Here is a 144,179-nt window from a genome sequence, read left to right as displayed (position 1 = left end):
GAAACAAATCAAACTCTAATTCTCATCCTTAGTTGATGAGAAAAGCTTTTCTCATGGAAGAAGGCCAACTAATTAATATAGAAAGATAACAGAATTTTTTCTTAAAAAAAAAAATCAACATTTGTAGCCCCTGTTAAGTAATTGATTCAGGCCATGATCATCAATAGATGTTGAAACCATTAGATATTCATGTAGTGCTATAATAAAACTGTATACAGTTTTTTGCTGTTCACAAGATGAAATACTTTGAAGTGTTTGTAGTATCTTTCAGTACTTCCTTCGACACACATAGGGTAGCATTGCTAATAGAGGGTCTGCTGGCCTGATGTGTTTCCTGATGGCACGTCACCATGAATAGTCCACACCAGAAGAAGTTTCACCTGAACCTAATCAGTTCTTTAAACCGAACTTCCAATTTCTTGAAAGTTCAAAAGATGGAGAAGTTAGTTTAATCGGCAAGTGCACAATCAGACAAATCCAGACTATATGACAGTCTATAGGACAACAGCCCTTGTTTCTTCAAAATGTAATGCCATGAGGAAAATGTAAAAGGGTGGTCTCTTCCTAAATTAAAGAATACTAGAAATTTATCTAGTATGCAATATGTGCATGTTGAAAAAAGCTTTCAAAAAGATGCTTTTGAGATAATTATGAAAATTTGAATATGGACTGGATGTCAACTGTTTAGGGAATTTATTTTTTTTGCTTAAATGGTATCATTTACTTAAGAAAATATCCCTATTTTTAGTAGATGCCTGCTGAATTGGTGCTTCGTATATCTGTAGCAAATGTGGCAGTGTGTTAAAAAATGATCAAATCTTTTCTTTTTTTAATTTTTATTTATTTATGATAGTCACAGAGAGAGAAAGAGAGAGAGGCAGAGACACAGGCAGAGGGAGAAGCAGGCTCCATGCACCGGGAGCCCGACATGGGATTCGATCCTGGGTCTCCAGCATCGCGCCCTGGACCAAAGACAGGCGCCAAACCGCTGCGCCACCTAGGGATCCCTGATCAAATCTTTTTGATACGCATACGGGAGTTCATTGAAATTTTATTTTTCATTTAAACATTTAAAATAAAGTTTGAGATTATTAGGAAATACATTTATTTATTTAAAAATGTAATAAAATACACTTGCCTCTACCTTCGCAGTATCCATACATTCTTCACCTTGCTGTCATAATTAACTTACTAAAACATAGGTCTGGGGGCACCTGGGTGGCTCAGTGGTGGAGCGTCTGCCTTTGTGTCAGGTCATGATCTGGGGTCCTGAGATGGAGTCCTGCATCAGGCTCCCTACAGGGAGCCTGCTTCTCCCTTGCCTATGTCTCTGCCTCTCTCTCTGTCTCTCATGAATAAATAATAAATAAATAAATAAATAAATAAATAAATAAATAAATAAATAAACAAACAAACAAACAATCCTAAAAAAATAGGTCTGATTAAGCTATTTATTCCTCGAGGCTTAGTTTAAATAGTAAGAAGTTTTATTTAACTCCCCAGGAATAAGCTATTGCTTTGCTTTTTGTTTGTTTGTTTGTTTTTAACATATTCCCTCTATTGCGTGTCATGACATTTATGCAGTTGATATTCTCAGTACAATTTTATACTTGATTTTTAAATTTTTATTTCCCAACCCTAATTAATGTCTTTTGGTATGCAACTAAACACTTGAGATTTTGTCTGCTAAAACTCAACATTTAATTTTATAACATCCAAGGTTATGAAGTTAGAAATTTCAAAAGTTATGACATCATTCAATATTAATATGTAGGTGTTCAACTTGTTGAACAAACATTTCATACTTTATATGCTAAAAATAATAAACACATTGTAATAAACACTACTAAAATATTCTTGGGGCAACAGTTAAGTGTCTGCCTTTGTCTCAGATCAGGATCCCAGAGTCCTGGGATCCAACCCCAAGGCAAGCACCCTCTTCAGTGGGGAGCCTGCTTCTCCCTCTCCTTCTGCTCTTCTCCCTGTTTGTGCTCTCTCTCAAATAAAAAAGAATCAAAATTAAAAAATAAAATAAAAATTTCTTAAACATTTTAGCATTTTATGTTTAAGCATTGAATCAATTAAAAATACAAATTTTTAAAATCATTGTTAGTTAATGTGTCAAATATGAAAACTAAGTGTCATAATATATATACTGAAAAAAAATTTAAAATCCTAAAGTTTTAATATACTACTTTAAAATTGGAAATACCTACGTCAAAGTTACTATCAAACATGATACAACCATAGATTTTGACGTAAGCTAGGGAAATTGACACTCAGAGGTTTAAGCTTTTTTATTTCAAAATGCCTTGGTAATAATATAGAAATTTTATGCTAAAATCATAAATATTCTGAAAGACCCTTTTGGCAGCATTTTCCCCCTGAGTTGTTTTTAAAATAATGCATAACAGATGTGACATAATATCCTTCAATAATAAGAGAAATTCTGGACACCTAAGCCACTCTAATATTATTTCTGCATCTGGATCATTGATTCCATTTCTGTTGGCTTCTTAGGTTGTTACTGTTACTGACATTTTAATACCATTCTTTGTTGAGAGAAAATTTAGGTAATGAGAGTTTTGCATTTAATTAGCTCTCATGGATTTTATAGTCTGGATGACAAATCAATTCCCTTAATACACAAAACTAAATGAAAAACAAACACTACCTCATTTAGTCTATTGATTTCCCCCATGTTTTTGCTGTCTCACTTTTATTTATTTATTTTTCATATTTTTCTTGTCATGCTTGAATTGAAGCCTAAGCTTCCAGCCACAGTTGCTACCATTCGAGCTAGTCCTAAAAGTGAAATAAAGTACACTCCTCTTGCTGACCTTCCTGGCCTTAGCTTAGAATTAGATAACATATTCCCTCTCTTATACCAATGGCAGCACCACTCCCTTCGTGAAAAGCTGCTCCATCCATATGTATTAGATAAGGCATAAAGCACCGGCTGCTATGTAATGCTTTTCTAGCACATAGAGCTTGCTCACTGCTTATGTCTCAGCTCAGGGGACAAACAAAAGGCTTAAGAAGTCTTCTATTTGTTCTGAGGTCCTAGTTTATTCTTCCAAGTAGAACTACAAACGGTTTTATATTTCTATATAGTTTTTGATGATGAGTCTACAAAAGAAATAATTTATATGGCTTCCTTCTTGATACAGTTCCTCTCACTCAAAAACAATACACTTAAAACTAATTGATATAATTAAACACTTAAATACACTCACAGACTCTAGCCTCCGCTTTATAGAAGGACTCTGTCAGGATTCTATGGTGGTACCACAAAAATAGATATTATTTTCTAAATTGATACTGAAACAAATGAGAAGGCAATTGTCATTTTTCTTTTGTCAAGTTGTATTAGTCACCCTGAGAAATAGCACCACAGCTATTCTAAAACATTCCCATGTTGTCAACCCTCATAATGATCGTAAAATGACAACCTTTCCTGTAATCCTATACATTTACCGACAGACGCCTTGGGTCCTGTGATATGTATATGCATTTAATTTTATATTTATATTTGAGAGGCCTCTTGGGTCAAGTATGTCGTAATTTATTTATGTCTGAATTGACAGACCTCTCTTTTATATTCCGGATGCCATTTTCTAGAGGCCATATATCAGAATGGTTAAGAATTTGGATGTTTTTGTGGCCATTTCTTTTGGAAAATACAATTTATGACAATATAGAGTGTTCCCTTAACCTTGACACATTTTAGTAGTCTTGAATTCTGTTGTTTCTCAAAAGAATATTTTTAATTCCTATCTAGTTATTAATACAATTAAAATGTACAAGACTTGGGTGATTTTTAATATATATTTAAACATTTTTATTTGATTATAAAAAGTAATTATGTTGACAAGCAATTGATTTGAAAGTGAAAGAAACTCAGGAAGGTTCAGTGTTATTAATGAGCGTGATGACTCTTAAGAATGTGATAATCCAAAAAAATAAAATACAGAAGTCACTTTGGCATAATTTTTTAAGCCTGATAATTTTTCTTATGACCAAATAATAAAGGAGTCTTTCTTGAAACCTTTAATCACCCGTATTGAAGTTAATTACTTCAAACCAAAGATTAGCCCTGAGCTGGGTAAATGGTTTCAGAAGATAATAATATTATGAAACCACATAGTCATGACAAGAGATACTTAAGATATTAAAGAAATTAATATGGTCTGTTTTCAGTGAACTGAGAGAGTCAAAGGATTTGAATAATAAACACATACTTAGAAACTTTAAAGATGAGTAAAGGGAGCTGTGGTGTACAAAATTCTACTTCTGTGTCGAAATGTTACTATGCGATGTAGTCCTTTTGAAATTGATAATTAAACAACAAATTTTCCCAGATGACACAGGCATATTTTCTACATGATGAAAGTTTATCTAACTGTGTATTTTAACTGGAAATCATGAAAAAAAAAATAATTGCCTCTAATTGTTTAGAATGGTGTTTTATTTCAAGTGGCTTAATGATTTCCCACTCTTAAATAAAAACACAAAGTTCCCGGTGAACAGGCTGGCACTCTGTGGAAAAGTTACAACTTTATCTTATATAATATGGAAAAACATAACAGCAACAAAAAAGGAGATGCTTGCCTTTTATGATAGTTGAAACCCACAAGTGAGAAGCCGATTATAGATACCGAAGTTTAGAGCTGGGTAATGTGAGAAGTTGAGCAGACGCCGGAGGTTTAAAAAATAAATTAAAAAGGCTGGAGAGATCATTTATTCTGAGAAAATTTAATAGCCGTTTGAGAGCCTTTAAAGCTCAGAATCAGCAGCAAAGGTGCACTAATAAGTTACTTAATACCTTTATTCCAACTGTTAGCTGAGCAGGAGCAAAAACGATGGTTAGAAAAGGAGAATGGTGTGAGATTTATCATTGGGTCATAGAAAATATTTTAAAAAACACAACAGCAAGCAATGAAAGAGATTAAATGGGAGTGAGAGCTCTGGCTAATAATACAGTCCTTCAATTTCAAATTAGATTTGTGTTTCTTTTATTACTTATTTCTAACATCTTCCATCAGTTGTTTAAAAACAGAATTAAACAAGTGGGGAAACATTATGTGAAGAAAGACTTGGTATTTTTGTGGATTAAAAAGCACAATTAAATAAGGGAACTCATATTCAATTAAGTTAGGTATCTCTCATTTCCACTTCTACCCATGTTGGGTGCAAATCATTTTATTCATTCCAAATGCTTACATCTGATAGGACTGTTCAACTGCTGGCAAATTACAGAACTAAGCAGAGAAATTTTTAAAAATTTCCACTTGTGCCAGTAGCAAATGTTAAGTGTTTAGGGAAACCTCCCTTAGCCTACTTCTACATGCATAGCTGGTTCTGTTATGGAATTTACCACACAATAATAAATAAATAAGTAAATGTTTGTTACTTTCATGGCATTGATCATTTTTAAATATAGCAACCTCTAGAGCTAGGAAAGAAAAAAAGATAAAGCAACAGTTTCATGAACTAGGTTCAAAAAATCCATAATCTCTTACATTATCATCAACATGTAACAAAGCACAGGTTAGATGCTTAAGCGGTGCTGAACACAATTACAAGTTTATCTGGATATATATATACAATGTCCCCTGTAACTCATCAATTTCTGGTTCTGGCAAGGGTTGACTTAATAGCCCATCCTTAAACCTCCCAGCTATTTAAAGACCTTAGGCCTTTCCCTTCCTTGCACTGTGGCTTGTTAGAAATGAGGATGAGGATGAGGTAGAAAAATGAATCACAGTAATTGCATATGCCTCTAGCAGCTCTGTAGACCTTCTCACCCTTGGTCCCCTTGCTCTAAATCACCCACAGATTCTCCTACCTAGTAAAGAAGTGGAGTGGCCCAATCCTGATCTTTTAGACCTGTAATTTAACTATGTTGTCAGCTGTAGACAATTGAAAAAGCAAACAAACAAAAAAACACCTTACTCTTGTTACACCCAGTAATTTTAGATGATTAAATCTGCAGAAAGCTCAAAAAAGCGAGAAAGAAGGGATAGGACGAAGGCCGGAAAAGGCGAAGAGGAGGGAGGGAGGAGGGAGGGAGGGCGAGGAGGGAGGGATGGGAGGGAGGGAGGTGGACGGGAGGGCGGGTAGGGAGGTAAGGAGGGAGGGAGTGATGGTCGGAGGGCCGGAGGTACGGGAGGAGTTCGGGATGGAGTGAGGGAGGAGGGAGAGGGAGGGAGCGGAGGGGGGAGGAGGAGGGAGGGAGGGAGTGGAGGGCGGAGGGTGGGACGGGAGGGGAGTGAGGGATGGGAGGGAGGGAGGTGTTGGTATGAGGTAGGAGGAGGCAGGACGCTAGGACGGCCGGGAGGTCTGCTGGTATGGAGGGGGGGGTTGTGATTGTTTTATTTCTGTCTTTCTTCTTTTCGTGTTATTGCTTCGTTTTTTTTTCTTGTCTTTCTTTTTTCTTCTTCTTTCTTTCTTTCTTTCTTCTTTCTTTTTTTCTCTTTCTCTCTCTTTCTTTCTATCATACTTCTCTTTATTAGGACCTACAATTAGTAGAACTCCATTTTTTTCTACAACTATGCTTCTGAGGAATATGACATATTCCTATTTTTTATCAATGAACCATCATTTAATAATTTAATGACAAATGCATGAGGTTCTCTGTGTGTTGAGTTGGCTGGTGAGAGTATAAGAAATACATGTGTAAAGGGAAACAACTTTTAAAAGGTCCCATTCATATATCCAAGGGATGAGCAATGGTTGAAAATTCACTTCACCTCACCATCACCATTACCACCACCACTATGATTTTAATAAAGGATCTTGGCTTAGAGTCACTGACAACAGGCAATGGAAGAAGTACGAGGAGAGTTTTGAACTCCAAGGAGGCTTCATGCTCAACCTTACGCTGATCTACAAATGCATCAGGCCCACTTCCTGCATGACACACAAATCATCTTCTGTGTTGTCCTTCACTGAAATTTGACTTCTATCACCCCTCTTCGAGTCTGTCTGTTTGTATGTAAAACCAACTGTTAAATGAGAACATTTGACTAGATGCCCATTTAAGTGTTTCAAGTACCCTGATAGTTAAGTCTTTGCTCAGAACAGATGGAAGTTCTGGGCAGAGTGAGATGGGACATTACCTGATCCACATATTGGCACTTCAAAGTCTAAATTTCAGCCAAAAAAACCACTAAGAAACATTGTAACAAATATACCAGACTCTTTAAACCTTTTTCTCTCACCCTCAAAAAAATATATATAAAAAATAAAAAGTAAAAAGAATCAGGTCCTGGATTAAGTTCTAAAAAAAGTTCTTATATGGATGAAATCTATTTATAATTGCTGCAATAAACTAATAAGTTGAAAAGCATATGAAGCATCTGTTCACACTAGATGGCCAGCTCCTTAGGGACAAGAAACAACGTTCTATTCATTTTTACACATTCAAAATTTATCTATTCAATAGTTTATGTCAAATATTTAAAGAGCATTGTATAAGGTACTTCCCTAGGAGCTATACTCTTCCATGTAATGTTACTGTCTATTTACTAAAAGAAAAACAATTAAGCCAATCAGTTTAATATTTTTTCATAACTCCTGTGCTGGAGTGTTCTATGGGGGCTCAAGGAAAGACTTCAATTCTATATTGGGGTGGCAAGGTCAAAGTGTCCTGGAGGAAGCCACCCATGAGAGATGAAGGATAACAGGACACAGGTAAATAAAGTTTGCAAGGAGGAGAGATGAAGTGTAATTCAGAAAATGTAACAATACCATAACCAACTGATATGTTTGTGGAAGTAAAGGTAGAGGCCAGGTTGAGCTTGAGAAGGAACACAGAAGGAAGGATTGTATTCTTTATTCTGAAACATATGGGACCACAGAAGGATTTTATTACAAGGACTGGTATGATCATATTTGGATTTTATAAATATCCCTTTTGCAGCAGCGAAATTTATAGGAGTGGAACAAGACTGAAAACAGAGGTACAAGTTTTATTTTACTAAATATAGCATACTTATATGGCTCAGATACTGCGTCCAATACAGTTTTAAATTGGCTAAGATTATTTTATTTTCTTATCAAGGCCTTCTGATTAATCGTTTTAATTAAAATAAGCCAGGATGGGTTTGGTACTTGATATTTCCAGCTCTAACATGGTCTTGTCCAGTAATATGTGAGACCCATTTACAATAAAGAGCCCTTGCATTCACACATGATAAAATCAGAAAGAGCTTCTCTCTTACCCCTACACTTGTGACTCAATACAACACATATCTCTTTCAAGAGTAGCTAGCGGGGCACTCACCAATAAAAACAAAAGGGACTCAAATCTGAGCAAGTAGCAAGGAGTCAGTGGTTGACTGATTGAGTGGGAGATGGTGGTGGGAGAGGCACCATTGTCACCTGGTGGGGCAATAAGTTGTGGGATAGTGGCCAGTGACTTAAGCTGCATGCAGTTCACCAATCACCAGGGTTGGCTTCGATGGAGTCACTAGGGAATGTGGAAAGCTATCCCAGGAGTACACAAAATATACGTAGGAAATACAGACTAACGTTCCCTATCAGCGCTAGCATATGGGAAGAACCATGATATGGAATTCCTATATTTAACAGGGTAAATAGGATACATTTAATAAGCTATGATTTTTCAACACTTGAATTTTTATCCTCTTTAAGAGAAGCATATAGGTAACATTTTAATGGCTTCGTCTTACAAAAATATTTGTTGAAGAAAGCACTCTCGTATCTTTCTGTGTCTTTTACTACAAAAATATAGAGGTTGTGCTAACAATGATCTGAAATATTTATACACCTTAAAGAAAAATCTTAAATTGAGACTATCCTCCATCCTGAGCTTATCAGGTCAACTTTCATTGAAAAACAAAAGTATGCCAAGGTCTTAAATTGGCTTTCCTAAAAACAGAGGCAGCTCTTGAGAAACGGATTGATTGAGGGAATGCTCTCAGGAGAGGAGTATAGGAAGCAGGGAAGATCACGGAAAGAAAGGTAAACAAGGACTTTGTCTTGGCAGGGGATTAACTTCATCTGGCCCTAGGGGAAACCCTTGAGCACAAATCACACTGAAGAATTTGTCCCCTGTAATGTCTGGGAGCTAGATTTTTAAATTCCTTTAGTGGAGAGGGTCCTGTTCTCCAGCAAGACAGGCAGAGCTATCCTCTGCCTATTGAAAGCTATTCTCTGGAAAGATGGAGCATCTAATAGTGTGAGCACCAATATCCACCAGAAGCTGGATGAGACAATCGCCCTGAGAGGATGGGGTGGAGCTTCATAACAGGATCTGTTACAACTGCAAACCAGGTTTATGCATTTGTAAGTTAATTTTCTATTTATTACATGTGAATCTTCCACAGAATTTACTTATATTGTACAAGTGCTGCTACATTTAAAAATATACCGAATCTTCAAATAGTAGCTTAAAAATTATGAAAATACCTTCTTATTCTTAACTGACTCATCGGTCCATATTACCCAGTTATTTTTCTAATTTAATTGGAAAAAATACACAGTCACCCTTTAAACATTAAATGCCAATTTTCAAATTTTCATAGTACGATTTAAAATCCTTGAAAAATAGGGATTACAGTGGAAGTGCCAAGACAGCCTTAATTATAGCACTGGGAAAAGTAATGCTCTAATAGCTAAATAGTAGATTGTATTTCAAGTGAAGAAACAATAAAATTGTAAACCATGAAGTGCAAGTGGGAGGATGAGACATATGTCTCATGCATTCAGCCTCAACTAAAGTGACAATTTTGAGACCCAGTTGGATTCTTAATCAGATAACTTTATCAGGTACAAAGAGCTGTCATTCTCACTGGCCATTAAAAAATAGCTTTTAAAATGGTGTTAAAAGGGGATCCCTGTTTCTTTTCTTCAGTCACTGTCACCAGAGTTTGCCAGCAGTATATCTGTGTTCACTTGGAGTGAACAACTTGAGAGCCCAACTTGATCTCATTTAGGGTTTTTAATTTTTTTTTGGAAGTAATAAAATGATAAACACTACAGAGCTTAACCAGACAGCATTCGTAGCAAAATAAAAAAAAAAAAAAAAAACATTTCACATTTGCAATGATCTTACTTTGAGGACTAAGTTGCAAGTTCTTTCTAAAAGGGATAACCTTGAATTTCCACAAGGGTTGAAAGGCTTCTGAACAAAAGGTGAAGAAAACTATTTGTCTAGTGTAGGTCATTGTAGCTAAAACAACTACATAAAACAATTTTAATCTTTTACATTCAATGAGGAGTTGCCTCTAAAAAAAAATAAAAACATAAGAGCAAAAAATATTTTTCATCATAAAATAGATTACCCTCCCCTTTAAAATAGCACTTCTCGGAAAACTACCATATTTATTATTCTTTTATTACATCCTGCAGGCTTGTGGGAAGGATTGAAAGATTAGGAAGGAGTAATGTACATGAGATTTGGTATCTTAACTCCCCTGTTCTTTTCAGTTTGAGGTTTTAATTCTCATTACATGGCTCTTGTTTCCAAGATAATATCAAAAGAAAGAAGCCTAAAAAGGATTGAATGATGAGATGAAAGAATATATATTTATATAGGTTACATTCGTATGTATACATACATATGTACATATATATCATATATTCACACATGTGTCATTTTATACAAAACTTATTTCCAGCCACAGAAATATGTTTAACTGTGTGTCTTCATTCATCACAAACAATAAACACAAATTTATTTTCATAATCAGGTTCTATTCCCCCAGTATTTACTTAATTTTTTCAATATAACCAAGTATGATGGGAAATAGTACTTTCTTTCAAGTTAGACAATGAGTTTTACATTTCTGAGGCTTCCAGAGTGAGATGACTTGTTTGCACACATAGCCAGAAGTAAAAGACCTGGATTTTCATTGCAGGGATCATAACCTTTCTATCATCACAGAACTGAACACATCATACTCTCAAGGGCAGGAAAAGAACTTGAGAATTTCAGTAGTAGTTGAGAGATGGTGCCTGGGTGAAGGTGACAGGGAATCCCCACACTGACAAACTCTGGGGAAATGGGGGTTGTAGGAAATAGAAGAGGGGAATAATAAGGCTTTGGGGAAAAACGACAAAAGCAAAATATAAATTGTGCAAATATAAAAATATAAAAGCAAATGTAAATGCAATAAAAATAAATACAATAAATTACACACACTAATTAGAATTAACAATTTAATATACATGAAGGCTGATAAGTAGAATGAAAAATAAAGCCAAATCTAATTGATTAGAGCATTGGTGTTTGGATTACTGGTCCCTGGTCACATCAATGTGATGTTTAGACTGACTATACACATTCCTAGAAGCATATTAATAAGAATTGCTATGGCAATTAAGAAGCTTGTACTTCTACCTTAGAAATCTGAATTCATACTAAAAAAATTCATTCCTGGAAAAAGCAATTGTTTTCTAAGAAAGATAGACATCCCTGGCTGCCAACTGCAAAGGCCAGTTCCTATTTTTCTTGAAGCATGGGTTTCTTTCTGTTTATTCACCTGTTTCTGACTGCATATATATGATTTTATATTCAAAATCTTTGCAGATAAACATTTTCATTCTTAAAAAAGAATACAAGTGATTTTATAGTTTACAAAGTGAAGAGTAAAATACTTAAGATTGCACATTGTCATAAAAATCTGCCCGCAATTTGTCTTTCATTTAGGGATTTTTTTAAAAATCAAGAGATTAATGATATAAAAAGAGGAAAACGATGAGCTAGTAACCCACAGAATACCACCACAATCTGCATTGTTTTTAATTAGAATTTAGTGAAGTAGAAAATTAGAGAAAATAGTTAAACCACACAAAAACTAAATAATGTAGGAAATTCAACTATTCATAAATATGGCAAAGATTGAAATAAGAAAAATGGGAAATGACTTTAAAAGTTCAACCTTTTGAAAACTAAATATGGTTTTAAAAAGTGAGTATCAATATGCACCATACACTAGTAGATTTTTTTATTACACTTTAGCATTTGTCAATAATCCCTTCATATTCAATAAATATTAATATATAGGAAATAATTCTAAACATCTTAATTTTTCTAAGTAATTATATAGTAAAACTAAATTGGAATGCTTATATGTGTAATTCTTTCAGTAAATGGACAAACTTTTGAAATATTTTTAAAAAGTGCACTGCTAGAATCTGAATGAAAAACTTATTGAAGGCAAATAAGGGGATAAGATTATGGTCCAGTTTTGTGATTCACTGATTATAAAAATTGCCTGTTAGGAAATATCCCACGGTATTATGCACAGACACTTATTTAGAACTAATTACATTATGCTGTGATTAATTCTTCACAAGTTTGTTTCATATAGGAGTCTGCATTAATATGAAAAAGAACATTTTCTACAAGGAAATAGCCAAAAAAAAAAAAAAAAAAGGAAATAGCCAATTCTTAGACCAGATGAAAGAAGTACATTCAGCAGAGCCAAAAAATACATAAAACATACAGAATTCTGGAAAGAATAGATTGGTGAATATATAATTATAGCAACAAAAATTCTAGTTCTTTCTCTCTCTCTCTCCTATTTTCTCTATTTATGGAAACATAACAGCTTATTTAAGTGGTTATATAGTACTACCGAAGCTATAGAGTAGTCACATAGTCCTCTAAATGATTATATGTTAAATATTTACCTAAATGTAGACATGTAATTTCAAAACATAAGCAGTTAATTTCAACTTTTTGCATAATTTTGAAGGTTCATTATTTTGATATTTAATACATTTTAGAGAAAAGTGCAAATTATAACATGATTGAAAAGGGTATAGATGTAATCTTATTTAGAGCATTTGAAATTTTTATCTATGTTAAATATCAAAGGACAGTACAATAGAATTCATTTTATTTTATTTTTTTAGAATTGATTTTATTTTTTTAAAGATTTTATTTATTTATTCATAGAGACCGACAGAGAGAGAGAGAGAGAGAGAGAGACACAGGCAGAGGGAGAAGCAGGCACCATACAGAGAGCCCGACGTGGGACTCCATCAGGGGTCTCCAGGATCATGCCCTGGGCAGCAGGCGGCGCTAAACCGCTGCACCACCAGGGCTACCCTAGAATTGATTTTAAAAAGGAAGTGTGTATTTCAATATTCCCTCTCTTGGCATTATATTTTGCTTTGAGGTCAAATTAAAAACATGAATACTAGCAAATAATTTTTTTCTTCTAAGAAATATCAATAGGTCATTCTTTACTGTGTAGATGGTGAGTTCTCCGGTTCTGTAATTTGTATTTTAATTATTTTTTTCTTTCTCAATGTAATTTTTGCCACTTGACTTTATACTTAGTTTTTGCATGATCATTGTAATGGAGAAATAAAATCATATAAACGTGTAGAAAATTCATTCATTTTCCCAAACTGAAACTCTGTTGATAATTTGATAGCTAATGAATTAACAATAATCTATTCCAAAGAAAATATCATTTACCATTGAGTCTAAGGCTATACTTCTTATATGTAGCAATACCATGTTGGAAATAATGGAATACTTAAAGCTAAAAGAATATTTCATCGATTCAAGTACTCAAAATACTAATTCAGTGTTATAATATGATCAGTATTACAGTTTTGAACTTAGAATGTCATCCATTAACTCATTTTATTTTTAAAACTTCCTTCAGGTTATTAAGCTGTGGCTCAATTCAAAAAAGTCAATAATATTTTCATTAAAAATTTTTAGAAAAAAGAAACCAACAACAAACTTTTTCAAGTTTTAGCAAAAAAGATATCTTTTCAAAGATAAGCAATTATATTAATGTAAAAATATTAGAAAATTCTAATTCATAAATGAACATGAAAATAATATTATCAAATAATATAATCAATTTTAATGAATTAGAAAATTCCCCCTAGCAATTTTTCTTTAAATCAATTTGGGGATATCCATTGCCAGCAGGAAATGATACTTCAATGACCATATTATATAAATGGTGCCATGAATTCTATGACATTTTCAATCTATAAGCCATACCCCCAATAGTGTTTCAGATTTGGATTGAATAATGCAAAGCTATACATTTAGTACTGCTCCATTCCCTCTTAAATAGTAATATTTCTAATTAATTAGAAGAAATTCCTCCACTCCTAGCTACTGTCATTTAGCCATATCAATTCCAGGTGAATATTTAAGTTCAAGTTTGCTCAAGAGCCACACAGTTAAAAGGAAAAAGTGTAATGCTAATTATCTCAAATCTACTTTTTCATATATAATCCAAAAATACACAACACAATCTTTCTTCATGGTTTTCTATTCTGTTCTGTCAAGAGAAAAAAGCAGAAGGAATTATTTTCCATTATATACACACACAAAATATATTGGAGTAGGTAGATAGAACACTCTTTTTAGAATAATAGGGAAATGTTAAGGTGACATTTAATATCTTTGCTCTAATAATCACCTAGCAATACCTACAGATAACTCAAGAGTTTAGAAGTCAAAGGTTTTAAAAATTAGATAGAAGCCTCAAGCAGATTTGTGAATAGACTTTATAAAGTGTCAGGGTTTGAAGAATTTTTTAAAGGTTTTTAGTAAAAGTACTTACAAGGTGTTTGAATTTCTTCGAATAGAACCCCACCAAGTGGTTGCACAGGTAGTCTGAAAATCTGTGACAGAGAACCCATCATCCTTGAGACAGCCCATTCCATCAAAACAAAGTTCATCTTTGTAATCCAACATTTGCCTTCTTATAGTTTTCAGTAACTGTACCTCACTGCACCATATAAACCAATATTTCACTTGAGTATCTGTTATATTATTGTAAGCATTATATGTCCACATGTTCCCTCACTTCTCCGCCTCACCGCTATTTTATGAACTTTATGAATTATTTGATGTCTTAGTCATAATTCAATAGTATCTATATCCTTAGCCCTTAATATGGAGTTATGCATGTAGTGAATATGCAGAACAAATGATTGTCAAATGAATGAATTCCATCTGAAATGTAAGCTCATTTCAAAAACAAGACACATTATTTTGTCATAAAACTGATATAGGCATTGTGGGAAATGTAAGTGAAAATTGAATTAAGGGACAGCTATTGAGAAACATGGTCAGTATTTCCAAATATTTCCCAGATACTGAATCCAAGGCATGGTCTGGCATCCTGGTTATTTGACTTGGACACATGAAACACTGATGTTATCCAAACAAGAAAGAATGTTTTGGGTTAGCATGTGTTTCAAGAGAAGTAATTATCAGAAATATGGCACTAATATTATTTGTTCACATCACTGGGAAATTATGATCCTTTCAAAATCTAGTAATAATCAACATATCTGTCTTTGGGAATGCAGAATAAAATGTTAAATGTCAAAAAATTCTAAGAATACATTCAAAAAGATAAAAATGGTTTATAAAGAACACAATTAGAAAGATATCTTGTGCTCTTTCATTGGAAGGATTAATAGTGTTAGAATATCCATACTATCTAAAACGATCTACAGTTTTAATGCAATCTCTATCAAAATTCCAATGACGTTTTTCACAGAAATAGAAAAAAAATCATAAAATTTGAATGGAGGGCAGCCTGGGTGGCTCAGCGGTATAGCACCGCCTTTGTCCCAGGACCTGATCCTGGAGACGGGGGATCGAATCCCATGTCGAGCTCCCTGCATGCAGCCTGCTTCTCCCTCTGCCTGTGTCTCTGCCTCTCTCTCTCTCTCTCTCTCTCTCTCTCTCTCTCTCTGTCTCTCATTAATAAATAAATAAAATCTATTTTTTTAAAGTATTTATTTATTTATGATAGTCACACAGAGAGAGAGAGAGAGAGAGGCAGAGACATAGGCAGAGGGAGAAGCAGGCTCCATGCACCGGGAGCCTGACGTGGGATTCGATTCCGGGTCTCCAGGATCGCGCCCTAGGCCAAAGGCCGGCGCTAAACCGCTGCGCCACCCAGGGATCCCAAATAAATAAAATCTTTAAAAAAAATAGAATGGAACCACAAAAGACTCCAAATAGTCATTGCAATCATAAGAAAGAAGTGCAAAACTGGAGACATCACAGTTAATTGATTTTAAAATATGTTACAATTCTCTAGTAATCAAAACAGTATGTATTGGCATAAGAACAGATGCATAAGGTAAAGGAACAGAAATGAACTCATCCACCAATATACAGATCTTTGACAAGGAAGTCAAGAGCATACAATAGAGATAAAAAAGTCTTTTCAGGGGCAGCCCCGGTGGCGCAGCGGTTCGGCGCCGCCTGCAGCCTGAGGTGTGATCCTGGAGACCCGGGATCGAGTCCCACATCGGGCTCCCTGCATGGAGCCTGCTTCTCCCTCTGCCTGTGTCTCTGCCTCTCTCTCTCTGTGTCTACATGCAGAAGAATGAAATTGGACTGCTATCTTACACCATTCCCAAAAATTAACTTGAAATTGATTAAAAACTTAAGTGTAAGCCCTTGATACCATAAAAGTCCTAGAAAAGGACATAGAGAAACATTGATCTTGCCAATGATTTTGGATATGATATGAAAAGTACAAGCAAAAAAAATAAAAATAAAAATAAATAAATAAATGAGATTACATCAAACTAAAAAGCTCTGACCAGCAAAGGAGTCCATCAACATACTGGAAAAGCAAACTTTGGATTGACAGAAAATATTTGCAGACCCATATATTTGATAAGGGGTTAACAGCTAAAATATGTAGGGAATATATACAAGAAATTTAGTTTAAAAATGGACAGAGAACCTAAATAGACATTTTCCTCGGAAAACATCCAAAAGGCCAACAAGGTACATGAAAAGATGTTCAACATCACTAATTATCAGGGAAATGCAAATCAAAACCAAAAATGAGATAACACTTTACATGTATTAAGATGGCTGTTATCAAAAAGACAACAGTGTTGGTGAGGTTATGGAGAAAAAGGAATCTGTGATCAGTGGAAATGCAAATTGATACAGTCATTATGGAAAATAGCATGGAGTTTTCTCAAGAAATTTAAAACAGAACTACCACATGATCCAGTAATCCCACCTCTGAGTATATCCCTAAAGAAAATGAAAAAGCTAATTTGAAAAGATGCATACACTCTTATGTTCCTTGCAGCTTTATTTATAATAGCCAAGATATGGAAACAACACAAGTGTCCATCAGTGAGTGAATAGATAAAGAAAATGTGGCTTTACTCTGCCATAAAAAAAGAAGGAAATTCTGCAACAACATAGATAAACCAGGGGATGGGGACATTATGCTAAATGAGTAAGTCAGACAAAAAAGACAAATAATATATAATCTTACATTTGGAATCTTAAAAAAAAAAAAAAAGAGTTGAACTCCTAGAAAAAGAGAGTAGAATGGAATTTGCCATAGGCCAAGAAGTGAGGAAAATAGAAAGATGATGGGTAAAGAACATAAACTTTCAGTTATAGCACTAATACATTCTGGGGACCTAATGTATATCATGTTACTAGAGTTAATAATACTGCATTGTATACTTGAAATTGTCTAAAAGAGTCGATCTTAGGTGTTCCCACCACACATACAAAAAAAAAAAAATGGTAATTATCTGAGGTGCTGAATGGGTAAAATAAACTGTAGTAATCATTTCACAATGTATGCAAAAACAAATATGTTGTACACTTTAAATATATGCTGTTTTGTCTCTCAGTTATAACTCAATAAAGCTGGAAAAATAGAAAGAAAAATATATAAAATACAAAAAAAAAAACGCAAAATAAAGTCACCGCATGACATACAACTAGAAGTTTTAAAATCTTTTTAGACATAATTTTTGAAAAATGGACCAGAATTATTTATCACACATGCTTGCACACCTATTTTCAAATTTTTATTTCAAAGATTTTCTTACTCTTAATTTTTAATTTTTAATTGAAATATAGCTAACATACAATATTATAGGAGTATCATAGGTACAACATAGTGATTTGATGATTCTGTATGTTATACTATGTTCACACTCATTTTCCTTTTGATGCTGCCACAATTCTTTAAATATCTCCTGTCACACCCACTGGCAGAAAGGGATATGCCTCTGTGATTTCCAGTGTTCCAAGCCAGGGGTTGTCAGCTGCTCTGTCACTATACACTGGTGGGCAGTGGAAGCTAAAAAGGAAGTGGAGAGTTAGAGCCGACACAGCACTGCATGAGTCCCCCATGTCCTCCTGGCTCCATCTGTTATCTCAGCAAGTGGACGACTGAGCCTCTGAGAGCAGCTGCGCATTCAACACCATCCTGTATGTGTCGACATCCACATGGCTGATTCAGACATACCACCACCATGAAAATGGATTTAACAATTGGAGCAAAGGTGCCAATGTCTCTGTTACTTCTCGATTCTCATCCCTCAGATACATTTGCCATTAAGTAAAATTGTGTTAGCTTCTTAGACATTGCTTATTTCAAAAAGATTGAAGGAATCTTAATAAAATAAACTGGGCATCTACTTTAAAACAAGAGTAAGGAAACACACCCACCTTTCTCCGTTTGAATAAACAAACAAACAACAAATATCTTGTAACAACAGAAAATATTATTAACAGGGAAAAATCCTGCAACACACATTGGGGAAAATGACATCAGTAGACGTCTCCAGATAGATGACCTATCAGATCATCACACTGATGATCAAACCAACATTTGAAATTAGGAGGGAGAAAAGGGGGGAATGCAGAAAGTGCTATGTTTATAATATGCAGTCATTCTAAAATTGGCATTCAAGTGAGTAGGTTCTCTAGCCTGCTTGCCTGTTCCTTTACCAAAGTATTTCAAAATGAAGATTGTAAGGCACTATGACTTTTGCTTACAGTATGCCTTCTATTTGTGGAGAGACAGATTGGAGCTTCACAGTTACAAAGAAAACACATACTTGCTCTATATTAATGACACATTCTCTTGCTTAAATTTGGAGAAGCAGGGTGAATGAAAAAATAAGCATATTCAGGCATGTTTTGGTAAAGTTTTAGATAATCAAAATGAAGATCAGAGTCAAATAGATTCCAGAGAAGAAAATACAGAACCAGGTGCATCAGCAACATTGTGTGCAAAAGGGAGAGACAGAGAGAGTGCATGCAAAATGTCACTTCAATTTATGAGGAAAATATTTCCAGGCTAGGATTCTATATCATGCAAAATTAAATGAAAGAACATTTTTAGATATAAAATATCTCAGACATTTTCAGAAATATGTTTTAAAATGTACTCTAGGGTTTTGCATAAAATATATCATAGATTTTCTGAAACCCTTAGAAAATACTGAAGAAAATACTTCAGCAACATAATGTAGAATACACCAAAGTGAAAATCCTAAAAACCAGAACACAAGGTGGTTCAGTGGTTAAGCCTCTGCCTTTGGCTCAGGGCATGATCCCAGTTTCTGGGGATCTAGTCCTGCATCAGGCTCCCTGTGAGGAGCCTGCTTCTCCCTCTGCCTATGTCTCTGCCTCTTCCTCTGTGTCTTTCATGAATAAATAAATAAGATCTTTAAAAATAATTGTAAAATCATGGCACTAATACATCATATATATAAAATATGTATATTTTATAAAATATACATATATACATCATAATACATCATAAAATATACATAAAAATATACATATTTTATATATGTGATATATTATATACTCATAATGAATAAATTTAATTAAAACAGATTTAATATATTAAATATGTAAATATATTTATATTTCTTTAATATATGAACATATTTCATGTATTTAATGTTTATATTATTTTTAATATTAAGATGTAATATATTAAATATGTAAGTATATTTAAATACAATATATTTAGCTATAATATATTTAATTATACTGTAGATAGCAATATATATATATAATACATATTACATATAGTATAGTTTTAGTAAAATCTATGGCATTAATCTATTATATATACATATATTAGTGTATGTGAGTATATGAGTGTATGAGTGTATGGCACTAGTCTATTATGTATACATATACGAGTGCATGTGTGTATAAGGTCGGTTGTAAGAAATTAACAGACCTACAAAGCATTTATCTCAAATTAAATCAGAACTCAGAAGAATACAGGAAGAATAATTTCAAAAAGAATGTGAATTAAACAAAGAATTTCTGGTAAAACCAGGAAGATATTTATATACTGTGTAATAATAAAAATATATAATTGGAAGGACAAAGAAGGATTATGACTAATCAATAGAAACAAAAAATCCTAAAATATTATTTTTATGATTCTGAAATAGAGCCCTTAAGGAAAAAAAATCCTTTTCAAAAAGTGTTATCGTGTTCGTGGTTTCACTCAGAGTTGATGGCTTATAATATAGATGATTAAGTATACTCATACTACTTTTTTGACTAATTACTTTAATGTATGTTTATTGTTGGATTATCACAATAATACTATGTGTATGTGATTAAATCACAGATTATGTAATAATACAGGTATCCCCTGCTTTTGGAAGGTTCATGTTATTCCACTTTGCTTTTAGGAAAAATCTACATTAGCATCTGTTTTCGTTAAGCATAGGAAATCTGAAGAGAATTTTCACTTTTATGAGAAAAGATGAAAAGCAAAAATAATTTTCAGCATTTGTTTTTCAGTGGACCGCTGTAGAGACAGGGTGCATCTGGAGCAGTGAGAGTGGTGCCACCAAGTCCCTTCCCAGGGAACTAACACTCAGCATCTCAGCCTCAAGTCTCCAGAACTTTGAACAGTGACCCTGGGAATCTGTTTTATCTTGATTTGCTTTGTGCATCCATTAGCAAGATGTGTCCTAAGGTATCAGAAAAGACTAAGAGAGCTTATTTTTAGAGGTCTGGTAGCGGAAAAAAAAAAATTTCCATATAATTAATGGTAATTTCTTGTTTGCTTCACACCATTCAGCTTAAGAAAGTTTTTTGGTAGAAACATCCTACTTTGGGGTAGTGGGGGAAACCTTTAGTTTATTATCTTATGAGGACTGTTACAATTATTTCTACAAATCTAATTACTGTGAAATTTTGGGGTAAAGCAAGCCTTTTATATGACACTGAGTATATTAATTAAAAGTTGTTTAAAATTCTCTTCTGTTTTTAAATTCTCTCTTCTTTTTTCCTAGGCTAGATGTTTATCTTTCTCTGTCATATTAGTGACATATACAGTGGCTTATATAGTTATTTATATGGGTAATATATCAGCTGATTCTAGTAATATCATCAAGGTTATGAATAAAGAGAGTGGAAAAGAGTGGAAGTGGTTTCCCCTGTTGTCCGATGACTAGTGCTACCTCCCAATTGGTACCTCTCCTCAGTACAAAGTCTGGGTGAATGCAGGAGCAGGTTTTGTGTCATTGCTGTGTTCATGTAACAGTAAGTGAACCAGACCATGCCATACAGTCTTCAAATGCTGAGAAAGCTGAGCCTTATCCTGAGGCATTCGTGGCCACAAGAGAGTTATTTCTATAGAAAATCATCTGTTTCTTCTTATACATAAAGGGCATAAAGATTTTGTCAGATGATAAGTCTCATCGTAGATCTACTATGGGGAGGAGATTTATCTATGGCCAAGGAGCCAAATTATCCATAAATAGAACTTGAAGTAACTTCCCTGAGCCAGTTCTACTTCTCATCCTCAAACTCAAGTTGTTTCTGCTGATGTTCGAAAAATCACTGGGATTTATGACAACCAGAACTCTTTTTGCTATTGTAGGATGATTTATCTCTTATCTTACCTAATAAGAGAAATTCATATCATGAAAATGTAAATACATGCTCTCTTGTCTAGACCTTATAACTCTCTGATCAGATTTGGTTGAATTTCTAATTGGCTACTCCTATAACTATGGAAGTTGAAAATATAAATTTCTTAATTCTTAATGAGAAATATTTTTCTAAGTCTAACTCTGAGGCTAAGGATTACAATTTTATTAATATCTTTGGTCATTTTAATAGAAAAATATACTACTATATAATATACTGTTTTAGTATATTAAGCAAATATAATTCATTTATATTTAGGATAAATATTTTAGAATGGAGTTTCAAAATGTATGTGTAATCATGTGACTAGTGAAGTACTGTTTTCATCTATATCAGAGCATAGATGGATTTTAGTTTGCTATAACAGTTTAACATCCTGGTCATTTCATAACTGCTTCACCTCCAGATTAATATGATTTTTTAAAAAGATTTTTATTTATTTACTCATGAGAGACACAAAGAGAGGCAGACATAGGCAGATGGAGAAGCAGGCTTTCTGTGGGGAACCTGATTCAGGACTCGATTCCAGGACCCCAGGATCATGACCTGAGCCAAAAGCAGATACTCAACCACTGAGCCTCCCAGATGCCCCTCAATATGGTTTTTAAAGCTTAAAAATATCATTGAAAAATTAATTTAAAATAAGAAAAAATTTGTCCAAATAATTTGAAAGTCTAAGATAATCAAACTTAATATTGACTTCTGAAGTAATATCAAGGATGCCCTGACTCCTTGCTTTCTGATGATTGAAAACTGTGGTGACACCATATTTCTTGAGACTACATACTTACTATTCATTTTTTATTTGATTTTTTTTATACAAAATTAGTTTCAATCTAAAGCCAAAACAACCAACAGTTTTTGGTATAACAGAGGGGATATTTCACTAACCAAGGTTTTGTTTCACAGTTAAAGTCTTTGTTCTAGATCTAAAATAACACAGACATGTATTTGTGCAAGCATTACATCAAATCAAACAAAATAAAACAAAATATAACATGCGTACAACTGCACACACATACACATGAAACTCTATCATCTTAAAATATTAAATTGTTACTTTATGTGACTTGTAGGTTTTTAATTGTTAGCGTCCACTAAATCTTGAAAATTGCAAAATGTAAGCTAAATCTACAACTAGGCAAGACCCGAGTCCATAGTAAAAGGAAATTTCTAAACAGCTTTGTTTTTGAAAGTAGCATACTTAGGGGCCTGGATGGCTTAGTCAGTTGTGGATTCCGCTCTTGGTTTTGGCCCAGGTCACAATCTCAGGGTTGTGAGATCGAGCCCCATGTCCAGCTCCCCACTGAGTGGGGAGTCTCTTGGATATTTTCTTCCTCTGCCCCTTCCTTCACACATGCACATGTATGCACACACATTCTTTCTGAAATAAATAAATCTTAAAAAAAAGAGTAGCATACTTAATAAACTGAGGCAAAGATTATTTTATCTAATGTTAGTTTTCAGATCATATATCCTGCTATGCTTTTGCAAAGTAATAAAATGTCTTATGTTTATTAGGCTAGCACTCATGATGCCAAAAAAAAGTGATAATTTACAAGGAAAAGTCATAAGATATAAATTGCAGAAGTGTTAAATAACTGAAATGTTTTAATGAAATTGCATATTAAACTAGGCACCTATGTTTTAATCTACATAGGTTAAGTGTATCTTATTTTTTAAGTTCTTTCTGATTCACATGTGAATCTAATAATCCTTATGAATACTCTCAAAAGTACAAGAGATTCAAATATAAATTTGGTATTTAAGTGATTTATTTGCATAGAAAAGACATTTGATAGTAAGACTAATTAACTGCTAAATTTATCTCTAATAGATAAAAGAAAATTAAACCACAGGGCTTTTTAGCTCAGTGCATTTGGCACAGACTTAATTTAAAATAATAAAAAAGGAACAACCTATAATAAAAGTTCAAGTTACTGAAAGATAAAATTAAAATATTTAGTCATTTGATCAAAAATTTGGAAACAGAATTTTCAGAATTTGGTGTTAGTTTCACAATTCAATTTTCTAACTTTCTCAAGTTACTTCAAAAGTTTTAAGTTATGTATTTAGGAACAGATGTTGTATTGAATTATATGCTCTTGTGCCTGTATGAAACAAGAATTATAAGGATATATAATAGGATTCTCATTTTCCAGATAATTGGGTCTGCCACGGGCCACAAGACAAAGCATTTTAGATTGCTGAATTCATTCATATGGAGGAAAAACAGCTTCAAAAGATGAAAATGGAAGTATTTAATTTGTAAGGAGGACGATTAGTTTATTATGAGGATTATAATATTATAAGAAACTTAGCTTTTATAATGCCACAATAGTTGTTTTGCAAAGTTTAGGAACCCTAGAAAACATTCCTTAGACTATCAATAAAGAACACTTATTTAACCAATACCTGAGAATCATCCTCAGATTTAATAGGCAGTAACTGTATTTCTACTATGCTCTCTTTAAATTAGAAACCTTAGCTATTCTGCATGTTCCTTGGTGTCTTATTAATGTAAGTCATTCTGATGTTTTAACAATGAAGTAGTAAAAGAAGTTCCTATTACATCTGAAAGCTATTGGGGTTTTTTTTTTTTTTCTTTTTTTATTTTGTTTTGTTTTGTTCTGAGAGCTTATTCTTAGTGTTTGGGAATTTGTGAGCACATTGGTAGTTTGAAATCAGCCATGCTATGAGTATTTACATCACGTACTTGGCAAACGCAAGAAATCAAGTTTTCTTCTTCATTCATTTCTTCCTTCCCCACCCCGATTTTCCCCTGGAGAAACAGTTAATTTTTACCATCAAGTACTGGTTTTATCATTCCCAATGCTCATATACGGGAGAAATTTTTGAAATAGCCCTGACTGTAAATGCAGTGATTGGTCAATTTCTCTGTCCATGAGCCATTGACTTCTCACAAAATTCTACTCTTGCTTCTCTACCCCTATCAGTCTGCAGGATGCCAATTTCCACATCCCAAAATATTATTCTTCACAGAGCCATCAGATATAACTTCCCAGATTTTCAGTATATAATTTTTCTGTTCCTTTATCTGATACTTCTGTTTATCTTAACTCTGTTCTGAAATTCTCTATTCAATATCCTGTCTCTTTGCATCCCACACTCTACTCTAGGCAAATGGGTCTTCTTAGAAAGTTCTTCATGTTCTTTGAATTTTTGAAATCCTACACATGCTTCCAAACCTAGATCTAATCTTCCAATTTGTAGGAAGATATATCAATATGATAGAAGTATAACACTGCAAATCTATCTTTTTGAGTAGAGGTTAACCAAGATGCTATGGAATGTATGATTTTTGTTTAGAGAAGAATGCAAATTTTAAAGGCAAATATTAGGTCATAATGAACATAAAAATGTACTGCTCAGATATTTTGTTGCAGGAAGCACAGATGATCTCACAGGGCAGGAAATATATTGTGTATCAAAGGAGCTGCAAGAACTGACTATATTTAGTGACAGAAGCTAAGGAGAGATCCTGGGATTAAATTATGTAGATGATAGTTTGAGAGGGGTATCTGAATTAAAGAGTGGATAAGGAAGGGATTGATTTAGGGATACTTTTTCATGACATGAGATTAAATATTCTGGTAAGAATCCTAAGAGATGAGGCAAACTCACCACCAGGAGGACTCTTAGAAGCTTTGAGAAAGTTATGGTCAATAATGAGCAAAATAGAATCCCCAAATTGCCCTGGGAGATGATACAAGAAGGAATAGGAGGGGCAAGCATATGCTGAAATAGACATATTATGTCATGCCGAAGACCCACCAGAGGGTTAATTTCCATAAGAGGACCCATAGACATGACACATGCAAAAGCTGTTAGGAATGAGTTGGTCAGAGTTTTATTAAACTATAAAAAGTTATATCATGTCTCTTCTCTGCAATATGGTAATGACTATAGGATAAGCAGTCACAGAGCTGGGCTCTTTGATATCCTGGGAGATGATAGAATCCTGAAGGAATAGAGACCATAAACGTCACTGAATCAGAAGCTAGGAGGCCACAATTACAATAATAAATTGCAAATTGCAATAATAAACTTTCAAATAAAGTTAACGGAGTTTGGTCCCCTTAGAAGCAAATTAGATACAGGAATAAGGATGCTATTTAACATTCACAACCAGGAAATAAGAACAAAGGAGCAAAAGACTGAGAGCAATCATCTCAATAAAATATCATGAATCCCTTGTTCTCCTTCTAGATTTGAAACAGTTTTTAGATTTGAAATATGTTGATTGAAGAATTACCCAGGAAAAAAAGGACCCTGCAACAGCAAAGTAATTATATAAAGTACTGATCCCCCTAGTCCTTCCCAAAAGGGTGTCTATGACTACTGGGTGACTCTATAAGTAAAGGTAAATACCCAGACAAAACAAACTGTAGGACACAACAACTGAGCTGACACTGGAAACTCAATTACCCTCATGGCTTACTTGACAGAATAGAGACTTATAAGGACCAAACAATAAATGGATTTCTGGTTAAAGTCTATTTCAGTAGGCCCACTTGTTCCATGGACTTGCTCTATGATCACTTTCTCAGTCCCTGGATATATAACTGGAATACCTGGCAATTTGAGTAGCCACTACATTGTTTCTTTGACTTTTGGGAATAAGCTTGATAGTGGGAAAGGTCAAGTGAAAAACCTCTGAGACAAAATTAAAACTAAAATTACATTCTAGGAGGATGGGTCAAATTAGCACCACCACTGAAGGCAAAGTATTCAGGATTAATGGTTCCTAATATGGCTGTTAAACCTGCCATTTTGGTCCCTGCAGAAACAGAATGTATCTTAGAGAATCACTATAGTCTATGATAAGCTCAACCAAGTAGAAGCATTGATTGCAGCCACTGTGCCAGTTGGAGTATCATTGCTGAAAGATTACTAAGGTACATGGTATACATAGGTTCATGGCATATAGCTATTGATTTGGTGATTGCATTATTTTCTATTCCTCCTACAAAAGAGAATCAGAAACACTTTTCATTCAGATGGAGTGGGAAATTAGAGCCATTTACAGTTTTGTCGGAGGATTATGTCACTTATTTTGCCTTCTATGATAACAGTCTGGAAAAGCCTGCGCAAACTGAGTATCTCCTAAAGCATCACACTGATCCATTATATTGATTGATATCATGTTGATATGATATGTCACACATGAGGTGATTAGTACACTGGAGAATTTGGTGAGATATATACCATCCAGAAGGCACATAATTCTACAAAGTTTAAGAAGCCTTCCAATTCAGCCAGTTTTTAAGAGTACAATATTCAAGGGCATGCTGGACAGATATCCTTTTTGATATAAAAACCAAATTAATATGGGCTACATCCTCTACTACAAAGAAGAAAACATTTAAAAAATAGCATGATAAGTACATGAAAGAGTGGCCACAATGGCAGAGGGAAAGATTATATATAGACCCAGTAGAATGGGCTCCAATTTACCAATACCAATATAACTGCTGTGAACTATGAGTCTCCAACTTGTGAGCCACAGAGGTGAATACTGAGCCCCCAATACAAAACAATCCCTTAAAGAGATGAACTTATAACTTGTCTAAATTGAGTCCCTTCCATCTTGGAAAGTCCAAAAGTTTGTCTTCATAGGATAAATATATGTTCTAAGGGCCAAAAGTTTGTCTTCATAGGCATAAATATCTGTTCTAAGTACAGGTTTTCATTCCTGTCTTCAGAGACTTAGCAGGCACAATTCAAGATGCTTACAGAACACCTGATTTATAGGTGTAGGCAGCACTTCTGAGTATGCTACCAACTTCACAGTGAAGGATGTGTGGGAGTCAGTCTCGACCCATCAGCTATTCCATCCAGAAGCGGCCAGCCACAAAGAATTTTTGAATGACCTACTCAAGGCATAACTGAAGTGACAGCTTGAAAGCAAAACCCTTAAGGAGAAAGTGCCATTTTTCAAGATGTTGTGCATTCATTATATGATGTTCTGTCCTTAGTAGGAATAACATACTGGTCCAAGAACAAAGAGCTGAAAACATAAGTAGCTTCTCTTACCATCCCTTCCTTTGAACTCATGAGGGTAATTTGCGAGAAAATTCCAATACCCACAACTGTTGAGTTCTGCAGGACTGTAGTTTTGCCTCCAGAGGGCTAACTCCCTCCAGGGAATACAGCAAGGAGTAGTTCACATTAAACTGCAAGCTATGGCAGCCACCACGACACTTTGGATTTCCTCCAGCCTGAGAGGCCAAACTTTGTTCATGCTTCTCAGGAATGTTGGTTTGGATCACATCACCAGATGACAGCTGAGAGTCAGAGAAATTTTGGATGCATAGTCACAGAGGCAGAGGATGAGTACCAGTTGCACCTCAATGTCAACGACAGCACTGAGATCTATAGTTCTTCATATAGTTCTTTTAAATTTCCACTGTGTAGGAGGGGTTCATGGGAAAATGGAGGCTGTGATTTTCAAACTCACATTGAACAGGAAATTCTGCAGCATATGCTATAGACTATAATGTCCATAGAGAAATGAGAATCAGATCTACTATTTTAAAGAGTATACAGTTGACTGATATCTCTAGCGCCCATCCTCTGTTTTTGCTACTATATTTCTGCTGAGGACACACTTTTCCTAGGATGTCCTACTCAGTGACAGAGCTTGGCAGAGGTACTGGTTCTGGCCCTTTGCAATAGCATTCCTCTCATAGACAATTTGAGTGTCTAAACTTTTATTAAAATTTTTGTACTAATTTTGGAAAATCTTTATTGAGATTTTTCCTGTTACATACAGATGAAACTTCTATCGTAGGACTGCTACAGTTTGGTGCCCTACAAACACAGAAATTCTTTTCAATTTTATATTTACCCTCAAGAAAGAGAAAAGTGTATGAAAATAAAGCATATTAATAGTTTTTATGCTACACGATTGAGTGTATTCCTGAAAAGTGATACATTTTAATTAGGCATAAATAAAAACTGAATTGTCAAATCTCTATGCTGTATACCCAACACTAATATATTTCAACTGTACACTAATTAACAATTAAAAAAAACCCTGAATGAAAAAAAAACCTGAATCCCCTATTTACAATTTATATATCTGATGGTTGGACAATTTTTCCGTAGATTAGTTTCTGACTCAGCGCTACTCAACTCCTGTTTCTCCTCCATGAACTATATATTGCTGGTGCCAAACAACATAGAATATGTCAATACATGACAACCTCAGCTCTATGATTTTAGTCACATTGCAGGTGGCTTGGCACACAGGGGACAGTAGAAGTATTTCTAGAAGTCATTCCTATAAGAGGATGGTTAATGGGAAGTTTACTTGAACATAGAAGGTTATCTCAATACAGAGGTGTCACAAATCCCACTAAAAACAAACCATATCCCCAACTCAAAGTCTTCTCAGCCAAATCTTAATCTTCCAAGCTGTTCAATATGTGAGCACAAAAAGAAGCCAAATAGGAAGTGTGATAGAGAAGAAGTTTGAATTGAAAGAGATACCAATTACAACTAATTTGGATATAAGTAACAACCAAGTCTCATAAAAATAAGAAATTTTAACAAAAATACATATTCCTGTGAATACATTGCTGCTAAGACCATCAGTCAGTGTCTTGGAAAGAGTCTGGGAGAACATGTGACCCTGAAGTTTACACCTCATTAATTTCATGTCACCTTATTCTTTTGCTTCTAACAAATCATTAAACTTACTTTCTACTTTTGTATTGTCTATCTTGGTTAATAAAATTATATTAAGTTCAAGGTAGACCCTAAAACTCATCTTTGATTTCTACCAGTCATTTGTTTTCTTTCATCCAAGCTGCCACGGAATGATCACAAATCTACCGCAAATATTTTATAAACTTTCTTCTTATCCATCCCTTTTGCACAACTATATTCTCAGTGTTTCTCTTGCCTGGGCTGTTACAAAATTGCAACACCCTCCCAATCTCTCAAGTTAATGGTAGCATCATCTGGCATAAAGGTTGAGGTGTACACATCACTCTCTTACAGATAGTGGAAAGAGAATGAAGCTCAGACTACTCTGCAAGAATTACAAAAGGCATCTCGAGTATCTCCACTTGCATCTCCAGCTGCTTTGCCAAATGTGGCAGAGTAGTCTTTCAAATACTTGGGTCTTATGTTCATTTATTCATTCACATAGAATATTCTTTGACCCTCTCTTCATTTGTCAAATGCCCAGACATCTATTAAGAGCTAGATCCTATGCCATCATCTGCTTTGTGAAGACCAATCATTCCACCTCTTCCTAGTAACAGAACTTACTTAATCATTTTCCTAGAATGCGAACCTTCTAAATTTAGATACTATCTTATTCACTTTCATGTTTGAAGTAGCTAGTAAAGACTTTATTAAATATTTATTAATTCGTCACTTTGAATGCCATTTAATTTGTCTATTACTTGAATCATCTTGCTCATCAGATTCCAATTTTGTGTGTATGTGTGTAAAAATGTTCTGACCAAGGAAGTCTTTGAATCCTTATAGTTTTGGACTTGTGGCCACTTCTGTCTTTCTATTTCATCACAAAAGAAACAAGCACACAAACGGTTATGACAAAATAGGAATTAACAGAAGTTGAACACTAAAAAGGATAAATTATGTGTACTAAATAACATTTGATATTAATTACCTTATAGATCTACATGAAATAAATTATTATTACTCAACTTATTGTGTAGTAAAAGTTTAAAATTACTCTGCCACCTTTGATATGAAAAAAATAAATCCAATTCCATTAGACAAAAGGGACCACATTTTATTTAACAGTGTATTTCCAGTAGCTATTATGGAACTGTTTTCAATGGTGATATTTTTAATATCCATATGACAAGAGATATTTTAAGTTACAACGGATGCTATTATAAATAATAAAAATGAAAATAGGCAGTAGACTCTAATGAGAGATGACAAATAATAAATACATATAATGGTGAAAAAAGATAATGACAAATATTTGAGAGATAAGTTAGAGGTAAAATAATCCAGTATTCCACAATGGATCAGATGTAGTGTCAATATAGACAGAAACATGGAAAGGTAAATGTCACTGCAAAGTACTCATCATACTATTTATAAAAGAGTAGAATTTAAAACAAAACACTAATGGCATCTCCAAAGAGATAAAAAATGAAATGAATAATAGTGCTTTCTCAGTGGAGAAGCAGTGGAAGGAGCCATTTGCCTCTGTTCCTTTCAGAGTCATGTTTTCTCCGATTTGTTCTATGGACTCCCTTGTCTTTCCCAGGCTTCCAACCTTACGCAATGGATCTAGACACATCAGTATGACTTCTTTGATTGAGACATCTTTATCCCTCTCATTTTTATATTGTAGTATTATATTTGCTTTGTTAATCTGAATTGACAAGCAGTTCCATTTTATACACAGGACAGCACAAACAAGCTGAAATATGGCATGGGTTGAGTTAGAAGAGGTAAGCTCTTGTTGGAAAGAATCACATGGAAAGACTAAGTCCACAGTGGTAAATGGTCAAATGGATTGGAGGCCAGGGAGATAGATCTGAAGATAATTGATGTTTCTTTAATAAGAACCAGAACGAGAACAAAGGATTAATGAAAAATCACAAGTGACAAGTTTCGGTAATTATTCAAAGGGACAGGAGATGGTAGGTAACATGATACTGAACTCTTGAATACCAAATGGGAAGTTCAGTGTCTGGTGATACTGATGATCCCTGTAAGTCATCAATAGCTGTAGCATACAGAAGTAACATTGATTGCCACCTCTACTGCTCTATGTTTACTTACCACCCAAAGTAACCATCCTAAGAGAGTGACCTGGTGACACCAGATAATTCTTTTAGGCACTGGAACAAAATACATACACACCTTGGGACATGTTCTGTAACCTCAAAAAAAAAAAAAAAAAAACCCTTGTAAATCTGAGGGAGACGGACCAAAATATATAACAAAGCTCACATGTAATATGTGGGAGGACTAAACAGAGAGTACAAGGTAAAGCAGAGTCACTTTATATGTGCCTTTAAGTAAGGAAGTCAAGGAGACAACAAATAGAAACAAATCTCATCATATTTTACACATCCTAAATGAGGGAAAGGTTACATTATGCACATTTATTGCATTTTTTGTACATGGAACCTGAGATAAGAGAGGGTCTTATAGAGGTTTACCATCTACTTAAGGAAGAATGTGATTGTGATAACTAATTTTATGTGCCAACTTGACTGGACCAAAGGGTTTCCAGACCCTTGGCCACTTATTATTCTGGATTGAATGTGAGGGCGTTTCCAGATGTGATTAACATCTGAATCAGTAGACTTAGTAAAACAGTTTGTCCTCTACAGGATGGGCTTCATGCAGTCTATTGAAGACATAAATGAAACAAATAGGCTGAAAAGTGAATTTTTCCTCCTTTCTGACAAGCTGGGACATCTTTCTTTTACTGCCTTGAGTCTTGAACCTACTGATTTTCAGACCGGAATTTACATTATTGACTCTCTTGGTTTCCAGTCTTTCCAGTGACTGGAAATCACAATCAGTTCTGCTGAGTCTCCAGCTGGCCAACTGCAGATCTTGCGAATGCTCCATTTCCATACTATATGAGCTTATGATTTATAATAAATATCTTTTGATATATCTATAACTATATATCTATACCTATATCTGTATCTATCTATCTATCTGTGTGTGTGTGTGTGTGTGTGTGTGTGTGTCCTATTGGTTCTGTTTCTTTGGAGAATGTTGACTAATACAGCGATACTGCATGGTTCTAAATGCTAAGTATTCTATAACTTTCCCTAAACCTTTCTTTTGGTGCACACAAAAACAAACTGGAAGAAATGTGGTATATCTTTTTCTTAAAATTAAAAAAAAATTATTTATTTATTTGAGAGACAGAAAGTGAGTGTTATGGGAGAAAAGGGCAGCAGAAGGAGAGGGAGGAAGAGAATCTTAAGCAGGGTTCATGCTCAGTGCACAGTCAGATGAGGGGCTCGATCTCACCATCCTAAGATCATGGTCTGAGCCGAAATCAAGAGTCAGCTACTTAACCAACTGTGCAACCCAGACACCCCTTATTCTTAACCTTCTAATTGTCTGTGCCCCTCTTTCCTTACACTTCTGCTTCATTCTCTTTTTTTGCATGTTCTAATTTTTATTTAAAGTCACACCTACTTACCATTCTTTATTTTGTGTCTATTACAGTAAATGACTATAAATCTTATTGCTTGTGATTCTGCGTAACCACTTAGCATTTGGAACCATACAGTGTCACATTTCTTAAGTAGATGTGAAGGCTGTGTTCTGTATCTATCAGGGGTTACCTCTATCTCAATAGATAAATACGATACTACAAATTCAAGAAATGAGCACTATATAACATTTTCCTCATTAAGGATCATTAAAAGTAGTAAAACTCAATAATATTTTTTCAGAAATTATTATTAATTAATCAGAAAGCAAATAGAGTATTATTCTTTTTAGTTCCTCACCCAATGCCACATATTCCATGTATAATTATACATGCCGATTTGTACACACATACCCTCCATGACCACACATATTACTGCATGTCACATTATCATATATACTCCAGTTAATTGCTATCAGTACAGATTGCTAGCCATGGAAAACAATGCTGACTAGCTGAAGTAACTGCTATAATAATCAATAATTTCTGCCTTCATTTTTTGTACTATATAGGCTACAAAATGTCAGATTAATCACTTTCTTAGCTTCTCTTATAGCTTTTTGTGTTAGTGTGACACTTATCTCCACATTATGCAAAGGAAGTTTATAATTCTGGCCAGCCGGGTGGCTCAGCGGTGTAGTGCAGACTTCAACCTAGGGCCTGATCCTGGAGACCCCGGATTTAGTCCCACATTGGGCTCTCCCTGCATGGAGCATACTTCTCCCTTTGCCTGTGTCTCTGCCTCTTCCCCACCCCCCACCCCCCCCCCGCTCTGTGTTCTCATGAATATATAAATAAAATCTTTTAAAAAAAGGAAGTTTATAATTCAATAATAATAAGGCAAACAATCCAATAAGGTGGTCAAAATATTTTAACACTTCATATACTTTTTTAAAGATTTTATTTTTTTTTATTCATGAGAAACACAGAAAGAGGCAGAGACATAGAGGGAGAACCAGGATCCTCACAGGTATCCCAACCCCAGACTACATCCTTGGACCCAGGATTGAGCCCTGAGCCAAAGGCAGGTTCTCAACTGCTGAGCCACCCAGGGGTCCCAATATTTTAACACTTTATAAAAGAGGACATACAAATGGGCAATAAATACATATACTAGCCAATATTAGTCATATGAGAAAGGTATATTATTAACACCAGACCAAAGTATCACTATATACCCACTAGGATTGAATCTATTGTGTATCGATGAGCTTGTGAGACAACTGGCATTTAAAACATTACTGAAGGGAATGTAAAATTGTATAATTTTGGCTAGCAGTTTCTTATAGTGTTAAACATATACTGAATCATTATGAATTAGAAATTTCACTGATAAGTATTTTCCCCAAAGAAATGAAAATGCAGGTTTAATAAAAGACGTGTATGCAAGTGTTTAAATCACTTCTATTATTAATAGCTCCAAACTAGAAACAATTCAAATCTTCATTAACAAGGAAATGGATAAACAAGTATCGATAGAGTCATTTAATTAAAATGAAAATGAAAAGTAATGACCTACTGATAAATATGACATGAATAAATTCAAAAGTGTTATGTTGTACAAAAGAAGCCAGACCCAAAGAAGTACCTACTGTATGATTCCATTTCTTTAAATTCCCAAGGTACACAGAAATAATCCATAGTGACAGGAAATAGAGTAGTGGTGACCACGAGCCAGAGGTAGAAGTGGCATTGACTGCAAAGAGTCAATAGGAATTTTCTTGGGAGATAGAAATACTCTATATTTTGATTGTATTGCTGATTAGAAAATTAGGGATCCCTGGGTGGCGCAATGGTTTGGCGCCTGCCTTTGGCCCAGGGCGCGACCCTGGAGACCCGGGATCGAATCCCACGTCGGGCTCCCGGTGCATGGAGCCTGCTTCTCCCTCTGCCTGTGTCGCTGCCTCTGTCTCTCTCTCTGTGTGTGACTATCATAAATAAAAAAAAAAAATTAAAAAAAGAAAGAAAATTATATTCATTTGTCAAAATGAATCAAACTATACATTTAAAATAGATGAGTTTTATTGTGAGTAAATTATAGCTCAATGAAGTTGACTTAAGTCTAAAAATAATAACAGAACACCATTAGTCAGATTCTCTGTATTTTTCAGTGATTATTTCATGAATAAGGCATTAGGTATCAAGATGTCCTTTAACAGTAGTTCTAAGCAAATATAGATTTTGATCTCTCCAGTTAATCATCTGTACTCCTTATGGCTAAATGGTACCCTGAAATGTATATGTGTATATGTGTGTGGGTGTGAGTTTTGACTTTTACTATATCTACCCTCAGAATTGAAAGATTTTGTGGATGAATAAAAAATTAATTTGACTATAGATTTCTCATATTTTAAATTGTGTCAATAAGACCATTACAAACCCAATATGAACCTCAAGGATATTCATTTCCCCAGAAGCTTTTTAGTCTACTTCAGGAGATGAATACCAATGCAGTAGTAATGTGATAATAATTGTGATCGAGGAGGTATGCACACTTCTGGAGCTGGGAGAAGAGTAAAATGCTTTACACTGATGCAACTACAGTAATTGGTTTGTTCTGCTCTGAGTTCAATTTAAAATGGCAATTATTTTTTGAATATGTGATTTAAATCTTTCAAGATATATTACAATAAAAAGGGAGGAAAAAAGCTTTGGAATTGAAATGTAGACTCACACAACTAGTTATGGCAGAGAAAATTAGTGTCCACAAGATAACATTTAAATTTTATGTTGTGACTTCAATCAGAAGTGAATTTGAATTTTTAGAATGTATTATAAGAGCATATGAATATATGACTAACCATTTAAAAATGACTTTTAAACTTATAGTTAAACCCTAATTAAAGATACTAAATGAGGTCTCATTCAAGATGGCCAGCTGTGCCACTGTCTGAATACAAGAAAATCCATCTAAGGCTGTTCCACATTATCACATTCATGTTTCCACAATTACCGGATATTATATTGCAGGTAAGGCTATCTAGGTTAAATGATCTCAGCTCACTAACTCTAAATTTTAGAACTGTTCCAGTCAAGGAATAATGGTTTATTCCTTTTCATCACAAATGTGCACCTACAAATAAATGCTATAGAGGTGAATATTGAGGAGCATAATATTTGTGATTTTACAAAATGATGAAGCCTCCTTCCAATAATTCACAATGCAGAACCTGTAAAGCAGAAATATTATTATTATGATCAAAATTCAGTAGGATAAGAATCTTAGAGACTAATAAATTACAGTGAAACTCATGATAGTAAAATCACACTAGTTACATCATTTCCATGCAAACCAGGAAAGTCATATAATAGTTCAAAAAACATATTGAGGAATGCTCTTTTCTATGCATAAAAATAGGAGATTGGTCCAAAGAATTTCCTTAAATTAATTACTGAAGCGATATATCTATTATTATTATTTTTATTATTATTCCATATCTTAATTTTTCTTTTTGTGATGCACTAGAATTTGTAATGTTTCTCACTTTTATTTCACAGTGATGTGCCCATTTTCCTTTCTAGTTTACAAATAATTGGACAAATTAAACTAATCTATGCTGCCTTATTACTATCATTATTACTTCTTATTTATTGTATGGAAGGGAACTTATAAGAGTTTATTTTTACTCTTCAAATTTGCGTTTTAATTTTCATTTCCCCATACTTAGCCTTACTTAGCCTCACCCCTTAGAATGGTTTTAACTAACACAATTAGTAATGTCATGTTGCCAAAAAGATGAGGGAATGGAAGTATAGTATCTTTACAGGAGACAATGGCAAAAAAAACTGGCATACCATCATTACAGGTTCTCTTGAAAGGGAACACGTTCAAATTAAATGGATCTTTTCACTGGTAAGAATTTAATTAGGAACAAAAGCAGGGCTTTATAGGCTTGGTAAGGAGGAGCAGTAATAATTCCACATAATTACACTGTTTTTCTACATACTGTGCTATGTATTTTATATTTATTCTTTATCTGACCCAAATTTTATTAGTTTGATTATTATTACCATCAGTTTACAGATGAAGAAATTGAATAGGAAATGTTCAAACCAGGAAATGTTCAAACTATGTGTCAAACTGAGGATGAAAGTAACAAGATACCCATTGTATCTGCCAGGTACAATCTTGCATATCTTTTAACAGAATTCATTAAACCTTAATAAAAACATACCCCCCAATTCTGGATGAACTTCAATTGTATTAGCCTCTTGGGGCTGCCATAATGAAATATCACAGATTGAGTGGTTTAAACAAAAGAAACTTATCTTACAGTTCTGGAGGCTAGAAGTCCAAGATCAAAATTTCATCAGGTTTGATTTCTTCTGAGGCCTCTTGTTGACTTGAAGGTGTCCACCTCACATGACTGACTTTTCACGCACCTGTATGCCTGTGTCTAACTTTTCTCCTCTTCTAAGGATGTCATATTGGATTAGGACCTACACTAATGACCTCATCAACCTTAATTACTTCTCTAAAGCTTTATCTCCAAATATTGTGTAATTCCAAAGTCTTAAGGTTTAGGACTTCATACATGAATGTTTGGGGAGGGAGCATGGTTCAGCATATATACCAGCTCACCAAATTCTCTCAAATTATTCTTATCTGATTCTCTCCCTTGAATATAGCTCCAAATTATTTTATATAAGCATAAATGCAGTGCAATTAGTATCAAAAGTAAAACAGTTTCCAATTAGAAGATCTCTTTTTTTAAACGGTGTTTATTATCTTGTTAAAATACAAATATGCAGTGGGAAGAAAAAGCAATTAATATCATATATTTTCACCAAATTATGAAATATTTCAGATCTTTTTCTGTAGGACAACTTTACCAGATCAGTTTTGTAGGGACAGACTTTAATTATCCTGAAAACCATTTCAAAATACACCTACTAGGAGAAGATAATTGCCTTAACTTCTTGCTACTAAATGTATGGTTCAGACGGGAGAATAAACATCACGTAGATGCTTACCGAAAATGCAGAGTCTTGCACTATATCCCAGTCTTACCAAATCCAAATCTGCATTTTAAGTATCCCTTGAGGTGACTGTTAGGAATAATAAAATTTGAAAAGCTCTGATCTAGAATGTACCAGGTTTTCCCAAAAAGGCAGGATAAATAAGGAATCAAAGGAAATATAAGTGGGAACAAGGTCAGGAGCAAGGGAAACTGATGCAAAAGATTGATTTTCCTTTTGCTGTATTTTTGTTCTTAGAGCTACTCAACTTATAGATGCGCAGGCAGTATATTAAATAGTATTATTTAAAAATGTGTGGCAATTCTTCTATTTGTTGCTCTGGAATAAATGCACTCCAATAATCATGGTTTTATATGTGGTATTATAGTAGTGGCTTGCAGATTGATTACTTGAAATACTAGTACTGAAAATATTTTGGAGACGGAAAAGGACTGGCCAATAACTTTGAGCATGTCTGAATATTATACCCTTATATAATGTGCATTAATTAACAATGTGTATTAGCATATCAAAGACCTTGAACATTTCAGCAATAAAGCAACATGTCTAATGTCTAACTCTGCCTTTGTGCCAAACTAATTTTACCATGGACACGTCTTATCTAAACCTTTACCAACAGGTGAGAGGATCAGTGTAATTGATAAGTGTGCCTAGACTCTTCTGTGCACACTTTCATATTTAAACTCCATCTCCACTACTTTGTAGATAAAACTTTAGGAATATTAAACACATCCAAGTCTCTTGTAAGTAAACTGAAGTGTGATGATATTTATCTATATCACAGTGTCACAGAGTAACAAAAAGTTGCCCAGAATCTAAATACATGTAAACTACTATTTCATAGAAAATATCTTGGGGAATGCTGAACAGTATATATATATATATATGGAAATATATATGCATATAGACATGACCTATTCAACATATATGCAACATGTGTATAAATAATTGTACAAATAATTGTATATTTACGTATATAATAAATGCAATTATATATAAAATAATTATGTAATATGCATAATTCTATCGTCAGTCCATGATTTCAAAGCTCATATAACATTAATAGTTTTCATGCCTCACTAAAACCCCAACTTCATATGTAAAAATGTACTAACTCATCAGTTACTCTCATCTCAAGAATGCATGATTTTATCAATATTATTTTGTAATTCTCTTTGCTCTCATTCTATAACTTTCCTGTCATAATGGTCTTAAATGATTGGTTTTCTATAACTCCTATGTGGTCTTATAAAAAGAAGGGAAAAATCACTGGAAGCTTAAGACACAGTTTGAAAAATGTATTTCTAATCTTGCATTAGTAGACAAAGTTATGTTTTTTTTGTGTAGATAGAAATGAGTCTATGCTTAAGTTTTAAAAGGATATGTGGCTCAGGATTTCTTCAGGTGTTTCTCCAAGTGATTTCTTCAAGAAAGCTGGCAAGTTGGTATTCACATACTCAAATATATAACTAAACAATGAAACTGAACATGAATTATAGTGTTGGCATAAAAACACATTAAGATACTCTCAAAGTCTCCTCTTTCAAGTCACCGCTAATAGTGATCTGAAAGCAAAAATAAAAATTTTCCTGGGCTGCCTGACTAGCTCAGTCAGTAGAGCATTCAATTTTTGATCTTGGGGTGGTGAATTTGAGCCCCACATTGGACTTAGAGTTTATTTTTTTAAAGGTGATAAAAAAAAGTAGTCACACACACACATACACACACAAAACAATCATACCAAAAAAGTCACACACAAAAAAAATAGTCACAAAGAAACCAGCCTCACGCACACAAAATTTTTTTTTAAGAAATACCAAAGAATACACAAAGATAATTTCTAACTAGTAAGGGCAAAAAAAAAAAAAGGAGATTTTTTTCCCCTGAATTCTACGTGTCCCAGGTAAATAAATGTTCAATCTGATAGAATACAGATCAACTTCATATACATTTTATTTATTTATTTATTTTTGGAAAGCAGAGTTAATTCTCTATGACATTTTAAATTACTTTTATTTGTATAAAATTTTCTAGTAAAATTTAGACTTACTGCTAAATTCTGATGTCTTTTGGAATATGTTAATTATAAAGTAAAATGGACTTTAGTTGAGAGCTTTTATCATAAAACACTGTTGACTTTGTCAAATGTTTTTTCTACTGAAAGGATTATATAATTTTTTCCCTTCATTCTATTAATGGGGTATTCTTGACACTTTTTAACAATTCTAATTGGTTTCAACAATTGATTTCAGGAATTCTCAGGAATAAAATTACTAAGCTCAATAGTATGAAAATTGTCTAAAAATAGAATAAATAAATTAAATAATTAATAGATGTGAAATTTCCAATAGGATAGTACCAATATAACTTCTACTAATATTACTTAAAGCTATCTTTTTTTAAAAATAATTTTAACTGGAATTGAATACTGCAATATTAAAATGTTTTCAAAATTGTTAATTTGTTAGGCAAGTAAAGGAATTTTTGGTTGTTCTTATGTTATTTATATATTTGTTTACACTGTAGTTAAACATTGAGAAAATATTTGGAAGTCCTTGTGGTATTTTTTAAATCTAAATGGTCTCTTGCTTTTTGCCATTTTTTTCAGTTGAGACCATATTAGTATTTCTATTGATTGATATTATATTTACTTAAGATTATTGATTTATTTTTATAGTTGTAACAAATATTTCTCATCTAAATTAGTTTAGACTTTTTATTTTAATTTTAAGCTTGTTTTGGTTCTATGGTTTTTGTTTTGACCAAAACTTTTATGGCTTTATAGAGACAAATTTGTCAATATCTTATTTTGAGATTGATTTTGCTTCTAAGCAAAACATTTCTCAATTCACATATATGCATATATTCTAAGTTTAACTGTACCTTATTTTGTATTTTGTCTGTACTTGCATTTATGTGTGTGTTTTGGCCTAATGAACTGGATATCTATTTCCTTCTGAAATTATTGACTCACTTGTTCAATAATTATTCTCTTATTAAGATGTTAAAATTTGATATGAATTAAGATTTATTCCTGGAAGATTAAGTCAATCTATGCTATCTATTACTGTGCTATTACAACATCATATTATAAGTACTTTTTCTAAGGAGAAGCCATTTCTTTTACTTCCTATTATGTAACACTGATTAGCACTGTTAGAAAATAAAGAGAAAGTTTCTCTCTTACTCTAATATGTTTGTCAACCTCTTTTTTAATATACAGAAGTCATTACTCTTCAGAACCATTCATGTGAAAACTAAATCAGAGCAAAATGACCCCCGAAAAATCATCCTGTAAGGATCAATTGGCTTTCCTTTACCTCAACACCATAGGCAGAAATGTATCACAAGTACCCTGCTTATTTCATTTATGTTGTTCTATCATCCCAAACTGAGCCAGATGAATATAGAGAAAGAGAGGTCAAGAGACATAATTGAAGAAAAATGACTATATATATTTTCTATATTATATATGTATGTATACAGTATATTTATACATTTATATAAATATATAATTTATATATTTAGAAATTTATACATTCAGCTATTTATATGTTACATATAAATAACTATATGTATTAAGATATATAATTGTACAAGTTACATTCCATTATATGTTACTATACTTATAAACATATAAATCTATACTTAAATAATATTGCACCTGTATCATTTTCTTTTTCTGCTTTCTCTCGTTCTTACTCAATTACTATATTATATAACTGTACTTAGGAAAATAATTCATAAAAAATAATCAAATTTCATGGCAAAAGTAGTAGGTGATTGCTTCAAAGAGAAAACAGGAAAAATGCATAGAAGAGCATTTCTCCTCCTTCTATTTCCATCAGATGTAGTGAATATTGTAACCTTATAAATCCAGAAAGAGAAACCTGGAGTGAACGACAAATGTTTTCCTCTCCTTGAATCAGCGAATTTGTGGAAAAATGGATTGTCTTAGAGTCACTACATAAAATTGTATATTTTCCCCCAGAATTGTGAGATTTTGATAGGCTTATTTATATTTTAAATGAATCTTTTGTCATCCTACCTTTCTGTAGGATTTTGGTCATCTGATCAACTCTTGTCTTTTCCTATTTCCCTGGTTATGAGAGTTGGGCATCTTTCAGATTTTTTAGCCCCATTGATAGTGCTTTAAATATGATCGCAGTCGTGTAACAGATAGAAGGGTCAACACCCACTAGCTTCATAATTTAATGTCTCTGTGTACTCTAGGGTGTATTTCTTTCCTTGAGTATTGTTTCTTTGATTGCTTTAACAGAATCAATGTATTTTCCTAGGGTTCATCTATCACAAAACAATTTACAATACCTCATAAAACCCCACTACCTTGAAAAGAATGTATTTATGTTTTTTTGGCTCTGGCTGAATGACTCAGGTAGCACCATATCCCTAAGGCCTTATTCTTTAGGTTCTTTCTGTTTAAAGAAAATACATGTAGGTCAGATACTGAAAAAGGAACTATGTTTAGATAGCTGTGAGAACTGGTGAAAAATTGCCTGACAAGCAAACTTTCTTAGCAAAAGTTTGCTGAACTTAAAGTTGAAAGAGCCTTCAGCATTACTGTGTTTAAAATTGCAGAATATTTTAAATTAGTGTTAAAGAAAATAACTGCAACCTTTAGTTAATAAAATAATAAGATATTGTTACAGTTTTCTACCCATATCGATGATATTTCCCCTCCTTGATTCTAAAGCAAAATGAAATACGTTGTTTTCATTCCTTGGATAGTTTTCATTGGGCTTTGCATGTAATTATATACCTGACACGCACTACTCAGGCCATAGTATAAGAATGCATTATATGCAGAACTTCAGGGAATATTTCTTTCATTTTTTACCAATATAATTTTGTAAGCCCACAATCAGAATAATAGAGTTATACAGTCCAGTGGGGGTTTCCAAGGAACTCTAAATTGCTTTATGATAAGTTGAAGCTAAGTTGGAAATATATTACCTAGTTTTCCATTCCCTGTATGTTTCTGGGTTAAGCATGGCCATTAGAGAAATTTCTGCTAGATTGGAAAGGGAGAAGTAAAGCTTTTAATTTACACTAGCTCCCCCGGTAATCAGCACAGAGCTAGGGCACCATGTTGCTAATTGCTTCACTCATAGTGTAGACAGCTTGATTATGGCTCCTTCTCCTATGTGAGACTACCTCCTTTAGTTTGAGTCTTAGCCTACATATGAGTACGGGCTTGGGAAAAGGGGCATGTTTTCCCTGCAGATCGTGCCGCCAGAGTCAAATGTGGTGAGAGGTGGAAGGGAAGTGTGGTTGATCACCACCAGTTCCACTTCGACTTTGTGGATTCCAGTTGGTTCTTGTGGGTTCCAGTCTGTTCTACACTTTCTCTATTTTGGATGGAGCTTTTATTCTTGTTTCCCTGTTCTGCTGATCTATGGCATCAGGCCAACAGCCTTCCACAGACTTCCCCAGCTGCTCTCTTTGTAGTCCTTGATTAGTGTCTTTTCCCGTATCTGCTAAAGGTTTCTTTCCAGGATATTACTTTCTAACTATTCCAAGAATTGTGTAAGTTTTAAATATAATAATATACTTTTAGTTCCATTTCACTCTCAGTGGTTTTCTTTTTCTGATCTAACCCTAGGGACACATTTGGTGTCAAGAAGGGAAACTGAGACAGAGGCAACCCTAGTTGTTTGCTAAACCTCTTTTCTCGTGTTTTCCAGGCCCAAAGTTAAATTCTATTCCCCAGACTTCTTTGCAGTTTGGTGGGGATGTGTTTGTTTGATCCTTTAAAAATTCTGTATTATTCCTCTAACGCACTATCCTTACTTTTCTGCTTGCTGAATGCAAAGTGTCCTGGGAAAGGTTCTAAAGACTATAAGGAAGCCTGAACCAGTAGAAGAAAGGAGACTGGGTCCCTGAATGATGACATGGAGCACATAGCATTCATTCTCTTCAGTGAGTGCTGCCCTCCGACACAGTGTGAAATAAACCTTATGTGAATAAAGTTTTGCAATTTCGGAGTTGTTCATTGTTCATAAAGCACCCAACCTATCCTGATTAAAAGGTTTGGAATAAAAGCAGAATAGAGCTTACAGATATACATTTTAAAGGTACTTTTGAAGTTAAGAATATAGATAAGCTTCCATAAGGGAGTGAAAATAAACAGAGATTTACACAATTAAGAGTTTGCCAATTAGTTTGCCAAAATTGGGTGACAAATATTTGAAAATATATCCCCTCAGCCCTCATGGTGACATGGTGGCATCTGAGTTGGCTGGAGCTCCTGGAATCTCAGGAAAGACTGATTAGTGTATTCCATATTCACAATAAATATCACCACCAATTTTATGTGCCATGGTGTGAAAAACATTGGGAAGCATCAGCCAGGGGGAGTATCTACCTTTAGTATATAGAAGAAAAAAGATAAACCAAAAATGAAGGCAGATATGCAATATTTTTGGAAGTTGAAAGAGGACCAAAAGGTCCCAAATCAAAGTTTCTAGGTGATGGGGGATATAAAATAAACTTTATAAATTTTTTAATTAAATAATTTTATTTTAAATTGAGTAGTAATGATAGGCACGCAGTGTGAGAGAGAGAGAGGCAGAGACACAGGCAGAGGGAGAAGCAGGCTCCATGCACCGGGAGCCCGACGTGGGATTCGATCCCGGGTCTCCAGGATCGCGCCCTGGGCCAAAGGCAGGCGCCAAACCGCTGCGCCACCCAGGGACCCCAAAAATAAAGTTTATTTGAAGAAACACTATAACATATTTTCAAAGTTGCTGGTAAAAATCTGTTGGGTTATAAAAATCAACATATTAATGCCTGAATCAATAAGAGATAGATGGAGTTTAGATGGAGAGAGTGGAATAAACAGGCACAGTGAATTCCTTAAAATTGTGTATTTGACTAGGTAACTGCATATTCATGTCTACATTCATAAGCATATCCATATTTTTAATAGCATTGGAAATTAGGAAATGTCATAAGCAGACCTGAAATTGTGAATAATTGCTGAAAAGATTGACAAGAATGAAGAAAATAATAAAATCTTTCAAAAAAAATAGAAATAAATACCATGTATTTAAGCATAATGGAAGTAAGGTTAGCAGCACTAGCTGTTACATGAGTTTAGAGGAATCTCTTCAATGATATACAAGTGTACACAAAGCTATTTAAGGTTTTCCTGTTATGATCACTATATATCCTTTTTAAAAAATATTATTTGAGAGAGAAAGATAGTGAGAGCGAGACGGGGCGGGTGGAGAGCATGAGCAGAGGGGAGAGGGAGAAGCAGGCTCCCTGCTCAGCAGGGACATGGGGCTCATTCTAGGACCCTGAAATCATGACCTGAACTGAAGGCAGATGCTCAACTGATTGAGCCCCCCAGGTACCCCTATCTTTTTTTATATTCTTAAAGAGAATTAATAGCTGATAGAATACCACAGCAAAAATTAATCAAGAGGAGATAAAGACATGAAATCTAACTTGCAGGCAAGGAGGAAAAGCTATAGTTAGCATAAATAAATGTTGATTCAAAATTTAAAAATCAGTAAGAAATAAAATTCCAGAATATTATGACAAGGAGTGTTATAGTAAAGGAAAAGGATCTGAATGAGGAAACAAAGGCAAGTGAAAGATTTCCTAGTAAGTGGAGGTGGGAGGTTTTAGGTACTGAATCAAATATTCTAAGTTCATCAAAAGAATGGTATTTGCAGAAAATGTATATTAACCAAGAACACAATCAACCAAGAACCAATAAACTATAAAGAATAACACAAAAGTCATGATAAGGTTGTTGTTCATAACAAAAACATGAAAATCAATAGAATTCTTCTACACCAGAAATAACCAACTAGAAAATAAAATAGAAAATGAAATACAATTTATTATAGGAACAAAAAATATGAAGCACTCAGAATCTCTTTCTAAACAAACACAAATGGATCCCTGGGTGGCGCAGCGGTTTAGCGCCTGCCTTTGGCCCAGGGCGCGATCCTGGAGACCCGGGATCGAATCCCACGTCAGGCTCCTGGTGCATGGAGCCTGGTTCTCCCTCTGCCAATGTCTCTGCCTCTCTCTCTCTCTCTCTCTGTGTGTGACTATCATAAATAAATAATAAAAAAATTAAAAAAATAAACACAAAACTATCACGTACATGGACTGAATTATATAACATTACAAATAAGATAACTTTGAATCTAAAATTGCATAAACTCCAAGGAATTCCACTCAATTCCAGATATGATAATAAAATCTAATGAAAAATGTACATAGAAGAAATAAAGTTCGCAACTAAGGACCACAATTTTTTTTTTTTTAGGACCACAATTTTTCAAATAAAGAGTAGGATTCAGCCTAACAGATTAAAAATATACCATAAAGTCAGAACAATAAAAATATTGTACTGGAACCAAAAAATGAAACAATAAAAAAATGTGCAGAAATTGACTCAAGCATTAAATAAAATGAAAACTGATAAAAAAAATCAGTGGGGGCAATAATTATGGTGCTGCATTAAGATCACTGTATGGAGATAATATAAAATATCAACACTAAATTCCCAATATATTAAAACCTAAATGATAATGCAATTGTGAATGATATACCAAAAAGTTAATGGAAAAATGTAGTCTAGGATTTGAAAAATACTTCTTGTAATGATACTCCCTAAAGAACAGCAGTAAGGAAAAAATAAAGGTCTTATCTTCTGTGAAGAACAACATAAACAAAATTAACTGATGAATTATCAGTCCTGATAAGTTGTTGGCAATGTCTAGAGAACACAAAGCAATAATTGTGAATAAATTTGCAATAAATGGCTGAAAGAAGAGAGGAAAAGTATCTCTGTGTGTTTGTGGGAAAAGGAGCAGTCATGGAGGATAAAAGAAACCCTTTCAAAGCAACAAGAAAAATGTAGAAAATAAATGAAGAATGGATAAAATATATATATTGACAATTTTTAAAATGAAAATGTAAAGTAGAGTATTAAGAAAATGCTCAATCTTACCATAATCAGAGAAATGACACCTAGCAGATTGGATCTCATTAATACTCTTAGGACCTAGGCAAGATGGTCAAGAGGTGACCCTTCCCTAGACCCTGTGTATTAGAGGACCCTACTTATTATTATAAATATATTATCTATAATCTTGTAATTCTTTTTTGTGCATATTGTATTTTCTAATTATTCATCCTTTGCATCAGACCCGTAAGTGCTGCTAGGATTTGTGTCTGATCACAAGTCAAGAAACTAAGTAGTGAGGGTAGGTCCTAAGGATGATCCGCAGGACACCTACCTCAGGGAAAGCAATTCATTTCTTTCAGCAGTGGAAAAAAATGATAATTCTATGGAAAAAGGAGGCTCAGCAAAACTCAGGGCTTCAAGGGTCAAGCTTGAAGCTTCAACAGATTCAACACAATTCTCATGCCAATTTTTAAGGACCCACTTATTTCCAATCAATGCTATAACCTAAAAGTAGGAAATTTTGCAAGATTTTTAATTCAATTTGCATTTTAATGGAGCCTCATGTAAGATTGATTTTGGCTATTGTTTTTAGAAAATTCAATGCTATATTCAAATGCCCTGAGGTCTTCAAGGAATAAACTCTAGGAAAAGAATAAGCTCATGAGGAAATATATAAAGAAAGAGACGTATTAGTGTCTTCCAATTTACTAAGGAAATATATACAAAAATGAGGGACATATGACCAGACTATAAAATCTGATGATGCAGACTGAGAGGTTAAAACTATAAATTAATAAAAGAAAGTTATTTATAGAAAAGTTAGAATAATGATTAATTTTGGAGGAATGGAGGGATTTCAGTTTGTGATAGATTACACAGAGAACTTTTTTTTTAACCTAAGTGGTGCATAGCAAGTATGTTCTTAAATTCTGTATTGTTATGTATGATTTTCAAAACTTTATTTTATAACACATGATTAATTAAGAAGAATAAAAAGAGCCTATGGGTGCATACATTACTCAGAATCCATCAGTCAGCATTAGTTCAGACCAAACCAATGCTCTAAACATTTCTTCTCATATATGACAGCTTTTAGGTTCCAGAAAACCATTTCCCACAACTCTTGTCCTTTGTCTTTAAAATGAATTTAATCATTTCGAATGCCAGTAAATTCTGTTCTTGGATATATACCCCAGAGAAAAACTTGTAAACATGCACGAAAGAAAGCATGAAAATTACATTCACTTAAGCATATTTTCACATATTTGAAGCACATATTCTATGTGATTATCAGCAAACTAAATGGGGTAACAAGTAGACATTTAAAAAGGGTGGAAGTATGCCTCGGTGGCTCAGTGGTTGGGCATCTGCCTTTGGCTCAGGGAGTGTCCTGGAGTCCCAGGATCAAGTTCCACATCGGGCACCTGGCGGGAAGCCTACTTCTCTCTCTGCCTGTGTCTCTGCCGCTCTCTGTGTTTCTCTAGAATGAATAAAAAATCTTTATAAATAAATGAATAAATAGATGGATAGATAGATAAATAAGGTGGAAATATCTGGAAGATATATTATTGAGTAATCAAGATGAATTACAGCTAGATACTATTTATGTAAAAGAAAAAATAATATCAACTATATAATGCAATACGTTTGGCCAAAAAAGTTCACCATTTAAGTATAGAAAAATATAATCTATAATGATAGATTCCAAATTATCTCTAATCAAAGGAATATAACTTTACTTCTAAGGCTTACATTCTTAGAAGGAAAAATTATTTAAGTATTTACATTCTTAGAAGGAAATAGTATTTAAGTATTTAAGTATTCTTAGAAGGAAAAGTATTACTTGTGAAGTGAGATAAATGTTAAAATTTAACATAATCCCGATACAAATTCTTGATAGGTTTCTATAGATTCCCAAATTCAATTTAAAAAAGAAAATTCATGAAAACATTTAAAAATTGCAAAATGTATTGCTAACATAAGAATTCACACTTACATAATGTCTGTTGTCAAAGTGTTCTAAGCACTATACATATATTAATTCAATCTTCATAATAACATTATGTGATAATACCGTTATTAGTCTCATCTGGTAGGTTGAGAAACTGAAAATAGATTATGTAACTTGTCTAAAGTTACATAGTTAACAAAGTGGAATAACTCTGGATCCAGGGTCCACATTCTGAATCAGGGTTCCATTCTCGATTCTTATGAGGGCTCATATTCTTTTGGATATCAATTCATAGCCATGTGATACTTATGCAAAATAAATGAGTAGACCAGTATATCCATATATATGCATATGTATGTGATTCTAGTTGAATGTGCCATTTTTCAGTTAGTGTGCTAGAAAATACTCTTTAATGTTATCATGATAAATTGCTACTTATTTAGAAATATATATATATATATATATATATATATATATATATATATATCTTACCCATTCCTCAATAAATATCCAATGTTTACAAGAATTAAATTCTATGTTAGGAGAGATGTCACAAAGTCAAATATAAGAAGAAACTAAAAAGAAATGAAATGCATTTTTAAAATCATAAATTCCTCAGAAACAAATGCATCCTTAAAAAGATAAAGGAAGAGTGGTGACCTGAGGAAAATATTATCAATTTTTCAGTAATTACATATTGAAAATATTTTTGTCTGAAACATTTTAAAGAAGTAAAAGTAGAGAAAGTGAACAAAACAACTTACTCTTGGTTTCACCTTTATTTCTTCAGAGACTAAATGTCTGAATAATCATTAGCACTTATTCTTATTATTATATTTCTCAGTATTAATGAAGATTTAAATTTTTATTCATCATAGCATTTGTAATTTAAACTGATAATCAAAAATATTTTTTTTTTGATAATCAAAAATATTTAACCACACTTTTTGATAACTATATTTTCCATATACCAACTTTATTCTGTTATGGGACATAGATTTTTTTTTTTCCTTAAAATAACACAATAAGCCAATGTCATGTAAATTTAAGATCTAAACTTCCAAAATATTTTATGATAATAGTGAACTATTTAGAATTCTCCAATCTTTTAAAATATTAATGTCTAGGTTTTCTGAAGGTAGCTCTTGGCACTTTAGAAATTTTACTCTGCCTTAAAAGAAAAAGGTTGATTCAAGGCCATTGCATTTCTGGTGGTTTAGTATCCTATGTTGTTCTTAGAATGCTTAAAATGTCTCTTCTTGTTTTGTGATATCAAGTTAAATAAGTTCTATAAATACTGGCAGTGTCTTACAAGCAGCACTTGATTTACCAGTTGTTTACATTAAAACTGCTGTTAGTGAAATTCATGTAAATGAAAGTGTTCAAATCAAATGTGTAATGGATGCTCAGCCTGACATCAAGAATGCCTATTGGCTGCCTAATTTGCTCAAAGGAGTAGAATATTAAATAAAAAACACATTTTGTGTTTCAATTTGAATATTATATATTCTTTAAACGCAAGTTAGATGTACTGGCCATTGAAGAATTATATAATTTGAATTTAAATACTTAGACTTCACAATAAAAATAATTTCTCAAACTTTTTTTCATTGTATTTCAGAAAGTCTGTTATTTTGCCTCATTTGAACCTAAAAACAGGCCAAAGAAGTATGCCAAATGAAAGGTTTTTTATTTGTATTGCCTCAACTTCAACAAATCAAATTCCAAATATTTCATTTAAAACAGTAGAGATACATAGAGAAGATAAAACTAAATGAAGAAATGACTGCACAGAAGGGAGAAGAAATGTGTGGGAAATATCAGAAAGGGAGACAGAACATAAAGACTGCTAACTCTGGGAAACGAACTAGGGGTGGTAGAAGGGGAGGAGGGCGGGGGGTGGGAGTGAATGGGTGACGGGCACTGGGTGTTATTCTGTATGTTAGTAAATTGAACACCAATAAAAAAAAAAAAATAAAAAAAAAAAAAAAAAAAAAGAAATGACTGCACAAATGTTTTGAGGGAGAAATAATAAAGAGTTAATAATAAAACATTGACCAAAACTTAAATCAGAAATTAATTTTTGTGTATATAAAGAGTGAGAAAAATTTAGCAAAACCCCCACGTTTGCATTAATTTAAAGTTTGATGACATTTTAAAAACTTATTCAGGTTTTCATATCTATGCTATCTTTTTGCAATTTTCCAAGCAATTTCCTTTTCATCGTTTTCTTGACATTTGAGTTACTTTCACAAAAAAACCTTTTGCCTAATAAAAGCTCTTTTACCTGCCAAAGGGGGGAAAAATCCTTAAGACAATTTAAAAATGTGAACTGAAATAGAGTATATCTTTTCTACGCTTTACAATATAAATCCAATATGATTCTCTCTCATATACTTTACTTTTCTCACATACTGACGGTAGGGGGAAATCCCCACTTCTCTCTCTTCTTCTTTTTTTTTTTTTTTTTTTTTAAGATTTTACTTATTTATTAGAGACAGAGAGAGAGAGAGGCAGAGACAGGCAAAGGGAGGAGCAGACTCCATGCAGGGAGCCCTACGTGGGACTCGATCCCAGGTCTCCAGGATCACGCCCTGGGCTGAAGGTGGCGCTAAACCGCTGAGCCACCCGGGCTGCCCAGAATCCCCACTTCTTATTTGTGTTTGTCTCAATTAAGGAGGGAAAAAACATTTTTACATCTTCAGTGTCTAGATGAAAGGCAATGACTACACTGTTCAGATCTGTCTTCACAATTTGTTCTTAATATTATCTCATTTTATTTCTTGTAATTTGACTTATTTAAATGCACATATTCAACAAAACGTTGATTATTTTGTTCGTTGAATTGCTTAAGTGAAATTTAATTTTAAGCTTTGGAATATATAGTTATAAAGATTTGACGGATCATAGCCCTTTAAAGTAAATCTACATTGTATGATAAGAAAACTCACTGACTATGCTAATTATTTAAATCCTCCTTACTGCCATGTTAATAAATAACTATTTTAAAATAGACATTCAAACTTCAGAATTCTAGGAGATATACTCAATCTAATTCAGCAAATAATGAGCATCAACTGTGTAGCTCATAGTGCTGTGCTAGTTACTAAATATACAGAGAAGGTTATATCATGATAACATCACTGTTTTTTTTCCAAAACAAAGGTTCAGCCTCAGCTATTATTTTAATGTCTGGGAGTTAATGTACCAAATGGTTACTCTTCTCCTGATAAATACTGGTGGTCAACTAAATAACTCCATATTACCAAAAGAGCTCTAGTATTGTTCATTCTAGAAGACTACTGAAGTAGCAACTGGAAGGCTTTGGTCCTGAGACAGGTTTTGACACTTTATTCCTAGGTTCCATTATCTAGGTAATGAGGGTCAATTTCTGGGTCAACAATCAATAAAAAAATATTTTACATTGTGTTTTTCTCTCCAATTCTAGAAGTAGGACTAGTTTCCTTAGCACCAAACAAGATGATTCTTGCACTGATTCTTAAGAAACAAAAAAACTTAAGTTCAATAATATTAAGTGATTCAGTTGAGTATTCACCAGTAATATTTAGTTTTAAGAATTAGTTGTGAGTAAAAACTCAAATTGTTTTTCTTGGGTAAGCATATAGATGACCCCACAAAGGGAGCTATATCATGTCTTGTTTTATGTTTTTTCCTCAAATGTTCATTTCCTTTATTAATCTTGATATGTTACTATTTAGATTTCATTATAGGTAATTGACGATTGGTTAAATTTTATATAAGGATAATGCTTTCAAGTAGAATAGTCTTTTATATCATACAAAGAGAAACTAAAATACATTAAAGGATAAAGTTTATTTCCAAAATAAATTTAACTCCAAAGTTTCTTCCAGCATATTTTAAATTCTTTTCCTCTTTTTTGCTTAATCTTATCATTGAAGTACCCAAGTGATCCAAAAAACTATAAATATTAGATAAGTAATCTTGAAGGAATGTTGCCATATTTTTTAAAACAAAACAATTGAAGGGCTCTTTTTCTGGATAAAATTGCAATCTTTGGAGAGAATTTATCCTGTTTTGCATGTTAAATTTTATGCCTTCAAAGAATTCTGCCAATGAAAGATTGAATTGTGCACTTTTATATCTTTCACAAGTACATAAGAATTTAAAGATTATTAACCTATAGCTCTCATGTTCTACCTTTTACTCTCATAAGGAATCAATCCAACTATGTCTTTGTTCCTTGAAAATCAGTTCTTCAAAACTATCTCTTATATTCAGTAGAGAACAAACTTAAAGTTATATGCCAAACATTCCCTAAAATGTAAGAAATGGTGTTCAATATTTACCTTGGAAGAAAAAGTTAATTGAAACGTTATAAATACTGTCATGACTATGTAATCTAATGGTTTAAAGACTAGCAGACTTTATTGCTTTACATTTGCAATGTGTTTTTAAGGTTTTTTAAAATGTTATTTCTTGATTTGATAGAAAGAGAGAGAGAGAAGGAGAGAGAAAGAGCTTGCACAAGTAGGAGAGTGGCAGGCAGAGGGAGAGGGAGAAGCAGGCCCTACGCTGAGCAGAGCTCCACGCAAGGTTCAATCCCAGGACTCTGGGATCATGACCTGAACAGAAAGCAGATGTTTAACCAACTGAGCCACCAAGGTGCCACTACTTGAAAGCCTTTTAAACAAGATAGAATGAATATATTTGATCTTTCCTTTTTTAACATTTGAATCTATATTCTGATTAAAATTATGATAGTATTTGATGATCATTAGTGGGCATATTTTCTCTTTTTTTACTTATTTGAAATACATATAAATGTTACTATGGAAATATACATGCTATTACATTTTACTAGCAATTGAATATATTACATTATATTTATCAAAATTTTGTTTAGAAATTACTTTATAAGAAAGAAATAAAATCTTGACAATAGAAGCATTTTAATGATAACAATTTGTAACAAAACAGTAATGTGTTAATACTATTAAAGTTTCTTATCTGAGGTACAAAGCATCAAAGAGCACTCTACTAGGCAGGTGAATAGGATTGTACTTAGAGAATCATTAGTTGAATGCCTTGAGAAATTTTCTTTCTTTCTTTCTTTCTTTCTTTCTTTCTTTCTTTCTTTCTTTCTTTCTTTCTTTCTTTCTTTCTTTCTTTTTTCCTTCTTTCCTTCCTTCCTTCCTTTCTTTTTTCTTTTTTGTTCAGATATAATCAACATATAACATTGTATTAGTTTTAAGTATACAACATAATTATAACCCAATTCATTATCAGAATTCACATAAATGAACAATCATCATCAGGCTTTAAAAGAAAAGTTTAGAAATAAAGTTATTATATATTATGATGATTGTTCAAGCCAGGTTTGAGTGGAGCCTGGGTAGTTCAGTTGGTTAAGTGTCTGCCTTCAGCTTAGGTCATAGTCCCAGGGTCCTGGGATCAAGCAGTACATCAGGCTCCTAGCTCAGAGAAAGTCTGCTTCTCCCTCTCCTTCTGCTCCTTCCCCTGCTCACACACACACACACACTCTCTCAAATAAATAATATCTTTTTAAAAAGCCAGGTTTGGCATGACCCAAATCTTAATACAATTTGTAGTCTCATATTAAAGAAAAAAAATTCAAATTAGGCATAGGTCAGTATAGAAGCAGACTATGTAAGAGTCCCTAAAACCAGACTTCATTTCCTTCTTAAAAAACTAATGAGAAAAGTGGAGGCAGATTAGAAGGAATTAGATAAAGATGGATATAATGGAAAAGAGGAAAATATGTTCCAGACTGTGTTTTGAAGGCAGTATGTTTGGTGTGTTCAAGGAGCTAAAAAAAATTTATATATATAATTTTAAAATTAAATATATATATATATACGGCTGAGTGACTGAAGTAAGCATAGCTTGGGAGAATGTGAACATTAATTTAGATAAGGATTATAAGCATGGTTTACAAGCTGCTAAAAAGTATACAAATATTGAAAATAATTATATGTTTAATATTGCCTAGACATTGAGCAAAGAGAAGCATGGTTAAAGAAGATGCCAGTGGGGTAAAGATGGTCCAAGAAATGTAAAGCTCCATAGGCCATTTTAAGAAGTTTGTTCTATACCTTAAAGCAAATGTAACTTTCTGAAAAGTTCAAATTGGGTACGTAGTGATAAGGGTAGGGAAAATGAATATAGACAGATTTGTATTTCATTAAGATTACTGTGGCTCTGCCTACGGCATGTTTTAGAGAAGAGTAAGAGACAAATTTGCAGCAAAACAGGCAGAAATAGTGATTTAGACTGGGAGAGTTACTGGGAAATACGGTATATGTGGACTGATCTGAACATATTTAGAAGGAAATATCTATTGGGAAATTTAAGAGGTCAGTGACTATGATGACTCATGGATTCTCTACTTACTTAACTAGACAAGGGGTGGAATCTAGAAGAAATGCATATTTGAATAGAAAGAAGATAATTTAGGTCTTGCTTCTTTAGCCATAAGTAGTTTTCAGAGAATCCAAGATAATAAGGCCAAGTAGATCACTGAGAGACCTAGATCTGTACAGTCCAATCAGTAGCCACTAGCCACATGTGACTATTTAGGCAAAATAAAAAATTTAGTTTCACTAGCCACATTTCAAGTTCTTGATAGCTGCATGTAGCAGGTGGCTACTGTTTTGGTCAGTATAGAAACAGAACAATTCCATGATAGTGGAGTATTCTGTGAAGCTGGATTAATCCATATAAAAATTCAGTTTGTGATTTGTCTGTAGAGAAGTGTAAATACAGACACTAGATGAAGATTAATAGGCTAAGTGGCAACTTGCAGAATTCCATCCTCTAAGAAGAAAACAATGCATACAGCTAATGACAAAGGCCAGGAAAAGTTGTCATCATAAATCTAAGGGAAGAGAAATCAACAAAAAACAGAAAATTGTGAACAGATTTGAGTGGTGTTGAGAAGCTAAGTAAGATGAGGGAGCGATTTTGATTCTGGGTTTAGTTACAGAGGGTTTAATAACAGAGGTCTTTGAAACCATCATTAAGACTTCCATTTTCAGGAGAGTGTTAATGGTGAAGGCTATAAAGGAACAGTTTGAAGAGCTAATGGGAGATAGGGGAATGGGCACCGCATTATGGGTAACTCCTTGAATGCTTGGTTGTGGAAGCAAGCTGACAGAATGAAGTAGCTTCAAGACGATGAGAGGTCAAGTGGGAAATCGATCTATTTAATTTTAAGTTTTTAAAAAGAATAAAATGAATTTAACTCAAAGGAAAATGATCATGTTGAAAAGAAAGAATATACTGTAGAGTCTTGAGAAAAGAAAAGAGAAATAAAACAAAGCAAAAAGATGGAAGGATAATCTTGAAGTAGATTCATGTGATTTACCAGAGTTTCCTGTAATTTAAACACCACCTGAGTCATCTTTGAATTCGTTGGTTTTGTTTTGGTTTTTCTATCGTGAAGTGATCTGAACAACTGGTTTCTAAACACACAAAATATGTTTACTTACCGATGTTTCTGTCACCATGCTTGTCTGTTGTTTATATTTGTTTTTCCATAATGATTTCACCTAAATGAGTCAACGAAGTTCAGTTATTGCATGCAAGATTCCTCTGTATTTCTCCCCCATGGCAGTTACTTACCAAATGTTTCCCTCAGAGTGGGAAAGGAACATTGTTAATGAGTTAAATTTAATAACTCTATGGTCAGGTTTGTGTTTTAGGCAGAGAGAATTTCTAAGCCAAGGGAGGAGTAGGTTAGAGAGAATAAAAGTAGGTGACTGCAGTAAGCAATAGAAATGGCAACAGCCAGTGTTATCAGGGATGGGAATGAGGACTAGCAAGACAGCAAACAATAGCGGACAGATACAGAATTACCTAGGGCAGAAAGAATTCCATTGGCTTCCTGTGTTATTTTTTAAATAACTTAAATCTAAGATTTAACATTAATTACAGAATTATATATTAGTTCTGTCCAGGGTTTATATGCATCAATATATTATAGATACATAGTATACATCTAAATATTAAATATGGATTATTTGTATATTTACACCTGTGCTTATACACATATATTAACTAAATTTCTATCAAATTTTTAGACCAAATTCTCATTTCATGGATGTTCAGTCTTTTTAATTATTTTTTTTGCCTTTATACTTTATATAGTTTCTTTTTCTTTTTTTTTTTCTTTTTTTTTTTTTGCATGGACTAGGTAGACAAATTTCAGCTGGTAAGTACAAAATATTTCAAAAACTTGGAGTAGCTGGCCCAGCTAGGTAGTGATTATTATAGATAAAGCTTGGAATTGTTATATTTTAGAGTGTGTTAAGATACAAATTATAGACAGGAGTAGGAAATCAAGAATATTTTGAAATAATGAGATTTAGTCATCTAAAATGTAGACGTAGATCTCAGCATGTTGTATTTTCCTGAAGTGGAAACCTATGCCTTCACCTCTAGGGTTTGGAAAGGACTTAAATTATTTCTTTGTTCTTTATATGTTTTCCTAATAGTAAAGCTTAGTCTTGATTCTTTGTCTAGCTTAGGGTTTATACATACAACTAAATGTCTCTCCAACTTACTGCCTTAAAATACTACAAACATCACAAAATATCACAAATGAAACCAATCATTTGCACAATAAAATATATTTTTTTCTATCTATTTCTTATCTTGGCTAGTGTCTTCCGAATGTACCTAGTCACTGCATCCAGAAACTTTAATGCCTTCAACTTTTCTCCACTTTTTTAGTTAGAAGTTCTGATTAACTTATAATTTCTGTTCTAAGATAATCTTGTTCTATTCCACTCCACTTGACAATATTCCCTTTAACAATGACAACAAAAGAGAATTGTAAGCCCAGTTAAAAATTTGTGTAAAATATATTTCCACTATTTCTGTACCCACAGCCTCCATCATGCTTTGAATGTACTCAGAAATGGAGTCTATCCTGAGCTCCTACTCAGTCTTTTGTTCATTCTCATCTTCTCTATTGCCATAATACAATAGTTATGCTTTTGGAATTTTCCTGAATTCCCAGGTTAGTTCTGAACTGAAAATGTCTCTCAATTGCATGAACTCTGTCACATTATCTCCTGAGCTACAATTCCTGAGATTTTTGTTAAATAACTACTGCATACCCACTACATTTTTTAGCCTTCATTTTTTTCTTCAAAATTTAGCCTGGATAGTTCAAAAGTATATTTGTACCAGTCAGGAATAGAGTTACAAGTAGAACAGCAACCAAAAAATCAACTAATTTTTTGGAATAATTGACTAGCATAACTCAAAAGAGCATCTAGGAAACTGACCCAACATACTACCAAAACCAAGATTTCTTTACTCTGTTTCCATTTCCCTTTTGTCTTTATTTTCCATCATTAGACTGAATTCAACAATCACATAAAGAATACTCTATGTGGCTGTGGAAACACTTTTCCAGAATTCTGACTTTATATTCTAAGAGCATTACAAAAAGATTGCTTCTTAACATCCATGCTTAGAAATATGCAAGGAAGACCTTTGATTCACTGACTTAGTTCATATAACCACATTCATAGGCTACATGTATAAATTTTGTGACATGAAGACAGAATGGGAAAGGCAGCTATGATTAGCAGCAACTATATATGGTAGTTACAATAAACATTTTATTTTACTTTTTTAATAAACATTTTATAATAAAAATATGCTCAACGTGTTTTGTAGTCTTTGATTTTAAATATTACCTTTAGCCGACACTTATATTTAGAAAATGTTTGATTCTTTTATTTGTGTATTGTAAACAGAAAGGAAAAATAATCACTTCCTTCTATTTCTTGGTACATTTAGGTCTGCTGCTTAAGGAAATAGCAGAAAAGAAGAAAAGATCACCATATTTTTCCTTATTCTTCCACGGTGACTGGAGATAATCTGAATATGAATGAACATACACAGAATGATGCTAAAGTCATAATGGCACAGTATTTAAAGATGCGTGCTAAAAAGTCAACAGGCCTGATTTTAAATGGCAGCTCCAGCACAAACAGAGTATAATTAGAAAATAGTAATGGAAGTATTCAGAGGTGGTTCTATGCCAGAATTTGTTCTAAACACTTTGGGTCTATGAGACCTAAGGGTTAACTTGTCTAAGAGGGATCCTCTGTAGGTTATTAGTTTCCTACAAATTTCCATGGAAACTAACTACCACTGAGCTCTTAGGGAGCCAACCCTGGATGAGGTTGAAATGGAGGATCATGATGCTGGCCTGGCATGTAATACAGATGCAAACAGAAGGCTTGGAATGCAGCCTGCTGCCATACCATGATGGTCCCCAAATTGGTATCCCTCCAACCACAGATGCTGAGCTGGGACATCTGGACTGGAGCCAAGGTTCTGCCCTTCAGAATGTTGTACAATCCCAGCTCCTTGTCGGGCCAGGGAGGGGATGCTGATCTTATCCTTGAAGTTAAAGTATCCTCACAGCCCCCTGCTTAAGCCCTCCCAGAGTCAGGCAGCTGGTCCTGCTCTATTCCTGGGCTCCACCCCAGGATGTAATGGGTGATGGGGGATCTACATTCTCGCCACTGATCCAGTTTCATTGTTTTTCTCAATAATCATTATTCCACTAGCCCTGATGTGCGTGTTTTCTGACCATTTATTTGGCCTTGGAGCTTGATATCATATTTACAATTGTTATTCTCATTTTTCATAAAACTTTTCTGCATGTAAACTCAATCCAGCATTATAGCTTCCTTCCGTGGCTTTACACAAACTTTCACCTCTATCCAAAATATCCTTTCCCTTTGCTTAGTAAACACCTATTCTTTAGAATCCAAGTCAGGTGTCGTTTTCTCTTTTATGCTTCACCTTATTTCCCTGACAGAAACAGATGGTGATAATCCCTGTACTTTGTGCCAATTTTGTGGCTTCCACATATTTCTAGAAAAGCATAATAAAAGTCATAATTTGAATTATTTGTCTAAAAGTTTTGCCTCCCCCAGCAAAATATGTTTTTCAAGGACAGGCAGGATTCATCTTTTTGTCTCTATATCTTAGCCACATACCTGGACTAGAGTAGATATATGATAAGTTTGTTTCAACTGGAATCTACATAAAAACACCCCTCAGAATCCAATGTTTATGGAAATAACCAAAATATTCAGATAATAAAGTTCAAAGCTGTGGTTTGAATGAAAATGATTCCACCACTTGGCTCAACTCAAAGGAAAAGAACTGAACTGCAAAAGTAATCTCTCAGAATACTGATTACAAAGTCAAAATGTATCTAATAACTGTGTGAGGAAATAAAACATTACCAGCAACATTTTCTTGAAATGTCACTCATAATTTCAAAATTGAACTGGGAAACTTGAACAACTATCTGGTTAAATTTCCATGACAGTAAAAAGAACATCTGCGTATGCTGAACAAATGGTCTCATTTGGTCACAATACTTGATCCACTGGTCAAAAAGAGAATCTGCTATTCCTGTCACTTGTATCATTTATTTGTTATGTAGTTATGTTTTGTGCTGTTTTGTTTGCTTTTTTTTTTTTAGAAATTGGTAGCTTAATGATAATGATTGATTTAAGAATGTAATTTTTATCCAGTCATTCATCCAACGAAACACTTACCTTAAATATGTCTTCCAATTATTTCTTAAGTTAGTGGATAACTTGTATTGTATAACATTTTCTTTTTCATAAAGTTTTATCTTTTTCTATGTCACACTGCATGTTCTTATATCATTGATAATAATTTTCAAAGATAACAGACATTTAGGTTTCTCATTCCGGAACGCAGGTATGGGTTCAGGCAAACACATGGAAGTTGTCTTTTATCACATAGGGATAATTACATAAGTAGACATTCAATGAAAATGCTTCTAGTGGGAGCAAAGCCCAGAGCAGTTGCAGAAACAATAAAAGCCCAGTCAGTATTCCTGAGGGGCACTTGAACCCAGGTAATACATTCGCCCAGCATACTAAGTACTCACGTTTTCAACGGTGGAGAAATTGTTCCTAGACTGAAATTAAAGTACGTCCACGAAAACAAATAAGAGCAAATCTTCATAGAGAAAACTCTTCTCTGCCTGATTAATTTGGCAATGAGCATACAAATTCTCAAATGAGTTTTTAAACTAAATGTCACATGGTAGATTTTACTTAAACTGAAAAAATGATCAGCCTTATTACCTAAATCATAGACGTCTCTATTCTTCCAAGATATTATCTAAATTGAAATTTTTCTAAAGAAATCTAAAGAGAAAGAAGATTCATAAATGTTTTATATAGATTTTCTTAAAAGCAAGAAAGGTGGACAAGGAAGCTAGTCTCCTTTTGTGTATACTTTTTTTCATTTTTAGAGAATAAACATGCCATTCCCACCAAACACTTGCTGAGCATAGTTAACACAAAAGAGCCAATTGAAATCCAAGTCACACAAATCAGATATTTCATTCAGCTTCAAACTTTATTAATTATTTCAAGTAAATGAGCTTTTAAGAGGCACAGGTAACGCAGGAAGAGGTCCAGTATTTTCAGTGTGTTTTTCTACCCACACTGGATGTACTCTCCTGCCCCACTTAAAAGTTGAAGTCTCAAGATGGGGAAATGTGCAAATCTCTTAACTTAAGAGTCAGGATCAATTCAGTTATAAAGATCCTCATTTTTTAATTCAGATAGATATACAGTTTATGCGACATTTTGCAGGGAGCTATGCTTTATTCATCTATAGATTCCAGGTCTGTTTATCATAAGCAATCTTAGATCATAGGCATCCAGGATTCGATATACTGAAGGAAGCATATATGTTATGGTCATAGAGATCCTTTTTGCTGGCATATAACCTTAATTTGTTTGCCAGAAGTTCAGTTATTACTATCTTCATAAAGAAATCATACCAGGATCAACTGCCATTATTCTGAGTGACACCCCCCACCTCCCAGCCTCGGGAATAGGAGCAAAATTGACTGCAAATTGCTCCTTAACATCTTTGTTCTCAGTGTACATGTAACAAATGCACTTTGAGGTAAAAGCAAACCATTCCCTATCTGTGGTCACTCCTTTGAATTGGACATTGGGTGAACCCAGAGCAAGACACTTCTCAGTTTGTAATTTCAGGTACAAACAAGCAGCAGTAAATCATTAGGCAGTGATGTTAAACTGCCTACTTTAAGGAACCAATTGCAAATATGATAATGTACAAAATCTCTTTTCTTTCACTGAGAGCTCCCCAAGGATTTAGCACAAAACAGAAGCATGGTAAATATTTATTGAGTCGAATTTTTTTATGCAGAGAAATTCATGTTTTTTGAAACAAAAGATTTCAACTTAGAGATTCGATTTAGCTTTCATATATTCTCATTTAAACCTCTAAAATGTTTTTAATCACTTTAGCATAGGTAAAGTCAATTTGGCAAGTTTCAGAATCATCAGATTTTGTACTTAAACTCTAATAAAATATATAAATTCCCCTGGAGTGGCAGATCAAAATAAATAAAGCTGGTAGAAAAAGCAATGCTATTTTCAAGCTTTGAGAAGTATGTAACAAAAATTAATAGTGGTAGTAAAATGTATGCACTGTAACAAAAACAAATACACCTGACAGAAGTTTAGTTGACTCCTACTATCTTTTATTAAAAAGGGTATTAGCCTAAATTAATCATACTCTATACTATTGGTTTAATTTAATAAAAATTAATGTTACTGTGGTCATATTTGTTAATAGTTTAAACATATGTATCAATTGCCTAAAACTATGATTTGTCTCTTTCGTAATTTGGCTACTGCACTGTAGAAAAAAAAACAAAAATATTCATCAATCCAAGTATCTATTTTTAAAAATGAATTTCTATAGGATGCCTGGTTGGCTCAGTTGGTTGGGTGTAACTGCCTTTGGCTTAGGTCATGATCCCAAAGTCCCAAATGAAGCCCCACATCTGGCATCCTGCTCAGGCAGAAGTCTGCTTCTCCTTCTACCCCTCACCTTGTTCGTGCTCTCTCTCTCTCGCTCAAATAAATAAATAAAAAATCTTTAAAAAAATGAATTCCTGAAAGTTCACTGTCTTCTGAAACTATTATAAAGTGAAACTATAGATAAATAAATTGGGTAATATGAATAATAAAAATTAGGTGTTTCAAATTAAATTTGACGTGGTTTAATAGAAAATATTCCCATCACCTTATGAGCTTAAAAAGTAAATAAAAAATAAAAGTAAATATATGCATAATGATGACTAATATAAATTTCTACTTTACTTTTGTCTATATTAAATTTATTTAAATATCTGTATCCTGCTTGTAACTAAACTCCTCACAATATATGATAACTTAAGAATGAGTAAATCTTTTGGGAAATAATTTACCAGGCAAATTTGTGTAGGAAAATATCTTAAATAATGAAATTCTCACCATTATATCATATTTGTTCACCTTCTGATTTGAGATTATTTCCAGGCAAACCCAGATTAGACTATAACAGTAAACTGTAGGCTTCTACGATTTTTAGTATTGGCACTAATTTGATAGTTTGTACTTTTCTTCCTTGAGTGAATGTATTGTGAAATCTTTTCCTTTTTAAATTAAGTATAATTAATTCTGTGAAATCTTTTTTGGCACTTAATTTTTAAAATTTAAATTCAATTAATATATAGTGTATTATTAGTTTCAGAGGTAGAGTTCAATGATTCTACGGTCTTATATAATACTCAGTGCTCATTAGATTACCTGTCCTTCTTAATGCCCATCACCCACTTACCTCATCCCACCACCCCCTTCCCCTCCAGCAACCTTCGGTTTGTTTCCTATGATTAAGAGTCTCTCATGGTTTGTCTCCCTCTCTGATTTCATCTTTTTATTTTTCTCTCCCTTCCCATTATGTTCAGTTTTATTTCTTATTAATTTCCATATGAGATGATATGACAATTATCTTTCTCTGATTGATTTACTTCTCCTATAATACCCTTTACTTCTATCCCCATCATTGCAAATGGCAGGATTTAAGTTTTTGATGGCTGAATAGTATTCCATGTGATACATATATATATGTGTGTGTATATATATTATATATATATCATATATATCACATCTATATATGTGATATATATATATAGATGTGATATATATAGAGAGACAGATATGATAAAGATAAAGATATCTTCTTTAAAGAATATCACATCTTCTTTATCCATTCATATGTTGATGGACATCTGGGCTCTTTCCATAGTTTGTGAACATTGTTGTTATAAACATTGGGGTGCATATGTCCTGTCTGATCATTACATTTGTATCTTTTTTATTTTTTTTTGAAATTTGAAATTGTTTTATTAACATGCTACCATATCCTTTCTAATATCATACATATACTTCTTTCCTTTGATTAGTAAAATATATTTAGATATTGACAAGGACTATCTTCCTGGCTAACTTTAGGCTCCTCTAAGCCTTGACCTTAATGTTCATCCTTGTCAGGTGGCAAGAATCTTGGTAAGGCAGTTTATTTTTTTATTTAAATTCATTTAATTAACATATAGTATATTGTTAGTTTTAAAGGAACAGTTCAGTGATTCTACAGTCTTATATTACACCCAGTGCTCATTACATCACCTTCCCTTCATAATGTCCATCCCCCAGTTACCCCATCCCACCACACCCTTCCCCTTCAGCAACCCTCAGTTTATTTCCTATGACTAAAAGTCTCTCATGGTTTGTCTCACTCTGATTCCATCTTGTTCTATATTTTCCTCTCTTCCCCTATGATCCACTGTTTGTTTCTTAAATTCCAGATATGAGTGAGATCATATGATAATTGTCCTTCTCTGATTGACTTATTTCACTTAACATAATACCCTCTAGTTCAATGCATGTCCTTGCAAATGGCAAGATTTCATACATTTTGATGGCTGAATAATATTCCATTCATATATATATGGTATATATATACCTATAGAATAGGTATCCATATATAATGGAATATATACATATATTATATATATATATCTCATATATATATATATATATATATATATATATATATATATATATACATATCACTCTTCTTTATGCATTCTTCTGTCAATGGATATCTGGACTTTTTCCATAGTCTTGCTGTTGTGGACATAGTACAATTGCTGGGCCATAGTGTAGCTCTATTTTCAACTTTCTGAGGAAACTGCATACTGTTTTCCAGAGCAACTGCACCAGCTTGCATTCCCACCAGCAGTGTAAGAGGATTCCCCTTTCTCTGCATCCTCACTAACATATGTCATTTCCTGACTTGTTAATTTTAGTCATGCTAGCCAGTGTAAGGTGGTATCTCATCATGGTTTTGATTTGCATTTCCCTGATGCCAGGTGATGTTGAGCAGTTTTTCATGTGTCTGTTAGCCATTTGTATGTTACCTTCGGAGAAATATGTTCATGTCTTCTGCCCATTTCTCGTTTGGATTATTTGGTTTTGGGTGTTGAGTTTGATAAGTTCTTTTTAGATTTTGGATACTAGCCCTTTGTCTGATAAGGCATTTGCAAATATCTTCTCCCATTCTGTCAGTTGTCTTTTGGTTTTGTCGAGTGCAAAAGCTTTTTATCCTGAGGAAGTCCCAATGTTAATTTTTGCCTTTGTTTCCCCTGCCTTTGAAGATGTGTCTAGTAAGAAGTTGCTGTGGCCAAGGTCACAGAGGTTACTCCCTGTGTTCTCTTCTAGGATTTTGATGGATTCCTGTCTCACATTTAGGTCTTTCATTCATTTTGAGACTATTCTTGTGTATGATGTAAGGAAATGGTCCAGTTTCATTCTGCATATGGCTGTTGAATTTTCCCAACATCATTTATTGAAGATAATGTCTTTTTTCCATTGGATATTCTCTCCTGCTTTGTCAAAGACTAGTTGACCATCGAGTTGAGGGTCCATTTCTGAGTCCTCTATTCTATTCCATTACTCTATGTGTCTGTTTTTGTGCCAGTACCATACTATCTTGGTAATTACATCTTTGTAGTAGAGCTTGAAGTCTGGAATTGTGATGTCATCGCCTTCGGGTTTTCTTTTTCAACAATCCTTTGGCTATACAGGGTCTTTTCTTGTTCCATACAAATTTTAGGATTATTTGTTCCAACACTGTGAAATAAGTTGATGGTATTTTGATAGGTACTGCCATTGAATGTGTAGATTTCTCTAAGTAGCATAGACATTTTAACAATATTTGTTCTTCCTATCTATGAGCATGGGACATTTTTGCATTTCTTTGTGTCTCCCTAAATTTCTTTCATGAGTGTTCTATAGTTTTCTGACTACAGATTCTTTACCTCTTTGGTTAGGGCTATTCCTAGGTATCTTATGGTTTGGGGTGCAATTGTAAATGGGAGTGACTCCTTAATTTCCCTTTTTTTTCTGTCTCATTGTTAGTGTATAGACATGCAGCTGATTTCTGGGCATGGATTTTATATCCTGCTACTTTGATGAATTCTTGAATGAGTTCTAGCAATTTTTGGGTGGAGACTTTTGGGTTTTCCACATCGAGCATCATGTCATCAGTGAAGAGTGAGAGTTTGACTTCTTCGTTGCAGATCCAAATGCTTTTATTTCTTTTTGTTACATGATTGCTGAGGCTAGGACTTCCAGTACTATGTTGGATAATAGTGGTGGTAGTGGTGGTAGATATCCCTGCCATGTTCCTGACCTTAGGGGGAAAGCTCTGCATTTATAATATTGAGGTATGGTCCTTCTAACCCTGCATTGTGAAGAACTTAATCAAGAAAAGATGTTGTACCTTGTCAGATGCCTTTCTGCATCTATTGGGAGGATCACATGGTTCTTGTCCTTTTTTTTATTAATGTAGTGTATCACATTGATTGATTAGTGGATGAATCACCCCTCCTCTTGCAATCCAGAAATAAATCCCACGTGGTCATGGTGAATAATTCTTTTAATGTACTGTTGTATCCTATTGGCTAGTATCTTGGTGAGAATTTTTGCATCCATGTTCATCAGGGATATTGGTCTATAATTTTACTTTTTGTTGGGGCCTTTGTCTGATTTTTGGATCAAGGTAATGCTGGTCTCATATTAAGAGTTTGGAAGTTTTCCTTCAATTGCTATTTTTTTGAAATAGCTTGAGAAGAATAGGTATTAATTCTTTAAATGTTTGGTAGAATTCCCCTGGGAGGCCATCTGGCTCTGGACTCTTTTTTGTTGGAAGATTTTTGATGACTGCTTCAATTTCCTTGCTGGTTATGGGTCTGTTCAGGTTTTCTATTTCTTCCTGTTTCAGTTTGGTAACTTATAAGTCTCTAGGACCACATTCATTTCTTCCAGATTGCCCAATTTGTTGGCAAATAGTTGCTCATAATATGTTCTTATAATTGTTTGTATTTCTTTGGTGTTTATTGTGATCTATCCTCTTTCATGAATGATTTTATTTATTTGGGTACCTTTTCTTTTTGACAAGTCTGGTCTGTGATTTATCAACCTTATTAATTCTTTCAAAGAACCAACTTCTAGTTTCACTGATCGATTCTACTGTTCTTTTGGGTTCTATTTCATTGCTTTCTGCTCTAATCTTTATTAATTATCCTTTCCTGCTGGGGTTAGGCTTTATTTGATATTCTTTCTCCAGCTCCTTTAGGTGTAAGGTTAGGTCGTGTATTTGAGACCCTTATTGTTTCTTGAGAAAGATTTGTATTGTTATATTCTTCTCTCTTAGGACTGCCTCAGCGGCATCTCAAAGGTTTTGAACAGTTGTGTTTTCATTTTTACTTGTTCCCATGAATTTTTAAAAATTCTTCTTTAATTCTGGTTGACCGATTTTAGTGCTTTCCAAATTTCTTATTATTCTTGAGTTCCATTTTCAAAGCATTGTGGTCTGAAAATATGCAGGGAATGATCCCAGTCTTTTGGCACCAGTTGTGACCTGATTTGTGACCCAGTAAGTGATCTATTCTGGAGAATGTTTCATGTGCACTCAAGGAGAATGTGTATTCTGTTGCTTTAGGATGGAATGTTCTCAATATACCTGTGACATCCATCAATGTCCAGTGTGTCATTCAAAGCCCTTATTTTCTTTTTCATCTTCTGCTTAGAAGATCTGTCCATTGCAGTGACTAGGGTGTTAAAGTCTCCTACTATTATTGTTTTAATATCTGTGTGTTTATTTAATTTTATTATTAATTGGTTTATATGATTGGCTGCTTCTATGTTTGGGGCATAAATATTTGCAATTGTTAGATCTTCTTGTTGGATAGACCCTTTAATTATGATATAATGTCCTTCCTCATCTTTTATTACACTCTTTGGTTTAAAATCTAATTTGTCTGATAAAAATTCTACCCCAGCTTTCTTTTGATGACCATTAGCATGATAGGTAGTTTTCAACTCCCTCACTTTAAATCTGGAGGTATTTTTGGGTCTAAAATGAGTCTCTTGCAGACAGTATATTGATGGGTCTTATTTTTTTTTTCTTTCTAATTTAATACCCTGTGTCTTTTGATTGAAGCATTTAACCCATTTACATTCAGGGTAACTATTGAAAAATATGAATTTAGTGTCATTATATTACCTGTAAAGTCATTGTCTGTATATTGTCTCTGTTCCTTTCTGGTCTATGTTATTTTTTTGGCTCTCTTCACTTAAACGGTCCTTTTTAATATTTCTTGCAGAGCTAGTTTAGTGATCAAAAGATCTTTTAGCTTCTATTTGTCTAGAAGCTTTTTATCTCTTCTATTTTGAATGACAGCTTACTTGGATAAAGTATTTTTGGTTCCATATTTTTTTCCTATTTAGCACCCTTATTATATCATGCCAGTCTTTTCTGGCCTACCAGGTCTCTATGAATAAGTCTGCTGCCAGTCTAATGTTTCTACCCTTGTAGGTTATGTACCTTTTGTCCCAAGATGCTTTCAGGATTTTCTCTTTGTTTCTGAGATTTGCAAGCTTCACTATTATATGTTGATGTGTTGATCTCTTTTTATTGGTTTTGGGGGAGGGATGGCCTGTACTTCCTGGACTTGAATGCCTGCTTCCTTTTGCAGATTAGGGAAGTTCTCAGCAATAATTGCTGCAATATACCTTCTCTCTCTCTCTCTCTTTCCTCTTCTTCTGGGATTCCAATTATTCTAATATTGCTTTGCTTTATGGTATCACTAATCTCTTTAATTCTCCCAAGTGATCTAGCAGTTATTTATCTCTTTTTTCTCAGCTTCTTTATTCTCCATCACTCTGTGTTCTATATCACTAATTCTCTCTTCTGCCTCATTTATTCTAGCAGTTAGAGCCTCCATTTTTTATTGCATCTCATTAATAGGGTTTTTTTTTTAATTTAGACTTGATTAGATTTTAGTTCTTTCATTTCTCCAGAAACGGATTCTCTAGTGTCTTCTATGCTTTTTTTCAAACCCAGCTAGTACCTTTATAATCATTATTTTCAACTCTAGTTCTGACATCTTATTTATGTCATTACTGATTAGGTCCTTGGCAGTCAGTACTGCCTCTTATTCTTCTTTTTGAAGTGAACTTTTCTGTCTTGTAATTCATTTAAAAAAAAAAAAAAGATTTTATTTATTTATTTTTTGAGAGAAAGAGACAGACAGCATGAGTGGGGAAGGGGGTTGGAGGGGAGGGGCAAGAGGAGAGGGACAAGCAGGCTCTCTGCTGAGCAGGGAGCCTGTAGTGGGGCTGAATCCAAAACCCGGGGATCATGACCAAAGCCAAAGGTGGACACTTAACTTACTGAGCCACCCGGGTATGTTCCCCCCAATCTTGTTATTCTTTCAAAAAGTGGTTGCTTTTCTATTTGTGTAATTACAGCAATTTTTTTCTTAGATCTATGATTGAGTTTACAGGTGTTCAGAATGATTTGATAGCTTTGTAGCTGAATTTCAGGAACCAGACAAAACTAAGATCTCCTATTCTTCTGCCATCTTAGAAAGTCCCAATGCTGTGAAATCTTATAAACATTAAGAGTTGATTTTGAAAAGAAAAATAGTTGATTTTGTTTTCACCAATTTAGAAGTAATATTAGAATGTCAGGATTGCTGAGGTTTATCTGTAACCTGAAATTGTGACCTTCATCTTAATATTAATTTTTTTATATTTTAATTTGCATTTAGATATCCTAGTAGATGTGCTAATCTCAAATAATAGGCTTGTCTCTTTAATAATTGTTCTCTTTTATCTTAGTTCATATGGACTAGGCAAGAAGATTATTTATTCATATAGATTACTACTTGCACAAAAAGTTATGAATTAAGAATTATCAGACCATTGTAAAAATTTTCTCTAATTTTCTATGCTGGGTTCAAAATTATTATAAAATACTCTAATGATGAACATGTTAACTTACATTGTATGTATGTATTCTACATTTACTTTTACTGCATTTTGATATTAGTAGAACACAGAAACATTTAACTTTGAATTAACTAACTCAGATTAATTTTTGGTCTATTCTTTGATATCACAGGATGATTTTATGATGTAAAGGGCTGATGATCTAAGTTTCCAAGCACACTATAATTTACATTTGGAAAGTTCTAGCAGGTTTCTTTTGTTTTTTATTTGCTTAGCTTTGAAACTATATTATTAAAAATTCAGAGAATGAGTGATCTAAAAGGGAACAAAAATTACATTTATTTTTAATATGTATCTATTGAAAAAGAATATATTCTGACAGAAACTCAATACATATTAAATTGCTTATTAAGATTATTTACAATGTGTACTGAAGTATAAAAATGGGTCAAGAACAATGGTTCTTTTTTGAGGACATATTTTTCTGGAATTTTAAAATTTTTAAAGTTTTAATAAATGACTTGAAAATGAAGTGATGAAATATAAATATATTTAAAATGGCCATAATGATCGCTTAAAAGATTTATAAAGCTATCTAAAGAAACTCTTTGGAAAGCTATCTAAAGAAACAGTGGTTTACTCATCACTGTTTGGAAACCATTGCCATAAAGAACACCAGAGCAACTGGCATATGCATGTGCAATAGATGACCACTTATATCATCTATTTCCAGATGTTCTCATGAATTAAAAAGTAATAATAATTTGGAAACTTAATGGCTAGAGATCTGCTTCTTAAGACTAAGACTTTTATACCAGATTAAAGAAAAATAACCTTAGTCAAATCACACTTGAAATTTTTTTTCATTGTAAATGTATGATTAAGTTTCTGTGGAAGAAACTAAAAAGAAAGTGAAGTTTGCTGAGTGGGGCCTAATATTTGCACTTTGGTTCTAGCTTTTGTACAAATGTTAACTTACAAGTTTGAAAATGTAAAATATTGTTTTATAATGAACAAGTTAGCCCTTAAACAGACTAAGAAAGATTATCCAATTTGCTTACAATTCTTCCTCCCTTTTTAACATTAATTACTATGATATGCTGGGAATGTAACATAATTTCTCATTGCTATGGGTGAATCCATATGATTTGCTTTAGGCAATAGAATGTAGGTTTAAACACAAAATACTAGTAACAATCTGGGCATTTAATAAGCATCACTGTCCCCACTTGCCCATATAATGGTCTGCCATCTGCTGTAAGAACACTTGAACTGGGAAGTCACTGGTCTGAGGAGAATAAAGACATACTTTAGAATGCATCTGACCTTATATGCCACTTCTGCTGCTTACCAAGTAAGCGCAAGTAAGAAAATATTAATTTTATTCATCAGAAGCCAAAGTGACATTGGGGTTATTTGTTATTAACTGGCCTCCAATCAGTTTCTCTTTTAAATCAATTATTGAACACTACATCTGAAACTAATGACATACTATATGTTGGCTAACTGAATTTAAATAATAATAAAAAAAGAAAAAATCAATTAGCTAGCCATGATAATATATTCTAGCTATACTGGAACATAGATATATTTAAAATTTTACTGAATTGATTTTTTTTTCCTTAAGGGAAAGCAGAGTGTCAGTCCATGCATTGCTCTGTTGCTTTTGCCTTCATACACTGAGAATTCACATATCTATGTTTGCAGTGTTCAGTCACACCTTTTAAAATATTTTACTTAATCTATGCGTACTTCTCCCCATCTTTCATCTAGAAAACATTTTATATTGTTGTTTGCTATAAACTCTAACTTGGCATTCAGTGCTCTTCACAGTATGGTTCCAACCTATAATTCTGTGCTCATCTTTATTCTTTCCAGTAGATTTAATGTAGGTCATTCAGTTAAGAATGCTCTAATGTGTTTTCCAGGCAACTGTGCCTTTATTTATATGATTTTCTCTAACTGAGAATCATTCCATGTTCCAGCTTTTGTATTCCTCACATTTAATTTTTGCCCCAGAACCAAGTTGAAGATCTCGAATTGAATTAGTTGTAACAGTTTCTAATTGAAAAACAAAATTAAAAATAAATAAAACTTAAAAATTATAAAAAAACAACTCAGAGAACAGTATATACCAGAAAGAGAGTAGAGATTATTTTCCTCTTTTTTTTGTAAAGAAAAAAAAATCAAAGAAAATGAAAGGTGATTAAAAGATACAGAAAGCATGAAAAAATACTGAGAAATCCTGGCTTATAAAAAAAGAGATATAAAGAAAAAGATATCAAAGGAGATATTTTCAAAACTCTACCAATGGAGCAGGAAATAGAGTAAAAGAGAAGGTCACGTCTGTGTGCAATGCTGCCCAAACCCAAGAAAGAAAATGATAACCCATTTTTGAGATTTTATTTTAAAGGCCAAAAGGATAAAATACAAGCTATTATATTCCAGAAAAAAAAATCCTTCTTTAAATTTTCTTTTAGTGTCTATCATGGTACATTTATTTATTTTTTAATATTAATGGTAATTATTTAGAAAAAAATTAATATATGGTAAAGACTAAGAATATAGAAATATTAGGTCAGCAAAACCTGTTGGTTAAGAGTGTATATTTTATAAATCTTGCAGATTTCTTGTGGTTATGATACTAATAGTAGACTAGTATAATTTTCCACATAATGAAAGTTCAAGATTTGTTATATAATATCCTTTATGAAAATATGGGAATGTAAATGCAAAATGACTTTCTTTTTTTCTGGGATGGCACAAGATACACTTGCCACTGCAGAATCTAAATAATACTAATTACGTGATAATTGCTTATATTAGAACAAGCTTTCTGAAAGGTTTCCTTTCTTGATCCTTATATTTATACATATACAAACTTTTTAAATTTATCAGTTACATATGTGCCAAGAAATTATATCTTTTTCAGATAAAATGCATTTTAATCTTATGTTAAATTGCAACGATGTGAACAATTTTAAAAATGCTAATATTTTTATTTCTGTTAAACTAAAGAAACATAATATTCTGAACAAAAAGGCAACACATTTATATGCCTTGGTTAAAGTGGCTACAGTGCTTTATTACAGGGAGCTCTAGGAAAGGTGAGGATTGACCCTAAGAAAATTTGACAGTATTATATAGACAAACATATATCTTTCTGATATTTTATAGGCTCGATACTTCAACAAAACAAAAGATATTTCTTTTTTTAAAATTTTATTTATTTATTCATGAGAGACACACACAGAGAGACAGAGAGAGAGAGAGAGAGAGAGACAGAGACACAGGCAGAGGAAGAAGCAGGCTCCATGCAGGGAGCCCTGGGCCGAAGGCAGGCACTAAATTCCTGAGCCACCCCGGGATGCCCAACAAAAGATATTTCTATTTTAAAATATTATCTATAGTAAATCCCAGATATGTCAGAATTTGAGGGAAATTGGTATTGTATAATTTTTAAAAGCTGATGTATTTTAGAAAATGATCACATTTCTTAACTAATAACCTTAACAGATTATTTAATAACAGAGACAAAAATCAGTCCAAGAATGTTTATATTAAATCTGTGGGGTAAATTAAAATTGCCAACATTTGAGCTCTTGCTATATGTCCTAAGAGCTATACTAAGAATATTATAGGAGAGCATCATTTGATTATTGTAATGATTCTATAAAAAGTATTAGAATTATTTTTCAGAGGAAACTGAAGCTTAGGTCATCATTTACCTAAAATTTCAAAGTGATGGACCTGGAACTACATTTATTCAGGTCAAAATACTTAAAAAAAATACTTAGTTATTTATCACTTATTCATTTACATTTTATTATTATTTTTTTAATTTTTATTTATTTATGATAGTCACAGAGAGAGAGAGAGGCAGAGGGAGAAGCAGACTCTGTGCACCAGGAGCCCGATGTAGGATTCGATCCGGGGTCTCCAGGATCGCGCCCCCGGCCAAAGGCAGGCGCTAAACCGCTGCGCCACCCAGGGATCCTCTACATTTTCTTATTCATTCTATTAAGGTGAATTCAGAGAAATAGTTCTTGAGCCATTTCTGTGTTCTAAGCACAATCCTAGGTAGTGGGACAGTAACAAGCAGGAAAAAAAAAAAACCTGCCTTCCCCATGAAACGTGTCAGTAAAAGTTAAGGAGGAAATAAAGTGGGGAATTAAAAGAGAGATTATAGGGCTTGGTATTTATAATTTTAGAGGGTTGGCTAGTGAAGGCCTAACTAAAAAGGAGATAGCTAAGTAAAGTCTAAATATGGTATGAGAAGAGGCCTTGTTAATATTTTAAGGGAGAGTATTCTAGGCAGGAGAAAAGGGTTCAAGGAGCAGCAGAGTATAGTATTTGGAGCAGAGGAAACAATAGAGGAGCTATAGGAGACATGTTCAGAGAGATAATGAAGGGCCAACCATGCATTTTCCCATAGTTGGTGGTGGTATATCTGATGTTTCACTCAGAACGATTTGTGGAATATTGGAGAGCTTTAAGCAGAGGATTAACATGATCTGGCTTATGTTTGCTAGGATCATTGTGACTGCAATTTTGAGAATATATTGAAGGGGAGCATGTACAAACACAGTTTAATATTTTAATTTAAAAGAGTGTGAATTTTTAATGAAGTGAACAGTAAAAATAAAAGTGGAATGTGGGTTATGGGTTAGGATAAGAATAGAGTAAAAGCTGTAGAGTCCAGAATCTGGGTAGACATTTTACCAAAGAAGACATACAGATGACCAACAGGTACATGAAAAGATGCTCAACAATGTGAATCATCAGGGAAATACAAATCAAAACCACAATGAGGGATCCCTGGGTGGCACAGTGGTTTGGTGCCTGCCTTTGGCCCAGGGCGCAATCCTGGAGACCCAGGATCGAATCCCACATCAGGCTCCCGGTGCATGGAGCCTGCTTCTCCCTCTGCCTGTGTCTCTGCCTCTCTCTCTCTCTCTCTCTATCATAAAAAAAAAAAAAACACACAATGAGATATCTTCATACCTGTTAGAATGGCTATTATCAGAAAAATAATAAATAAGTGTTGGCAGGGATGTGAAAAAGGGAACCCTTGTGCACTGTTGGTGAGAATGTAAATTGGTACAGCCATTATGGAAGACAGTATGGACATACCTTAAGAAATTATACATGGAAGTACCATATGATTCAGTACCTCCACTTCTGGGTATTTATCTGAAGAAAACAAAAACAGTAATTTGAAAAGATATACACACCCCCATGTTGTTCATTGTGCCACTATTTACAATAACCAACATTTGGAAGCAACCTAAGTGGTCCACAGATGGATGAATGGATAAAGACATGGCACACCACAGAGAATGGAATACTCTTCAGCCATAAAAATAAAATATTGCCATTTGCAACACAGTGATGGATTTTGAGGGAATTACGCTAAGTGAAATAAGTTAGAGAAAGACAAATACTGTAAGAGCTCATTTATATGTGGAATTTATAAAACACCAACGACAACAAAAAACAGCTCAGAGATACAGAGAATGGTGGTGTTTGCCAGAGGTGGGGGTTGGGTAAAACAGTGAAGGGGGTCAAAAGATACAAATCTCCAATTATAAAATAAATACGTCATGGGGATGTAATGTACAGCATGGTGACTCTAATTAATAATTCTGGATTGTATATTTGAAAGTGGTTAAGATGGTAAATTTTGCAAACGTTCATCACAAGGAAAATTTTTATGACTATATATGGTGATAGATGCTAACTAGATTTATTGTGGTGATAATTTTGCAATATAGAAAATATCAAATCATAATAAAAGAAGCTATAGATTCCAACAAATTGCAGTCCTTAGAAAAACGTATCATATGCTTTATTAAAAATTGGAGACACTAAGGTAAAACTTACTAATAGCTTTTCCCAGTTATTATTGAAATGATTGAAAAAATGTAAGATTCACCCCAAATTAAATTCAAGTAAGTCATTTAGGAAATTACTGAAACAGTGAAGGCGATAGAGATCAGCTATTTGCAAGAGTGGTGGACATGAAGAAAAGTGGAGAGATTTTAAAAATCCTTAGAGCATAAAGATCAACAGAATATAGTGATGGGTTACATTTGAAGCATCAAAGAAGAGAGGCAAGTGCCAAGAATGCACTTATCCTCTGGCTTTCTGTTTGTGAAATAAAAACGAAATTCAAAGACAGAAAGCAGGTCCCTTGCACTATCCATTTCTTAAATGTAGTAATTTATGATCAATTTGATGATGGGGGATAAAGCCACTGATGTGGATAAAAACCCCCGAGGAGGAACTATAAAACAACAGAACCTGATCGAAGGAGGTATATTCCAATATTTACTGAATAGGTAGAGATAGGGCTAGAGTGGAGACATACATAGAGAAGCAACGTGTACTATGTTTTCTATGGAAGCGGTGTGTCATTCAGGGAAGCATAAGACATCCTGCAGGGCAGAGTCACAGTAACTCCTCCTAATTTTGAACACTCATGCCTGGAGGCATGGGTAGACCACAGGCCAGACAGGGAACACAACAATTGGAATTTATTCCACCTGCAGAGCATCAAAAGCATTCAAGAGCAACTGAATATGGAAGAACCAAGATTATGCAGTGATCGACAGAGTGGCTGGGGTTTTCCCTGGTGCACCAGAAAGGAGGTTGGACTTAGCAATGAAACAGATACAGGAAAGCTAGTAAGAAAGCCAGGTCAATCATAAAGCTAAATGCAGAAGCCTTGCTCCCAGGGCAGCCACCTCATTCACACAGTGAATAAACAATCCAGAAATGAAGTTCCTCTACTGGAACTGCCCAGAGCTATAGTTCCCTTGCTATTAGAGTCATTCTGTTAAATTGCTGTACGGGAAATGTAAATTTATATCAACAAGCCTTCCAGCTTAAGATCTGAGGAGACTACTAAAATAGCAACTAGGTAAACAGTGAGGAAATTTCAATAAGAACACATTATTGCAAATTATTAATATATGAAAGATGGGGTACATACATAAATTCAAGAGAAAATAAATAGAAATTAAAGAAGGAAAAAGGAAAGGAAGAATGGATAATCAGTTTAATCAACAAAAGAGTCTATAAGATAAAAGGAAGTAAAATAATCTGTGAGCTTTTGTGAAGAAGAGGTACGAAAAGCCAGTAATTTTTCCTCCCCTTGTATCGCTACCTACCCTTGTTATAAAGCTTTGAGAGCCCTCTCAGTCTGACTCTGCTCTGTCCTGTGCTTTGCTTTACACTGGGACATCAGCAAATGATTAAGCACTTGAGAAGTGATTGTGCTTTGGGGCTTATCCTCTCTTGGAGCCCTGATGCCCTATAAGAAGTTTGGGCTGGCTTGCTGGATAAGAGAGACAAGTGATCCCAGGCACGCAATCTACAGCCAAGCAATTGCAAGTCACTTGAGTAAGGCCATCTAGGATTAGCCAGGTGAACAGCACAAACCTAGACTAACTGAGCATGGCTCAGAAAAAAAGAAATGCTAAAAAACTGTGAGTGAAATAACTTGTTGTTTTAAGCCACTATAAAAACTAATTGATGCAGATATTTACCTTTCAGGAAAATTCTCTAATACAAAATATAATCTAATCAGATTATGTGTCTACCTATGATTTTGTGCCAGTTGAATAGAGCTGAGCCGAATGAGATAAAATTAGGGAGTCATGGCTTATCAAAAAGAATAGGGAAGTATATATTTTTTAAACTACTGACAATAAACTATAGTTTTTAAGCAAGTTGAAAATTTACAAAATAACTCTTGCAAACAGAAGTATCTAGCAATGAGAATATAAAAATAGCAATATAGTAGTAAGTCTGAAATCCTATATTATATCAATAAAAAACAGAATGTGGGCTATGACCAGGGAAACAGAACAAGTAGCATGATTGATTTATACAGTAAAGACTTGAGATATCTTTTTGTTTTAATATTATTAATTTAAAAATAGGATCAACTACATATTTATTAAATGCCATTACTAGTAGACTTAAAAATAGGATGCAAACTTAAAGCATGCAGAATATATGTGAACTATATCTTAAAGACAGGCATATAAATTACATGATAATAAATGTGAGATAAAAGACATCAGTTTTTACAAAATACATAAAAGGAATAAAATCAACATTGAAAGACAAACCTCACAAATTAGTTTTAAAAATCCACATATTGGGGTGCCAGGGTGGCTTGGTCCGTTAAGCGTATGACTCTTGATTTTGGCTCAGGTCATCATCTCAGCCCAAGTTGGCTGACATGAAGCCTGCTTAAGATTCTCTCTCTCTCTCTCTCTCTCTTTCTCTCTCTCCCTCTCTGCCCTTTCCCCCCCACCTCACACTGTCTCTCTCTCTCTCTGAAATACTAATAAATAACTAATAAAAAATTAAAATCTACATGTTATTATTTATCAGGGACCCATTCAAAACAAACTGAGTGATAAAGACTAAATATAAAATAATAGAAAATATATACTGGACAAATGCAACTACAAGTAAACTGGATAATACCATCACAAGAAAAAGAAAATGAAAGCAAAACTCATTAAAAGGTACAGTCGTTTGATTTTTATAGAGGGTATAATCTACAATGCAGATATAAAACCATCAACCTTCATAAGCTGAACAAAGCATTGGCAGAATAAAAGCAAACAGCTAAAAAATAATAACCTTAGAAATGTAATAAGAAATTAACATAAATTCTGTGGTATAAGATTTCATCACATTTCTCTTTCCCTCTGGATAAATGAATTAATAAAAAACTAAATAAGTCACCAAATCTGAATTATTCAAAGAAAAAAACTAGTGTTCTATCAAATTCTAAATCCTGCAAAAGAGAATATGACTGCCTTTTAAATATCCTTGAGCAATTTACAAAAATAATATCCACTTCAGGCTGCTCAACTAAAACATTTCAAGTAGCAGAAAGTACATAGTTGTTTCTCAGAATGTATGAACATTAAAATTATCATTAAACATATTAACAAAAAGAACCCAGCCACTTGAAAATATTTTAACCCTTTTAAATAGTGTTTATGACCAATCCTCCCATAAAATTGTGATTGAAGAATATTTATAGAAAAACAAGGACATGTCAAAATTTCTGGAATGAATCCAAAAGCTATGTTCATACAAAACTGCTCAGACGAAAATACTTTCATCTTTAAATTTAAACAAACACATAAAGTTAGCAACCAATTCAATAGTTATGACAACGAAGAAGTCCAATAATATTTAATAAGCATAAACACACAGACCCAAGAAGGACAAATGTCTCTCAGATCATAGACAGTGAGTGAAGAGAACGAGAAAGTAAAGAAGGCTTTTCCTTCTCACAAGACTCCCATCCTTACATTCCCTAGACCATTTCCTTTACCTGGTGGATTTCCTCAGAGCATTTCATTTGAACAAAGATTTCAAAGACTAAAAAATGTTTAGAGACGTCTGTTTTAGAGCAATGCTACTTGTGGGTTTTGAGGTAATTGTTTTGTTTTTAAATTTTACTTTATGTAAATTCAATTGATTAACATCTGGTGTATTATTAGATTCAGAGGTAGAGTTCAGGGGTTCATCAGTTGCATATAACACTCAGTACTTATTGTTGTAAATGTTTTGAATAGATGTCAAATACAAAAATAACATTATATCAGCAATAGACATGGTAACTGTACTGCAATAGCTTACTATTATAAAATCTAAAAAATAAAATGCAGATCATGCATTAGTCAAACGTCCAACAAGAAATACAAAAAATCTTCATGGTTTGGATGCCTAGGTGGCTCAGTGGTTGAGTGTCTGCCTTTGGCTCAGGTCATGATCCCAGGATCCTGGGATTGAGTCCAGCAATGGGCTCCCTGCTCCACGGAGAGCCTGCTTCTCCCTCTGCCTAGGTCTCTGCTTCTCTCTGTGTGTTTCTCACAAATAAATAAATAATATCTTAAAAAAAGATCTTCATGGCTATGAGAATGAATTTAATAAAATTCACCATATGTATTGATGAATAAAAGGAACTAGGTTAAATAAGATACAGATAATTTTAAAGTTAAGAACAAAACTAAGCTTTTGTATCACTACTGTTATTTAAAATATTTCTATTCATGTCTTTTGCCCATTTCATGATTGGATTGTTTGTTTCTTTGGTGTTGAGTTTAATAAGTTCTTTATAGATCTTGGAAACTAGCCCTTTATCTGATATGTCATTTGCAAATATCTTCTCCCATTCTGTAGGTTGTCTTTGAGTTTTGTTGACTGTATCCTTTGCTGTGCAAAAGCTTCTTATCTTGATGAAGTCCCAATAGTTCATTTTTGCTTTTGTTTCTTTTGCCTTCGTGGATGTATCTTGCAAGAAGTTACTATGGCCGAGTTCAAAAAGGGTGTTGCCTGTGTTCTTCTCTAGGATTTTGATGGAATCTTGTCTCACATTTAGATCTTTCATCCATTTTGAGTTTATCTTTGTGTATGGTGAAAGAGAGTGGTCTAGTTTCATTCTTCTGCATGTGGATGTCCAATTTTCCCAGCACCATTTATTGAAGAGACTGTCTTTCTTCCAATGGATAGTCTTTCCTCCTTTATCGAATATTAGTTGCCCATAAAGTTCAGGGTCCACTTCTGGATTCTCTATTCTGTTCCACTGATCTATGTGTCTGTTTTTGTGCCAGTACCACACTGTCTTGATGACCACAGCTTTGTAGTACAACCTGAAATCTGGCATTGTGATGCCCCCAGATATGGTTTTCTTTTTTAAAATTCCCCTGGCTATTCGGGGTCTTTTCTGATTCCACATAAATCTTAAAATAATTTGTTCTAACTCTCTGAAGAAAGTCCATGGTATTTTGATAGGGATTGCATAGACATGGCCAACATGCATATGAGAAAATGCTCTGCATCACTTGCCATCAGGGAAATACAAATCAAAACCACAATGAGATACCACCTCACACCAGTGAGAATGGGGAAAATTAACAAGGCAAGAAACAACAAATGTTGGAGAGGATGTGGAGAAAAGGGAACCCTCATACACTGTTGGTGGGAATGTGAACTGGTGCAGCCACTCTGGAAAACTGTGTGGAGGTTCCTCAAACAGTTAAAAATATACCTGCCCTACGACCCAGCAATTGCACTGTTGGGGATTTACCCCAAAGATACAAATGCAATGAAACGCCGGGACACCTGCACCCCGATGTTTATAGCAGCAATGGCCACGATAGCCAAACTGTGGAAGGAGCCTCGGTGTCCAACGAAAGATGAATGGATAAAGAAGATGTGGTTTATGTATACAATGGAATATTACTCAGCTATTAGAAATGACAAATACCCACCATTTGCTTCAACGAGGATGGAACTGGAGGGTATTATGCTGAGTGAAGTAAGTCAGTCGGAGAAGGACAAACATTATATGTTCTCATTCATTTGGGGAATATAAATAATAGTGAAAGGGAATATAAGGGAAGAGAGAAGAAATGTGTGGGAAATATCAGAAAGGGAGACAGAACGTAAAGACTGCTAACTCTGGGAAACGAACTAGGGGTGGTGGAAGGGGAGGAGGGCGGGGGGTGGGAGTGAATGGGTGACGGGCACTGGGGGTTATTCTGTATGTTAGTAAATTGAACACCAATAAAAAATAAATTAAAAAAATAAAAAAAATATTTCTAGTGTTAAGTATAAGCTTTTGCTCTGTCTCTATCAAATAAATAAATGAATAAAATCTTTTAAAAAAGGGGATCCCTGGGTGGCTCAGAGGTTTAGCGCCTGCCTTAGGCCCAGGGCGTGATCCTGGGGTCCCAGGGTTGAGTCCCACATCAGGCTCCCTGCATGGAGCCTGCTTCTTCCTCTGCCTGTGTCTCTGCCTCTCTCACTGTGTGTCTCTCATGAATAAATAAATCAAATCTTTAAAAATAAAATAAAATATTTCTAGTTTTTCTTGTTAATATGAACAGAAGAGGAAAGTGACAATAAATATGCATGTTAAAAAAAAGGAAATAAAACTATCACTGTGTTGATCTTAATAGTACCTTTTAAGCAAATGCCAGAATATCAACTATAAAAAAAAGGAACCAATTTAAGAGTTAAGTCATATGGACAGCTGTAACATGGATTTAAAATAGCTAATACCTATAGATCCTGACACAAAAATTATAAATAGTTTTAAAACACTCATAGGAAAATTTAGCTTATATACATACTATAGCTTTAACAATTGCTACGAATACATTTAAAAAGATGTATTAGAGCCTGTGAAGAAAACAACAAGATTTTACTAGGGTTAATAAGAAAATTCTTAAACATCAGAAGTTTCAAGTTTCTGCTTGGGAAAATTCCATATCCTACAGATACTAATAGATATCTATTGCCACATTTTTAGATTGCACAGATTACGAAATAATAACTGACTAATAACTCAACAAACATCAAACGTTTCAAGGTTTAAATTGGGAAAATTACATATTCTGTAGATATTTATTAGCAAATTACATTCTATAGTTTAGAAAATAATAACTGATCATGAAGCTTCACATTCTATAGTTTAGAAAATAATAACTGATCATGAAGCTTCTGGTCACTAATATTCTTTTCTTTTATGGATTACCAGTGTCCAAACTAAAATGCAGTTGATGTTTCATAAAACATGAATCTAAAGTCTCTACCTCAGAAACGTTTGAAGTTGATTATAAACAAAACTGGATAATAATAAAAATCCTTTTTGGGAACATAATTAAAGTTCAAGTCAATATAGGATTTAAAAATGAGAATGTTATTGTTTAATGTAAAAAGAATTCTTGCAGATTCAAAGAAAGCACCACTTTTTAAATTTTTTTTATTTGAATTTAGTTAACACCCAATATTACCTTAGTTTTAGGTGTACAATATAGTGAGTCAATTTCTTCATAGAATATTCTGTGTTCTCCAGCTGCCATCTGTAGCAACCATACAACACTATTATGAGAGCACTGGCTATATTCTCTATGTTGTGTCATTAATTCCCGTGACTTCTTTATTCTATAATTTGAAGCCTGAATGAAGAGATTACTATTTATCTAAATTGTATAAATAGTCCTTCAAGTGCAGAAATACATATGATAAAGGCAATAATAATATTTAAGTTTCTTTATTGATTAGGTAAGTTTTTCTTACTACACTCTTCACTATTTCCTAGCAACACGAATTCAAAGCAAGCTTTTCAGCTCTTTGCTCATGAACATAGTTTAAGAAGGACTGATAAGAGATTGAGATGAGTGTGACGCTGCCACAGCAGCAGGCTCACTGGAAGATGGTAAGTTTACTCTAGCTTTGAGAACCTTCGTACTTTAAAGGAACCCTGTGCTGTGTGTGGAATATCTTAAGCCTTATATGGATTTGAATACTATGTGGTTTTTGAGCCGATGCCATATAAGCCATACAAGGCTTATGTTTTGGCCCTATGAGAACTGGGTATCTTTATGCAGTTCTCAATGAAAATTAAGCAGTTTAACAAATCTAATTAAACAGAATGTTCTCCATGCTGAAAAGACTAAATGAATTTCTCCATGTTGACAGTCATAAACTCAAATGCCTAACCCCACCAGGAAATAGTGTAACTGAGTGAAAGGACCAGGCTGGAGTTATATCGAGCAGGATAGCACATTCTTTCTCAAGAAGGGCAGTTGCCACTGAGTTTTGGCTCATTACCACCTCGGGTGGATGTGGCTCTTTCATTTTTCACATAATTCTCACTGTGTTTAGTTATTAGAAAATAGTTTAATTTTGTTCAAATGGTGTGCAGGTCGAATGCACAGCATTTGGCATGAAAATTATTAGTTGTAATCTCAGTTTTTTACCCATGCAGATATCAGTAAAAACACAGGTATTTTTTTTTTTTGTAAAATAACAAAGTGATAGAACTTAGGATGCAGCTCCTAACATCTCCAGGACACAAAATAAGCATGAAAATATACAACATGTAATACAACAAGCGATAAATATGCCAACAGAATGAGGAAGAAGCAGAGCTTCCAGAAAAAGTGCTAAAGTATGTGTGAGAGTCATGCTGAGGTCTCTCCTCTTCATTGAATCAAACTACAGACACTGCTGTGATTACACATATTCCAGGCTAGGAAGGACAAAGGGAACAACCCAGATTCATAACATCCTCTGGCATGGCCTGCTTTCTAGTATGTCTCTTTCTGAAAACTATGGGAAGAAAGTTCACACAACTTTGGGTGTCCATGTGCCTGAAGCAAGATGTGAAAAATAACAATCTCACTATATTCTTTTGCAGGAGAAAAAGCAGAAAGTTATAGAGTCAGAAGACCCAGAGGGAAGGATGTCCTAAAGATATAAAAGACATGGCACGTTTATTATAAGGAAATCCTAATTATATAAGGGATAAAATATATTTAGTGTACTTAATACAGGATAAAATATGTTTACTAAATACTACTGTATCCCAGGTGCTTTATCTACATTTACTTTGTTTATTCACAGCAGCAACCAATACAGTGTTATTGCCCATGGCTTTTTTTTTTTTCTGTAAAATAATTGATGCTAAAAGAAGGTAATTAACTCACCAAAGGACAAACAGCTGCTAAATATGTAGATTTCAGAAAGAAATGTAGTTACATCTAGCATTTTCAATACAACACCCTGCTATGGATCAAAGGAAAGGGGGAAATGCTTCCTGGCCAAGATTCATTGTCACCAGAAGGTTTGGAAGAAAGGAGGGACATAATTAAATTCTACTCTTTTATTGACTCTCTCACTGTCAATCTACTTATCTATCTTGTTTGTAAAGATGAATATAAGTTTGTTATAAAGGATCATCCAGGAATTTTAGGTTAGGTCCCTTTACCTCATATAATCATAGCACTCAGGTTATATATATATATATATATATATATATATATATATATATATATATATTCATATTTAAATAAAATGATTTCTTTAAAGTCAAGTTACATTATTTTATTTCAAAATAATATATAAAATAGGGACACCTGGGTGGCACAATCAGTTAAGCATCTGACTCTTGGTTTCAGATCAGGTCATCATCTCATAGATTGTGAGATCAAGCCCAGAGTCAGGCTCCATGCTCAGCAAGGAGCCTGCCTGAGATTCTCTCTCCCTCTTCCTCTGCCCTTCCTCACTCTCTAAAAAATAAATAAATAAATCTTTAAAAATAATAAAATAATATGTAGCACACTACAAAAAAACCAAAAATTCAAATACTAAGAAACACATACAATAACAATTCTGCATTCCTAACTATAAAATCTCTTCTCTTTCCAGCGGTAACCATGTTTAACAGGTTTTTATGATCTCCTTCAAGTCATTTATACAATATATGTGCATGTAGATTTACATCTCTCTCTATATATAAATATACATGTACATATGTATATATGTGTGTCATGTATTTATAAGTGTATATATGCACATGAAAATATAAATTCAATGATTACTAAAGTAATTAGCAAAGAAAACAAATTCCCTTGAACTTTAAGCGTAATTTCATATATAAGCATTGCACCAATTAAGTTTTATTGTGACTTCAAATATATCTAAATAAAAATAAGATTAAAAGTATATCTACAAGGTGCTTAGCACCCTTTTTTTGTGATTAAAAAAAATGGAAAACTCCTGTCTCAGTACAAATAACATAATTGAAAATTTTCTGAAATATTCTTGCTCTAAGTAGAAAATATTTATTTACATTGATGTCAAAGTTTTCAATAAAAATAAAAATCAAGAACTAAAGTACAAGTCAGTATTCAATATGTTCTTCTAGTATTTTTGATTCTTAATATAATTTCATCTGCCTGGCATACTCATTTTGGATTTGTTTCATCTCTCTGCAATTTTACATCCTCTTTTTTTTTATTTTGAGATTTTATTTATTTATTTGAGAGAGAGTGAGAGCCAGAGAGATCATAGAGGCAGAGGGAGAAGCCGACTGGCCACTGAGTAGAGAGTCCAATATGGGGCCCGATACCAGGATCATGAGATCATGGCCTGAACTGAAGGCAGGTGCTTTACTAACTGAGCCATCCAGGTGCCTCTGCAATTTTATATCCTCTTTAATAGAGCTTTCATGAAATAATGATGGGTGCTATGCCGTAAAGTACAAAAAAAAAAAAAAAAGCTTTCTGAAGATGCAGAATTTTAACACATGTAAAGAAAAAATACTTTTATTGGTATTAGAATATTAGAGTATGAAAAAAAATATTAGAGTATGGGGTGCCTGGGTGGCTCAGTCGGTTAAGTGGTTGGCTTTTGATTCTGGTTCAGGTCATGATCTGAGTCCAGGGATCAAGCCCAGCATAGGAATCTGCTTGAGATTCTTTCTCTTCCTCTGCCCTTCTCCCCACTCATGAAGAAAGAAAGAAAGAAAGAAAGAAAGAAAGAAAGAAAGAAAGAAAGAAAGAAAGAAAGAAAGAAAGAAAGAAGAAAGGTGATTATACCAAAAGTTCTGCTAGAGATTTTTTTTTAAATGTTTTATTTTTTTAAATTTTTATTTATTTATGATAGTCACACAACAGAGAGAGAAAGAGAGAGAGAGAGAGAGGCAGAGACATAGGCAGAGGGAGAAGCAGGCTCCATGCACCGGGAGCCCGACGTGGGACTCGATCCCGGGTCTCCAGGACCGCGCCCCGGGCCAAAGGCAGGCGCCAAACCACTGCTCCACCCAGGGATCCCTTCTTTTTCCTTTTTAAATAAACCACAAAAATCTCAAAAATTATTGTTGAATGAATGAGCAAAAAAAAAAAAAAAAAAAAATTTAATAGTTTGTTTTTAAAAATAAATCTCTTGGGGATCCCTGGGTGGCGCAGCGGTTTGGCGCCTGCCTTTGGCCCGGGGCGCGGTCCTGGAGACCCGGGATCGAGTCCCACGTCGGGCTCCCGGTGCATGGAGCCTGCTTCTCCCTCTGCCTGTGTCTCTGCCTCTCTCTCTCTCCGTGTGACTATCATAAATAAATAAAGAAAAAAATTTTAAAAAAAGGAAAAAAAATATTCTAAAGCTTCTTTTTAGTTTGAAGTCTTAGTGACTTCAAACTAAAACCTCTAAAAATTAAAAACAGAACAAAAAATTCAGCTCTGGGCATGGGTGTAAATGTAAACATTCTATAGCTATTTACAGCTTGGTCATTAGATATCTTCCTAACTTTGCCTTGGCTGTTAGATATTTGGAATCCATCACATTTTTGTGCTTGCTTGCAGCAATTTCACTGGAAAAACAACAACAACAACAATTCTGTTTTATGTTGATCCAAGTAATAAGGCCTAGGCTTTTAGAAATTCAGCTGGTTCTCTCTTAAAAGTATCTATCATTTAATTAGGAGCTTATCTTCATACCTTCACTAGGCAATTTATGCTGGATTGCTCACTTCCACAATCAAGAGGAAAAAACATTGAAAAGCCTTTGTATCTTATCTCATAGCTGCTTCCACCTAACAGAAATGGAAAGAAATCACCAGGGAGGCTTATTCTCTTAAGTTTTCTTAAACTCAGTGTTTTCACACATGTTCTTCCTTCTACCTGGGATCTTCTTACTCTCTCCTTTGTCTAGCTAATATTTATCAGGCATGCTTTGTTTAAACTTTATTTCCTCAGGGAAGTCAGATTGTGTGAATACTCTGTGGGAAGGGTGTGTCCAGATCCTTCCCATCTCACTAGTGCTGACCTGCAAGGCTCTGTTGGACAGACCCATGTGTCACTGCCCTTCTGACATCAAGTACCTCACGGTCTCCCTTTCACCCCACACCAGACACACTCGCCACTTTGTACTTTCTCGAGCATGCCAAGTATACTCTTTTCTCAGAAAAGTGTGACATTGCTGTTCCATCTCCCAGTACGCTCTAATTGCCCAAGTCTTGTCCTTTCAACTCATTCAAGTCTTTATTCACATCATTTTCTCAGCTTTGTCTTCCCTTAGTGTTCTTTTTAAAATGAAGTCTCTCAATTATGTAGCAAACTCCCTTCCTGAGTTGTTTTCCTCCATAGTACCCACCATCATCTGATATACCATACTATATAATTTGTCCTAGATAATAAACTTCAAGAAAGCAAGGGCTTTTGCTGGTTTCATGGACCGTTAAATCTCCCCTATATTGGGACAAGGCCAGCTTTTAGCAGGTGCTTAATAAATATTTCCAGTAAACAAATGAATGAGTGAAATACATTAGGGACTTTTAAACTGGGATCTATTGACTCAGCTTGGGCCCATAGATTGACCTCATGGGTTCAATGAACTCTTGAAATTGATTACAAAGTATACATAAGTCTGTATGTATTCTGAAAAATGTGTGGTGAGCTATCATCATCCCAAGGTTTAGAGATTACAAAGATAATGTATCTTTCAATACCTAACACATATTAGGTGCTTAAATTTAGTTGGTAGTAGTACTACTGTAAATGATAAGTACCTATTTATACATCTGTTTCTCATATTAGACTACAAAGTTCTCAAAGAATTTTATACTCATGTTATCTAATGTAATCTTTGAACTCATATTATCTCATATTTGAAATTATCATTGAACCCATATTATCAAACATAAAGCAGCTAATCTTGCTTAATGAATATTTGATGAACTGAATAATTATTTTAACAATGTCCATAGAGAAAAAAGAAACCTAGGTCAAGTTGGTAGTTTGAGTGAACATACATGCTCATCTCCTCTCCTTCCTAAGACCCCAATGAAACAGGTTAATAAAACAAAATGTGTAAGACAAACACAAAGATTAGAATGGATATGAAATCATTGAATATGTAATTTTATTAAAATTGTGGAATATGGAGAGTGAATGGAGAAAGGGTTATTAATGAAGATGATTTCAAGAAATTGGAACCTCTAGCCTCCAGAAAGGCTAAAGATGCCTGACATGCCTAGTACTTCAATGAGGCAGGTGGTAATAAGGCAGGGAACTGAAATCTAAACATTGTTTGAAAATTCATAATTGAGTAGTAACTTTAAATTTAAGGACACTCATACACTGAAAGTGAAGAAACAAAATTATATTTCAAGCAATTGACCAAAAGAATGCAGGAGTAGCTATCCTTGTATCAGACAAATGGACTTTCAGAAAAAAAAAATGGACACAGGAGGCAAATCAGATCATTATATAATGATAGAAAGGTCATTTCATCATGAAGATATAACAATCATAAATATTAATGGACTCAGCACAACACCAAAACATTTATAAAGCAAAGTTGACAGCTATAAACACATATATCTAGAAAAAAAGAAAGATCTAGACCAAACAACCTAGTATTATACCTGAGGGTCTAGAAAAAGAACGAGCTAAGCCAAAATGGAGTAGAACAAATGAAATAATGAAGAATAGAGCAGAAATAAATGTAATAGAGAATATAAAATACTTGCAGCATAAAATGGGGTATGGGAGAGAGGAATCTGTAATGTAAATATTCTATTCTTAGTTAAGAGAGATTTTAAAAAGACAGCAGGGATCAACCTATTTGACACATGACAGATTTATGTGCATTTTTTTTCCTTAAAAATATCAATCAAAGAGGGTCAATAGCAATCCTATTGTTTTGATTCTTGAAGAAGCAGAAAACTACTTGTGGACACATCAAGGACAGAGCAGACGGAAGAATCTTGATTGTCTCTTCCATCTAAGATGTACAAGCCAATTACGGCAAACAAACTTAGCCATTGGTACCAACCTCCACAGAATCTTTAATACAGAAGTCTCTGTGAGAATACACACTCATTTCCTGGGAATAGATTAATGTAAATTCATAAATTGCTAATTAGCAGTTAACATTTAAACAGAGAAAGTACTATATTTTCTCTTAATCCTAATACCTAGCTGTATTTTAACAGTTCTATCTCTTTTAGGAATGTAACTCCTTAATTTATTCATTTTTTGAAGAACACCAAAAAGAAATCTCCTTTGACTAATCACAACTAATAAACTATTTTGCCTGGTTAGATCTTCTTTCTGTACCGTTTACCTATGAAACAGGATTTTAATGCTAAATTTGAGCTCAAAATAGTACCACCATCTCCAAAATCTCGCATTCATCTTTAGACCTGAATGTCCCAAATTAAATATATCATCTTCCCACAGCTCCCCCTCCTCCCTCACCACCAGGTCTTTTCAGACCGCTTTCCCTAGAGGTCTCCAAAAACTAAATTCATGTCTCATTTCTCTCTCTATTCTGTCAATTTCTTTGCTGCAACTGTTCTCCCAACTTTCTAAGAACTTTTAGTTCTTATGCACTGGTATCTAAAAATTGCATAGGTTTAAATCCAGTCTCTTTTACTCCATTGGTGTTCTTTGAACAAGCTCTACAGGTGATTCTGAAGCAATCTCAATTTTAAAATCACTACCTTTGAATATTACAAACTTTGAAAGATACTTTAGCACTCATGTAGTATGATTTTTTTTCATCAATAAAGGAACTAAAGGTTTCAATATGGTTGACCTTTTGAAGTTCTCATAACTCACAAGAGGCAAGCCAAAAACTAAAGTCAGGAAATCTTGATTACCAGTTAAAATCTTTCACTGCATTTCAGTGAGATTTTTACTTGTGGCACATGTCACACGTTGACTGTCAATAGCATATTAGTTTTGTTTCAAACAGAATCAAAAGTGTATATACGTATATAAACTTATCTAAATACACTGAAATGACAATTGCTCTTGTAAGGACACGTTGGAGAACTGAATCTCAGCAGGCTAGCAAATCCAGCTGGAGTAGGGTAACGACAAGTGAGGTTCACAAAAGAAACACGTTAAGGACACATTGAACCAGCATGGTTGATGAGGCATGATTATAGAGTGCTGAGACATAATCACAGCATAAAGAATAGGCTGGAGTGCCAGAATCAGAAACTTGAGCAAGGACTCTGCAAACATCTGCTTTAACGCCACTCAAGATTATTATTCCCATTTACCCAGGGTAAGAAAATCAGCTGTTCACACTTTATCACACTTAAAGGACAATTCAGAAACATGACAAGACAAAGAAAATGCATAGGTGTGTTTGTGTGTTCGAATGTACAGAAATATCCAGAAAACAAATTTTCAAAAATAAATGTAATGTAGACTTAGTATTTAGATAGATGGCATTTTAGTATTCCCAAAGACATGAGATATCTTTCAATACTTTGGCAAGTTTAGGAAAAAATTAACTATCATAGTCTCTTCTTGGAGATGTATCTGTATTTCACTGTACAAATTATCCTTAAGGTGTCTTACAGAAAATAGAAGCTATCTTAAGCCTTCACTACCCATTCTTAGTCGAAAGAATTTTTCTTTCTTTCTTTCTCTCTTTCTTTCTTTCTTTCTTTCTTTCTTCTTTCTTTCTTTCTTTCTTTCTTTCTTTCTTTCTTTCTTTCTTTCTTTTCTTTCTTTCTTCTTTCTTCTTTCTTCTTTCTTTCTTTTCTTTCTTTCTTTTCTTTCTTTCTTTCTTTCTTTCTTTCTTTCTTTCTTTCTTTCTTTCTTTCTTTCTTCTTTCTTTCTTTTCTTCTTCCTTTCTTTCTTCTTTCTTTCTTTTTAATAGTATTTCATTTGCCACTAGGACAGACACCCTCCTCTTACTCTCCTGAGCTCAGTGTCCCCATTTCCCTACTCTGCTGTGGGAAGAGAAGCAAGAACTATATACGCCAAGAAGTACTAACAATCCTCTAGAAAAGAAATCACAGGTTGGAGAGATTTTTTTTAATGTTTTCTTTTTTTAATTTATTTATTCATGAGAGACACGGAGACACACACAGAGAGAGAGGTAGAACAGGCAGAGGGAGAAACAGGCTCCACGCAGGGAGACTGATGTGGGACTCGATCCTGGGTCTCCAGGATCACAACCTGGGCTGAAGGCAGATGCTCAACTGCTGAGCCACCCAGGCATCCCTGGAGAGATTTTATATACAAATCTTGATTTTGCCTTATTTTGAAACAAAGAAAAATCTGAAAAGACTGTGCTTACCTTCCTGCAAGATGACAATGAACTTACCTCTTAGTAGCTGCTGTTTTGCAGAGGCAAGGGCTCTTTTTTTATTTTTTATTTTTCTTTCTTTCTTTCTTTCTTTCTTTCTTTCTTTCTTTCTTCTTTCTCTTTCTTTCTTTCTTTCTTTTTTCTTTCTTTCTTTCTTTCTTTCTTTCTTTCTTTCTTTCTTTCTTTCTTTCTTTCTTTCTTTCTTTTCTTTCTTTCTCTTTCTTTCTTTCCTTTATTTTTCTTTTTGCCACAAGTGCCCACCACAGCCTGATTCACTTTTATCTACTTGCCCCTGTACATTTCAGAATTTGTTATTCTTGCTGTGGGACTTAGAAGGAAAAGAGTCATCCACTTCAGATGACAAGAAATTGTCAGTGATTTAGGTGGAGATTGGTCATTAATTACCATGCAGCTTAGTGAATCTTGCATTTGTTTAAACTACTTGCTGATGATAGCAGTAGGTTGGAAAGCAAATAGTCAAATTATTCTTCACCTGCATACCCACTCCCATCTTGTCTGATTTTAGATGAAAATAATAAAGAGACTATTAATAATTTGTAGTCTGAAATGTACATGTAAATCAAAACTCTTTCCCTGATGTTCTAATAAGATGATTTAAAAATCATATCATCTCTGCTCTTTGGAAACCTAACTTTTGTTAATTAATATTACAGGCAATGTTATTCCTATCATCTCCTTGTACATGAGGGAATCAGACTGCCATTTGCTTTTATTCTATTTAAACATCTATGAGGAACAAGAGTAGAATGATAAATATGCTAAACTTCTTGTTTGAATTGCTGTTTAATACAATGCCTAGATTTTATTGTTTGAAGAGTATTCCTTTGGCAATAAAATAATTATTATTTAAAATGAAATAGAGAACGTGTGGGAATAAAATAGTGTATTCAGTTTTTCTCTCCTCTGTTTTCTAAAAGCCGCCTTTCTTCTTCCTTCTGGGCATGAAAAGAGGATAAGCCACTCTGACTTTCTCCTTCTGCTCATTTTTTTTTCTTCTGGCTATGTCAGTTCCTGAAGGGAATAGAAAGTGTCAAGAAGCTTAGAAAGCAGCTTATGTGTTATCTGGGCTGGTTTTTCCATTCTCTGCCAGCACAACAGGGAACCATGGAATAACCGTCATCGTCCTCAGTACTGTTGGGGCCTTTTTGGACAAAGAAGATGATAATAAGGAGCATTCTTTAAAACTTTCTATGTGTAGATGATTTTACATCCACAGGAGAGCTGCAAAAATAGTACACAGAGTGTCTATATACTTTTCAACACGCTTCCCTTATGCTAACAATTTATATAACCATAGAATATTCATCAAAATTAAGAAATTAACACCAATCCAATGCCATTTAAACTGAAATACAGAATTTATGTGAATATCATTTTTTTCTACTACTGGACTTTCTCTGTTCCAGAGCCAAGCTATAGTCCGACACTACATTTGTTGGCAGGTCTCCCTGGTCTCCTCCAATCTGGGAGAGTGTGTCAGTCTTTTCTCATCTTTCGAAAACTTGACACTTCTGAAAAGGACTGGTCATTTTGTAGAATGTCCCTTAATTTGGGTTTGCCTGATTTTTTTCTCTTGATTAGATTGGGGTTATGCATTATGGTATCTCAGAGATCTTATGACTTTCTCAGTACATCATAACAGGGATACATGATGCCCATATGTCCTATTACTGGTGATGTTAATTAACTTTGACCACTTAGCAAGAGTGATGTTTGCTAGGATTCTGTACAGCTTCTTTACCTGCCTTTTTAATTACTAAATATTCTGTAGGTGATATGTTGAGACTATAGAAACATCCTGTTTCTACTTAAACTTTTGTCCACTAATTTTGGCATCTGTAGCTGGATTGGTGATTTTTCCATTTACTGCTTTCCTTCCACCATGAATATTTGAAATTCTTTTCCATTTACTGCTTTCCTTCCACCATGAAATTCGAAGTGAGGGGATATTTGTCTATTCTCTTCTACTAATTGGTTTATTTTGTTATTTAATATATCATATAGGCTCATTAATTTGTACTTTTTTGGGGGGTTAGAAATTTTTCTTTTGTTGTTCATGGTCTGTCTTTGGGCATTAGGAGCTCTTTCAGGATGGCCTATGTGCCTTTTTAATATTTATCAGTCTGCAAAAAATTTTTTGTACTTCATTATGTTCAGATATCATAAGATATTCCAGGCTTATCTTCTATTTTCCTTGACTCACTTCTGGAAACAGTCATTTCTCCAAGGAACTCTGATTCTTTTTCATAGAAAATGGTATTTAAAACCCAAACTCTGGGCCATAGTTGTGCTCAGTGTCACTAGGGTGTCACCACTTCCAGAGCCACTACCAGTGGACAAAATGTGTGTAAATACATGTACACTCGGGGATCCCTGGGTGGCGCAGCGGTTTGGCGCCTGCCTTTGGCCCAGGGCGCGATCCTGGAGACCCAGGATCGATTCCCACGTCGGGCTCCCGGTGCATGGAGCCTGCTTCTCCCTCTGCATATGTCTCTGCCTCTCTCTCTTTCTCTCTCTGTGAATATCATAAATAAATAAAAAATTAAAAAAAATACATGTACACTCATATATACTAACTCATATGTACATGTATCTGTATTTATCTAAGAATCAATCTGTGTATCTATCTATTGATTTATTGATTTACCTATCTAAAACTAGTCTACATTGATACCTTCTATTTCAGTATAGCACCAGGGGGCTCATTTTAGCCTTTTCTCTTTTCTGATTTGTAACTCCCTTCTTGGCCATTGTCTCTCATTATCTATAATATATTTTCTTATTTGTTGAGCCCCAATATACAAATGAAGTAGCTTCAAAATCCCTAGCCATAAGGGATCCCTGGGTGGCTCAGTGGTTTAGCCCCTGCCTTTGGCCCGGGGCTGATCCTGGGATCTTTGAGTCCCACGTCGGGCTCCCGGCATGGAGCCTGCTTCTCCCTCTGCCTGTGTCTCTGCCTCTCTCTCTGTGTGTCTCTCATGAATAAATAAATAAAATTAAAAATAAAAATTCCTAGCCATAGACCTACGGGAAACAAATTTGCCAACTAGAGTACAGTGATTTTTGTCTTAAGCTATACCTAATATCCACTCAAAATTCTTTTTCTAAAAGCTATTTAGGTTACTTCCTTCCCTTCTAATTAAAAGTGCCATTATTAATAAAGATTCTGGAGAATTTTATATGACCTAAAGCAAGAAATGCAACTGGGCTTCCCCTGCAACTAGAACTATAAGTCTGAACATTTTCAAATGTTTTCCTATGTCACTTATTTTATTTTTGAGTAGCTACTTCATGTATTTTATTCTTTAACATCCTTTCTTTATATAGACCACTTTCTCATTTATCTGTTCCTCATGTTGAGAACCAAGCCCACATTAAGTCCTGGAATTCTGTTTTAGGCCTTTATCGAGCTTCCTTTATCCAAGAGAACTGGCGGGAAAGCTGGTGCTACGTTGGTACTAGTCTGACATTCTCATTAATAGTCATCACATTCTATTTTCTCAGCACAAAAAAAACTGTATTTTTTTTCCACATACAAAACTCTCAAAAGATCCAAGCTAACCATAAATCCAGTTTCTCAAAAACCAAACCAAATCTGCTCCTCTCACCTGGAAGATATTTCTCACCTGGTAATGTCATGTTTAGTCCACGACTTCACAGTGTCACAGGGCCAGTGTTCTTCTAATCCACATCCTCTGTGTGTCATTCCTATTGTCGCTGGTCAGTCTCAGTCCTTCTGGATTTGTCTCCTTTCTCTTGAAACATAGAGTCTAAATCTAGGGTTGACCAACTTGATTCACAAGACTAGTTGGTAAATATTTTAAAACTACAGGTGATATGGTCTCTAGTAAAACAGCTCACCTCTGTCATTGTAGCACAAAAGCCATCATTTACACCATATAAACAAATTAGTATGGTTGCGTTTCCATAAAACTTTATTTGTGGATGTCAAACTGAATTTATAGAATTTCATGTTCCATGAAATATTATTTTAAAATATTTTTCAACTCTTGATATGTAAAAGTCATTCTTAGTTCACAGATTGTGCAAAAACACAATGAGCAAGATTTGGCTCAAAGACCTTAGTTTGACAATTAGTGCTGTAAATAATAAATTTAACCCTTTGCAAGATACCTGATACATGATGTGGAAAAAAAGAGGTAAACAATATCAAGGTAAATAGAGAGGAGAAATGGATTTGCATTTCCATTTTAAATCAGATAGAATAGATATCACCGAAAAGGTGATTTGGGGGGGGGGGTAGATTTGAAGAAGTTGAGGGAACAAGGCTTCAAAAAAGTTGGGAAGTCAGAGTCCCTAGGAGAGCTAAGAGTCAGTGTGAGATCTCTAAGGTCCTGTGGCCAGTGTGCCTGCAGCAGAATAAAACAGGGCAAAAGTAGCAGTGACTGAAGACAGGGAAGAAGTAGACTATTTTGGTTTTATTCTGTAGAGACAAATAGCTTAGTGAAACAAATGGATGCCAAAATTTAAGAGAAAGGAAGGAAGGAACAAAACAGAAAGAAGGAAAAAATAAAGGAAAGAAAGAAGAAAGAAAGAAAGAAAGAAGAAAGAAGAAAGAAGAAAGAAAGAAGAAAGAAAAAGAAAGAAAGAAAGAAAGAAAGAAAGAAAGAAAGAAAGAAAGAAGAAAGAGAAGAAAGAAAGAAGAAAGGAAAAAAGAGGGATCCCTGGGTGGCGCAGCGGTTTGGCGCCTGCCTTTGGCCCAGGGCGCGATCCTGGAGACCCGGGATCGAATCCCACATCAGGCTCCCGGTGCATGGAGCCTGCTTCTCCCTCTGCCTATGTCTCTGCCTCTCTCTCTCTCTCTGTGACTATCATAAATAAATAAAAATTAAAAAAAAAAGAAGGAAGGAAGGAAAGGAGAGAGAGGAAAGGAGAGAGAGGAAGGAGGGGGAAAGGTGGAAAAGTGATAAAATAAAATAAAATATAGAACAGACCAGGCTTGAAAATCCCCCAAACAGACAAAACCATTTGAGCCATGTAAGCAAAATTAAATCTAGCATATTTCATGAACAAGCATGGTTATTTCTTCTGACAATTATTTAAAAAATAAAGCATCTTTAAAGCAGTATAAGATAATCACTTTTAACCAAATCCCCTAATGTCTGGAACCCCCATTCTCATAACCAATCATTATAAAAGCTAAATGATTTCCTTATTTTTACCTTATAAACCAACTTACAATGTTAAGCCTCTGAGCTTCATGTCAGTTTTGGATTTAAGGACTCCTGGCTTATAACTCTTCTCATATGCACGATAGACTTTTGCCTAGTATTATTTTATTGACCTGGTCTTAAAATTTAATTTCTGGATTTAAAAAAAAAAGATTTTATTTATTTATTTATGAGAGACACACAGAGAGAGGCAGAGACATAGGAAGAGGCAGAAGCAGGTGGGGAACCCACCCAATGTAGAACTCTATTCAGGACCCCGGGATCATGCCCCAAGCTGGAGGCAGATGCTCAACTACTGAACCACCCAGGCATTCCTATTTCTGGATTTTGACAGAGGGAAGAAAGGAAGAAGGAATGGAGGAAGGGAACAAGGGAAGCAGGGAGGGAGAGAGGAAGAGAGGATGCAAAGAAGGAAGGAAAGAAAGGAGGAATAAATGTACTACTTCAAAGAGATTTAGTATGATTAATATAAATGAATCTTAAGTAAAATCTCATAAATAGGATTGTATTTTTGTAATATAACATTAATAAAATATAACACTTAAAAGATATAAACTTCACTGTGAAGTTTATTTTGTGCCAAGCATAGCACTGAGCATTTTCTACACATGTTCTCATTTAATCTACACAATGGAAGTAGAGAATCTTCATGACATTGTTTTAAAACATCCATAATTTGGAAATTGGTGGATGATGACTATATGCCTATTCAATGTCACGCAAGAGTATTATCTAACAGGACTAGCCAAGAGTTCTGTAATTGTCTAGTGTTATACACATTTTATTTTATCTTACTTTACTTATTTTATTTACTAATTACTATTGATTGGGGATTTAAATACTCTGTAAGGTAGCTATTGATTTGTATTAAATAGAGAGTACTGCAAATACTTCATGTCAAATAACAACACAAATTGATTTTGAGATGCAAATAGAGATACAAGGATGCTAAAGATTTCACCTCAAAGTTTTATTTTTTAACTTGTTTTGTATATGAGTAGAACTCTGATGCCAGCATTCTATATTTCTGAATAGAAAAGAAATACTTTATTTTTTTCTTAAACTTGTAAAAGCAATCTTAGCATTCTGCAGGTTTCCCATTAAGAAGTTTAATACATTTTGACATGAGTTTATTCTATATTTCTGTGAGAATTATGCCTTCAATTTTTTGAAAAGTATACTTTGACAATTTAAAATGGAATGCCTCTGATGAACCTAGTCGATAGGAGAAACTCTCAAATGGCTGAAGCTGTAAGATTAAGATTCTGGAATTATTCTTGATTATGAATACTTCTGTGGACCAAAATTTGGAAGGAGTGGGATCTACAGAGAGAGAAGATGAAGATGCATAGAGAAGATAGAGACAAGAGGTGGAAAGAGTCCTAACATTGTTCAAGTACTCAAGTCCACTCTTTACTAAAAGCTAAATCAGATCTCATTCTTGACTTCCTTAAGACAGACTAGAATCAGGTGTTCCTGCATAGCTTAGTGGTGTAGCACCTGCCTTTGGCCCAGGGCATGATCCTGGAGACCTGGGGTTGAGTCCCACGTCGGGCTCCCTCCCTGCATGGAGCCTGCTTCTGCCTCTGCCTGTGTCTCTGCCTCTCTCTCCGTGTCTCTCATGAATAAATGAATAAATAAAATCTTTAAAAAATAAATAAAATAATGATTCTAGTCTTTTTTTTAAAAAAAAGATTTTATTTATTTATTCATGAGAGACTCAGAGAGAGAGGCAGAAGCAGAAGCAGGCTCCATGCAGGGAGCCCGATGTGGGACTGGATCCCAGGATCATGGGATCATGCCCCAACCGAAAGGCAGACGCTCAGCCACTGAGCTGCCTAGGCATCCCTAGAATCATTATTTTAAAATCACTACTTCTCAAGCTAATTTAAGTGGGTGTGTTATTTGGTTATTTGTTTGTAATGCAACTCCAGATATAAGAAGTTAAACTATTTCAACTACGACAGATCTCAAAATCTATAGCTGGCTATCTGCTGCATCCAATGAAGGATTTCTTTAGAGTGGGTTGACAGACACCAGTCTTTTTTACTATTGCCTGTTTTATTCTAAGGCACATGCTAGGAAACAACGGGAACTGAACGTTTAATGTGATTGGTGGAAAATAGCAGGTTATTAGCTCATATATATATATATAAAGTATCTACTCTAAGGACTTGGAAAATACTAGTGAACTAAACTGACAAAAAAAAATATTTCACTTCAACAAGAAGCTTGCATTTCGGTAAAGAGTTGTTTTTAGTGAAGTCTTATCCTCTTTGGTATGGCCTGCATGAGAGTAATTAAGTACAAGTGCAAGCTACTACTTACTGTACTCCACAGTACAAGCTAACTTTGTAAAAGGAGACTCTTCTGTCTTCAGGTATATGTGAGAGAGTGTGAGATTTTCAAGATCAAGAAACAAATTATGGGAAATGAAGGCATGGGGTGGATTCTAAGTTTGTAACCAATACAATTGCCGTGAATCCTTTCCAAGAAACAAATAACAATATATTTAGGGACAGAAAGATTAGGTCTCCAAGCCTGTAACTAGGATAAAGAGCCAGAATAATGGGACCCAAATTAAATAGCAAGATTTCACCAGAATTCTGGAGTTTTGTTACCAGCAAATGGACTCCTTCAAATGAAATTGCTAATCAGCAAAGTTTTAAGTATTATAAAGTTTAAAATTAGTTGATAAGTTTTATATAATTTTTGAATGATTGCTATCCTATAGGAGCATACTGAATTTACTGAAAGATTTAATTAAAATATGGGCATGATTCATATCTTTGAGGAGCTCATAATTAGGCTATGTGAAGCAGTGAGGAAATAAATAACAGTACAGAGTAGAGAAGAAAAAAAGTCCAGAGGGATGAGCAAAATCATAGATACCGCAACTGCCAAAGGGCCTATATTTACTCTAAGCCTGAATCTATACACTTGACATTCAGAGTAAAGCCAAATCGCACTTTAATGAGACTATTTTATCATCAGCTTCTGCTTTTCCTTATTTAAGTAGCTAGCTGGTAAAAGCAGTATGTTAATAATCTACTTTCAAAGCAAACTTTGAAATAAAAACTCCTAAAAATATTTCTTTATTCATGCATCATTACATTCATATAGCAGAATATTTTTAATCAGTGTCTATGCTCTCTACTATGAATATATTTGCAAATGGTGCCTTAGTGCCTTGTGGAAGGGAGAAACACATAATCTGTTCAAGAACAATAATAACAAAGAAATAGAAGAGGGTAAGGAGGTCTAATCCATGAACTCTCACATTTAGAGTGAGAAGAGAATTTAGAGATGGTTTCTCTCACTTTGAAGTTAAGAAAAGCAGATAGGTTAATTCCATGTATAGAACCAGGAATAAATAAAGATATTCCGATGAAAGTGGAAGCCAGAATCACAGAGAAACTATAGATTTCAGTACAGTCTTATAGCTAAGGAAGACACACATGCACACACGCACACACACAGATTCACATATACAGATAAACAAACACACAAAAGATCCCCACTCTCTTGTTTCTTTGTTCTCATTGTTTTTTTAATGTACCCAAACACCAGATTTCATTGATTCAGTAAATATGTATTAAAAACGTACTATGCATCAGGCACTTTTGTAAGTATTAGCAAATACAGTGCTTGCTGAAGTATTTGTCTTCTGAAACAAACAGAACCTGCGTGACCATGCATTGAAACAAAGATTATGTTAAATCAGGCTTTACCTATCCAATGATGCTATGACTTTTAATTCTCACTAATGTCTAATTCTAAAGATATAAATATTCCTCACAATAGTATGTTCAGAAAACTGCAGTGTATGACATAAATTGATCACATGCCATGCTAAAATTTACTGTAAGAAAGAACAGATGAAGTTGTGATTGCCACAAGATGGTTATCAGAGAAACTAATAGAATATTAGTCTCCTACAGGATAAGGCCATTAATTCTAGAGGAAGACATAGAGAACTCAAATGCCATCCAGGCTAACACCAGTTGCCAGCAATATTCACTCTGAGATTATATAGAGTAACATGTGCGGGGAAATTACTGTAAGATAGTCATTGTTCACAAAATTTTTCCAAAAAATTGGGAGATTTATCTGGTTTAATAGAGGGATACCAAAAGATGGCAGTGACAATAAGAAAGGTCTCAGAAAGGAGATACATGTGAGAGGAAGTCAAGGTTTCTAGATAAAATCTGCATCATGGGGGTTCCAGATGACTTGGAAAACAATTCCTAAGATATAGTGCACACCTCATAAACTTATTGAATTAGTCCATAAATTAATAATGTCATCATTCACCATTCTAAGTAAGCCATGACATTCAATCTTTTTTTTTTTTTTTTTGAGCATATGTTGCTTTGATACCTACAATTTCAAGGTATTTTGATAGGTTTTATTGATGACACAAAGTAAAATGAACACAGCTCTGACCTCAAAGAGTACAGAGTTCATCCAGAGAGCTTATAATTCATAAGTAACACAATAAATGCAAATAACTGACAGGTGTAAGATTCAAAGAAAGGAGAAATCACTTGAGGTTAAAAGAAAAAGTGAAAGCTATCATGTGATTATGAGCAAGAGAGCAGCCGAGATGGAATAGACAGGTGTACACAGGCATCTAAGATGGAGCTATGGTTGGGCCGAACATAAAGTATAGAAACAATGAGTAGAGTCATAAGAAAAAGCTTTTACAGTTACAATGGAGTCAAATTCTGAAGAGTCTTTACTTTAATGATATGAAGGATCTGAAGGGTTATGAGTAGTAGAGTCAGATCCAAGTGGCTTTATAAGGTCATTTTGATAATCATTAGTGGGTTAGGTAGAAAAGAAAGAAACTGGATTCATATAAATCAATTTGAAGCTTATTACAAAGGTCCAGATTAATAAACTTTAAAAAAATATTATTTTTTAAGAGTTTCAATGTAGGAAGATGTAATATCATATAAAGTAATACTCTGATTCACATAAACTGGCTATTTTAGAGTAAATTCTAAAAAGTCAAGTATTGAGTGTTTTAGAAATGTCAGGAGAAGTAATAAAAAATCAATGTAATATTAGTTATCCTACTTTACATTATAGCAAACTCATAACCACTATCGACTAAAAGCTTTGAAAGTTCTTTAAGGAACATTATAATAGAGTTTTTAATGGAAAAAAAGAAGGTCAGTTTCACAGCAAGAGAGGTCTCCATCAAATGATAGGAGAAATTCACAGTTCACTGCCTTTTCTGGAGTGCATCTTCTGCTTCTGTTTCTTGCTTGAGTTTGGGGCTGATAACAATGGCAGGTGGAGATGGCAAAGGTCAAATTGCTGTGGAGGTGAGGAACTAAATCATTATATAGAGAAAAAAAATGATAGAAAAAGCACGAGCAGAATTCTCCAGGGAAAAAAATTCTTAAAATAAAAACTTTTTGCAGCTGCCCTACAAAAAACCAGATTTCTGTTCTCATACTGTTGCAATCAATTCTTGATTATCTACACTAATTGGGAAAGTAGTGCCACATTAATCTCAAATTCATTTGTATGTGGTGACTGACTCAAGGACACTTGATAATATTCATGGCCTGCTTGAGATTCTCCAAGGACCATGTTCTAATGATCTAATACTAGAATTCTAACACCAATTCTTAGGAGTCTTCGAGTGCCCTTAAGAAAACTGTGAAAAGCAGTGCACAAAACAGAAAAATGAGTATTCCATTTTACTTCACTAACTGTAGAGAAGAGGATGGGCCTGATAACATCAACTAAAATACAATTTTCACAGGGCTGTCCTGGGATACCCTACCTAGGCAAAGTTGTGAATTCAGTTCTCTAACAGAAACAGCTGCTCTTCTAAAAACTTACAGAAAATAAAATTTAAACCAACCTCCTGTATGATGAAGCACTATACAACTACATCAATTCAAAATCTGACTCCAGGGACCAACAAATTCTGCATTCATCATATTCAGATGAGTTAGACATCCAGGACTTAATCCAAAAGCACTCCCCCCGCCCCTCTCTCCATATACACGCATGTGTGTATGTTATTTACAAGTCAATTTGCTAAAATTTCTCCAGTGTTCATTGTTAACCTGTTTGTAACCAGACATTTCTTTAGCAAATGTCTTGTTAGTTACAGGATTTATTAGTAAAAGCAGACTCACATATAAACATTTTTGGCTTAGCCTAGTTTATTATAGTTGGTCTATGTTTGTAAACAGATAATCTGTAATACCGGACTATTTGTGTTACAGATCTTCTGCAACTTCCTTGGACTTGAATCTAATGCTATGTTTAGAAGGTGAAGTCAGTTACTTTTTGACGTTTTCTCACTGTTTGAGTGAAATACGTATTATCGTGTCAGTTCTTGCCATAAATTGCTCAATAAAATGGATTTTTTCTATATTTCAGTAAATATCGGTACCCCCCTGAAATAAAACAAGTCAATTTGCAATTCTGATGAAAGTTCTATACCCAAATTTAAAAAAATGTGTCCAATGTGCCTTATAATTTGCATGCAGTTTGAGGAAGTTCAGTGATCCCCTAAAACTGGTCAAACAGTGACGTTTTTTGTTTCTGGCACAAGGTCTTGGATCCCAGTCAATGCTACCCAGTAGTTAGTAGTGCCTTGTGTTATTGAGAGCCAAGTGTTCTTTACATTTGTCTATGTTCCGGTGTAGATGAAGGGGAAGTGAAAACAATCATAGTCGTACTCATAATTAAAAGCATCAATGCCAATATCAGTAGCTGAAGATTTTATTTAAATTTCTTATTTTAAATTAAGCTTTTTGTTTAAAATAACTAGGAGAAATGCATCATTTGTTTCTATAAGTGCTGATAAAATAGGAAACTACAAGGTTTTTAATAGCTACTTAATTCAAGATTGTAAACTTAGTCTAAAATTTACCTTAGAATATGAAATTCTTTTTTATTAAGATTTAATTTATTTATTCGTGAGAGACACAGAAAGAGAGGCTGAGACATAGACAGAAGGAGGCTCCCTGAGGGAGCCTGATGTGGGACTCAATTCTGGGATCCCAGAATCAGTATCTGAGCCAAAGGCAAATGCTCAGCCACTGAGCCACCCAGGTGCCCCAGAATGTGAAATTCTTAATACTGAACCTGTGTTAACTAAAGCAGAGCTTTATCCAGGATGAGGTTCTTTAAAAGCCTTGTACTACTTTTCTTCTGATTTTAGGTACCATAGGGGCCCAGGCTTCCCCAGAATTTGTCACTTTGGCAAATTGACTATTGAAAATAAAAGTTACTTAAGAGGCAGCATATGCAAGAAAGGCACTCACTCAGCCCCTCTTCTGTCCCCTGAAAGCAGAAAAATCTCCCATGTGAAAAGTGTCCTCCCTGGACCAGGGAGGAAAGGGGCAATCTTATCACCAGAGATGGGAAATTTAGAGCCAAATAACCCTTGTTAGTTTTTACAAATTTACCACCCCATCCCAAATTCTGTTTAGAATCCTTACTAATTAAAGCTTCCAAAGTTAAGTTTTCTTTGTCCTGTCAATTCCTCACAGATTTATTATTGCTTTGTCTAAAAAACTATAAAAACTGCCTTCCATGGTCATTTGTTTGGGTTTTAATGTCATTATTGGGGCCTCCATGTGCATGCAATAAAACTGTTCTTTTTTCTTCTGTTAATTTGTTTTATTTAAATATAATTCTTGGTCCAGCTGGAAGACCTGGAAGGTAGAAGATTTTTCCTTCCTTTCAATACTTTCTCAATTTTACATCAGTCATTTCTATGATTGATGTGTGGCTTTGTGATACACAGGACAATTTTTAAGTTATTTTAGGAAGAGAACCAGACATTCCCTTTCTGGAAGCCTAGAAGAATGGTTTTCCTTTAAGGAAAAACCATAGTGTCTCTGGTGTTACAAGCACTGACTTGCCCAAAAGTGGGGTAGAGAGATGGAAAAGCAGAGTCCTCAAAGCAGCTGGAAGACAACGGGAAGGGTGGAAACTGCACTGTGAGAATGCCAAGAGGATGTTTTGCAGGTTTGGTGGGATCCTCACTGGGTTTAGGTGACATCAAAAGTAGTGGGATGTGGGGGCCCGGGAGCTAGTCCTTCCACCTGGGGCACTGCTATGTCCTCTGTATTCTTTCCCTACACAACATATCAAATCAAAATATTTGCCTGGGGATTTTGGAATATTTTTTCTTAACTATTACTTTCTCTGTGACCAACCCAGTTACATATCTCTTTTAATGTGAATTCTACTTTTAATGTGTAATTCTACTCGTAGTGATGATATAAAGTTCATTTTAAAACATGTCAGAATAGAATGCTTTTTGGGGTCATCCCAACATTCATGTATACCTTCCTCTAGCTCCTTAATGGTGACTTCCTTCCTTCACCCATCTTTTACATACTTCAAGATTGTACCCTTGGTTTTCTTCTCTTTCTCCCTTTCTCCCACGTGTGGTGCCGAAACAAAACGTGTAAAAAAAAAAAAAGACACAACAAAAAACATTGATTCTATTTTCTCAAAAAATTGTGTGAAGTATTTTCCCCTTTGTGATCCACACTATCTAGTATAAGCATTCATTACCTCCCCATCAGACAAATGTACAGCCCTCTACTGGTACCCAACAGTATCCTCCTCTCCTTACTCCAGCCTTCAAATCATTCCTTTGCACAAAAGCACTTATTGGAAGCAGACAGAACAAATTCCAGAGGATATTCCGCTCCTTGAAATATTTGGATCGAATCTTCCTTTCTATAGACATTGCCAATTCTCTTGACATCCACCAAACTTCCTTCTTGGAACCTGTATTTTCATACTGTTGTGTTTACTTAAGATGCACCCCCCCCCCCAATTTTCTTTCATGGCCAATTTTTCATGAGTACTTCTTTCATTACCTCCTCTATGATTTCCAAGTCATAGTATTTACTATCTTCTCAGGTGCCAAGAATTATAATTAATTTAACATTTCTATTTTTGTTTGCATTAAATTTGCTTAGGATTCTTTGGAAAAGCTTCACTTTTAGAAAAACCTACCCTTTTATAAATGTTTGTGCCATTAAATTTATATTCAAGTTTCTCTGCTGTTTTGTGCTATTTTCATTCCCAGTTTACCACTCTCCATCCCACTCTTGGTCATCTTTTTCCATCTCAGAGTAATTCAGGAATCACTCACTTGGAATTTTTTCCTTCTCTAATGTTTGAGAGAGGAAAGTTCCATCAATTGAGGATGGATATGGTCAAATTGTTTTGTGATTGGATAGAATTTTTTTTGTTTGTTTCTTTTTTTTTATTTTTTTTATTTTTTATTGGTGTTCAATTTACTAACATACAGAATAACACCCAGTGCCCGTCACCCATTCACTCCCACCCCCCGCCCTCCTCCCCTTCTACCACCCCTAGTTCGTTTCCCAGAGTTAGCAGTCTTTACGTTCTGTCTCCCTTTCTGATATTTCCCACACGTTTCTTCTCCCTTCCCTTATATTCCCTTTCACTAATATTTATATTCCCCAAATGAATGAGAACATATAATGTTTGTCCTTGTCCGACTGACTTACTTCACTCCTAAGATCAGGAACAAGACAGGGAGGATTGGATAGAATTTTGTTTGAGTTTTGCATCCAATCCTGCCTAGTTATTTGGACTTAAGTTACCACGTACCTTACCTTAACATAAGTTACCACTATTATCAAAATTGCCTCATTTATAATAGTTACTATAGTGCTTATCATTCAGGATTTTTTTATTTATTCATGAGAGACACACACACAGAGAGAGAGAGAGAGAGGCAGAGGCATAGGCAGAGGGAGAAGCAGGCTCCATGCAGGGAGCCCCATGTGGGACTCTGGGATCACACCCTGAGCCAAAGGCAAATGCTCAACTGCTGAGCAACCCAGCCATCCCTATTCAGGATTTTTTTAAAAGATAAATGCCTTAGTGTATGTTAACTGTCCAGCTAGTAAAAGACATTGAAGTATATCACTTCTCTTCTTCCTCTTGTTTATGTCTCAGCACAAGTAGAAAAAAATGAATAAACTTAATTAGAAACCACATAGGCGAAATTCCCACAATGGGCTTTAATTATAGCATTAAGAATATTGTTTTAAAGGGATCCCTGGGTGGCGCAGCGGTTTGGCGCCTGCCTTTGGCCCAGGGCGCGATCCTGGATACCTGGGATCGAATCCAACGTCGGGCTCCCGGTGCATGGAGCCTGCTTCTCCCTCTGCCTGTGTCTCTGCCTCTCTCTCTCTCTCTGTGTGTGTGACTATCATAAATAAATAAAAATTAAAAAAAAAGAATATTGTTTTATGATTCATTCTTAACGATGTTAATATCCCAAGTGTCCTGCTTGTGAAAACAAGGTAGTACAGTGAAAGAAGCCTGAGTTCCAATCCCAGCTGTGTCACTCCCATGTTGTATGACTCTGGGCAAGTTAATTAAACTGTCTGAGTTTCAGTTAATGTACCTGTAAAAACTCAGTGTAATAATGCTTAGCCCTCAAAGGATTGTTTGAAGATTAAATAAGAATGAGTTTGATGCTTAGTTATACCTATGCATGTTGTTAAATAACAAAAATTCAACTGAGTACATGTTAAAGATCTAATTGTCATTATTAAACATTTCATGAATTAGGCAGGATCCCATCTAGAAAGTAGAGGGGAGCTCTGGGGAGTTGTAGAAAATGGAAGGTTTTTAGAGAAGGAGTTGGAGCAAGAAAGTTACTAGCAAAAGAAAAAGATTATTCTAGTCAAGGTCCCTAGGAAAAGCAAGATGTCTTATCATGCGGATTAGCTCATCTTCCTTTTGAGGGGATGGATAGGGCCCAAGTGGCGGACTCTGGCATTGATCTAAAAATTCCTGACTGGTTAAGACTACTTCTGGGGGAAGTTGAAGCGGCAATTAGATTATGTATTAAGCCTCAGTGTGGGAACTCAATCTAATTGCTGTATTTTTAGGCCTTTGGTTTTCTTTTTTATCAATGTATAGATAATGATTTTCAATGGAAATAGTCTTATTTCCATTGAGTAACTATTTCATAAGTTGAATAACATGTCATTGACAATTGACACGAAATCTTACAACCAAGTCATTCCTAGTAGCAGGCTCTAGAAAACAGGTCCCTCCATTTGTGCTACTCTTGCCAAACAAACACACAAGAAAAAACTTAGCAGAGCTAATATTTTACAATCTTACACACCTTCTTTTATCTTCATTTTCTTTGTATACATTCTGCTCTTGTTCCTTATGAATTTGACTCTGTATATGCATACATTTCTTCTTCTCTTCTGTCATTTTTTGGTTCACAAGTCTGGTGGCAGGTTAAAATCTGAAGAGCTCTAGAGGAAATATGAAAACCCAAGTTATACTCTAGATCCTTTGAATCAGAATCTCACAACTTTTATTAAACTTTATCATAAATTAGGAACATCTGGAAGGCTTCATAAAATACAGTTTTCAGGGACTTAAACCCAAATTTCTGGTTTAGTAGGTGTGTAGTAGAGCTCATATATTTGTATTTCTAACAATTTCTAATGTAATGCTGATGCTGCTGGCCCAGGGAACATTTTTGAGAACGACTGCACTCAAGAGTAAGACTCAGATGCCAGTATTTTTATAAAAAGTTCTCACAGGGCAGACCCGGTGGCTTAGCGGTTTAGTGCCACCTGCAGCCGGGGCATGATCCTGGAGACCCGGGATCGAGTCCAACATCGGGCTCCCTGCATGGAGCCTGCTTCTCCCTCTGCCTGTGTCTCTGCCTCTCTCTCTTTCTCTCTCTCTGTTTCAATAAATAAATAAATAAATAAATAAATAAATAAATAAATAAGCATGCATAAATACATAAATAAATAAAAATTTAAAATAAAATAAAAAGTTCTCACAGAATCCTGGTATTGGCACTGGTATTCATATTGAAAGAATAGACAAATAGATCTATGGGATAGAATGGAGAGCCTAGAAATAAATCCACTAAGTATAATCAACTGTTCTTTGGCAGAGGAGCAAAGGCAATACAATGGAGCAAAGATAGTCTCTTCAACATGTGGTTCTGGAACAACTGGACAGACACATGCAAAGAAGTGAATCAGGCCTTACACCCTTCACAAAGACTGACTCACAGCCCTAAATGTAAGATGCAAAAATATCAAACTCCCAGGAGTTAATATAGTAGAAAACCTAGATAACCTTGGTTAGAGTGATGTCTTTTAGATAAAATATGATGCATACCAAGGGTGGGGAACCACTATACCCTCCTATGAACCCCTTTTGGCTTCAAAAGCTACTCATTGTACCCTTCTGTGCCACCATTTTCAACCCACGACCTACACTTGCCATCATTTGTTGTCAAGGTAGTAGGGATAAGCACGTCATCCATTCAGCAGTCAGGCCATCCATGTATTCATCCATTCATTTAACACTTAAAATTGAGATAAATTACTTGCCATCAGGATTGCAGGGCCTATTCAGGAAGACTAATGAACAAAAACTTCAGTATCATATAAATGCTTTTAGCCTAGGAGTATAGGGGTAGGGAAAATGGCTCATACTGACCTCATATACTACACAGTGTAAAAGTCAAATCTTCAATTTCAAGCAGTGAGCCAAGCAGGGGAAAAAAAAATCTAAAACACGTCTTCAGTTTGGTTTTGCAATATTTATTTTTCTTAGAAGAAGGATGCAAATTATAATTACTTCATTTCTGAAAGACTTATTATAAGAGATGCTTATCACTAAGGGATCTAAACTGTGAGATACATGGGGGGGGGTTGTGGGTGGAAAGAAGACAAATAAATTTGGCCAAGCTATACTGAAACTCGGTACAAGTTTTAAAGTCAACGTCAGCACAAAACCACATTCTATAACTCAGAATAATCCTTACTTAGCAGAAAGAATAATAGGATAGAGGTGCAACAATTTTCATCTCAAAATTTATCGCAGCTATTTATTGTTGAGCCCCTCTGGTGCCCCCACTGCACTTGGCATCCAGAGTCACTTATACCTGGTCAGTAGTAGCCTAGAGAGGCTATAAATCAGGCTCTATTCCTTGACCTCTGTTGATGCCACTGAAAAAATAATTAGCACCTGCATCGCAGGCTCAGATTCCAACTTTGCTGCCTGTTTATGCATCATTCCAAGTTAAAAAACAAACTACTTCTGCTACCTGCTCTGACTACCTGGCACCCGGTTCTTCCCTCTTTTCTCTAAACATAACCTTCAGAAGTAGTTGGGGTGTGACAGAAGACCTAACAGCTTTTCTGAAAGTCACCGTTCATTTGAATGCTAAGTGCCAATTACGTGCTTCCTTGTACTAGTGTCTACCTGCTAAATTGTTGCTGCCAATTTCCATATTCTTGCTATTAACAATTGCTGGTGTTGCCAAGTCTCCACTTAAATATCTGAGGTGAATATACAGTTCAAATCCACTGGTGACAAACATAAAAATGCTTAATTTGTTCCCATGACTCCAGCCCTGAAGTAAATAATACCTGTTTTGCTCCTGTCTGACACCTGAGGCAAACATTCAAATCTCACCTGCTTGGGTTCCCGATTCCACTTCCTTAGGTTTTTACTCTTGTCTGTATTTACCAAGCTGTTTCCATTAATAATCCAAATTAAGCTCACCTCATTTACATTATATAAAAATAATAATATACTCCTTTTCATAATACAAGCAAAGTAAAAAAAAAAGTATTTTGGCATCTAGATCCAATACAAATAGAATATTTATAGAACCAGAGAATCATAGAACATTCATGAATCTTGGGTATAATCTAATCTTAATTTACACATATGGAAATCAAGACCTAGTAGGTTTGTATAACACAGACCCTCAATGAAAGAACTTAAATTTCAGATTTTCTAATTTTGTAATCAGGAGTATTTTCATTCAACTTAATTTTCAAAATGTGTCTTAATAAAATGACTGCCTGATAATGGCAAAGCTGATGTATAAACCTAAAATAAAATTATTACAGAAATGAAATAAGTTTTTTTGAATATTTTTAAAGCTATTCTTGTTCAAAATCCTAAGTTTATACTTTGGATTTGTCTATGTTCATTTGTTAAAGATGCTCTTATAGGGCTATCGTAGTTTATTCATTCTGTTTTAATGATGCCATTTTCTACACTTTTAATTTGACAACAGTATACACTTGTCTTTTTGGAGCATCACAGACAGCTGCAGAAGAGAGATCCAACTGCATATTGGCAGGAGCCCACAGACATATAAGGCTGTTTGGGGTACAATTGCAGTTTAATTTAGGTTGATGAGAAAACACACCAGAGTTTGCTTGTCAGGAATTTGGCCACATCTTTTGCTGAATATTTATGTGCTTCTATATTTCTACAATTCTTTAAAGATACATTTTTTTGGTCTACTTAACCAGTCTGTATATTGAAGACCTAAGAGTTTTCTCTCAGTGCTTATAAACTTTAGGTTCTAAAATTATTTAGTACAAGCAAAAATTTCACAGATAATAAAAAACAGATCCCAAGAAATTAAGGGATATTTTCAAATTCACCCAGATTGTTTATGGCAAAACTAAATTTCAGGATTCTCAGTTTATTCTGATGACCAGTAGACCATAGTTTGTCAGTAGGCATTATTAAGCAAGTGTCACATTTGAGAATGGTGTTTTATTGATACAATTATGCAAAACTCATGACTTCTACTTACCTCTAACTCCCTTACTTCATCTAAATTACCATTGTGCTCATAATAACTGAATAGCCATGCAATAATTTTCTGCTCTATTTTTTTAACTTTTTTAACTGTAATTATTTTTCTACATTTATCTAAGGGTCTTAGAATTAGGCTGTGTCTGAGAGTCATCTTGTACTGTCTTCCCTATACTTTGGAACCCTACACATCCTTCCACTGTGAATTATCTACTCTCCCCTTGAACACTTTTAGCTTGTTTCATAGTTTCCTTTATTAGGCAACTCTAAGACATTCTTAGATTATTTTTATTCAAATTAGTATTTAATTTAGGTTTACCATGGGCAAAATGATGAGAAATAAATCACAATTGGTGACATCAGTAGTTCATAGTTCAGAAGAGAACAAAAAATAATGCTTATATAAACATAAGCATAATGCAAATTAAAACTGATAAGTTTGATAAGCATCTCGATGAAGTAACTAACATGTCTTGAGTCATTTCTCTGTGCCAGACAATGCTCACGTAAGAGTGAAAAGTGCTAAAGGAAAGCAAAGACTGTCATCCTCTAAATAGCACTCATGAAGAAATCAGAGCTAGGAATGTCGAAGGCTATGTCAAAGCTATACAGTGAGTTAATGGTGGATCCAGAGTTAAGACCTAAGTCTGTTTCTGACCAACATTTCTACACTATGATACTCTGGCAGTCTTAAAGGAAAATGAAGATTAGTAGAGTTAGAGGTGTGATAAAAAAAAAGTCATAATGAAAGAATAAAATGGACAAAAGCTGGTAGAAAAAAAGCTTAGATCGTGAGCAATAGAAGTGTTTCAGTTTTAAGACAGATGATCATGAGGTGATAAGATAGGACGTGTGGACTGCAGTCAGATTATAGAGAACCTGGAAGGCCAGCCTAAGATGTTTGCTGATTATTGAGGAGCTACTGAAACTTTTGAGCTTAAGAAAATGACATAATCAGAGGGAACTTCAGGGATTAATTTTGGAAAAGTTTGTGAAAATGTTGAATGAAGCAGAGCTGAAGAGACGCATAGGCTCAGTGGTATCAGGGACAATGAAAATGTTGTTTTACCATTAGCCAGCATATTTTTCCCAACATTTTTTACATTCTTGATTCTATTTTTGCCTTCTGGAGTGACAGAGAATACGTGCTTGATTTTTTTTTTTACAACCTAATATAAGGTTAAAGGAAAAAAATGTATATCTTAAGCTATTCAAATCACAAAATAAAATTGTCTGATGTTTTACTTGCTAAATATTCTATTCCTAGCTTATAAATGATTATGTGTTTCCAGCTCCCTTTAAAACATACAAGTTCTATTTACACCAATAGCACCTAGACAGCAATCATATATCAGATTTATTAATGTTTTCAGCATTTATACAGATGTATTAGAAAAATTTCCTGAATGCGTAATGCACAGTAATACATGTTTGCATTTGATTAAGTGATTTATGAAAAAGATAAATGCAGTGTTTATGGTCTGACAATAGGTGTACAGAAAAAATATTTTATGAGGTCCAGCACTATAGTGAACTATCTAGAAATTGATTATACCAATTATTAGAGAACGTACATTAAAATAAACATAAACATTTATTCTCAAGCTGCATTCTAATACTCCATGTCTTTAAGCAACAGAAAAAAAAACAACAAAAACAATACTTATATTTTGACTTCTTTAATACACACATGTTTGTATTTCACATGAAAAGTGGGTGCTAAGACAATCCTTCTGTTGAAAAACTGATCCGTGTTAAATATATTCTGATAATGTCAAAATCTCTACAAATGCACAAACAATATGAACTATTAATTTCAATTTATTCTAAGGATAGATTAATGGATATATCCCAAAATGTAACTACAAAAATGTCAACTATTCCCTGGCATATATTAAAGAAAATTTGAGGATTCATTAAATAAATAATTCCCTAACAAAAAATTTTTTGTAAATATATGCTTAATAGATAAGAACATATTTTAAATTAAGTAAAAAATCCAGGCTGAAGGAATTATAAATTATAATTTATATGTTATTATATTATAATATATGTATATATAAAGAGAATTATAAATTATATGTATATCTAATATTTGTAATATTAAACCAGTTTTCACTGGGTAGTACTTTCATAGGTTTTCTTATGCTTTTATCTTTTTAGCAAGTTTTCTGCATTAGGACAGATTGGAAAGGGCATCTTTTAATAATGTCTATGTGAGCTCCAGTCTTTTTCATCTCCATATTTTAAGGCGGTTTTCTTCAATCGTGTGTTTGACTATGGCTTCCATTCCAAATTTTCTGTTTCCACAGGAACACATATAATTATCTCAGATATTTTTTTCCTTTAAGTGTACTGGCTTCCCACTAGTTATTTTTATTCATTTTTAAGCAGTCTGTAAGAAATAATTTTTACCTCCAAACTAATCATTCCATTTTCTTTTTTTAAAGATTTATTTATTTATTTATTTATTTATTTATTTATTTATTTATTTATTTATCAGAGACACAGTGAGAGAAGCAGAGACATAGACAGAAGGAGAATCAGGCTCCCTGTGGGGAGCCTGATGCGGGACTTGTTCCCAGGACCCTGGGATCACACTTTGAGCCAAAGGCAGACACTCAACCACTGAACTACCCAGGTGTCCCTAATTATTCCATTTTTTTACATTGTTTACTCATCTTTATACTGCCACGATATTGGTATTTTTAGTCTCTTTCCAGTCATCCGCTTCACACATAATATTTTAGTAGTATTTTTTCATCTCAATGCATAACTTCTTCCTGGTATTTGTTTTTCTTTCATGAAGGGTCTCCTGAACATTACTGAGGATGCTAATACATTTCTGAATAATTATTGAAGTCTGTAATAAATAACTTACAGAGGGCTATGTAATCTTACTGTAAGTCCTCAAGGTTACATTTCCATTATTGGGTGCTCAGCTCAATTTGGTGGCTACTCTGCTTATTAACAATAAGCAATAATACATCACTTAAGGAAAGATAACATGTAAAGGAATGCCAGTCTCTACTTCTGAGATGACAAAACTGAAGTTCTAAGAGGCTAATTCACTTTCAAAAATAACACAGTAGCAGAGCCATTCCCCTGCCCAGTGTCTGTACCAGTTTTCCAGAACTGTAGAAGGAGTAAAATTATACGACCTCTTCTGAGCATATTTGATATGCCTTTGTTTTTAAAGTTTAAAATATTTAGTGCCCTGTAAGATGCTGTGCCTGGTAGATGAGAGGGACTTTGTAAAGTCCTTCTCATCTAGCATGGTGGCAACATCATCCCAGTCAATCTTACCTCATTTTCAGTCTTTCTGGTCCAGTTGACAATACATGACTGCTCAAACCTTTCCAAAATGCCATTTCATCCATTAAATGCACATTCCTGTGAGAATTAGGTACAAAATACTATAATAAGGAAATTGACCTGCAAAACACAGCATCTCAAAATAGAAGTTTGGTGTTTTTGTTTTTGTTTTTGTTTTTGTTTTTTTACAACATTCTAGGGTTAGGTATACCATCCAAGATAGATAGAAAATTTGGTTTCTCAGGATTTTTTCAGGAATGAAGCTTAACTACACCTTGTTCTGTCATCTTCTAGTGTGTTGTCCTTGTCTGTATGATCCGAGTTAGCCTCACTTCACTTTTGTGTCTGTTCCAGATAGTAGGTAGTAGGTGGGTAGGGGCTAAGTGAAGAAGTAAAGGGAGAGTATTTTCATACTAAGCAAGTGTATCTGTAATGGTTCATTCATAGGAGAAAAACCAATATGATACATGTATATACACATAAACACACATAAATATAATTTATAATATATTACGTATTTTATTACATATCATATGCTTAACTTATTATAAGGAAGTTGCTTATGCAGTTGTAGAGACTGGCTAAACAAATACAAAATCCACTGGAAAAAGAATATCCTGGGCAGGACTGAACTCCATGGGTTTGGGCTGAAGCTAAATTTCCTCATTTTGTCATTTCTGTCTTCGTCCTCCTACTCTTCCTTCTCCTCCTCTTCCTTTCTCCCTCATCTCTCTCTTTCACCTCTCTCTCTATCTCATCTCTTTCTCTTTCTCTAAGACTCAGCTCTGCTTCAAGGCCTTCCAACTGATTAAGCCAGACCCACACAAATTATTCAGGATAATCACTCTTACATAAAGTCAATAGATTAGGGACTTTATTTATATATGAGAAGTCTCTTCACAGTAGCATTTAGTGTTTGGTTAAATAGTTGGGAATGATGGCCTGGGCAGTTTCATATAACAAAAAAAAATCATCAGAGCAGATTACCTGAAAATTGTTCATATTAATTCTACTCACCTTTCATCGGGAAAAACAGAATCATGTAACTTCCCATTGTTGCAAAGGAGACTGAGAATGAGAGTCGTTAGCTGGGCAATTGTGTATCCAGCTAAAACTCCCTTAGCTTCACTGGCTGCAATGTCTCCAAGTTGAATTTAAAACATTTGATAAATTCATATCCCCTTGTCTAATAAAGATTAATCTCTTAATTTTTCTCCATTTGGCCCTTCAATTCCAATAGTACGGAATTTATCTTTTTTTGTATAACTCGCTTCTTTCCAACTCCCACTCCAGCCTGCATCTTATCTTTCTTTCCCTTTTCCTCCCTTGCTGTCTTGTCTCCTCAGTAATGAGAGAAAGGGCTTATGCATCAAACTGGCCCGGTTCAATTTTTAACTACCTTTTATCTTTTCGAATCCACACACAGTGAGGTTTCATCCATCTCCTGTTCCTGTAGTAAGTGTCCCCTTCCTGGGGGTTGATTCCTAACTTCTCTTCCATGAGTAAATGGACTTTAGGTTAGAAGGAGATAGGGGGAATCTTACTTATATTTCCAAGAATCTGTCCCACTTCCCATAAAAACTTATCAGAGAAGGCCTTTAGTGGAGATGGAGCAGAGTGCCTGCCTGAAGATGACATATCAATTGGTGTTCCCCAGGGGCACCTGGGTGGCTCAGTGATTGAGCATCTGCCTTTGGCTCAGGCCATGATCCTGAGGTCTTGGGATCGAGTCCTGCATCAGACTCCCCGCAGGGAGCCTGCTTCTCCCTCTGCCTGTGTCTCTCCTCTCTTCATATGTTTCTCATGATTAAATAAATAAAATCTTAAAAAAATTGGTGTTCCCCAAACATATTTTATTCTATATATTGTATGTTAGGATAAATCTCTGGATATATATGGAAACCCTAGACTATAGTCTAAGTGATTGGAGTAGGAAACTGATTCCCTACCCCTGACATCCATTAGCAAGATAAGTATAGAAGGCCTTTGACACAATTTACAAACTGTTTGAGACAATCCTCATCAATTTTTTACTGTCTTTTTTCTGATCATATTTGACATAATGTGTTCTCATATCAGGGGGATCAATTAAGACCCCAGCAAAACTAAGGTTATATTTATTCTTATCGGCATGAGTCAAATATTTAATCTGATTGGTAGCACAAGGGCCAGATGCTTCTGTCAGAATATCCACGACCTGTGTCATACTACTGGTTTTCATTTGTGCAACTTTCTTATTCTTTTCTTTTTTTCTCTCTCCCTCCCTCCCTTCATCTTGCTTTCTACAATCCTCCTTTCCTCCCTCCCCTGTGAGTATTTCTGTCTTTATGGCAAACTGAAGGGGGCTGTAGCTGGCCCTTAAATAAAGCAGCTCAGCACCTACATTCAGCCCAAATGTTAGATAATCTCCCAATTCTCAATTAGATGATTTTGCATCTCATGAACATCGTCTCAAATATTCTATTATTCATTTTCCTTTTTTTAATACAACTGCTAGGCAATAGAGTGGCTGTCTCTGTTCTATCAATGCACTTCTGTGAGGGTACGTTAGCACCACGCATGGGTCTGCCACACTTGAGAGAGAGCATTCGTGGTGGTACTTTGCTGGGACATTATCAAGCCATGTCCACTGAGACTGAAGAATTCTTCAGAAACCTTGAATGGAGAAAATTAGACATGAACTAAGAACCTAGAAGATTGTGTTACTTAAAGGCCATGAAATCTCTTGGAAACTTAATTATGAAAAAGGGTGAGATGATTCTAGGGCAGGAGGTCAACTTGCCTCTGATTTTTACTCTTATTAATATGGAAAAAAATCTTTTCATGTGAAATAAAACTCCCTAGGCATCTCCATTAAGTTTCTTATTATGTATTTACTAATTAAAAGTCTTTTGTAACCTTTAGATGATGAATTACCAGTAAATATCTTCAGAATATTCACATACCTGATATAATTTCTTTTAGAGCGAAAGGAAGCCACATGGCATTATTTATTAAGAAGAGAAATTGAGTTCTTCATAAAGTACTGGGAATACATTCCTCTGGCATATTCCAAACACAGATCTTTGAAAACACTCAATTAATAATGTGTTGAGATGTATCTGTGCCCTACCCACTAATCACAGGATGAAAATATACATTCTTTCTGTTTTTTCATTTTTAATGTTTAATCTCAAAACGTAAATTTTCCCCTACAGAGAACATCAAAAGACAAATTCCCTTAGTGGCATTTTACTATTAATTTTAATATCCGTGAACTAAGCACATAAATTCTTCTAGTCATAGCATATGCAAATGTATTTCTACATATCTTTGAAGTAGCTGTTATTAAATGCAGATACCATCTCCGCTTGGGGCTGAGCATTAAAATAGTTTTTATGAAATAACAAAAGATGTTGTATGTTATTTTCTAGATGGTTTATTTTATTCAATAAATCTCTTCAGACAGGAAGCACAAAAATACTGTAACTCAAATTCCATAATTTATACTCATGGAATGTGAGTCTTGGTACAAATAAGGGTTTTAAAATCATTAAAGTCCATATCCTTAATCCAAAGAAGAAAGGCATAATAAAGAGGAAAGCCCAGACAAATCCATTGCAAATAAAAATTCAACTCAGGAAATTTAAATTAAATATGTGATAAAATGAATTATCCCAAGTGATGAAGAGCTTGAAATATTTTCTATATCTGTGACCATATTTTGGTAATATACCCTTGTCTTAGGGTTCTCCAATGAAAGAGAACCAAAATAAAATATATACATATATATAGTACATATTATAATATACATTTATATAATAAATTATACTATATAAAAGATACATTTATATTTACATTATATATAATATATATATCCTTATTATGAATCTTGTATATATATATATATATAAAATCTTGTATATATATTTTATATATTTTTTTATATATATAAAAGTGTGGAGAAATTGGCTCCCACACTTATGGAGGCTGGCAAGTCCAATCTGCCAGGTGAGTTGGGCAGGCTGGAGACCCAGGAAGAACTTTTCCATATGGAAGGCTGTTAGTAGGAAAAGCCAATGTTGCAGCTGTCTGAATGCATACTACTGGAAAATTCTCTCACTTGAGGGAGGGGGGCGCTTTTTGTTCAATTCAGACTTTCAACTGATTAGAAGAGGCCTACTCACGTTATGGAGGATAATCTGCTTTACTCTACCAATTAAAATGCTAATTCCCTCCAGAAACACCCTAGCAGTAACAACCAGAATAATTTGACCAACTCTCTGTGCATCCCATGGACCAATCAAGTGGATACATAAAATATCATCAGCTCTCAATCATTTAAGATGAAAATTCTTATCTCTATATAGCAAGCTAAAAATTTATCAGGTTTACACATCAAAATATCCATGGGATTAAGGAGAAATAGTCAAATATGTAAGCCTGATACGATCTATGAAGTAAATTAAAAAAAAAAAAACACTTATCTAACCAAACTTGAGAGAAACGAATATTAATTTTAATTAATTTATTAATTAATTTATTTTTATGTAAGCTTCAGGCCCAATGTGGGCTTGAACTCACGACCCTGAGATCAAGAATTGTGCTCTACTGACTGAGCCAGCCCAATGCCTCCAAATAATTAATTCTAAATTGAAAATCTCATATCTTATTCAGAGCACTGAAGGGACTAAGAGTTTGGCAGGAAGATAGAATAGTGTTTTTCAAATGACAAGTGACTGCCATTAAGTGTTACTGGATAGTTTTCAAGAAGTCATGAAGCTGAAACCTGGGGCAATGAGTTAACACCAAGGGAACATATAGTGGATTTGGTTAATTTTGTTCTAGAGAAAGAGCCTTAAGATAAGGGTTTATCTTATCTTGAACAAAACATATATAGATTAGTTGAGAAAGAAAATATTTATGAATTTGGAAAACTGGCTTCACATCTAAAATTTCCAAAATTCTAGAATTTATTATTAAATAGATGCATTTAGGGCATTTTAGAAGTTAAGTAGTAATTGAATCCCCTCACTTTTTTTTTAAGATTTAATAAATTTGCATATCAAAATAATGACATTAAAAATAAATTTCTATACATAATAGGACAATAGTGTGTTAGACAAGTTGGAATTAGACTGAACAAACCATTCTGATGATTCAGTTTCAACTCAGAGTAATATTTGGTGGAGTTACAAAGGCTTTCACCATATCTCTGTCCTGTTTAGCATTTTTCTATTGAATAGAATACAGTTGTTGAGGGAATGTCAGGTATAGAGGCAGTTTCCCAAAGGGTGGAAAGTTTAGTTAATGAGTTGTGATTTTTAAAAAACAATAAAGATTTCAAAATTATAGCAGAATTTGTCATGGAACAAAACAAAATCTCCCTATTTTCACAGATACAATTAGATGCTTATATCTTGGTTTTAGAAAGCAGTATTTCTTCAATAGATCAAGGCTGAGATTGTGTGGAAAAAATCTAGGAAGAGGCTTCCATTTCTGCTATATGACAGACCATGAATCCTTTAAAAATCTTATTATTACATAGCAAATAAAATATGGCTAAATGTGTTTTTAAGATTTATTTATTTTAGAGAGAGAGCATGCAAGAGAGCAAGTGCATGCACACAGGTTTGCATGGGATGGGGCAGAAGGAGGTGGAGAGAGAGTCTCAAGCTGACTTCTGGTGCTCAGCTGAGTATGCAGAGCCCAAGGTGGGGCTCAATCCCATGACCCATGAGATCAAAACCTGATCCAAAACCAAAAGTTGGTGATTTAATCGATTGTGCCATGTAGGTACCTCATGGCTAAATGTTTCTAAATGTATTTTTAATCTAAAGATTGTAAGTCCAGAAATTCATTTCCTTAGGAGCCAGATCCAATTTTTCTTAAACAGTTTTACTGAGCTATACCTGACATTCAATAAACCATACATATTTAAAGTTTATGCTCTGATAGCTTTTGAAAAATGTATACATCACAAAAACTCACCACATTCAAGAAAATGGATTTATCTATCTCCCCAAAAGTTACCCTGTGACCCTTTTGCAGTCCCTTCCTTACATCCCTCCCACATCCCAGGCAACCACTGATATGTGGTCTGCCACTGTAGATTAGTTCTCATTTCCTAGAATTTTAATATGGATCAAAACATACAATATAGCCATGTTATTACATATTGACCAGAAACAAAATTTGATGTAGAACTTTTTAATGGCTTAATTGAAGTGACAAAGGACTGAGACAAGATCTTGCACAAGGTGAAAAGTCGGAATGAAGACTTCTGCATAAAATTGGAACTGCCGAAATACAAATCCTCTGTGGCAGGGTAAAGAAGAAAAAATATATTATCCTAAAGGGAAATAGGATGGAAACTTGCTTCCACAAGTATTGTCTCTTAGATGAAAAGGAAATAATTAGAACTGAGATTGTTTCCATTACCTAAGATTTCTGGTTCAAGATAATCCAAGCTGAGAATTTAGTCTACAATAGTTGTCCAATGGTAGTGATTTTGGATACTTGGGAGAAATGTTAGCAAATTCTCTCAGAAGGAACATAAGTTTCAGTTCATGACATCTGAAAAGCTAACAACATCAAGACTAGATTAGATCAAGCAAGGGTTTTATTTGAGAAAACACCTGTGAAATATAAAAGGCTTAGGAGAAGAAGTGATTAAGAGGAGTTTTCAACCTGTCATACAGGTCTGGCACCTGTGAAAAGTGAGAGTGGAAAGGGAAGATTGTGTGGAAAGACCAGCATAATCAAAAATCTGGTTCATTTCTGATTGGTGTCCTCTGTGAATAATAGTGCCATATCGGGGGCTGTAACACTTTCTCTGTTGCTGGCATTCTGGTGTTGTGAGCAAGCAGTGGCTTCTTAGTGGCATATGGATTATCACATAGATCAAGGGAAATTAATAGGGAAATCAGAGATGAATTCAGACATATATGGAAGCTTGATATATAACAAGGCGGTATTTATGATCAGTAGCAAAGAGGGGTATTGAAAGAAACACTAACTCAAAAAGATATGTATGCTCCTATGTTTATTGCTGCATTATATACAATAGCCAAGATACAGAAGCAGCCCAAGTGTCCACTGATAGACAAATGGATACAGAAGATGTACAGCCTTAAAAATGAGTAAGATTCTTGCCATCCAAAACATGGATAGACCAGAAGGGTATTATGCTAAGTGAAATAAGTCAGACAGAGAAGGACAAATACCATACAATTTCACTTACATATGGAATCTAAAAAACAAAACAAATACATAAACAAACAAAAAAACAGAATCATATCTGTAAATACAAAGAACAAACTGATGGTTACAAGAGGGGACAAGGGTAGAGAGATGGGTAAAATGGATGAAGGGGAGTGGGAGATACAGGCTTCCATTTATAGAATGAGTAAGTCACAGGACTAAAAGGCACAGAATAGGTCATATAGTCAATGGTATTGTAATGGGGTTGCATGGTGACAGATGGTAGCTACATTTGTGGCGAGCATAGCATAACCTATAGAGTTGTTGAATAACTATGTCGTACACTTGGAATTAATGTAACTTGTGTGTCAACTATATTCAAATAAAACATTTTTTAATTACTATAACACTCTCCTAATTAAGGTGTTTTCCTAATTAAAAAGAACAAAAAGGGGGATCCCTGGGTGGCGCAGCGGTTTAGCGCCTGCCTTTGGCCCAGGGCGTGATCCTGGAGACCTGGGATCGAATCCCACGTCGGGCTCCCGGTGCATGGAGCCTGCTTCTCCCTCTGCCTGTGTCTCTGCCTCTCTCTCTCTCTCTGTGACTATCATAAGTAAATAAAATTAAAAAAAAGAACAAAAAGGAAAATTACAAATTATTTTACAAGTACTTATAATTCTGGATAAATTTTGAACTGAAATGTGAAATGCAAATGTTTAAAATTCTTCAAACATTGTAGGAAATATATTCATTATTCTGAGGAAGAAAAGATATTTACTTTTTTTTGTTTTATAAATAAGATAGGCAAAATGTCATACAAAAAGCAATAAGTTAAATTATTATAAAATTATAAAGTTCTGTTATTGTAAGACACTGTAAAGTAAGTGAAAAGGTAAGCCCCCAACCAAGAGGTAATATTCCAGCGGATATAGCAGAAGAGTATTAGTTACTTTGGAAAACTGGAGAGTAAATACTAATTTTTACAAATCAACAACATAAAAAGAAACAATCTAGTAGAAAACTAAAGAAACCATAGGAAAAGACATTGTACTCAAAAGAAAACACAGATACAAATTAAATAGAAGGAATGATGCTCAACATCAAGAAATGTATATTAAAACTGCAATGAAGAAAATATTTTATAGTTAACAGATTTGCAATGTAAAATGTATCGCCGGGATTGCAGAGCAGGAAAAAGTAGCATAGTGATAGTGCAGGTGTACCCTGTTGCAAACACTTAGGGAAATAATTTATCATTAGCTCTTAAATTTGACTATGTGTATATCCTGGCCAGGCAGCGATGTAGGTGCAACAGACGGGCTAGGAGAAGACTTTCCACAATGCAGAAAGATGTTTTCCAGGACTTGGTGAAAATTTTGGGATAATAACAAATGTAGGGATAACAGCAGTCTGTCATAGGTGTAGAAAAGGAGAAGCATCCTCACCCCTAAGCAATCTAGGGAGCAATAACATGACCTAAGGAAGGATTTTAAAATACAGATTTTAAAAAATTAACACAGATACCTGTGGAAGAAGCATTTTTACTCAGTATGCTCACAGTAGAAAAAAAAAAGAAGCAGTTAATGAATGTTCAAAAATATTATTTGTGTCTAATTAGAGAAAGAATACATTTTAAAAACCGGATCAGCCTTCTAAAATATTGCCTTTTAGAGGTGAGGGGAAATAATATCTCCAATTTACTCCTCATTGATTGAATTATTGAGAAAGAAAAGAAAGAGAGAGAGAGTGTGTGGGCGGGTGCTCAAATAGTCTCAAGATACCCTCGCCCACACACACATCCAGTGCACACAGCTTGTGTTATCCAATCCCGTGGGTGTAGGCAGAGCCTGTGAATATGATAGGATATTACTCATAATTAGGCTACTTATCAATTAATTTTGAGTTAATAGAAAGGGAGATTATCTGATTGTGCTCCATCTAATCAGATGAGCCCTTGAAGTCCTAAGATTGGAGGGAACCATATGGCAAGGACCTGGCTGACAGCCATCAACAGGGTGGAGGCCTCTAACCGGCCTGTGGCTTCAGGGAGATGAATTCAACCAACAATCATGTGATCTTGGAAAAGGATCCAACCTTTAGAAAGGAAGGGTATCCAAACAATAACTTAATTTCAGCCTTGTGAGACACTGAACAGAGGACCCAGTGAAACTATTCTGAGGCAGGAGACCCAGGGACACTGTGAAATAGCAATTTTTTTTTTAACTCATTAGGTTTATGATCATTTGTTAAACAGCAATAGGAAGTCAATGCCATGTTAAACTAAATAAGAAAGATGACTGATAATAGTGATCTGGGTAAGGTAGCAGGATATTGCTTGCACATACGCACATGTACACAGACACACACACAAGAATCTGGGCTTCTAGTTTACTTGAGAGCCAGTTTTTTCAGTTGGTTCTGTTTCAGACAGAGCTAGTATTAATTGCAACATGTTCATGCAATTAATATAAGTTGTTTAGAAAGTTTTCAGAGATTGCTGTGTTTTCCTCACCCTTTCATTTATATGCGTCTGAGTCCCCTAAATCTTACCCACATAGATCCCGCAGAAAATGAAAACACACTAAATTCTTAAACTAAAAAATAAAGATTATAGCTTTCAAATAAGACTACTGAAATGAACAGCATTTTCTAACGCTACCTTAAGTGTTTAAAATATTTCATGAAATTTAGGTTTTCTGGTTCAATATTTTAATAAATAAAAGATATTCTTCCTAATACTTCCTCTCCTGCAAATTTTTCATCTTTCTCTCTCACAAGTACTAATGACTTATTCCAACTTGGAGGAAAGTGAGCATTTCAAAGGACCTGTAGTATACACAGCATGGTAGGTGGTACGTGAAATCCAGTTACTTAAAAGACCTGGTTCGTCTTTCATGTAAGTGGAAAACAAATAATTTTAATATACCTCATGGTAATGCCAATGGGATTTTTATGGTTAATATTAAAAAGGATCACACTCTCCATTACCTTTGTTTCTTTACAAATATTGTGTCTAATTCTTAACTCTTTTTTGTTTTGGCCCTTTGGTTATATTACAGAATGAATCTGCTTGTCATTACCTTCCTCAACTATCATATTTACAATTAATCTCATACAGCAGTTGACAAAGATCACTATAGAACCGTTCACACATTCTTTGTAGAAACTGAATATGGTTATATTTGGCTAAAAGAACCTTCCCAGAATACCCTTGCTCTAGTAAGATGGAAGTACTGTTGCATGTTCATTTCATTTTTAGTAAATATCAAAGTAAATATCTGCCAGGAACTGGGGACACAAAGTATTGCCAATCTACCCTCAAGAAGATTTGTACCAGTATAAACTCCCTCCTGTTCTGTCAGATGGAAATGTGTCATTCTCATAAAATTATAATAAATCTGTTCATTATGTTAAAAATAATTTCCCAGTTTGATCAGCAACATATTTTGATCTGAAAATATTTTTAATTTTATATTTTTTCATTATTAATAAATCCATTAGCTATCTTTTCCATGTAATTATTGATCATTTATTGTTTCTTCTTCCCTAAACAAATTCAAGTTTTCACCTACTCTTAAAACACTTGCTTTGAATTTAATTACTTTGTAGCTTCACACAGGATTCTCCACAGATAGCTCAAATACGTTCCTTTTTGTTTCTCTAAAAGATAATTTATAAAGGAAATTTTTTGGCTTTCTCAGTAAGATCCACGTTAATACATTTGAAATTATAAAATACTTTTTTAATTTTTGTATTATTAAATTAACAACTGCTCATTATGACAATTACCAATAGACAAAGGCTCATAATTTATTCTTTTAAAAATACCTATTAACTGGAAATTGTTGCTCAAAAGATAAATGCATAATCAATCTTAGTAGAATTACTATATAATTTTTGCAATGTTGGAATTTAATATTGTAAGATTTTATATCTTATTTTCTAATTCTACTGTTTGCTAATATATGATAATGTTGATATATTTTATCATTAAGAAATTCACCATCTTCATATAATTTCTATTACAGTCTTTCTCTATGCTTCTCTTCTTCTCCAGTTCGGGTATGCTTACAATTAAAAAAAAAAACAGGTTGAGACAAGAGTGAAATAATTGTACACAAACTATTTGACTTTATTTAAGATTTAGTATATCTATATAATTCTAATCTATGAGATGACCAATCTGAATAGTTGCATATTTCAATGAAAATGCTTATTTAACCCATTAAAAATAAACTGTGCATACAGGGTTTTAAATAAAGCTATAAATGTTCTATCTCAACAAAGTTTACTATTTTATGAAGTACTTTTGTCATTCAAGGAAATAAACTTAAAAAATTTCAAAGTTTTTCCTACTCATAATGTTCCAAAGAGATTATCAATGCTTTCATCATACATGTATTTCAACATATATATATAAAATACATATTTTCAGCACATATAACATATACATAAAATAATGCACTTATAGATTTTCACATTAATTTACTTAAAACATTTATATAAATAAATAAACTGAATTTTCATTTTAAAAAAGTATGTTAGTTTTCTGTTGTTGCTCTAGTATATTACTATAAATGTAGTGGTTTAAAACAGCACAAATGTATTATCTTAATATGCTGGAAGTATGAAGTTCAAAAGGAGTATTACATACTTGAAATCAAGAGATGGTCAGAGCTCTTTGCTTCTAGATGCTCCAGGAGAGAATTTGTTTTTTGCTTCATCCAGTTTATTGAGGCTTCTGGCTTTCTTTGACTTGTCATCACATCACTCCGATAATATGCTTTTTCAGTTACATGGGCCTTCTCTTTTTAATTTAAACAGTGACTTTCTACCTTCCTTTAAGAAGGATCCTTCTCACTACACTGGACACACCCACATAATCCAAAATAACATCCCTATATCAAAATCCTTAACTTAATCACGCATTCATACTCCTCTTTATCACACATATGGTAATATGTTCCAAGGAGTAGGGCATGGACACATCTGGAACAGGGATATTATTCAATCTACTACAAGAGGCACCTATGTATCTTTTAAAATGAGGAAATATGATATAAAGCTGCTATCCAGAAATCAGTAAAGTTTCATCTGCTCTTTGGAAGAGGAGTCTACTTTCCCTACAGTAAACCCATATGAACTATACATTGCACCAGGTATAAATCTGTAATATAACTTAGTTTTTACCCACAAGTACAATTTCCAAAGTATTGTTAGTACCCTAAGAAGAGTTTGATAGATTTATAATTGATCTATTGTTTTCCATGCCTTTTTACTAAATATGTATTATTCTGTTCTGTATATTTTTAAATATACCAAAAAATAAGTTTAGGAAGTTTCAATAAGCAAATGAACAAAATTTACCCTGAGCTTATAGTATACACTGATTTTCAGCTTCAAGGCTATCTTTACTAGCAGAAGGACTGTAAAGTGTACTTTAATAATAGAAGAGTTTATAATCTACAGAGTTCATAAAGTATGGGGAAAATACCTTAATCTAGAATCCAGGGATTTTCTACCTTCATGGATTTTCTCTGCCTAGCTTATCATTCCACTTGGCCTTGAAAGAAAATTATCAGCAAGGTTCTTAAGAAACAGGCAATATTTCAAGTGAGTAAATAAATGTACGATAATACCGTCAGGCTAACCAAGTGTTTTCCTGTCTTGCTATTTAAATGTTCTACTTTGCATTATTCTACTCTGCCTCAGCTTCTGTTCTAAACCTGGAAATAAATATAACTAATCACATTTCACAGAACACAGTCCCTATTTTAACTCAATGATGTGTATATTCTTGGTATGAACCAATTGTCAACCTATGCTCTGTTCCTTGATATTACTTCTTACTCTGTAAGTGTGGAGGTTCATAAGCTAAAAGAGAGAAAAAAAATGTATTTCATTTTCTTACACACACTCTGAGTTGGCAATACAAATAAATTAACTTTGAAACGTGAAGTTTCTTTTTCATTAAAAAAGTTGAAAGTTTTAAAGCATACGTGTTTTTAATATAATAGCTAATCAGAGATGTTTAAATTAAATTACATACTAAATGACCACACAAAATTATGTTTACTCACCCATATTCAGAAGTTATTTATCAACTAAATACTTAATTATAGTAACTGCTATTTTTGTCCTATGCAGTAAATATTAATTAATCACCTACTGGGCATGAAGCAACGAACACAGAGATCAAATCCCTGCCTAAACAGAGCTGTACCAGAGCTGGCTAGCAACTGATTGTCCCAGCCTCAGTGGCATCATAGTAATTACTTCAAATCAGACATGATGGAAGTATCAACACCATAGAGTATAAATGTACAGATTCAGGTATACTGGGTAGATGTAGATAGAAGTGGAAGATTATAAAATTTCTTTTTTCTTTCTTTCTTTCTTTCTTTCTTTCTTTCTTTCTTCTTTCTTTTTTCTTTCTTTCTTTCTTTCTTCTTTCTTTCTTTCTTTCTTTCTTTCTTTCTTTCCTTCCTTCCTTCTTCTTTCTTTCTTTCTTTCTTTCTTTCTTTCTTTCTTTCTTTCTTTCTTTTTCTTTCTTTCTTTTGAATTTCAATTTGCCAACATATAGTATAACACCCAGGGCTCATCTCTTCAAGTGCCCTCCTCAGTAACCATCGTCCAGTTATCCCATCCCCTAAAATTTCTATTGAGATTGTGTCTTTGTTTTTTCAGAGAAGTAGGAAATAAGCTCATGAACTGAAAATGAGGAAAGAAAAAAAAATTGCAGATCATTTGAGAAGATTGGAAAATGTAGAAACTAATTATATGAGAATGAGAGAAAAATGTCATTGTCAAACAATATTGAGGATTTTTTCTGCTACAGATGGCATAATCAAAGTAGGATAATTCAAAAAGAATTAACACTCAATGAGATTATTCACAAAGATGTAGGTGTAGGAGAACCATAATGGTCAGTGCAATAGGTCAGGGCTAGCAAGTATTCACTTTGAGTCTGAAAGAGACAGAAAAAGTTACTAAAACCAGAAAGAGAGAGAAATGGATTTTACGGGGTATACTTCTTGAAAGTATCAATGACACACTCTGCTTTCCCCTGCAGTTGCCTCCTGGGCCAAATCCAAAAAGAAGTTAAAAAGGGCAAAGGGTTCTATTGATACAGATCTCCTAAAGCAGAGTTTAGAATGAGTGGATCTAGGGACAATGGGAAGATATATTTTAAAGCCCCATTTAGGTTAGTGAATTATAATTTTAGAGTTAGGAAAGTCAATATTTTTCTATAATTCTTCTGGTCATGTTTATTATATTTAAGGACAGAGTAGCAAAAAAAAAAAAGTTGTATTTCAGTAAGACTGCAGGAACTAAAATCTGTAAGGAATGAAGAGAATGATTTCATGGGATTAGAAGACTGATAAAAGCAGGTTTAGCCGGTGGCAGGTCTATAACAGGATTTTAAAATTTTGGTGCTGAGGAATCTTAAATTCATATTTCTTTTTTTTTTAATTCATATTTCTAAGTGACAGTGGTCAACCTGAAAAGGCCACAAACTGATTCCAGCTATGTGACATTACAGAAAAGGCAAAACTATGGAGACTGTAATAAGATCAATGGTTGCCACAGGGAGAGGAGGGAAAATGAATGTACAGAACAAAGGGAACTCTTTTTTTTTTTTTTTTTTTTTTTTTTTTACCCCAGGGAACTCTTAAGGCCGTGAAAATACCTTGTATAATATTATGATGATAGATATCATCATACTTTTATCCAAACTTATAGAGTATATACAACATCAACAATGAACCCAAAGATTAAACTCTGGGCTTTGGTTGATCATCATGTGTCAATGTAGATTCCATTCGTCTTTGGTAAATGCACCATTTTGGTGAGTGGTATTAATAAAGAGGAAAACTGTGCATGTGCGAAGGCAGGAGATATATGAGAAATATTTATGCCTTCTTCTCAATTTTGTTGTAAATTCAACACTGGCCTTCCAAATTAAGTTTTAAGAACAAACAAGTGCAGCTTTGGTGGCTCAGCGGCTTAGTGCCGCCTTCAGCCCAGGGTGTGATCCTGGAGACCTGGGATGGAGTCCCATGTCAGGCTCCCTGCATGGAGCCTGCTCCTCCTTCTGCCTGTGTCTCTGCCCCTCTCTCTCTCTCTCTCTCTCTCTCTTTCTCTCTGTGCGTGTGTCTCTCATGAATAAATAAATAAAATCTTAAAAAAAAAGAACAAACAAAAATCTGAGTGCTTTAAGAAAGAAGCAAGTGAGTCTGATTTAGATTTAGAAGCAGGAATAAGAAGTAGTCAACGATTTGAATATTAATCTGATTTACAACATGTTTTTAAATATTATCCCATTGAATTTAATTATCTGTACATTCCTAAAATCTAGGTAGCTTCACTCAATCTCATTACATATTTTTTGAATGACTAACATGAGCCAATATGTGATCACAGGGAAGATACACTGAAGGATAGAGTCTCTGCCTTCTTAAAGATTTCTGAGAACCCAACTGATATATCGAGAGGTGAAAGATTAAAAGATTTTTCTAGAATTAAGAAGAATTTGTTTCCACTCAGAAAGTCCTTTTATACGTTATCATTTCACATTGTATTATGGATTTTTGAGCCTGTTTATCTCTAGATGATGAACCAAGATGTACAGATTGTCACATTACAGACAGGCATTTTCAATTTACCAAACACTTTCCAATTTTATCCTCAAGGCCATGCTGTGAGATTATTTGAAAATTGACAGAGAAAATTGCCTTAGAGATTCTAATAAAAGCTGAAGAATTAGAATTTGTTGTGATTATGGTGTATTGAGAATGGTTTAATAGATAATACAAAATGATACAGTCATGGTCGAAGGAATTTTAACATTTAGTTTTATGTCTGTAAATTTTGGAATACAACACCAGCGTTAATACACAATTTTGTAAAAATGTCAGCATGTTATTTTTAAATATACTTACCCTGTGCTTTGGAGGAACAAAAGGCAACCCAAGAAATCCCTGAGTGTACTTCATTAATTTTAGGATTTAAAAGAAGCATAACTGAAATGTTTCCAGTTTGTATTAAAGGGCAGGAAAAGAATTTCTTTAGGAATACCCCTATATAGTGAAACTTTCTCAAAATCCGGATGTACTATTCAGTCTCGTTTTTTTTTTTTTTTTTTTTTTAGAAAGTACCAGAGGGATGTGTGTGTGTCTCGGGAATAAATAAATAAATAAATAAAGTCTTGAAAAATATTGAAAAAGAGAAAAATGAAACCTATACAGGGAACCCTTCCTTACCTTGAAAAAAGAAAAAAACAGTACCAGAAATAAACTAAGACAGTAATAAGTTAAGGCTAACATAACAAATTGAATATTTAAAATTTAATGTTTAGTTGATTCTTTTAAACACAATAATAAAAACAACTTTGGGAAAAATATTTGACTTTTTGTTATTGTGGGTTTTTTTTCTGCCATTTAAAGGACTGATGTTAAGACAGCATTTCTCTCTGTTATTTAGGTTATGTAATTTTTATTGGTCCATCTTTTAGTTTATCAATTTTTTCCTCTGTCTCCTCCATTCTACTGTTGAGCTCACCCACTGAGCTTTCATTCAGTTGGTATCTTTTAGATGTAATTTGGTTCTCCTTTGGATGTTTGATCTCCTTGTTGATGTGGATATTTTTATCTTATGCTATGAAACTCTGGGTCTTATTTAAACCTTTGCTTTTCATTGGATTTCTCTGCCACCATGCCACAGGGCAAGGGGGACAATCTTCTCAAAAGTCTTCAAGGAGACAAATACCATTTGTCCTCCCCTGTATTTCCTGTATAAGCACATACTGGCCAATGGAAGTCACTCAGTAAATGCCTTGTGTGATTGAGTGAAAAGTAAGCTATCCAGCTCTGAGGAGTGTTCAGATGATTAAATTGAAATGTCAAGTGAAGGTAAAAGCCCAGTTGCACCAGTCAGCCTCCAGGGACACTCTGCAGTCAGAGGCAGGGTAGAACTCATAACTGCTAGAACAAGATGAAGGTTCCAAGTCTTCCTATGGTCTCCACGGACACTCTGGTGAAGGTCTCGTCATTACAACCAGACAATGGTGAAAATCCTGACTCTCTACTAGGCCTCCTTTGATATCATCTTAATGGGGAAAGGGAAGAGGCATCTTGAAACCGCTAGGTGAAAGTGGAAATCCATGTTCCTCATATAGTCTCTACCAATGTGAGGAGGGTGGCCTTGTTATCAGCTGGCAGATATGAAAGGCCCAGCTCCCTCTTTGGCCTTCTCTGACACGATCTGATGGTTGTGTTGGGAGATCTCATTCTAACCTTGCAAGAGTGGAAATCTAAACTCTACACATCCTTTACTTGTACTGTTGAGGCACAGTTTTTTCCCTAGGGTGTTTGCCTAGAGTACAGAGGTAATTGTCTAAAAGGTTTCTGTTTTGTTAGGTTGAACCTTCCCTGGTCCTTTGGCTAAAGAGCACAAGCTTTGTTTGGACTTTTTGCATCAATGTCTATTGAAATTTCTGGTATGCTAGCTCTTTAGATGGGGTATCTTTTTTTTTTAATTTTTATTTATTTATTCATAGAGAGAGAGAGAGGCAGAGACACAGGCAGAGGGAGAAGCAAGCCCCATGCAGGGAGCCGGACATGGGACTTGATCCCGGGGTTCCAGGATCACATCCTGGATTGAAGGCGGCGCTAAACCGCTGAGCCACCCGGGTTGCCCTATGCTATGCTCGCTCTTTAGATCAAGTTTAAGATATATGAGGGAAAAGAAAAATCTAGGAAACTCACATTTTGTCATTTCCTGGGTCTCAAGTTCCCAACTTAGTCCACTTTCTTCTCTCCACTTTTCTTAAGTCCTCTCATTTTTTTTTTAATAATGTCCAGAGATTTTGTTTCATTAGTGGTTGGAATAGGGAAAAACACATCTTCTTCTCTTAATTTTAAAAAATATTTTTGATGCATGTTATTAGTGCAATAAGTGTATTTTAATTTGCCTTGTTTTGTTCTACATTGTCGATGCTTATTCTGCTTCTGCTTGTATGCAAAATTGCAGGAAATTATTAGTTGCTGTGAAATTATTAAATCTTGACAAGAAAGCAAAGAAATGCTTGCTTGGTCCACCCTAAGGAAATCATTTGAGAATAATATATTTGGCCATTGAACAACAAAACACTGGCCTATGCCTATCATGATAGATTCAGGCAACTGTACGAGAAATAAGCTGAAAACATTATTGGAAAAAACAAAAGTTAATTGCTTATATAATAAAGTCTTTGCCTTTGACAAAATTTTAAGAACCTATAAAAGTGAAGAAAAAATAAAACAAACACTTCTTATATCATTGCTATGATATAAAACAAATACGATTTCCATATTTCAAATAAAATGATAATTAAATTCTCCTTAGAAGCCCTCAGTGAAGGACCCTGAAATGCTTTCAAGGAGAACCTCATTAGCAGTATCTAAATTTGGGGAAAATGTATTCAAAGCCAGCCAGCCTAAATAATAGATTCTGAATCCTAATGTAAACGATGGTGTCAATTGCAAAAACAAAAACAAAGCTGTTTGCCTACACTCCCAAATGGAAAGGTGCAGTTCTATGGAGCCATTTTAAGATGTTTGCCAACTTTAATGGTCTGATGATTTGGTAAGCATTTGGGTTGGACTCTCACTTACAGATCTTTCATATTAGAAATTACATTTTAGTAAAGTTGCTCTGAAGGTCAGATTAGAAAATAGACTGGATATATATTCGGGATAAAAATTTGTCTCTTAGTAATCTGAAGGTGTCAAGGCCAAGAGTCAAGGAAACAGGTTAAATAAAAACTGGTTTGTTTTGTTCTTAAATACAAAACACAGACAGGCATTCAAGAACTTGTGATCAAGAGAAAGTGGTTTTAGTTCTGGTTCTGTCATTGAACCGTCACTCAGCCATTCTACAAGTCCTTCTTCATTTGTGAAATAATTTTTACTGTGTGTGTCTTGTGAACTGCATCAGTTGTGTCCTGAAAGTCTCCAAGATCCAGTGGGAGGACCAAATAGATGCATTTATTTCATTCATTCAACACATAAATAGTATTTGCCCCTTGTGTACAAGCACTGAGGAATCAGAAATGACGGAGATGCAGTCGGGCTCTCCAGGTGATCTCATAGTCAGAAACCATAACATCAAGAGAAAAGGAAGATTTCAGGAGGGTGGCACCTCAGTCTCCGTGTCATTCAAAAGAAGTGATGAACTTTTTAATGAGAGTAGATTTGGGGGCAAGGTGAAGGATCATTCTCTTTCTAAAGGTTAGGCAAAATGCTATATATGCTTTGTTTGTTTTGTTTTTGAAAGAGCAAGTCCATAGCTTTCACTCAAGTAGCAAAAAGGTTGATGACTCCCAAAATGTCCAGAACTACTGTCTCAAAGGAAAAGTAGAATTTAACCAGTTAGAGGAGGGAAGATGAGGTGTCCTAGGCAGAGGGGGCAAGAAGAGCAATGGTACAGAGATGCAGAGAACAAGTAATATATCCCAGAGCACAGTGTGCTTATCTTAGAGATAAGACTTTATCTTATTATGGGGGTGGCGGTGTTAAGAGGTTTTAAAGTAAAAGGAAAGTATATTCAGTTTGGATTAGAAAGATCACTCACGGCTGCATGGAGGATGAATCCAAGAACTACCAATCCGAAATTGGTAAATAGAAACCTGATGCTGCATTTCAGAACACAGATGATGATAGCCCATGTTAGGCAGGGTAAGTAGGGATGCACAGGAGGAGATGGACTTCAGAAAAATTAAGAATAAAAATGACCAAAAGTTGATATGATTGAATAAAAGAAATTCATTGAAATCTATAAAAATCCATATAAAAGTAAAAAAAAAAAGTCTAGCAATATGAAAAAAATAGATATGCTGTTTTGGAACGGTTTCCCTAGAAAATACAGCCAGCTGGATGCAAAGTGAAGGTTTTACTAGGAGACAGGATCCTAGGCATGAAAGACAGTAATGAGAAGAAAGAGGCTGGAAAGAAAAACAAATACAAAGTGATAAGTTGCTGAGTTGACCCCAGTTCTCACAGAATCATGGCTGGTTGTTCAGTCGCAGGAGATGTGTGGAGGAAACACGGTACCTCAACACCATGGTTGTGGGGAGAAGGAAAGGGCTTATCCTCTCTTGTCCAGCTTCTGCTTCTCATTGCACAAAGCTTCCCCATGGAGCATCAATTCTCTCATGCTTCCCAGAGCTGTCTCCAGGATCTTTCAGTCAGCTGCTGGATACATCAAATCTATTTCCAGAATAAGGCTCTTCATGTAAGTCCCGGAGTGATGGGAGAAGTCAGTTTCCTCAAGCCCTGTGAGGGCAGGCCTGGCTCCTACCACATGAGGGGCCACTGAGTCAGCCTCAAAGCTTAGGATTGTGGCAAATTTGCTCTCAGATGGCTAACCCAGTCTGGGCAACAGAGGCAGATAAATCAAGTACCAGAGCCACATCTTATACCACAACATGAATACAAAAAAGGAGGAGAAAGTCCAATCCTTCAGTGAGGTGGCCAGCTACAATCTCCTAAAAGAACTATAAATATAATTACAGATCAAAATGCCCTTGTTTTTTCGTCTTTTTTTTTAAATCAGTCTGACTTCAATTATCAGTGCCCCTTAAAGGAATTTGACAAGAATTTACTCTAATTTTGCTTCCCTCTCCTCTCACTCCTCTCCTTTCTTCTCTCTCCTTCTCCTTCTCTTTTCTTCTCCTCCTTCTCCCTGCCTACTTCCTTCTCCTTTTCGTCCTTTCTTTTTTTTCATCCTTTCTCTTTCCTTCCTTCCTTCCTTCCTTCCTTCCTTCCTTCCTTCCTTCCTTCCTTTCTCCCTTCCTTCCTTCATATTACTAATGGAAAGTTGAGGAAGTCAAATTAAGCATCACTATCATACTGAATATTAGTCAACTAACTGAAAATATATATACATAGTCCCTACTCTTTCAAAAATTTGTCATATTTAGAAAACTTTCTTTCCTCTTGACTTGCTTATTTTAATTCTTAGAATTCGATAAGTTGGATATATTCCATATAATTTCTTTCTACTTTGACTTGGTATTTTCACTTTCAAAGTTTAATTACTTGAAGACAATTTCTTTTTAAAATTTTAATCTCAGGATGCGTGGGTGGCTCAGAGGTTGAGCATCTGCCTTCGGCTGAGGGCATGATCCTGAAGTCCCGAAACAAATCCCACATCGGGCTCCCTGCGTGGGACCTGCTTCTCCCTCTGCCTATGTCTCTGCCTCTCTCTCTCTCTGTCTCTCTCTGTATGTGTCTCTCATAAATAAATAAATTAAATCTTTAAAAAAGTAAAATAAAACTTTAATCTCAAACAGTGAAGAAAAATAAATATCTATTTATATAGAGGAAAGGAGTTGGAGACGCATGAAGGAGAGTACAGATATGTATTTGTATGTGTGTGTGTCAGTACATGCATGTCGGGGGTGTATATTTGTTTGTTGTTCCCAAAGGATAGGAAAGGAAAATCATAATAGTGCATGCAGAGGTGAAATAGAAGGTATTCAGAAACTGAATAATTTGAACGTCATGTAGAAGAAAGAGAAAAAATCTCTTACAACAAAAGGTATTCTGAATTGATGGGAATCAGAGAAACAAACTAGAGATCAGCTTTGAACTTGGAAAATCACACATAGAAACAAATTAGCAGTCTCTCTATTATCAATAGTATTTATAGCTTCTTGGAAGACATCCAAATAAATTTTAAAAAGAGGTTGCATTCTGTGTAATTGTTTATGATAGAATCTCAACTGTCTCAGAGACATGTAGGATTTAAGTACTTAATACTATGGTTACTTATTTTACTTAGTTTTGACTATTTGTCTATTCATATGTTCTATACTTTCTAAAATTATTTAAACTTCAGTTTTTATAGTAGTGTCACCATCAACTCATGAACACTCTGTGTCTTTCATAGTAAGAATATAAATCTCTCATCCTGCCCTTAGACTAGGGTGTTGGGCAAGGATTCAATTTGTATCATTGTGAATATCCTCTAAGAGATGGAAATAAGTAAGGTGATATCTCAGTTTACCAAGCGGTCCATAAACTATAAATAGCTTCTGGTTATCTTTTGACTTTTCACGTAGAGCTATGTATGTTCCTTCTTTTATTCTTCTCTTATTTAACGCCCACCATGTGTCAAGAATTATGATGGACACTGAAAATAATAAGATGGATCCTGCTCTCATACAGCTCACAGCCACTTTGGGAGAGAAAAGGAAATGGGAAAAGAAGAGGGAGAAGGAGGCAGGAGAGAGTGAAAGAGGAAGACAGAGAGAGAGAGAGAGAGAATGAATTACCATTTGGGGTGCTGTGGAAGGACCGAACTATGGGAACTGGGAATAGGGAATAAAGAATGTCATAGGAGGCTTCCTGAAGGAGGTGGAATTTAAGTGAAGTGAAAAATAAATGAAAAAAGATTGATCAGATGGGATAAGAGAATGTGTATTATAGGCAGAAGAGGACAAAAAAAAAGCAGTTAAAGGGTTTGAAATTCGCATTTGAAGATACAGCAGCAAGGCTTTTGTTTTATTTTTTGTTTTTACTGTTTTAGATTTATTCCCTAAATGATCTATGTTGTCCAGGGGAGGCTAACAACCATATTTCTAAAAAAAAAAACAAGTGAGTTGTAGTCCCATGGAGGCTTGACTAAAGGGAGTGCCATTCTGATTGGAGTTTCATTAATAAAAGGATTTTGAATTTTATTTTCTAAATGGGAAAAAGCTAAATATGCATATAATGGTTTTATTTTGAAAATACATTCATTCTTAAATATTTTATTTACATATTTGAGACAGAGAGAAACACCATGAACAAATGGAGCGGCAGAGGGAGAGGATGAGGAACAAGCAGACCACCCACTGAGCATGGAGCTCCAGTGGGGCTTGATCCCAGGACCCTAAGATCATGACTTGAGTCAAAGTCAGATGCTTACTTTACTGAGCCACCCAGGCACCCCTATCCATTTTCCTTACATAGAGATCGTGTTCCTTGGCAGCCATTCCAACATCTTGGACCTAGAAATGAGAAAAATGAATGATATGCAAGAGATAGGGAATATAAAATGTAGACAAAATCACTGACTGATAGAAAGGGTAAATGTAAGAAAAATCCCGGGTCTGTGTGAAAGAGAGGTTAAAAGAAAAATGAGGAAAACCTAAATATTTGCATCCTTCCTATCCCATCTGATATGGACTTCTAGAGATAGACTTGGTGCCAGAAAAAGAGAGACAAGTAGTCTTTAATATCGGTTCTCAGTTTTGAATATCTGGAGAGAGAAGAGTACAAGTTGCTTTGGATCAACATGGGGCAGTGACACCAGGGCAAAGGGACAACATGCCCTGATTTGACAGAGAGAAGAGCCTAAGCACTCTCACTCCTACACTCTTACCACTCCTATACCTCCGTTGGCTCCAAGGAGGTATGGGAAAGATTCAGATTTAGCAGATTTAGCAGAAACTCCATGAGGTTGTAAGACGATAACTAAGAGAAAGAATAGGGATTACATCTGGTAGGGAAAAAGTGTTCCCGAAACCCAACTCAGGATCAGCATCGAATAGTAGCAAACATCAAAAATTCCTATAGCACTCACAACAGGCAAAGTGGTGCTGAGTGATCACAAAAGGACCCATGAACTTCACCAAACCAGAGAACAACAACAAATTTCCCAGCTCTGGTAATCTTACAGAAGAGACAAGCCACTCTGCCCAGAGATCAGAGAAGATAAAAAGGGCAGAGGGCAGATATAAGCCCCTGCCCCAGCACCATCATACCTTCTTTCTCAATACCTCACTGCATCTTGGGGAAGAGGACATGAAAGAAAAGAGGTATGAAAAACTTGGACATTTACCCAATATAAATCAAGAGATTCTAAAAGGCTCTTTAAATCAGAAAGGTCCAAGAGTAAATCGACAAGTACAAGTCAGCCCCAGGATCATCTCTCACCCCACAGACAAATAGATTACATAAATTGCTTATGTATTCCATGCTGTATGGAAGGAATCTAGAAGATCCTCCATGTGTGGTAGCGATTCTGGTTTGACTGTGGATTGTGGACAGTGGCAGAGTGCAGAGCCAGAAAGACGACTAAAGATTTCTCCACTGTAAGTTGTTCAATTAGGCATTGTTTCACTTAAAATATTATATTATATATAATAATATTATATATATAATGGCTAAAACCAATACTTATTTTTACAGTTCTGGAGGTTATATTACCTATGCATCTGTAGTCCTCTGGGACTGAAGGGTTCAAGATGTTTCTCATTCATGTGCCTACTGGGACTGAAGGGTTCAAGATGTTTCTCATTCATGTGCCTGAAAATGGGTACTGGCTATCAACTGGGTACCTTAATTCTCTCTTATAACACTTCTTGCTTTGTACTGGGTTAAACTGGACTTTCTCACAGCATAGTGGTCTCAGGATTCCAAGAAAGAAACAAAATAAAATCTTAATTTTATGCAATACAGATAAGATTCCAGGAGAAATACAGATTCTGTTGTAATCGTGAAATTTTCTTCTAATGATTACATCGTTCACATGCTATTCCCTGCCAGTTGGCTTTAAATGATATAGTTATTTCTCTGCCGTGAATTAACTGCAGGGGAAAGTGGGGTTTCTGGTGCTTGAAACTCATTTTTTTACTTTTTTTTTTCCATTTTGCCCATCCCCTCCCCTATTCCTCTCTGACAACCATCAGTTTGTTCTCTGCTTGAGTCTGGTTTTTCTGTTTGTGTCTTTTTTCCTTTGTTCATTTGCTTTGTTTCTTAAATTTCACATATGAGTAAAATAATATATTACTTGTCTTTCTCTGACTGACTTATTTCACTTAGCATTATATTTTCTAGATCCATCCACATTGTTAGAAATGGCAAGATCTCATTCTTTTTCATGATTGAGTAATTTTCTTTATGTTTTATATACTTGGGCACAGAATTTGATAGGAACTGACACTAAAGTATCAAATCAGAGGAAGAGTAGACTTTAGAGAGTCCATATACCCTCTGCAACTATGATATGCAATTTTCTTCACATTTGCCTATTTGTCTAGCTGTTTTCTAGCAGTATGTTTAACCACAATGACAGGGGCACCTGGGTGGCACAGTGGTTGAGCATCTGCCTTCAGCCTGAGTCGTGACCCCCTGGGGTCCTGGGATCAAGCCTGACATCAGGCTCTCCTGCCTCCCTCTGCCTGTGTCTCTGCCTCTCTCTCTGTGTGTGTTTCTCATGAATAAATGAATAAAATCTTAAAAAAAAAACCACCACAACATCAGATGTGTTTGTGATCCATAAAGTTAAGAGCACCATATAAGTGAAGCAATGGGGAAAAATTGATAGTGTAAAGGAAACTTGAAAGGGATTATTGGTTAATGTTTAGTTTATACCCCACCACCTGGCCCTGTTCTCATTTCCTTGTCCGTATTGTCTTATTCCATACTTAGTTGTGAACTACTCATCATGTCTGTCCTGTTTTAGGACAGGGTTCTAGGTACCTTTGTCAAGGTCTCTGGCAAGGTTGAGGATCAGTCACATATGACATTTACAGATGTATTTGTGATTTTAAAAAAAAAAAGCTGTTCATTATATAAAGTATGCCATTTAAAAAATGACATTTTGGGAGTTCAGCTAATTGGCAAAACACATTGCTATTGTTCATCCCGATAGCTTTCAAGGAGTTCACACTATCTAGCACCATATTCCTTCAGAGTTTCAAAACATTTGATTTCCTAAGGTTAGACATGTGCCTGTGATAGAATCATTAATATGAAAAGTATTTTTCAAAACTCCATGTAGGTCAATTATCATTCTTGATGAATGAAAAAAATAGATTATTTGAATTAATAAAATTTTTAGTAAATAAATGAAAAGATAAATAAAATTAAGTACATAGCAGGGACTCAAGATGTCTAACTGATCACTTGTACACATATATTAAAATGTACATTCTTACATCCCTTTAACAGTTATTTTCTTCACCTCATGACTTACCCTACTAACTCTATATTAAATTTTTGAATTTACAGGAAATAAGTTTTCATGTTTGATGTTAATTTGAAAGTCATGTTGCATCTTTATGGTCACAAGATTGAATCCATAGCAGAGAAGAACAATTTTAAGAATTCATGAATAGTTTCTACTTTCTCAAAGTTAATTGCTTAAGCAGAAGGTTTAATCATTATTACAGATTGTTCAGTAATTGAAAGCTGTTTGTATTTCACACCAGAGAGGTCAGGTTTATGTTCACAGTCACAGCTTAGATTAGGGAATAGTCCTCAACTAAAGAAAGAATTAACCTGGAAAATAGAAATCTATTCAAAAGCACAGGTTCTGATTTTTTTGCCTTTCAGGTAAGCCCTAGCCCTTAGGAAAAGAAATGGCTACAAAGTCTGCCAAAACATAAACTCTTCCAAGACACCACTCTACTGCTCTGCATTACACACACACACACACACACACACACACCTGCACACACACACATGTTCACACACACACACACATGCTTTTACACTCTACTAATTTCCCCAGGGCTTCTCTGATATTAAAGCAATTTTCTTCCTTTTCCCTCATGAAGTTTGTATTTTCAAACCGCTGTGAAACCATGCATTTAGCATAGCTCTTCATTTCTTTTTCAATTACCTAAAAGAAATATCCCTCTTTTAAGTGCATTTAGGAATGTATCATCATAGTTCTATAATTGGATAGCCATTTCTATATTGACTCTACTTCTTATACTTATGTTGTAATTGATAAGCCAATAGATTTATATTGAAATTAGATTCCCAAACACTGGCAGTTCTATACCTATGATGATTTTATTTATCTTCACCTGAATGTCATTTGTTTCTGTTTAGATTCCATCAGCAACTTTAATATAGTATTTGCAAATAATAATAGTGATACTATGTTATCAATAAGTCCTCTTTTTAATCACATTAAGTACATTAAAATTTAATACAATTAATATTTACTAGAGAATGTACACCTGTTCAAGAAAATGCTCTAGATGTTTTTTTTATGCTTTGTGTTGGAAAATGTTTTAATTAATCACATTAAGAGTTTATATATAGCTATATTATATTTAAATAGTTACATGTCCTGGATATTCTGGTCCTAGATGATAATTCCGAGTAAATATTAGTAGTTTAAGCTAATTTAATTTAATTAAGCAAAGCATAATTTCACTCACAGTATTGGGAGTTAGACATTGGTTGCCAATAATGCCTTACAAAAGGGTAATGCTAACATACCAGTGTTTCATTTACTACTTTGTTTTTTTTCTTTTTAAATGAAGTGGCCTAAAATCTCTTAAAGTATACACTTTGTTTTATATGAAAAATCATCAACTCTTTTACTAAGATAACAATGATAGCTAGTATACTGTGTATTAACTATATTCACTGTGTCAAGTACTTTATATATATGTATATATGATTTAATTATTACAGAAATAAATAATGCTTTATTTATTATTGTAAATGGATATGAGATGGTTAAATAATTCAATTAAATTCAGACCACAGTGAAGCCAAGATTAGACCCAGACTTCTAGCTATCCCAAAATCAGTTCTTAAACAGTAGGCCTGTAGAAAAATAAATTCTGTCCTTCCCACAGCACATAATTGAATGCTTTACTATACACTAAGACTTAAAACAAAATAGCTAAATATATTCAGGCCAAAAAATGCTGGGAAAATATGTGCTAAAACATATGTGAAAATGTTAGTAGGATTTGTTGGAGGGAGACAAAATTCTGAGTGATCTCAACGTTGGTGGTTACAAAAATGTGGTTCAAGATCACCTACGTACAAATCATCTGCTGTGGGTTTTTTTTTTTTTAAGATTTTATTTATTTATTCATGAGAGACACAGAGAGGCAGAGACATAGACAGAGGGAGAAGCAGGCTCCTCACAGGGAGCCAGATGTGGGACTTGATCCCTGGACCCAGGATCACACCCTGAGCCAAAGGTGGATGCTCAACTGCTGAGCCACCCAGGCGTCTTTTTTTTTTTTTTTTTTTTTTTAATTCAGACCACTGGCACACATTATACAATTGACCAAAAACTATAAAGTAATGGGTCAGAAGGGTACAATTTAATAAATCTCTTAGATAATTTTCCTGCAGATAAATCAGATAAATGATTGGAAGAACTTTTTTTTTTTTTTTAAACGCTTGTATTCTTTAAAATTCCATAAAGGCTATACCTATTTTGATCTGAGTAAAAAAATACAAAACGTCTCTTGTGGATTTCAGCTTACCCCAGGATGTTGTTTTACCACATTCTACATTTATTTCTTCATTACATGCTTCTAAATTAAATGAGCAAATAAAGAACTTTCTTTTTTCTAATTTATGTTTTTTCAACTTTATTTTTATTTGCTCAAAAATAAAGTTGAAATCTAATTAGGTTTTTGTTATGACTCTACTTGCTCTGTATCCCTGATTTCTTACCTCCAGTTGTTTGAAATGAATATGAATGTGTTGGGCTGTAAAAGAGTGTTGCATATGTTCGTATTCAAGAGTGTCAAAATATAGCTCGGGAGAGATTCTAAGCACTACGCTCTCTGTTATTAATGGAAGTGAAAGAAATAAGTTTGGAGCTATCAAATTTTGGGATTTGGAGTCATGTTCAGAGTCATGTTAACCATCATTTGAATTATCCAAGCTAGTATGACGCAGTCCTTTATCCTTTAAATATTCAATGTCATTAAACATTATGTACAATTTCTAACTCAGATGAGTGGAAATTGAAATGGAAATACTTCTCCCTTTCATTCATTATTTTTTTAGAATTTTGTTTCCCCTCTCAACT

The sequence above is a fragment of the Canis lupus genome, chromosome 12 (assembly GCF_011100685.1).
Source record: "Canis lupus familiaris isolate Mischka breed German Shepherd chromosome 12, alternate assembly UU_Cfam_GSD_1.0, whole genome shotgun sequence".
In the NCBI taxonomy this organism is placed as follows: Eukaryota; Metazoa; Chordata; class Mammalia; order Carnivora; family Canidae; genus Canis; species Canis lupus.
The sequence above is the reverse complement of the archived record's forward strand: the minus strand, read 5'-3'. Positions refer to the sequence as shown.